Here is a 111,498-nt window from a genome sequence, read left to right as displayed (position 1 = left end):
AAACTAAATTAAGATCAGCAGTAATCTAATTTAGGTAGGGGGGGAAAAAACCTCATTTTGGAGGAATATGAATAAAATTGATATTGCTCTTTTGTAAGCAGTGCAGAAAACCAAACGTAGCAGAGTATATGGCTGAGATGTGATGACTTTAGTCTTGAGAGGGTTTAGTTGGCAGAAATGTCAACTGTATATTCATCAAAAGAAGCCTCAAATGACCTGCTTTTTTTGCGGCTAAGATAAAGGAGATTACAGCGTTCATCATGTGTGAAATTTTTATCATAATTTCTTTTATTAAATCTACAATGTTTGAAGACAAACGAGGAATATCTGTCATGAGAACATGAATCTTATTCTATTATTCTGAGTCAATGCGTGTGCTGGTCTAATATTATTACAAATGAGGTTTAAAAACTGAGCCAAAATAGATAATATTGACTCTCTAATAATGACTTTCTTATCATCCGGCCCTTCACATCATCATTATTATTAGTTGATACACTCTGAATAGAATCACATTCTCAGTGCTGATAGATGTGGCTGCATTCACAGAGAAGTCTCAGGAGTCATATGAGCAGTTCAGGATCAAACAGTCCGAAGCCTCCGAGCCCAAAAATGGCCCACTCAGCTCCGCTCTCTACATATACTGGACTGTTATGGCTCGGCTGGCTCATTCCTCACTACTATGGCTGCTGAGATGGAGTCACAGGTTCAAGAGGTGTTTTTTGTGCGCAACCACTGCTGTGGGAGTGAGTCAATACGGAGGAGACCTTTGAATGGGTTTTTTAAACCTCAATCGCTGCAGGAGAACAGCTAAATATTGGAGGTTATTTAGACGATCTCGCAGGTGGATGGCGGAAAAAAGAAAGTGTACTACCTGAGCAAAATCTTTCAAAGCGAGGTAAGAACAGGTTAAGGATATAAAGACCGTGTAAACTTTTTTACGAGGATGAGCTGAAAGAAAGCATCAGAGCTTGCCACAAGGGATGAATTAATCAAGCTTGCCAGGGTGCGACACAACCTCGCGCATAGAACGTCAAAACCTTGGCTGCAACAATCAAACTCAAATGAAGATCTGGATGTTGGAAGCTTCACTCAGTTATGCACAATGTAACTGGGTTAATGAGAATACAGCCTTGGCACAAAATACAAAGAACTGAGAGGAGAACAGACACTTTCTCCTGGATTTTTTTCTATCTTAACAAGAAAACCCACTCAGAGCGGGGACAGAACCGACAAGAAAACAAACAAACAGTGGGGAGTGTAAGCTGTCTTAAAGCGGAGGTGGGTAATGTAGTTTAGAAGCATGTTTTTGCTATTTTGGTTATAATTCTCTTTATATGCCAACAGTAATCAAATCTTCCACTTGTCCACGAGGCAGACATCTAGCTAATCTTCTGCACTCCTCTTTTAGCTGGTCTCTTGGACGCCTTCTCCAGCAGGCAGGAAGTGTGAGCTCATGATTTTTGGAGCTTTTTTGGAGGGAGACCTGATGGGAAGGGTGGGGTTTGTTTTTTTTGTGGATATTTTCTAAATCTTGCTTAGTTTTATTGGTTTCTATAAAGTTCCCAAGCCAGGCTTTTAAGGTGCGGCCTTCTGATTTAGTATTGTTCTTTCAGAAAGTTGGGGAACTTAAAAAATAAAAAGGTCAACAATGTAGCGGAGGCAAAGTTATCTTGGTCTTTAGTCAAGGTCTAAAACCCCCGGATCCTACATCTCCCATAATGCAACTCAATCGCACCATTTGATACACACACTGTGCCTGGTAGATGCACAAATTATTTAAAGAGGATGCATTATGCTAATTTCAAGCTTCATATTTCACTCTGTGATACCTGTGGAGTAGCTTAGCATAATTTACAGTTAAAAACCCCGCCCCGACAAGCCCACTTTCTTCTGATTGGCCAGCTCTAGGAAGCCTGTTTGTGATGTCACAAAGTGCAGCGTGTAGAAAAAACTGTGTGAAACCTGGCGTTCACAGCAGCCTCCAGACTGAGCTGAGAAGCCTGGGGATTACTCCAACATACTTTTACCAACAGATTTGAAACTCACCGACGTTTAGTCTGGACATCCAACATTGCAACATTATATATATGTCTTAAAATGTGAAACAGCATACTACCCCCTCTTTAAAATCTTCACTTCCAGTTTGTTACACGAGCTTTCTGTTCAACAAGTATGAATGACAAATGTTGCCAATTGTTGCCCGCTAGGACAACATATATTCGTTTCGTGATCAAACGCCCCGATCATAACTGCGACGTTGTCGTTAACACAATAAGTGTTTCTTATTTTGCACCCCTATGTTTAAGGTTTGATAAGCTTTAGGCACAAAAAAATACTTGAAAGTGCAGTATTAACTTGTTCACAGTTAGGAAACAAATGTGGTTGTTTGGGAAAAACAGTGTTGACTGTCATTAGAAAACAGCAAATGAACATTGGTCTCCAGTGGCAAAGTCTTAGTTTTTTTTTTTGCTTAAGACTTTTGAGAGCTCCCAACGGAGCCACAGGAAACATTACACAACTGTTTCCAAAGGCTGTTCAGTGCTCATTATGCTGAGTAAACTGCCTGTGATGTGTACAATTGGTGGAGTGCCCCTTTAAATGCAGGAAACATCAAAATAAGATGTTTTAAAGGAAAATGCAGATTTTCCTATAATGAAAGGAAGCTTGTACAAATGCGTAAAAAAAAAGGAGAAAATTGGGTAAATTTCCATTTTGGGAGAGTCTGCAGGAAGAGAAGAAGGTTAAACAACAGTTCTGGAGTTGGAGAGGGAAGAAAAAGAGAGGTGGTGCACAGGAAACTGTCTGAGAGGAAGTGCTTGCCTCTGAGAATAAATTAAGTAAATGTACCATGTAAGGAGAATAAATGAAAAACACTGATGGAGGAAGACACTAGGGAAATGTCACCTACATAAAATGTTTTGATACAGTGACTCTTGATCATATCAGGAATAAAGAGCGTAATACAGCAGATTAATTTGTATTTTTTTATGTCATTTTAATGCCTGTGGTTTGTATTAGAATTGAAAGCTACAGTCTAGCTTTTAGCTGGAGACATATTTCCAGTAAATTCTATTTATATTCTTTCCTTTTGAGTTATCTTCACATTTGCTGCATCATCTCTGCTCTTTGTCTTCCAAACAAGAGATAAAATTGCTAAATTGCCAAATTGAAAGCAAATACTGCGTGTTTAGAGCAAATCAAACACATTTCTCCTATAAATATTGCCTCTTTTCTTACACTACAACAGTTTATAAAAGGGACTGTTCATATTTCCATAATTTCAATGGTTGGCGTTGTAATGAAACATGAAGTATATGCCAAAAAGAGCAGAAAAACACACAATGGAGTATTTTCACAGCAAATATGTCCCTGTCAAAGACAAATACAGCACAAAAGGTGAGCCTGCAGGACAGTTTGTAAGCTTTTTTTGGTGTTTATCCACGCAGTAATGAGACAACAATCATGTGTACAATAGGTTTAAGATATTTGGAGCAGGATTTAGCCTGTAAGTACACTTCTGTGTAGCTCGGTAGAGATTTATAGTTCATGTAAACAGCTCATTATTTTCACAGTAAGGCACATTAACAATTTGAAACTGCTGCATTTACAGAACATCCTGCTCTAAATTTCCAGGGAGTGTAATGACTGTAATTGAGCCAACAAATAAGAGGGTATTATGCAAGAAGGATATGGTGTTGAGATGGCGACCCGCGTTTAAAGAGCAGTGAACTTGGTGTTCTTGTTCATATACTCCAAATTCACACATATGAATTTAAGATTTTTTTAAACATCATAGTTCTCTCCCTGAGCCACTGATGTCAGGATGCTAACTGCATATATAGAGGGCACACACCTTTAGCCATTCCTGATAGTTTCCCTACAAGCCCCTCCCTCTGGATTGGTTCATTTCCTATCCGTTATTCTGTGAGAGGCTTTCTTCTCTCAAGCATATCTCTGTTGTGGGGTACCCCATGGTGCCATTCTGGGTCCCCTCTTATTTAGTACATATTTGAGCAAATCATGAATATAGACTGTATATAACTGTATGTTAAAGGCTGGTACTAACAATATATCCTTTTTAACGTCCTGTCTTGAAGAAATTAAGTATTGGCTGATAAATTTTGAATGATTCCATATCAGAAATAATCATAATTACCCCTTTTGGCCATAGAGCTAGCAGCATTAACAATATTTTATTATGTCTCGGTGCCTAATCTAATGATTTTTTTAAAAAGCCTATAACTAGGTTATTTTAGAGTCAGAGTTTTCTTTTTATGCCAAGGTGACCAAAGTGGTTCAGTCCTGCTTTGTCCAACTGAGGCATTTCACCAAGATGAGGTCATTCCTTTCATCTGCAGATCTAGAAAAGGTCATCCCTGCTTTAATCTCCTTCAGATTTGACTAGTGAAGCGCACTTTATTCTGGTATCAGCAGGCAAAATCTGCTTCTTATGTTGCATAAGACTGCAACATACAACATTTTACCAGGATTTAAGGGAAGCACATTAATCCATGCCGCCCTTCAATGGTTACCTGTGACTTTTAGGATTTATTTTACTGCTAGTTTTTGAGGCCTTAAATGATCAGGCTCCTTCCTATACACTATCTGCCTTTGTTTTATATCCTATGTTTTAGATTTGATTTACTTTTTGTTCTACTGTCATCTTGCTCTACTGCACCAAGTTTGGTTTTGGTGTCTCGAACAAGGGCATGTTTATGGCAGATGTGTCCTCAGCAGTATTTTCCAGCCCAGCTGTGAATTTAAACCACAGATCCGCCGCTCCCCAAACTAGAAGCTGGTAAGACATAAAAGGTTTGCTGACTGTCTCCTTTTTGGGGCAGAGGAAGGAGCACGGCTGCTGTTCATGGAGCTTACATTACAGGCCAGACTGTCGCTGTCCACTTTATTTGGTTCTGAATCAGTGCTCACACGGCATACATGAAGAGCATGTTATTTTGGAGAACACACAATGAGGGAAATAGAAACTCAGCACCCCCTGGTGTCAGGATGGAAGCCCATATTCCCTGTGTTCTTTGTCTTAGCTCATGTTTTAACTAGTGCAAAGGCTCAAGAGGAGATTCATTGAAAATAAATAAAAGGGTGCAATATGAACGGTAGCCTGCAAGGAGATCTAGCAGCTTAGGACTAATTCATCAATAGGTTATGCAGATTGTTAAAAAGAAAAGAACATTGTTTCTCAGACTTAACAGAGGCTTTTTCCATAAGAGGACAAGGTCACATTTACACATTCTTAGTTTATTAATGTGTGACTTTTTTATTGTATTAATTATTTTATGTCAGTTACAGAAATGCAGGCAATACATCTCTACGTTGCTGGCAAGAGGTTTTCTGGCTTGTCTTTTTTCCAGAGAAAATGTGGAAGAAGTGTTACATATGTTTAAAACTGGAATATCCATTCAAAAATGTAAAAAAAAAAAAAAAAAAAAAAATTCAACATAACCGTTATATTCAACATAGCCCTCAGGCATCTTTGATTATGAGGATGCATTGGCAAATTCTTAATTTAAAAAATGGCATGAAAACCTATTTCCGGACTGGGTGGAGTAAAAAAAAAGGATTTAATTGGTAAGGTGCCATTTTTTGTGTTTTTCTTTTTGCCTAAAATTAGCCTCACACTGAAATAGCCCAAAACAGCCGGAATGGTGCCTTGCTTTCAAAATAAAAGCAGTAAGTTCTAAAAGACATACTTTCATCAATACGGTATAGGAGAAGAAAATAAATATTATGATAAAGAATCATCGTGTGCGGATCAGGTGCTGAGAACCACTATAAAAGGGTTATGCTTTCAAAATAGGAGCAATATATTTAGAAATTGTGCTTTGTTCTGAAATTTGTTGAGCGGAAGTTGGTGTACTTACGTAACCCAGATGACTTGACATTTTTGTCCTGGGGCAGAGGTGTAATGAGTGCATGTTGCAACGTTTAGACAGCACTTGCACATTTGCAGGTGTATAGATGCCAATCATAATAATGTTATGACTAGTGCCGTTAGCTAGCTGCTTCCTGTCAGACTTAAACGTTGCCAGTTAGTCCGGCTTCAACCGTCCTTACTGCCCTCCGTTAGCTCAACGTCTCATCATGTGGGTCTTCGGTTATGGGTCTCTTATATGGAAAGTGGATTTTCCTTATGAGGAGAAAAGAATTGGTTACATTAAAGGCTTCAGTCGTCGGTTTTGGCAGGGCAGTACCGACCACCGGGGAGTACCGGGGAAAGTGAGTATTATTTACATTACAGGGGTATGTGAACTAGCTTAATGCTAATTCCATGATTACACAGTGTACACTAAGTGATGCAATGTTGCCATATGGAATCTGAGTCTGTAAAGGGCACATCTGTCGTTAAATATCCAGTAAATGTAATGGTATAAATTATTATATGTACTCATTAATATTCTGAATATTAGTTACATTGACAAACACATCACATCTGGCATGTTCCCATCAGAAGAGCACTATCTGACAGAAAGATTGCTGCTACATGTCAGAGTTTAGTAACTAAGTTGTTGAAGGGACTGAAAGTTTAAGGAACAAGTCAGTGTCCATCTTTTTAAGAGATTTAAACCCAATACTGCAACTCACTTGGTATTATCTCTCAGCTATCACTCATTTTTCAAAATTGTTTTTGACTATTATTATGAGGATTTTTACAGTTCATCAATAGAGTCATTAAGAATAGTATCTTTTATTATTCTGATAACCTTTCCATAGAAAAACATGTACAGTAACCCCTCTGTGATGTTTATTAAAAAGGTGACTGCACACTGCCCAGACAACGCCCAACTCACCTCAACATTCTGGCACAAGTTGGCAGTTTCTGGTTGTAGTCTTTAAAATGTTCAGCTCCACACAGCCCAGACACTAGCTGACAGGACAGCTACGTTTTCTTATTTAAGTTTTTGCTTTATTTTACATGGACAAACTGGGGGGCTTGTTACCTATGGCCAAAGTAGTCATGGTCTACCTGGCCTTTCAAGCTGTTAGGCGTGTACTGCACAGGAGAAGCAGCAATCAAGACGAGCCAGGAGGAGACTTACCCGATTGGACATGTCAAACTCTTAACAACTCCATCCAACAAACACAGACTGTCTGCGCACACCAACCCGACAGCTTGTGTTGGTCGGCGTTTGTCTGGGCAGTGTGCAGCCACCTTAAGACTTCTACATAACCCCATGAAGTTACTTTACTGTATACTTGCTGCTTTTTCAATGTGCCTTTTCTCTGGGTGTGTCCTTTACAGCCTGGCCGTGTTGTAACTCTGGTGGAGGATCCTGAGGTAAGACCTACCCCCCCTAAACTCTAGCACCAGACATTATTTATGATAGAGCTGCAACTGCAACTTCCAATTACTTTACAGATTAATTTATTTAGCTATAAATTGTCTATCACACTTTTTCAGAGCCAAGGGTTGTCTTGTTTTGTCCTACCTACACTCCAAAACCCAATTTAGTAGATTTGCAAGAAGAGGATTGTGACGATAACACATTTCCTTCGTGTTATTTTTCTTATATAAACATACATAACTTGATGGATTGAATAATCAGCTTGCAGTATTCGTACATCCTCTATGCAAAAACAATCAAACACACTTTATCCAACATTTCAATATCTAACTATTAATCTTGATTAACCTTCTCATAGTGGCTGGAAATGTGATTGTAGCATAAGCCTGGTTTTTATTTTGCAGAAAAGCAAACTTTTATTTAAACAGTAACAGCAGATTGTATTATTATTACTGTATTATTAAGTTTAATTAAGATAGAATGAATAAACCCGCAAAGTTACCAGCAAGGTTCTGCAAGCTATTCAAACGTACATTCCGTCTTCATATTTATTTATTGTTACACACACACACGCTGTGAAACAAAGACACTTCCAGAACAAGGTGAAGAAGACTGTGTACTGCTCAGGAGAGAAGATTGTATCTCACACAGCTGAAACAAAGGAGAGGACGGTGTATTGTATTCTGACCTTGGATGAGAGATAATTTGTTGCAGGTGATGGGAAAGCGATAAAGAGATGCAGAGCCAGTCTTGTAATGTAGTGAGAACATGGTAAGCATCTGGAAAACATGTATTTAGAGGTGACTGATGAGTATCTTTAAAATGTTACTGTTAAGGTTAAAGTGAACAATTCTTCTTCTTTATACTGCAGTCACGGGTTCTGATCACAAACAGGAAGCTGTGACTAGAGATTATTGGTTTGCAAACTGTCGGAAAATAGTGAAAAATACTTCTCATAGTTGCATAAGGTCAAACCCAAAATGCAGTTTACAAAATATAGTTTTAAACATATGAGACAGCAAACTTTATGCCTGAAAATGAGTAAATTGATTAATCGATTATCAACATCTGTACATCCCTAGATGTTGACAGTCTTCATTGTTATGAACACAGCATCTGAAATTGATCTATAATCCATCTATTGAACTATACTGACTATATTAAAAATAAGTTTAAGGCATTGATTAAGCAAAAAATCACTTGCTTCTTTAAATTGTCCTAATTGTTGTAAACAGCCCTATTTTACATTAATATACTGAACACCTCGTTTCTAGCCTGATAGGCGGTAGATTAAAAGTAACACATTATTTTCATGAGCGATACTCAATTATTTTCCCTTTTAACACTTCATTAAGTTTTTAAAAATTTCAGCACATTCACTTCCCCATCATAGAAGACCTGAAAAACTAGCAAATAGTAGCATTCAAGAAGCTGTAGCCAAAGAAATTTGGGCATTTTTTTTCATTAAAAGTACTGAAAAGATAAACCTATTATCAATTTTGCTGATGATTTTTCTTTTCTGTCTGTGACTCACAGATTTTATGACTCATCGTTTCAGCTATAGTTACTGGCAGCAGTTACATAAGATTAACGGAATTATGTTTACAGGCCTTTCTCCGTGCAGTGTGTCACTGCATTTATTCTACTGACGTCAAGCTACTGTTTTTTTCTTTGTCTCTCTCTCTCTCTCTCTTCAGGGATGTGTTTGGGGCGTCGCCTACAAGCTGCCAACAGGTCGGGAGCAGGAAGTGAAGAGCTACCTCGACTACCGAGAAAAAGGTGGTTATCAAGTCATCACGGTGACCTTTCACCCCCGTCCACCACTCACCGCTCCGCCCAGCCAGACGCTGCTCTACATCGGCTCTCAGGACAATCCGGACTACCTCGGCCCAGCTCCTCTGGAGGAGATAGCCAACCAGATCGTCAGCTCTACCGGTCCGAGCGGACAGAACACCGAGTATCTGTTTCAGCTGGCTGATGCTGTGAGAACGATTCTGCCCGAGGACTCAGACGCACACCTGTTCAGTCTAGAAACTCTAGTGAGAGAAAGAATACACAGTGGGCAGAAACATTTACACACTCAAACAGGCTGATTGCAATAAGGTAAAAACAAGAACAGATCAATGATAAGGCTGGATCAGCAAATAATCTCAGGGTTTAAGGTACACGTGGGGCCATTAGGATATTTGTCGGGTCCAGATAATATGTCGAAAAAGGTCCTTTTGTCTATCATCACATTAAAATCACTCACTGCACTTAAACGTATTTGAGGCTGCTTTAAAATGTAAGAAATTACTAATAAAGGTACTGTAACTGGCATCTTATTAACAAGATAAACTTGTTTTTCTTGTACAACATTTAACAGTGCAAAGGAAGTTACTTTGATCAATAAATGCTGTATGTTCCAGATGAAAATCTGTGTTCAAAGATCGTCTGTTTTTATCATTTTCAAACACTGTTTGAAGTATGAGTGCACTCTCCGCACACCTGAAATGACATGAGCCCACACTTAAGTTCTGGTGGAATTATTTTGTTAGCTAAACAGTTATTGGATGGATTGCAATGAAATTTAAAACCGAAATGCATGCTCTGCAGGACCACTGCATGGATTGGCCTGTAAAACAAATGGCTTTTCCACCAGCCTCAGCTCAATGTTGACATGCTAACATGCTAAGTCAGGGATAATGTATAGTGAGCAGGTTAACTCACAATGGACCCCAGGCAGGGTGCAGAATCCCTGGCAACGGTCTGTTCTTCATTACAACGATCTGTTAACGAGGAGTCTTGTGCTAAAGGGGTTCCTCTTTATAAAGTCACTGGTTCTTCATAAGAAAGGTCTGTTATCAGAATTAACAGACCTCGGAATGCTGTAATTAACCAATCAGAATCAAGTATTTAACACAGCCGTGTAATAACTTAAGATGGTGAACATGGTAAGCAGCTACAAGCTAGCATTGTCCTTGTTAGAATGTTAGCCTGTGGTTGCAAGCATTAGACACTGTTGTTCCTTATAGTAACTTCTAGAGGTGCTTGCACAGCTGGAGACTCACTCTTGTTCCTATCTTACTCTTTGTAAATTTTTACGTATTGTGACAGACATTTTTTAAAGTACAAAATTACAATTTAAGTCAAATAACTGCCTCTTCATACTCCACCTTTTCAACTGGTTTGGGCTAACTGGGATGATTCAAATGGATGGTTTGGAAGCAACTTCCAACATCCAGCTCATATGTCTCCTAATGTAGTACAATACACAGACGGTTGAAATTACTTTATTAGCCAACACTTACCATTGCTCGTTCGGAACTGGTGGACGGCGGAGTCAAACTTTTCATACAAGTGGCAGCCATCTTGGTCGTTTACAAAAATCAGGTATTTGATTGGACAAGGAGAAAAAGGCGGGAAAATGTACAGAGCGAGTTGTGGCAACCATCCCGAGAGTAATGAAAGTTTTGCAAATATATATAGCCAACAAGTTCGTTAGAAACGATACTAAACCTACAAAGGAGCAATAAAAGGTTTATTGAGCAAACAAGTAGTTGGTAAAATTAAGAGAAATTCAAATAACTTGCCAGGGGATACGTGTGGGGTCCACAAATCTGTCATTTTCTACATTATTTTATGATGTAGATTTCTTTCTTTATGTAAAAAATGAATGCAGTAAGGCTTTCAGGCATTCTGTATTGCTTTTTAAATATTTGTTCTGCTGTAATCATCATGTTGTAACAATGTACATCTGAGTCAACACATGCAGGAATGATTGACTCCTCTGTTGTCTTTTGTTTGCTGAAATAACCTGTTTAAAAGTTCACCTGGCAGTTATTCACATCAATGATTAATGTGTTTCAGTAAGATTTCAGCTCCAGAGACAGACAGAGGAGCTGTTCAGGGAAATAAGTGACAATGTCCTGATTAAACACTTACATAGCATCAATGGTTTTATTCTGAATTAAATACGGAGAACCAGAACGGAATTCTGGAAAAACCAGATCCCTGGAAAAATACCAAAACAGAGCTTAAATTTGCCTCATATTGAAAAATGATTGCGATTGGCACGACATGAACATGAATCCGTTTGGATGGAAACCTTTCTCAATCATTTTGCAGATATGTCTGGTTCCGTGGCTTGGTACCCACCTTGTTTATTCCAGGCAGTACTCACCAGATATGCTTCTTCCCATTCAGCCAGCAAATATCTCAGCACAGTGAGCATATCAAAGTCAACATCACCGCATCAGAAAATATCTGCATGCAGAGTAAAACTGGTGACAGCTCTATCTTTGATGTTGTCTCAAACACTCACACACAGATGCAACCAGTTACCAGTGTTTACTGGCAGTGGCCTGAAGCAACATCTGTACGACATCACCTGTTTGGTACAAAACTAAACACTATCAATGCAGAGGGATTTTGTTTCTCTGCTCAGGAAGGACAGGTATGCAGTACAGATGTATCCTGTATATATTGCAGGTGTTTTACATCATCAGTTGAAACATACAGCATGCAACACTCACACATTCATTCCTCTTCAAAATAAAACACACCTCTCCTTATAAATGATGCAGTGTATTTATTTAATTCTCAGTATTGAGCTACTGCACAGTACAATGCAGTTGGTTGTATATATGATAAGACATTAAATCACAGTATACATTGTAAAGGTTTATGCTTATATGTAGAGTATTACATTTATAGTATTTAGTAATGTTAGAAGAAGTATTATCAATAAGTTTTATATGTTTTTATGCAGGGCCGGCTCTGGCCATTTTAGCGCCCTAGGTGAGTTTAGAATTAGGCGCCCGCCACTGCAAATGGCAAAACATAATATTACTGCCACAAAGTAAAAAAATTTATTTTGCATGCCAGTGTTCAACACAGTTATCCAGAAGAGACCTGAATATTAGATTTGATATTGTGATAAAGATCGATCAAGTTTACTACAATGTGTTGGGACATGAGGACATTGTGAGGCCTTACACCCTAGTTGGGGGGCTCTGGGGGATTCTCCCCCAGGAAATCTTTTATAAAAACTCTTTATTTACACTGAAAGTAATCATTGAAAATGTAAAAATATGCACCTCAACTGTTAACATTTATTGACTAGAGTTCATGAGTTAACATTAGTTTACTGTGATATAAAAAGGGTCTTTCTTAATTCTTAGACACTTACGATAAACTTTTTCAGATAGAGTTTCTTTGTCTCTTTCCATCACATGCTGCTCTCTCTCTTCCCCTCCCTTTCTGTTATATGCTGTCTGTCGATCTGTGTGTCTGTCCGCCTGTATCACGTGTGATTAGACGAGTATGGCGAACTAATTAAACAACAGAATGTACATTATATGTACGACAATATAACACCTCTTACCCTCCCCTTTATTAAAAGATTGAGTGTGAGTTTTTCCAACTGGACCTGAACACATCTCTCTGCTCCTCTCAGAGTTACTTGTGTCAGGAAGTGCGCACTGAGTGAGTGGTCAAGAAAGTAAGAGAGAGAGAGTGGCGCAGAGAGAAAGGTGTCACTCTTGCAGGAGGCTGAAGCTTAACATCGGGCTACGTTCAAAACGTTTGAGGCTCAAGCCAGCCCCCCCAGAACGTGGCGCCCTAGGCGACCACCTATGCCTTGAGCCGGCCCTGTATTATACAGTGTTAACAATAACATCACATTGAATGATAATGGTTTGATTATCTTATAAGTGTAGTAAAGCTGTTAGAGTTTGTAGTATTTAGTCCTATTTTTGTCATTGTTTAATATAAATTCTACATGTTCATATCATCACACATGTTTTTCTTGTATTTAGTAAAATAAAGGAGTTCCAACTTTTTGCGTAGCATAAAAAAAGTTATAGTGAAACACAATAATGTGAAATAGTTTTCTGCTAGATAACTGCAAATCAGCAGTTGAATATGTTCTACAAGAAGAAGAAAATAATACACCTGAAATGTGGTTTAGTAAAGTTGCCGCCTTTGGGGCTGTCGAGCTGCTTGGCGAGACTAAATAAACCCACCGAGCAGGTTAAATATTTGAAACAGTTTCTTCCAGGACTGCTTTTCTGTGCTTGGTTTACTGAAGGCCAACATTGGCTGTGAGGTTCCAGACGCAGGGCTCTCAGCCGCTGCAAAAACATCAGACGTTACTCTAACAGAAGACATGAGCTCTCAACAGTGTTAAAAAGTTATCTTTCTATGTACAGGTCGGTCAGTCTGTAGAGGACGGGGAAAGGCAGCTGTCTGTCTAGGCGTAGTAACAGGGCGACACCAGCAGGTCTGTGAGCACCAGCAGCTGGTCATCAGTGAAGCACTGACGGTGCTCCTGCCAGTTATCATGGTGGGTACGCCTGAACTCCGACAGGGTCTTCTTCACCGTCATCTTTGGACACAAAAACAAGACATAATTAGTACATACTGTTTATACATCTCTGCCCAGAACACTAGTTTCAGTACAAGATAACACAAAGGGATATGAGCCACATCCACAATGCAGAACACACATTTTACCCGAGTACAGTATAAACATTTCAGGCCTCTACTTATACTTAAAGGTGTAATAAGTAGGATTTCCCTAGAAAAATAAAATATATACTTTTACAAATATAATATAAATCATCACTTATGGGCCTCTATACATGTGTGTCTCTGCATCTGTTCTGTTGTTTTGCTTTGCATGGGACGTTTTCAGGGGGGCGTTGTTGTGGTTCCCTGAGACAAGCGTACAGGTGAGTGTGGGAGTGGTTCAAATTAGCAGCTGGGCCCCATTCAGACCGGCAAACATGGCGAAAGAGCGACACAGAGTTGGCCTTCTTTCTGTTGGACAGGTTGGTGCCTCAAACCGGGTAGGACAAGCTAACCGGCGGTTAGCATGCTAGCGCAACGGTAGCCGCGATGCTGTTGGTGTTAGCTGTGGGCGTGTTCTTGCATGAGAGAGTGAGCATGAGCTTCTGGTGAGGAGGGGCCCAGGATCTTCAGACTTTCATCTTAACAAAAGTCTTAAATCAGTGGCAAAACCGTTAATAATGAAATATAATACCCACTTATTTTTTAGACATTTAAAGAGGAAGTTGGCCAATTTAAAGTAATCACTTCAAAACTATTTTGATCATATGCACGCTGTATGCTTATGTTGAGTCAAAAACTACGGAAGCCCTAAAGTGATAACAAGTTATTTATATATTTATAACAGATTCATTTCTCTTGTTATTTCGAGAGAACAAAGTTTGTTTTCTCGTGATAACGGGATAATTTTCTGGCAATCTAGAAAACAAAACAATCGGTTGGTCATTGTGATATTACAGACCAGGACATGCCATGCTGCCATTGCCCACAATGAGGTAAGTTAAGTTGCTTTTGTAACTCTGAGGATACGAGTTATGATCATCTGACGTCACGGTGCAGCGTTGTGTTTTTGAGATGACAATCGAGATCTCGAGAAAACAGGTAAATAACTCGTTATCACGTGAAAACGTAAAGATGTAGGGATACATGTCCGCTTAGGGCTTCTGTTAACAACAACACAATTAATAAATAATAATAGGATGTGGAATACTTAATTCATAAAGTTAATTAGCCAACATTCATATAATTTCAGAACATTAGCATGGACGACCAGAATACTTTTTACCAGTGTTACCAGTACACATATGATATTTAAATTTAGTAACTCATATGACGTACACATGTGGTTCCTGACAATATATTTTCAATGCGTTTTGATTACAAACTACTTTAGAGTTAAAAATGATATCCCAAATTGTTTGTATATATACTCTATATGTAATGTGGATTGTGTATACGTGATATCAGCCTCCTTATAGATAGCATGGTGCTCATGGAGAACTCTAGTGCTCCATCATTGGAGTGCACATTTTAAAGTGTTGTGTTTGCGTCTCACAATTTGGACATTTCCATTAGAGTCTGCAGTAAACTCCTGCAATAAAGAGGATGTTTATCGCTCTTTTTATGTGGCTTCATTTGTTTCTAGAAGTAAAAAGTTAAGAGCTGATAGCAGCCTTTTTTTTTGTTCTGTTCTGTTCTGCTCCTACGACGAGAGCCACCCTCAGGTTTAAGAGCGGAGCCGGAGCGAGGCCGAGCTTTAAAACTAAAAGGTAAAACAAAGACGCCGTCACTGCTGTCATTGGTTGAACATAATTAAAAACTAATGAGGTTGTAATAAGTTATTGATGTTAAAAGGCCTCGTGGAACAATGTAGAAATCATTTTAAATGAAACAAGTGCGGTGTTAAATTTAGATTTAACAAGGACACAAAAAAGCTGATGATCAATAAAAGCAAGGATGTATTCATGACTTAGACGTTGAGTACGTTAAAATTACATCGCAGCCTTCAAACAAATTGATTACATTTTAGGGAAGGAGGGAAGAAGCCTGCAGCCTTAACAGACTACAGATGAGTCCGCCTGAGGAAACAAAGGCTTTATATGCTCCTTTATTCCCTACACAAAATCCACTACTTCCATTATAATCATATAGCGGTATTCATTGCAACACACCGAGTAATTCGTCTACTCGCAGATATATTTTTAACTTCTCTCTTTTGTATTTCCTTTCTCATCTCTTTCACTTTGCAACAGGAGAAGCGCTAAATTATCATCATCGCTGGCTCCCCATCACTGTAATGTATTATTCAAACTCTGCACTACGGATTACATTGTATGTCTTTTTCATGCCTGAAGTGAGACCAAAGACACAATTTTCTCCTCAATTGGACAATGAAATTGTGTTCTTTGAGCTCACACAGTGTTGAGCTGGATGTTTGTGTGTGTGTGTGTGTGTGTGTGTGTGTGTGTGTGTGTGTGTGTGTGTGTGTGTACCTCTATAGGCTGTGGGTCGTTGAGATGGTCGCTCAGGTCCATCAGTATCTGAGGCATCCAGTCTGGGACGTCGTAGGGGCTCGACAGGATGCACGCGCTGAGGCCGAGCACTCCAGCATGGCGCCGCACTAAGTCTGCACACGCACATACACACATGAATACAACAAATGGGGAGTTAGAATTTCAAGGTTCACAATTCCCCAGGGATAAGAAAGGGTAATAGGGCAAGTATTACTGTGATTGCCTCATTGTGTTATTGTGACGTGTGTGTGTGTGTAAATGTGTGTGCGTACCTGTGGAGGACAGCTCTCCTCTGGCCTTGGGGAGGGGAGTCTGACTCAGCGTCTGGAGCTGTGTCTGCAGACTGGAGTCCAGGGGGAAGAACTGGCACTGCAGTAAACCACTGAGGGTGGTGCCTGCCATGTCCCTCACCTACGGGGAGAAGGAGGGAGGAAGGGAAGGAGGGAAGGAGGTGAGGATTAGAAAAAAAAATATATAGACCAGTGAAAATCTGAAGCGACAAATAAAGGAAGCGGCGGAGAGCAGGAGGCAGTTTTAGGGCGAGAAGCGCTTTCACAATTTATTAAAAGAGGCAAGAAGATCGGGGGGAAAAAAGGGAGGCACACAGGAGAGAGGGAGGAGGAGGAGGGATGCCGAGTTGAGCTGAGGTAACATTCACTTGCAGAACATCACCGCCTTCCTGCATCACTTTGCATAAATTATGAAGAAGCGCCGAGTGACGGCTGATGCATCGAAATAGACAATGAGACAGGGACGACGCGCCCGCCTGCTGTTCACTTACGCAGTTTACTAAATATTAAAACAAACAACTGTTTTCGTGGGATGGAAAACCAGAGTGAAGCCTGGAGCTTATTGATTTTTCACCTGCACTCGCAGCTCAACGGAAAAAAAAGGAGGTTTTAAAAGCACATGGAGAGGAGTGAGACGTGGTTTGTGCAAAGAATGACGCACCAAACTTGAGAGATTTCTATATGCTCTGCACAGGAAGTTAAGTTGATTTCATTGCATGCAATAAAAAGACATGAATAATTCATTAAATTAACAGTTAGTCAACACAAGCAGTCAAAACTAATGCGCATTTCTTAATCATATTTTGGGAATGAGCTGGATTTATGTCATTTTACAACCAGCGCAAAACAGCCGTAGTGCTCTATAAACACGCCTGTAACCACAGAAGAAGAGAAAGCCACCAAAACAGGAGAATAAATTAAAGCTGTGCAGCGAGGTGGAGTGTTATTTTTAAGCAATAACTGTGAACAGAGCAGAGGGATTAAGATTTAGTGAGCAGAGACTAGGGGACAATAAGTGGCCATTTATAATCCTGTGACAATTACACCTTACAGAGGGGCGATGGCTGTATTAAAACCAGCGCGTGCTGCCTTTTCCTGCATACATTACCTCGAGCTGTTCGTCGAGCAGCAGCTGCATTACGAGCTCTCGGATGCAGAGAACCTCGGCAGGCGCGCTGAGCAGGGTAAACAGGTTGTAGAAAACCATAATCTGGAGGTAGGTCAGCACTGAGAAGCGAGCGTGCCATGACCTGCTGCCCGCCATCTACACACGGAGGAGAGACAGAGAGGGGGTTACTACAGGGGCCTGTAAATCCAAAATGTTTTATGTATCTTGTGCAAACAGAATATGATATTGTGGACACAAGTTAATTTGTCGTGTACACAGGATTAATACATCGTGTGCACAAGTTATTATAAAGATAATTTTGTTTCCATTGGTATGCTCCTCTACCAGTTAATCAGGTTTTATTTTCACCTGTCATACAAGAGAAATATAAACAGCCCTGCGCTGCTGAGGCTGTTTTAGGCGCAGCAAAGCTTTAAAGTAATAATCTCAAGGATCTCAGTTTCGTTCTCTTTGGCGCCACCTGTGGTGATAAACGGTAATTGCAGGAACACACTTCCCAGATATCCAGATAGCGTTGCATGTGTGACGTCCACGGTTGGCTCCGGTTGTAACTCTTGACTTTCCTAGCTGACGGTCGCTTTCCGTTTTAGACAGTTTGCCTTCATCTGAGCGTCGAGTTTGTTTCTTTTTCTTTGGATTTTCACTTATTTTTGAAGTTGTATCTGTAGTCATCCATCTGTTCTTTGTTTGTTCAGCCATAGTAGATTACTGTTTACTCGCAACACTTGCAGAGAGCGGAAAAGCAGCCGCTTAGCTCCGCCTACCCTCTCTGACAGACCAACCACTGCTGGCTGATGGAAAATGCGTCAGTAACTGGGCGCCGCTTGTGAATTTCTCTGCAAAAGTCGCCACAGACACCCAGTCTGTAAATACAGACATACAACATGTGGATGTTCAGCAGGCGTTACATTTATAGTGTTCTGTGTAATTGTTTAAGTGTCAGTCTGTATTTATTTCTATCTCGTCTCTCCCTCTGTTGCACTCTCTTTTGTAGGGAATAGATTGTAAAGCAAATATAGACTCTTATTTGTAAAGATTATTTTTGAGGCATTTTGCGTTTATTACATAGGACAGTTGAAGAGAGACAGGAAATATTGGGAGAAGAGAGTGGGGGATGACATGCAGCAAAGGGCCGAGGGCGGGAGTCGAGCCTGCAGCCGCTGCGTCGAGGAATGTAGCCTCTGTACATGGGCCGCCTGCTCTACCAACTGAGCTAAACCAGCGCCCCATAAACACTTTTAAACAGCATACCATTGTTTTTTTAAAGATGATTTTTTTTTAACTTTATTTATAGAGAGGACAGTGGATAGTGTTGTAAACGGGGGAAGAGAGAATGGGGGACAACACGCGGCAAAGGGCAGAGAATGGGAGTCAACCTGGGGCCGCCGCATGGAGGACTGTAGCGACTAGCTGTTTCCCTGTGTTTCCAGTCTTAAGCTAAGCTAAGCTAACCCTCTGCTTTCCTGGCTCAATAATTAGCACACAGACACCATATGGGAGAGAGAGGTATTAATAATTTGTTAAAAAACTCTCGCTTTAACACATTTTTAAATTGTTCCCACACGATAAAACATTTAGCTTTGAGTGTCAAAGAAAAACTAAAACATGTTTTAATGCTTCCTCATCCCATCTCGGATCAAATATGAATCTGATGACACAATGGTCGGATATTCTGGGAGCGTTCTCACAAACAAAACCCTCAGCAGAGTTACTGTAAGCGTCACAAAGTAGGCAAATTAAAATAGCACAGGTTGTTTTTAGTCTAACAACACCGTGGGCAGCATTAGGCTCTGAACACTGACAGCAGGCAGGTGGGGCAACGTGTGTGTGTGAGCGTTTGTGCATAGTACTTCTTCCAGCGCGGCCAGAACCAGAGGGATGTGCTCGGGATACAGCAGGCCCTGGGACATGAGAGAGAGACACGTGCGTGCATCCTGCTTCATCTCATCATAGCTCTCATCAATCTCCACCGGGGCGATCTGCAGGGAGAGAGACACAGAGAGAGAGATGGAGAGAGGTAGGAACACACGGAGCTACGCACCATTTTGAGTAAATGAAGAGAGAAATTGAGTTTAATGGGCAAGTAAGATTGAGTGGGTAATAATGCTGCGCTGGGACCTGTGTGTGTGTGTGCGTGTGGGTATGTGTGTGTTACCTTGAAGAGCAGAGGCAGGAGCTGTAGTTGCAGCTGAACAGGAGTGGTGAAAGTTCGCCCTGCGCTCGCCATCAACCATTTCAACACTGCAAATTGCACAACACACACACACACACACACACGGATGACATTTTGGGATCGCTGCCAAATAATAAAAAACAACAGAGTCGGCGCTGTGACCTTACTGCATCGCACTGCTAATACAACACAATCTATCATGATTTAGTATCTAATGATTTGGATAATTTTCTAACGAGATATTTATCTGAATAATGGAGATCAGGGCGGTGGGAGACTGAAGGAGCAACAACGCACAAGTGTGTGGACGAGAAATTAGGTCTAAATTCAGTCAGTTTTATCTCCATTAAACAACAAAAGCAGGCGCAAAAAACCTCTTAATTTAAAATGAAATATCGGCTCCTGAACTCTGCAGAATTCTTTCTCGTAGAAAAACACCCACTGTTTGACCTCGAGGAGCAAACTACTTTTATTTCCTTCATGAGAGTGTAAACACTGTTTGGCAGCCTTCTCCCCACTGCCGCAGATAAAATCTGTTTATTTTTCTGATTAGTTAAAGTGTTATGGTTATTTGTCGAGTCCCAGCAGCTCACTCAAACCACATAACCTTGTCCTTAATGGCAGCCTCGCTTATAGAGCCTGTAGTGGGGCTCAGCCATGCAGATCGTGTTGGTATGCACAGGTTTTATAGTATCTGCTGGAAAGAGAGGTTGATGCTGTTTTCAGCTTTGATCTGGACTTTCAGGCTGCTTTCACATCTAGAGTCTGTTTGTTTGATCCGAATCAAAGACCAAATAAGTACAAAGTTGCATTTTGCCTAAAGTTTGTTTTGTGTTCACACGGCAGCTTTTACCAGCGGACCAAAAGTTTTGATGTGCAAGGAAACTGCTCCCTGATTGGTCAGATTTTCCACGTGGGAAAACTCCCTGAAGTAAACAAAGAGCGAGAGCGCACTCCTCAGCCACACTCAACACGATCGCAGACTTGTTGTCAGAGTTTTTTGTACTTTCAACCGACGTTCCACAGATCGATCAGTTCCACTCTGCTTCAGTTTTTCACTGAACATTCTGAACACCTCCGTGTTCTGTGAAAATGTTTCCTCGTCGCTCCCCACGTCTGTCCTCTACTCATCTTGCTGCCTGGCTGAGTGTCTGTCTCTGCCAGTGTCAGCACCCGTTAACAACCCACAATGCACAGTTGTTTGGTTTGCTTTCTATATTAGGTCCTACTTTAAGTCTGTTTATGTTCACACCTGAATCAAATCGGACTGTTCGTTTGGAAACGGACCGGGTCCTGTCTTTTCAAGCGGACTATGGTCTGCACCAGAGTTCAAATGCTTGTCCAAGCGAACCGGACTTTCCAAGTTAAGTCTGAAAGTCCGGACCAAAGCTGGTGTGAAAGCCCCTTCAGAGAAGTCTGGTTCGTTTGGACAGGGTGGATCACGCATTCGAACTCTGGTGTGGACCAAACCACCAGAAAAGACAGGATTCGGTCCGTTTCCAAATGAACCACAGTCCGGTTTGATTCAGGTGAGAACATAACCAGACTTAAAGTAGGACCTAATATAGGAAGTAAACCAAAACACTGTGCAACAAAACATTAAAGTCTGCGATTCTCTCTCTTCTTGTTCTCTTTCTTTGTTTACTTTAGGGATCGGAAATTCTGACCAATCAGAGAGCATCAAAACCTTTTGGTTCACTGATAAAAGCTTCCGTGTGAACACGAACCAAACTCAAGGCGAAACGCAACTTGGTAAGAATTTGGTCTTTAATTCAGATCAAACCACAGACTGTATAAAAAGATGGACGACATGACAGCTCCTTAAAAGTGAAGCCAAACCCTCTCTATCGCCCCCTGCTGACTGGCTGCAGTATAGGTCATAAAGCCCGCCTCCTCCATGTTAACAGATGGGACATGAGTCAAACTATAAAATCAAAATACACGTCAAATAAATGTTTCTCAAACATGGTTTCTGTCATTATAATTAGTTCTTATCATGCTGATTTACATCCAAGTGTTCATTTTTAAGTTAAGTGTTATTTGATGCTGTCAAAAGGATGATTGACAGCTCTGTTGACAAACACGGCTCCTGCAGCCGATCTGTTCCGGATTAGCAGAGCAGAGGAGGAACGGTGAGAGGACACGTCACTAAAACAATCACTACAGTCATTGAAGTTTACACATCTGTGAACGTCTGCTTCAGACCAACACAAGAAGCTGTTCTGCTTTAACACGCCGGCGCGCGGGATCTTTGCCATTTTTTCCGATAAGTTAAGTGTGTGTTTTGGTTAGCGGAAGTGGCTACAGCGATGCTAATCTCTACGGCGCAGCTCTCTCCGTCACAGGGGCTACTTTGGCTTCAATTTTGTACAATGAGAGCAGATGGAGACGCGTCGTCCATCTATATACACAGTTATTGTATCAAACAACCAGACTTAAGGTGTGAAAGCATCCTATATCCTCTACTTTATTTAGGTGAAGGAAGATATAAATATGAGCAAATGAGAGCCAAATTATCTGCACAGTAATAATGAAAAACTTATTTATTCAACTGTTTTTGGAGACTGGCCTGTAACTGTGAAAAACTAAATCAATAACAAAATCTACTGCAATCAAGTTACTGCACTATGTGCCCCGTACAAATGTTTGTATTAGAAACACCCTCCAAAATATTGACGGAGACTCCTTTCCATATCGGTTTTTTTATCAGTGTTGAACACGCGCCCTTGAAATTCCTCTTCATCTACACCTCACTACCCTTTAAAGTAGAATTTAAAGGTGAAATCAATAAGGGTTCACAGCTTCAGCTTGTCTCATCTGGCTTCAGCGCATCAGTCTGTTTCATTAAGAGAACAAGCCGTCCTGGTGTGTGCATATATATATTTCCCCTGCAGTCTCTGTCTATCCCCGGCCTACACCATGTCAGTCTACATGCTTGCATCCACATTCTGACCCGTCTTGAGCAGTTTGACAGCCTGGGTGCGCTCGTCCGTCTCCTGGGTGTTCTCCTCGTGGACGTGGTTGTGGATCTCCGGCTCCGACGTGAGGGGCTTGAGCCGCTCCAGGACCCGGGTGACAAACTCTGCCACATGGGGGGAGGAGGTGGGCGCGGTGTGGGGCAGAGCCACGTCTATCATAAAGATATAGGTCAGGACACTGGAGAGAGAGAGAGAGAGAGAGAGAGAGAGAGAGAGAGAGAGAGGGGGACAGAGGGAGAGGAGGGGGAAAGAAACAAAGAGACAGAAAAGCAGTTGAGATGAAGAGGCCAAGAAACATCACACACAAACTAATTAGTTTAACCTTTTTAACCTTGATTATATAATCCAGAAGAGATAACAGCGAGTTAATTTGGTACCTTCCAATGCGCTCCCTCACATTCTTATACACCTGGGTGAGTTTGGGCTCCAGGTACGCCAGCAGCCGGTGCAGCAGCTCAGAGACTCTCCACTGCTGCTGGGCCAGACCTCCCTGAAGCACATACAGCAAACTGACAGAGACAAACAGAGAGGGGTGGGGTGGGGTGGGGGGGTTTGTTGAGTTACTGCGGCACGTCGGCTCAGGTTACTGCTGCAGCCTGAAATCAGAAACCTCTAAAATGCTGCTAGACATAAACATATACCCCGTGTGCGTGGAGTAATTCATGCACATGGACACACGCATACACGTACCTGGCGTCCCTGAAGGAGCCGCCCTCTCCGCTCAGCGGGCTCTCCATCAGCAGCTCCAACAGCCAGTGGAGTCTCCTGGGGTCCCGGCCCTCCTATTGGACAGCAGACAAAGACAAAAAAAGGGGGGCTTATTTTTTTAATGTTTTTTCGGTAGGCAAAAAACCTACTCAGGGACTGAATACTACCATCCTTTTACTCCCAAAGGAAAGAGAGAAAATAGTCCCAATAGTTGTTTTTTGTATATGTTTTGTGTTTATTTTAATTACCTCGTACAGAGAAGCACAAAGGAGCTAATCAGTATTACATTTTATGACCACAATAACCTAAAATGCATGTAAACTGCTGCAATAAGACAACAACAGTGCAAAGACTGAGGACATTTTCAAGCAGTATTTAAGAGACAAATGGGTAAAAGACTTATTTGTTGCTAATTGATAAGACTAAGAAGTGCTTTGGTAGGGCAAAGCTTTGAGCTAAATGCTAACGCTAGCATGGCATCATGCTCAAATTGACAATGCTAACATGCTGAGGTGTAGCAGGTGGAATGTTTACTGTTGTTACCTTGGTTTAGCATTTAAACATCAGCTAATTAGATTAGCGATAAAGGCAACCTACACCTGCAGTAGATGGGAATCGCATTAGTTTTGCAGACATTTTGGTACTTTAAAGAGGGGGTATCATACTGTTCCACATTTTAAGACATAAATCATGTTACAATTTTGGATGTCCAGACTAAACGTGGGTGAAGTTTCAAATCTGTAGGTTAAAGTATGTTGGAGTAATCCCCGGCTAAAAAGGTCTCAGCCTGCAGGCTGCTGTGAACACTTGCTTTCAGACAGACTTCTCCAGACGCTTCACTTTGTGATGTCACAAAGTGGAGGAGCTCTCTAGTCATTTTTACCCCGTGCTTCTGCCTCAGCGCCGTAATGCAGCTGTGCCGTAATGTAGCTGTGCCGTCATGCAGCCTTTGCCATTTTATATTGAACGAAGCAACGCGGGTGTAAACAAATGTGTGCTTAAAATACACACACACACGGCGCTGTTCCGTCCTGCCGGCTCCACTGTTTACACAGACGCCGTTTCGCCTCTGTTACTACCTACGATGTCGGCTCAGAGGCGGAACGACTTCGCCGAACCATTCCTCCGCCGTGTGTTTTACATCAAAGACCGAACAGAGGCGTAATAATCCCGCCTTGAACTGGCAGCGTAAAAGGGGCTTATATTAGGGCATCTGCCCGAGACACAGCAGAACTTCCTGCCCTTCCCGCCCTCCCAGCAGCTCAGTCTGCCTCTGAATTTTTTTTCACTCTCTTGTCAAGTTGATTAAGAATGTCTTGGAGAAAGTTTTTCTTTGGCTGTGAAGGAAAAACATCAGTGTTTACTTTTCCAAAGGACAAGAGCTCCAGACATTCATTTCAAATCTCTCTCTTTGCCAACACCTCTGTAACACGGCCACAGGGTAGGAGGCGCGCCTCAAACACTGAGTTCTGCACCTCGGCAGGTTTCGGAGAGCCGGCCAATCAGAAGAAAGCGGGCTTGTAGGGGCGGGGTTTCTTAAAGGGACAGAGCTGACTGAGTCGTTTCAGGCAGAGGCTGTATGAGGGCCTGCACAGAGCAAAGTTTTTTTAACTGTAAATTATGCTAAGCTACTCCACAGGTATCACAGAGTGAAATATGAAGCTTGAGATTAGCATAATACCCCACTTTTAAATGTTAACTTGATGATTGTGCTCGATTAAAAGTGAAGGGAATGTTTTTGCAATTTGTCTCGAGGCGAACACAAAATGTTTCCAAAATTCGAGTAAATCTGTTTGATAGTTGTTTAAATATTTCAGTGTGAGCTAAAGTGCTCGACACACCAAACCTCCCATCCCTGGAGGCATGATAGAAACACGAACAAAAAAAACTGTGTTCGTGCCGCAAACGGTGTTTTTAAAATCCAATTTTCAGCAGAATGTTTGTGTTATCGATTTTTAAACATCTGATCTCATCCATGTTTTAAAAGTGAAACACACAGATGGATTCTCAGTTTTCTTCAGTTCGCCCCGAGCCACGTTGCTTGTGGTGCGTTTGTATGCATGCGAGACGCTCACGCAGGCCGTAGCGATGCAGGTGCCCCAGTCTGTGTAGGTTTCCACTGTGATGTTGGTTAAAGCTGTTCTGATCAAAGGGCACAAAAGCTTCCACAGCCTGTCCACCTGAGCACACACACACACACACACAATAATGAAAGTTTTTATTAATATTGACTTTTCTTATCAAAAAGAATTCCTGCGTGTGTGTGTTTGTGTGCGTGTGTGTGTAGTACCTGGCTGAAACTCCAGAGTTTGCTGCCCCTGATTAGTCCTGCAGTAATCTCACACACACAGCGCTGCGAGCTCTCATGGGGATCGCCGGCGAGCTGCTCCAGGTGAGGCCACAGTAGCGGCAGGAACACGTCACCATAGTTACGAAACAGCCCCTGTCAATCAAAGGAGAGCGTGAAGGTTTGTTCGATGTGGAGGAACCAAGACGTTTTTTCTTTTTTTTCAACCAAAGAAAGACAGATTACAGTCGTTCGCTTGGCGTAAGGAAACTGTCAGCTGCCTGATGGGGAACAATGAATCACAGGAGTTGATGACACAAATTCCACCTCTACGTTGCTCAATTCAGCCTCGGCTAGCGGTGGTAAATGCTGTGTCACTTCTTTGAAAAAAGGTTTGCAGGATCGATAAGGGCTGAGAGTTTAAATTGCACCTTGAAGAGGCAGAAGCGTCGCGGGTTGAAGCTGTCTTTTCCTTTCCGATCCTCCAAAGAGAGGAACTCTATGAGCTGGTCGATAAACTCCGGGTCCGAGAAATATTCAAAGATGATCTTTTCACCCTGAGTGACAAACAGACAAATGTAATAACAGCAATATTCAGGCGTAAGTGGGATGTTTTGTGTGTGAGCACGCACCTCACTCATCTCTTCGTACTGCAGGTCATCTTTTGACTTTTCCGAAGCTGCATAGATCATCATTTCTCTGAGAGGAGACAAAGAGGAGGCGGCTGTGATTTATAGATAACAACAAACAGGGAAAATATGGACAGACACAGACCGGCTTCAAATAAGCAGCGAGGATAAACGAATGATTAAAAAGTCAGTTAGTCAGCAAGACCTCCACCTATACATCAATTCTTCTATCTAGGCCAGGCAGTAAGCGTTCAGTCAGCCTTATCCAGGCCAAGACGTGACAGGAAGTCACTTCGACACCCTGCTAGTTATCCAGCCGCCCAGATCAGTCGCAGATCAGCCAGTCAGACGTAAAGTTAGCAGCACAAAGAGAAGCATCAAATCAAGCCGGCAGTTAAGTCAATCAGCTACTTAGCTCCGTCCAACCGAGCAGTTAATCAGCCTTCCAGTTTCTAAATCCTCCACATAAACACTCTGTCGTTCCCCTCACCTCGGCCATGAGTAGTAGCCCAAGTGTGTTTTCTCCACAAAGTGCTGGGAGTCCCACTGCTCCTCACTCACAGGGAGGTTGTTGCTGTCGTACTGCAGCCAGCGGTTTGCCTCGCGATCCCCGGCACACACGCCCTCGGGATCCTCTACGCCACCTGAACACGACAGCGAACAAGGCACAGGAACATGAAAAGAAAAGCACGCTCTGATACTTAAACTGTTTGATGTAATATGTTCAATGCAGCCCAAAATGTGGAATCTGGTGAGTTTCATACTATAATTTATTTATTGTTCTACTTCTGTTTGAGAGCAGAACAGGTAAATGATCATGTGACAATAACAACCAACAACAGTGGCAGTTTTTAATCTATATATTGCATATATTTTTAATATTGTCATACATTATTCTGGTATCTGAGGGGTACTCGATTTCAAGATGGCTAACTGGAAGGAAAAATCGTACTGCGTCATGTCTAACAGACTGTATTCGCCTGATTTAAGCCTCATTTGTGGGTAAGTGGGTGTTGGTCGTTGTTTCTAGACAAAATAAGACTTTTTAATTATTCAAATCTATCTTTTAAAAGAAAGCAAATGTAAATTTACATTTTGGTCATATTGCCTTTTTCCTGTTCAGGGGATCAATATGTGGAATGCCTCACCTGCAGAGCTCAGACTTGGACCCTGACTGGGAGCATTTTAAACTGAAGCAGTTCTTGAGGAGGGCTCAGTCTTGTAGTCATTTTGTATCCTGTATTGTTTTCGTACTGTCTCTTGTGCATTTGTCGTTGATTTTATGTATTTTAAAGGCCCATCTAGGGACAGGTATTGCAAATTAGCCAAGGCTATAAATGCTGTTGTGTGTGGCATCAGTTTACTTGCTTCATACTTATCCCTATACAAATAAACATTAAGTAAATTGCTTACCCTATTGGAAATGACAATACAATGAGTTTTGACATTATGATGTTTTATTTAAAGAGAAGCTCCAGTCATGTTTTAAGATATTTAAAATGCTCTGCTTGAAATAATATATTGTGTCTGTTTTTTCTAAATAATATGTTTAATTACCTTGTAAAAATAAATTATTAATTAATTAATAATTAAATTAATTATTAATTAATCACATTTCCAGCTGTCCCCTCCGTCGCGAAAACAAAACACATCTCTGCCATCGTTTAGTAGCAACTTGTTGAAACTTATCCAGCTTGAAATGTGGTAAATAGTATTAGCTGGCTCGCGCATAGCCGAGTTGTTGCCATAGGTTACACATAAAGATATGCGTAGCGTCACCCCGTCCATTAACGGGATTGGCTCCTTAGGTTTGTGACATCACAAACCTGCCAATCTGAAAACGTGTTGTTCAGCCTGTCCTTGGTACACTGTAGTTTAAAAGCAGACAGGCCCAGCCATGGAGATGACTTGTCGCTGATCTTGTAGCACATGAAAAACACCACATGGAGACTCACTTTTCACTGGAGGGGGTCTTTAATAAAAGCTGATATTGCAACTAATGTGCCTGATGCAACTTTGTCAGCAGCCGTTTAAAGAGACGGTCTAATATTTCTGGATTTTCCCACAAGGACTAAATGATTTAAAAGTTTGTTTGTGTGTGTTTTTGTGCTCATACTCACTGATATCTGATGGTTTCACAGCCTCCTTCTTTATTGGTCGTTTCAGCTGTTTCAGGACGCCAGCCAGCGCTGAGATCGCCACCTACAGGGGAGAAAGATTATACTGCATTAAAGTAGAGCCACACACAAACAGCCGCTTCCCCAGGTCCGGTAAAAAGTGCTGTCTGTTTCGGTATTTGTTCTTCTCCTGAGTCTTGTATCCACACACAAATGCAAACAGACAGCACACAGACAGAGCTGCAGACCTTGCGTATGCTGATGGAGTCGTGTATGAGGCTCTGGGTGAAGAAGAGGACGGCGTCAGGGGGAAGAGGGTGATCCTCTCTCAGCTGGAGAGACAACAAGTCTGTGGCCATGTGCTCAAACTTCCAGGGCCTGAAACACAAGCAAACAAGTCTCAACAGGGCATGGACAATTTCTATTTTCAGCCATACATTTTTAACTACAGGCCGACATCACTATTTAGAAACAGAAGAAAGAGTTTATTTGCATTTTTATTACAGAATTTATATCATAACTTGCACAGCATATCCCTACATTCACTATCTGGTCCATTAAAACATGACTCATAAACGGGCAGAGAGACAACTTACAGGTTACTGTCTTCAAGGCAATCCAAGAGATCGTTGACGAGCTTCTCATATTTTCTGCATAAGAGAAAAAGAAGTGTTATTCAGGAGAACTACTCCTACTCTTCATGGCGATAAAGAAAAAAATATCAAAAGCATAACTGGTGCCGAAGCTTCTCTGTAACCTTGAGAAAAACTAGACTCCATTAAAACTGAATGAATGAAGGAATAACACAAGCTTATGTTCCTACCTCGCAGCGACCACGTTTCTGATTCGCTGACGTTGAAGCCCCTCCTTCAGCTCGTCTACCGACGGTGCCGCTAAACACGGCGTGGGGTTTTCAGACTGTGCGATACGATTGGCCACCTCCACACAACCTTCAGATACCTGGCAGAAGAGAGCAAAAAGCGATTTAAAAACCATCAGATGAAGCTTGTTTCTCGCCTGTCATTGGTCACGTTGCTCACAGTGAAATAGATCCCGATGGTGTCGTGCTGGCGGTGGATCCTGTCAGTGATGTCGTCCAGCAGGCGACCGATGGAGGGCTCGTCCAGGGTCATGGTGGGCGACAGGCCACAGCGGACCAGGGCGGGCCACACCTCCCCGACACAGTCCCAGTCCCTCGTACTAGCCAGGCAAACACTGCTGTGCACACCCAGCAGGCAGTACAGAGCGCCCTGAGAGACACAAGCACACACACACACACACACACATTACAGATCATACTGTATTCAAAGCTGTGTGCTGTGGCGGAACAAGGTGCTGGATGCTTCACAGTTTGAATCAGTGAAATGACCCTATTGTCTGAATTTTGACACAGTTACAGGTAAGAAATGAAAGTAAGAAACAGTTCGTAAGTAAGTTTTAGTCTTCAGAAGAAAATGTTAATTAGTTCTAGTCAAATTTCAGCAAAACATCCATACAGTAAAAGAACGAAGAGGACACCGCTCCTAATCGCTCCTTTTTGTGCGAAATAAGCGTCAAATGACGAGTAAAACGCCCCCTTTTTCTGTGAGCGTGCACAGAGCCTGAAGCAGAAAGCCTGGTGTGTGTTCCCTGCTATGTTTGTCCCTTTTCCCTTTCTGGTGTGACTTCCCAGATGTCTTCGTAAGTGATTGCACAACGAGGTACACCTGGTCTCAGCTGCTTAAAAATCCCAGACATGAGATCTGAAGACAGAGAGGCTCCTGGAGTGGGGACTGCTGTAGTAGGATTTTGTGTTGGTATGTCATGTTGATCTTTAGCTCATGATTTGGTTGTTTAATTTACTTTTATAAGGTGTTTTATGTGATTTTGTTGGGTCTATTGTGTGTAGTTGTTAGCTCCATAGTGCCGCCTTAGGGTGGGCGTAACACCTGGGCTAACAGAGAAAGTTCACAACCACTTCATGATACCCGTTATCTCTAACCGGGATACCCAGTTACAGGAATGGGTTTCTTGTATTTTGACAGATCAGATGCACAGTGGGGGAAAATATGCATTTTGAATGTCGGACAGCTCACCACGAACATTTTAGTCTCGTCTTGTCTCGTTAACGAAAACAAAACATACGTGTCGCCAGAGTTCTTAGAATCAACGATCTATTTTTTGCTCGTCAATGTGTCGTCTTCGTCATGGAAAAAATATCATTGACGAACATTTTCCATCAATTTTTTCGTTAACGAAATTAACACTGGAATGGAAGAATTAGAAAACAGTCAAGAAAGGACACAGAGTTTGCTCCCCAGATTTCAAACAGAAAATGTTTTTGCCCTCAGTCTAGAACTTGGCTTAGTAAACGGAAAACTGGTAAGTAATCTCAGGCCAAGATCAGGACTATAAATAGACAAAAAGTGTAACAGTGTAGGATGTGTAAAGGCCTACCTGTCTTAAAACAAGCAGTAAAACTTTTAAATGAATGCAAGGTCACAGGAGGGAGGTCAATGTAGCTGCCAAATACACGATGAAGACGCCAACTGGACTACCGTCAAGTTTCAGCACCATGGACAGTTCCCGTTCTAAGAAAGCCCAGGGCAACGACTGTGATTGTCTCCATGTGCTGAGAGTGTGTGTGTGTGTGTGTGAGTGTGTATGTGCGTGTGTGTGTGAGTGTGTTACCTTAAACTGCTGCTGTGTGCCTTCGGTGTGTTGTGGGGAGAGCAGTTGTAGGATCCGGGGAATCACGTCTCTGTAGGAGAAGCTGAATGTTCCCAGTGCGGCCATCAGCACATTCTGGGCCCTGCTGCGTACCTGCAAGGACACGCACACACACACACACACACGCACACATAAACAGATGCATATACATAAATCATTAATTAATTGCTTTTTGCAGAGGAAATATTTGTGTTATAACCACGAGGTAAATGGGAACCAGCAGATGTTGTGATTGAAATTTCCCCTGTTAATCTTTCTTCAGTCTTACCTGGCTGTAAGTGCTGGTCGAAAGCAGCAGCAGATTACAGAGCAGCTCCTGATGAACCACTTTATATTCACTGCCGTCAACCACCAGCTTCCTCATCTACTCGCACAGAAAGGCAATTTTCAGGCATTATAAAACCGCCGACTTCTCACCAAGAATAACAGAGGCATTTGATTTCATGTGCATGTCAGCTACAGCGACGCCGGTGACCCTGCACAAGCTGTGTGTGGTTTTTTAATGCTTTAGTTATTAAAAGATCAACCTGTCAAAATAACCTTACCGTGTGGACTAAAATAAAACTGTATAAAAGAAAACAATCATACAAACAAATATAAAAACATAAAAGCATAATAGTCCATGTGTAGCAGAGAAGCAGGGACGTAACAACACAACTAAAGCTCTTTACCTGAAGCCATAAGAGTTGATAAACTCAATGCATCCTGTCCGACATTTATCCAATATGTCACCTTTAAGTCTCAAGGTTAATGTTCATTTTTCACCTACAAAGATTTCATGCATCCCGTTGAACCAATCTGTTAACAATCGCTGAACCCATCAGCTACAGTCTGACAACGATACAGCCTCTGGGAGCAATGGTGAACATGTCGGGCGTTTAGCCAGCGGTTAGCGGTAAGGACTTCCAGCTTTCATTTCCGTGCGCTGCAATGTTTACAGTCCAGTTAACATCTTGAGAAGCGACTGTGTTTTCAGATTGAAAGTGAAGCGAATTTCGCCCCTCTAGATATGTCTGCACTTCTTTGTTCATGAAATCCCCCAGAGGAGCGCCCGTTCATCTGTTTCTGGTGAGTCTCAGTTTCACTGTAAATAGTCAGTTGCACAAAGGCTGCACTCTGGCTCAATCTTGTGATTTCCTTTAATTAACGGGTCTTACTTAGAGATTACTAAGAAGCTAAATCATCATCAGATGAGCGTCAATCTCGGATTCCATTGGCTATAGTCTGATGACGATAAAGCGTCTGGGGACAACGGTGATGAACGACTTCCAGTCAAGACTTCCTTTTCCGCGTGCTGCATTGTTTTAGATTATTTTTTTGGCTTTTGCCTTTATTCATAGGACAGCTGAGATACACAGGAAATGATGGGAGTAGAGAGTGGGGGATGACATGCACCAAATGATCGGCAGACCGGGAGTCGAACCTGCGATCAGTGCGATGAGAGCTACAGCCTCTGTACATGGGGCGTCTGCTCTACCAACTGAGCTAAACCAGCGCCCCAGTGCTGCATTGTTTACAGAAAAAGAAACCGTTCTTCTTTTGATTGACTTAAATTAACGGGTCTTACCTTTGACGAAATTTCAACATTATGATGCAGATTAGTTAAAAGTCAAAACGCAGCGTTGTCAGGTCTGTCCTCAAGAGGAGAAGAAAAATACTTTTAAAATGCTTGTTTGTTGAACGGAGGTCGGATCGAGTTGATGCATTCAAGGAAGTCGGGAAATCTGAACGCTGAACGGCTTTCGTGACACAGCCTCATGGGAATGTATCTCAAGTTGACTTTTAGACCTAGAGCAGATAGTTAGCTGTTAGCATGCAGATGTCTGTTTATAGAGATTAATAAGAAGCTAAATCATCGTCAGATAGCCGCTGATGGGAGCCGGGATGTCATTAAGCTGCATTACGTTCCGCCTGCTTTTGCTCTCCACAGGGACTGTTTTTCCTGCATACGCCGCAGCCTGCTCATACATGATTGGTCAATTCTACTCGGACTACATGCGTACTACAAATGGAAACCAGAAGACTTCCTGTAGGACCTGTAAATAGAGATAAATCTGCTAATGGTCCCTGACATAACCACTTTTTTGTGAGGGCTTTCTGGCAGCAGCCTCATTCTAAACTTGTTTGAGAAAAACCAAGAAGCTGTTTTGGCCAAATACGAGACCTGAAAACAAAAGTCACACTTCATCTTAAAAACTTTGTCACAAAGTGCGTGTGATGTTTCTCTAACCTCATGCTGGAGCAAAACTCTGTCAATGAGCAGCGCTCTGATGTGCTGCTTTTTCCCGAGAAGCTGCAGAAGAGAAAGCAGACTTACTTATTTCAACCCTGCGAGAGACTCATTGAAACTGACAACAATCGCTTTCCCAACTCACCCTGTTTTCCATGGACTTCTTGACGAGAGTGAAGCTTTTCCAGCGCGAGTCAAACTCCTTCTTGTGAGTGCCGCGGAAACACATGAGGTCACTGATGATCTGTAGTCAGACAGAAACACACAAAGGCCGCTGTGAGGCCTACCGCAGGAGAGGATAACAACATCCCAAACGTGAATAATAGAAAAATCAGGTCGGACACCTTAATGATGACAAAGAGTGACTTTGTGTCATCCTCAGAGTGCTCCAGGATGTGATCTGGAGTGAGAGGAGTGAGTATGGATTAATTAAGCTTCACATTCACAAACAGAGTGAGGAGTGTTTCTGAGTTAACGTCTTCACTCACGTAGCAGCAGTCTCATGGTTTGGCAGATGGACTCTCTGTAGTTCTCCCGTGAATCATCTGGAGGGGAGGAGACACACAGACGTCCCGTATGGACACAGAATGCAAAATGAGCGGCCTTATCTCGCACTGAAACTGATGAGGGAGCTGCTGTGCCGTGTGGCTGCTTTCCTTACCGTAGTCCACGCCTATGTGCAGCTTGATCTCGCCCAGATTTACCATGGAGGGCACGCTGGGAGGAAACAAAATGTACGGGGCGAAACGTGACAAGCCTGCAGGAAAATGTGTGTTGTTTAATGTGTGTGTGTGTGTGTGTGTGTGTGTAGCTACAGGACTCACAGGTCAGATACGTGTGGTCCATCAAGAGGGGGCAGCATGCTCCCAGCTCCGAGGAGGCAGTGCTGCACGATGGCAAGACTCTGCAACAGCTCCTCCCTGTGAATCAGGACACACGTTACAGCCCTTTCATGGCAGGGTGTGTGTCCATGATGGGCTCTCAACACTCGTGGGCTAGTGTCAAAGTTACGTTTATTTCCTCTGTTGGACTTAGACTTAACTTGAACTGTATTGTAACTGAATTTTACACAATTTATTTCATTTTATAAGTATTTTTTCTGTCTTACTTGACTTTATTCTGTTTTTATCATGCCATCTTTTATTGTGCTAATTTGTTGACATTATTCTTTAATTGTTTTTACATTTCTTTGCCTTCTTCTTGCCAATTTAAAGCACTTTGAAATGACTCTGTGCTAATAAATAAAGCTGCCTTTCCATGCCTTGAGCGGCTAATTTCACCTTCTCCACCTCTGAGCTCCTTAAAGGAGCAGTTCGCTCCAGGAAAAAGCCACTGTCAGTCAAAGCTGGTGTTCTCTGTAATCGATAAAGGCAATAATATTTGAAATTGGCGCCATAGCTGTGGAAAAAGTTGTACAAACAGCTCGTGGTTTCGCCCATTCTACATTCCTACAACACCTAGCATGCATTGCGCCCCTCCCTCTGAAAGGAACGGCCCAGCGAGAGACGCTGGAGTGAAACACTAATTTTACACTGCAGGCAACGGCTCAGAGCGGGACAGAATCTGAAATGCCGCAAGAATATACTGGTGGATTGTCTAAAAAATCTTCAGGTCTGCAGTCTACATTTCCAACCTGACGATTTAGAAAGAGACATGACATCGGAGGCGGGTGTCTGAGATTGAGGAAGTGCGGAGAAGCGGATAGCATCCTCTAAAGGCACAGAGTAAAATTGCATTTTTCCTACCATAATGGCATTAGCTCCCCATGATAGCATGATAGGACTGAGGTTGAAAATTGACGAACTGGCCCTTTAAGCTTCATCAAAACTTTAACAAATCTTTAAAACAGATGTTAAGCTTTAATTTTCTGGATGCAGACATACCTCATTAATCATTAAATAAAGTCTATACATTTCTTTGTTTTGTTTGCCTCTGTGCCTGATTACGTTTAAAAAAAGAAGACAGCACACCTGCTCATTGGCTGCTCTCCAGAGACGTGGCTCTTGATTCGCTGCAGCTCGGGGTGCAGGAGGCGGGACAGCAGCTGGAAAACAAAGTTCTCCTCCTCCCGACCAGGCACGTGCCAACACACACCCAGAGCTGCCACATCTCCGGCTCTGCCCCAGTCCTGAAGAAGGAGAGAGAGAGGGAGAGAGAGTTTTTTCCACTGGAACAGCTGGCAAGCAAAAGCTGCACAACCAGAACTGCACGCCTCTTCTTGTGGTATTTAGGCATCTGGAAAGGGAATGACACTCGACAATGGAGCGGATAAAACAAATTACGCAACAAAAATCTACCATCAGTTAACAGATTAATCTAAAACATCTTTAAAAGAAAGAAATTCTACGGAAAACAAATCAAAAACACAGAATAAGAGACCATGAACCGCAGATGGAAAGAAGTCTATATTTGGAACTAGGTGGTTGCAAATATATCTTCATTCCTCTGCACACACAGACATAAAAACAGAAACACTCTGTCCCTGCGCTCTACGAAAACATGACGAAATATTGTTTTGAGAAAAAACTACTCAGTCTCTAGAGAGTGAGATTATTTAACTTAAAAAAGAAAGACTTTGCACATTCATTGTATAAAAATCGTCAGGCTTATAGTTCAAATATTAGCCAGAAGATTCATGCAAAGGAAGCAACTTAAAATCAAATTTAGGGACACAAACAGTGACAGAGAGAGAGAGAGAGCAGTATTAGCAGTGTACGGTCCAGCAGTGCTGCCATTAAATTTCAATTTGATAAACACTCTCTAATTCTCCTCCTGGAACAAGAACTTGCATTGCAATTACCAAACCTGAAACATCCCATTTAATTAAAACTGCAAGAGGAGCAGATTCAAAGGTTGTACATTTCTGTGTTTTCCAGGAAATCCTCATTTGTTTCCTCGCACAGACTCAGAATGGTAATAGCTGTGATTACTGATAATGTAAACTCAGGAGCCAATGAAATGCCTTAAACCTAAGCTCTATCTAATGGCCAGCAGGGGGCGACTCCACTGATAGCAATGAGAAAATGACTCTACTTCTCAGTTGATTCATTACCTCTGTAAATATTTTCCGAATGAGTTTATCGTCTCAATCAATACTTTAAGTCTTTTTTAAAACATCTTACAGTTGATTTTGCAAAGTACACGATAAAGAGTGTTTGTCTTGAGGCCGTTGTTACCTTGTGATTGACAAGTTGCTACCACAGCGAGAGGAAGAATTCAATGTTAAGTTAAACTAACTAAAAGACACTAAGGAGTAAGAAAATTAAGTTTAAAGCCTGTTTTTTGATCCCAATAAACATCAATTACCATGAAATTACAGACACAACTTGCTAACCAAGCTAGCGCTAGCATGAGCTAATTCCTTAGCATTTGCGGACCCCTTTCTCCTCTCGAGCTCCATCCTCTGGTCCAAATATAAGCTGTGTCTTAATCCAGGGGCTGCAGCCTTCAAAGGAGGCAGTCTAAAGAGGATGTGCCATTAAGCCGTGAAAGCCGAGATGGTCTGGTCTACCCTTGCGTCCCCATTCGCCGCTCCTGTCGCCTAGCAACAGGTAGATAGCGGGCTAACTAGCTAGCATCACCAACTTATAACTTATTATTTTAAAGATCTCCGGATACGTTGTGCCACGAAGGATTCACCCGATGGATCCTTCGTGGCACGGGAAAAGGAGGACGCATTTGTCGGCCGCATCTGAAGGAGCCTTCGAATTGAGACAGCCTTCGACGCGACGCTGTGACGCAATCGGCCCCTGAATTGGGACACAGCTATAGTCGGTTCTGTCACTAAAAATCTAAGATAGCTTAAAAACTGTAGCTTTAGTCCAGGACTAAATAAGTGACATCACAGTGGCTACATCAATTTCTTATATCCACTATAAGAGTTGGAAACTGTGTTTAAATCTAGTATTATTGTATAAGATTAAATAACAGTGCTAACGTAAGTAATCCCTGTGTTTACCCGTATAGGGAGGTCAGTGTCAAAGCCTCCAGAGGTGCTCCGGTACTCGACGGGATATATGAGGGACAGCGAGCGGAGTGTGTGCTCCAGCAGATTGCAGGCGAGCGTGTACGCTCTTTTACAGCGCAGACGCACGCACACGCACAGGATCCGCTCCAGGTCCCCTTGGTATTTTAACAGCTGTTCACCATCCACACGGGTAACCTGAAAAACAACACACACACAAACATGAGAACATGCACGCACGCACACACAGACAGGCAATTCAGTGGAGAGTTGTGTCTTAAATATTGAGGTTCTCCAGTAAATCACAGCATCTGGCTCGCTCCCACTCGCATTAAGCTCCCAGGAGTAATAAAACAAAACAGAAAGGGTATCAATATGTTCTGGTTAACGACAAAGCTCTTTGATATTTATGACCGAGCAGGATGCACGCTGCAAAAAATGTCATTTCGTCATCACTTTTTGCTCATACAATGTCCTTATTATATTATCATTCAAAACAAGTGAAAAGGTCCCCCTGTCTCATGCATGTTAACTGTTTATTTTGATTCTGTCGTCTCTTAGAAACAACGGCAGCTATAATAGGCAATAAATCGCTTCAGTAGTAGTGAGGACATGACACCTGACTCCAAAATATTCGTAAAACAAATTGATCTGAAACGGGATGAAGTAAATATGGCGATCACAACAGCGGACTTTTCAATCGTTTCCAGATTAATTAATGTTCAGAAAGAGACCAAAAGAATGAGCAGGCTTCATATTTTATTGAGTGTTGAAGCACTCTGACGTGACAGATCCTCCTCTCACCTCGGAGAGCAGCTGGAGGTTCCACAACAGCTCCTTATCCAGCTCGTCTTCACTCTGCAGCTCCTCATCTACACACACGCGCACACACACACACACACACAAACTGTATAAAGGAGCTGAATAGTGTACTGTATTGCTCCCCTGACACAATGAGCTCTTACAGCTGAAATTCAGGGTCATTTCAGGTTTTTAGCAGTGCTAGCTGCGTGGATCTGTGCATCTACTGGATGGACTGCATTGACACAGAAACTCATGTCCTCTCTGAATGAATTTTAATAGCTTAATACAAATAGTAATATTTCATTCATAGCCACCATCATGTCAATAACGAAACCTTTAGGACTAAATACCTGCAAAATGACATGCTAATCAGCCTTAGCTGTACTTTGTATTTAGTGCTAACAATTAAAGCAAATGTTAGCATGCTAACCACTTGGGTGAACAAGGTAAACACTATACCTGTTATAAAGAATGACACCAACATGTTAGCATTGTAGGTGTAAGCATAACAAAATACAAGTTAGCATTAGCTTAATATACACTTGTGCTCATCAGCCTTAGTACTTTAGATTTAGCGCCAATAGTTAAAGCAAATGTTAGCATGCTAACCACTGAAGGTGAACAAGATAAACACCTGTTATTAATGACATCGACATGTTAGCATTGTAGTTGTAAGCATGTTAGAATGCAAAAGTTAGCATTAGCTTAATATGCACTTGTGCTCATTAGCCTTTGTACTTTAGATTTAGTGCCAATAGTTAAAGCAAATGTTAGCATGCTAACCACTGAAGGTGAACAAGATAAACACTATACCTGTTCTTAATGACATCGACATGTTAGCATTGTAGTTGTAAGCATGTTAGCATGCAGAATTTAGTATGTAGCTCCAAATGCACTTGTACTCTATAGTCTAACAGTGTTGCTAGCATAGATGTACTCTTTGTGTTGCTATGTATCTCCTTAAACACACTAAACATTTTTGAAGAGAATAACTTGGAAAAAATAGAATAAATTGTTAAATAAATTATATTTCTTGCTTGCTCACCAAATGATAAACAAATGTGAATGTTTTTTAAAATTCAGCACAAATTAGTGTTCCATTTAGCCACAGCTTTATTAACGAACTGCTATAAGGCTAATATCCCAAGGCAGAAAACTAATTAATCAACAAATAATTATCTCTAATCTAATAAGATCTTTTTATTGCTTTGTTGAGATCTGATAAAGTGTTTTAATCAGACTATAGTGTTGAATAAGTGCTGATGACATCATTTTAACAAACCAGGAAGTTAGCATCGCTCTGGTTAAGTTAACAAAAAAACAATGAGATTTTCCATTGGATTTGAGATTATTGGAAAACATACGTTTGTTTAGAAAGAAAGTCTTCACAAATTAACACGACAATAATGAATTTTGAACCATAAATACAACTGACAGATGTAAAAAGCTTTTGGCAGGTGAGAAACAATCTACACCACGATTGCATGACTCTAAAGTCACCACCAGAGATCATGTGAAGTCTACCTACAAACACACTATAGTAACTTTTCTACACACGTACACAAACTAGACTGTTCTACACACAAACAGTGTGGTACTGACTGTCTGTAATGTGGAAAATGACGCTGCAGCAGTGAGGGACGAACAGACGGAGAGACTCAGCAGGATGACACTGCAAACACACACACACACACACATTTAGATGCCAAAGTGAAAACACAAGCATGCAGAAAATGGCACAAGCAAAAATGCAAAGAAGAAGAGGCAAAAAACTGGAGATGAAGAAGATAAAAGGACGGAAAATGAGGATGTAACAGTAGTTTGACATGTAAGTGGAGGCGTTGAATGACAGTCACAGATTCAATATTTGTTCTGCATGTTTTCCTGCAACCATATCTGAATATTTAACATATAAAACAAGACATTTCACATCCATTTTTGTGTGCTTGGGTTGAAATTCACAAATATACAGAACATTACTTTAGACCATGTGAGGCAGAGAGACAAATATAAACAGCACTTTGCGATAAACACACACACACACGTACCTTTGCTGCAGCTCTGCACATGTCAGCCACCATCCTGCCCGACACACACGTCTCAAAGATGTTGGAGGTGGCAAAGTTATACACCTTCTGCAACGCCATCTGACAAAAAAACAGATGTCTGTGTAATACTTTTCATTTTCAATTTTCCAACAACCTAACAGAACTATTTTTTTCATGCAGCACTCAAAATATGGAGAACATTTGTTCTGAGGGCCTTTACGTTAAGCGGCCGTATTAGTAAATTAATTAACAAGTGTTTGGGATTAGTAAATTAACAGACTTAAAAGAGATTGGGTTACCTCTAATTAAAATATTATGTAGCTATGTGTGTGTGTGTTTGTACTACCTTGTATATCTCTGTGGAGCATTGTGTGAGGATGGTGCTAACAGTAGACGACAGGCCCAGCTCCACCAGGCTCTCCAGATGAGTCTGAGTATCTGTCTCCATCTCGTCTCTCGTCTGTTCCAGGGTGCTGCTGTCTATCAGAGCAAAACACCTGCACCAGCACACACACACACACACACACACACACACACACACACATATACACACACAGGCAAACACTTATACACTTGTCAGAATTGAAAATGTCAACAAATGGCGTTATAGTGAAAAGGCTGTTTTACATGGCCAGCAGAGCCAGTGATGCAGACCGGTGCATTTCAAACAGAAAGAGATACATTCATACTCAGACTTTGACAACAAGGCTTTACACAGTGACAGTTTGACTTGTTAATTTGTCTCTACCTGTCCAGGAACTGGAGAACGAAGTCTTCAAACTCAGCTGAAGCAAAACACAAATCTTTTTCAATCTGACAGGGAGAAACAGAAATGTCGGGTTAGTGTATTTGTGTAACACGAGTGTGCTTTATGACAGCAAATATGATTATTAATATATATTTATAGATACAGTATATTATGTATACATTAATTTCATTCTAAAATCAATTAAATCAAAAAGATCCACATTTTAGGAAAAAGAAACTCACGCCGCAAATGCAAGTTGCAAGAGAAGATTAATACTAACCACTGTCATATTTGTATGCTAAATATGTAGCACGAGCCACATGGTTAGCTTAGCTTAGGATAAAAACTGACAATTTTCAGATGTCATATTTAAGCCTAGCAAGACCTCTAACGCTAATATTATGACTGTTTTACATAAAACTAAAGCATGTTTAGATTGTTTTTTTTGTTATCATGCTAAGCTAATGGCCTCCTACTAGCTGAGCACTATTCAGTGGAGACAAGACAACAGTAAATCCCTCTGTAAATTCACTCAATTTTACACTTCAGCTTTTGTATTGGTTAAAAAAGAAGCTACAATGTGTTTATTAGTGAGGTTTTAAGATGCTAGTTGGTGTATTTTGTTAGCATTAAGAGTCAAGCTAGCTTTTTCCTCCTAAGCTCCTAAGCTAACTGCATCAAATGGTCTCCAGCTAGCTAGGCACTGGCAACCTCACAGTGGAGACAAGAACTGAATAAATCCCTTCTTTAAACCACCACTTATAATTTTTACACTTCAGCTTTTATACAGATAAAACAAAGAATTTCTGAGCTTTTGAGGTTCTCTCTTTTGAGAGTCAAGCTAGCTGTCTCCCACTGTTTCCATTATTTCTTATAGGCTGAGCTAACTGGTTGCATACTTACTGTAAAGACATGAGAGTGACATCAATCTCTCCAAAAATGTCAGACAATTACTTAAAAAAAGGTTAAAATGGTTCATGCCGAACACTTTGAGAGTTTTGCTTTACGAGTGCCCAGCTAACAGTCTCCCTCCAGCTAGCTAGCTGGCTAGCTAGCCGTCACCCTCACAGTGACGACAAGATCCAGTTAAATCGCTTCTATGAACCACAACTTATCATTTTTACACTTCAGCCTTTTTATGTATAAAACAAAAAAGCTGTAACGTGTTAAATAGTGGGCTTTTGAGACACTAGGAGGGTATTTTGTTAGCTTAAAGCAATGTCAAGCTAGCTGTTTCTACCTGTTTCCAAGCTTTGTGCTAGCTAGCCCAAGCTAACGGAGACATGAGAGTTGTATTAATCTCTCCTAAAATTTAAATCCATTCTATTGCCAAGCACTTCAAGAGTTTGCTAAACACGCTGTAATTAAAGTGTTTATTTAATCTCTTTAGTGACTTTAATGTAGATGCATGTCGTGTGTACCTCTGTGAGATCACTGTGTTGGGAAGGAGCAGACGAACAGTCCACTAAAGGCACAAGAGTGGTGAAAGTAGCGATGAACTGGAAAGTTATCTGAAAAGAGCAACACAATGGGAAATAGATTAATTTACATCATCTGACATGATGAAGGCCCAAAGTTAAATAATCTACCAGATGTCGACGGAATAATTTTTCTAAATGTATTCATTTATTCTGAGTTGATGGATTAATTTAGTCAGGAGACAATGAGCACACCGAGAAATAAAACCAATCCATTTTACAATCCGAGCAGAAAGTGAGGACTGAGCCCCGGTAATTGCGAGTTCTTCAAACTGAGATATTCATTCCACTTTCAGGAATTATTAATAGGATAGACCAGAGTAGGCTGCGAGGGAATTTAATCAGCACAAGCTGAATTGTCTACTTGTCTAACAATCCTTCTTCATTACTAATCAACACATCCATTACTCACCATGCACTTGCTGAAGTCGTTGGGGTCGACACCTGGCAGAGAGCCCACGAGCAATGGGAGCACGTGTGCACGGCCCTCTGGGTAATGGTTGTTTGGGGACACCAGGCTGCGAGCCATGCCGATCATGCAGCTGAGGGTGGCGGTGAGGGTGTGCGGCTCAGTCAGGGTCTCCATCGCCGCATAGGTCCTGGCACACACGAGGTACGAGATTAGACGTTTGTTTTCTGCAAACATCTTGATGTTAATGATTGTGGATGAGTCACTGTTTTGCCTGCTAACCAACACCGTCAGTAGTTGCTGTATTTGTGTGACACACAGCTCATTTGCCAATAAAGATATTTAAAACTCTTAGCACCTGATTGCTGCAATTTGCGTAAACATTCTTACTCCTTCTCTGAGTCATAACCCAGTCAATTCTGAACACACTGACACCATAAAAGTATTTTTAACTTCATTGTAACCTAGACTTCTCAATGACTGTCTCCACTTCTGTGTTCATTATTAATAAACATCAGTAAAAACACTTAGATAGATAGATAGAAGAATCAGTGTCTTTAGGTTTTGTTCATTATCACAGAGATCTTTCATTTTATATTCCAGACAGGTCATTTAGATCTTTCACAACTTTACAACAACAAAACGTTCCTTAAATTATAAGTGAGAGTACTTTCTGTTTTTATGCCCCTTAACTGTAGAACTCACTGCCTCTGGATATCAGAACAGCAAGCTCTTTAGTATTATTAAGAAATTTAAAGACATATCTTTTAAGTCTGGCTTTTAATTTGGAGAAATGTTTTTTTCATTGTTTTTCATTATATTTTATCCCTGGTGTTAAATGTTTCTTACGTTACTTTTTGATCATTTTTCTTTCTTGATTTCTAACATTTTATTGTTTAATTGTGGTATTTTGTAGTCTCTTTTAGTTGTCAGTTTTGTTATGTGAAGCACTTTGGGCTTCATGTTTGTATTAAAAGCTGTTATAAATAAAGTTGAGTCACATTTAGTTAATCCAGTGAAAAAACAAAGAAGCCATGACATGTTAATTAGTGAGGTTTTGAAGTTCTGGTTAGCTTTGAACAGAGTCAAGCTAGCTGTTTGCCAACATTTCCATTCATTCTTAGAGGCTAAGCTAACTGGTTTGATATTTACTGTACTGACATTAGAAGTGGTATCAATCTCTCCAAAAGTATCTGACTATTTCTTAAAAAAAAAGGGTTAAAATGGTTAATGGCAAACACTTGCCAAACAGTCTCCCTCTAGTTAGCTGGCTAGCTAGCTGTTACCCTCACAGTGATGACAAGATCCAGTTAAATCGCTTCTATGAACCACAACTTATAATTTTTACACTTCAGCCTTTTTATGGATAAAACAAAGACGCTGTTAGTAGTGGGCTTTTGAGATGCTCGTAGGCAATTTTGTGAGTTTTAAACAACATCAAGCTAGCTGTTCCCACCTGTTTCCTAGCTTTGTGCTTGGCTAAGCTAACTGTAGACTGTATAATTATCATAACTGACATGAGAGTGAAAATATATACAGTGTTCTGTAATTTCAATGAGTAAATTGCAAATAGGAACTTTGACCAGCTAGCAGTTTCAAGTCTTCCAATATATGGGCCAAAAAAAACTGACCTCAAGTTGTAGCCTATAGCGATCTAACTGACCCCATTATACTTCCTGTTTAGGTCCTCCAAAGCCCCAACTTATGGGAACTTCCAAAACTCAGACCAGGATAATGCCCCAAATAGTTTAGTAGGAAAAAGATTAATAATAGGAGTTAATAGATCCATAAATATTTCCTTTATTTGGTAGTATGTCGACATCTGTCATCATCATCTCACACTTACTTCTCGAGTACAGGTGGTATGACGAGTTCCGGTGTGAGGAGAGCCAGGTTCTGCAGAGCGTAGGCTGCGTCCGTACTGCCGGTTTTACTGCACAACACCAGAAGAGGGCAGATAATCACACAACAGCATACATCACAGCGTTGTCAGCAACAACAACAACACACACCTACGCAGGTGGATTAACGCAGATGACCTGTCTTTGTCCAGATTAGGCCTGTTGGCCTCAGTCTCTAGGTCATAGACTAAATAGCTCAGCGGGGTTTGGACTTGTTATGTAACTGATTGCCACTGATTCAATTGGTTAGTTTACATGGTCACAATCCAGTAAACAGTGATAGGACGATTTAGTCAAAACCGCTACATTTGGATGAAAGTAAAGATTTTTTAGACGCATAGATTATGTATAAATATTTTTGTAACCACATTTCAAAGGCTGTATGTTAATATGAAGCCCCGCCAAATTACACGCTGAAAAAAGAGCCATTTAAGTAAACTAACTGATGCCAAAACTTTCAGAGAAATTGTAGCTGTGACACTAAGCAGAAAAAGAGCGAGAGCTATTTTTAATCACCACTGAAACGATTACTAAAAGCCGCAATAACCAAATACGCCGTCAGATCTATTTGTAAACCAAAGTTCTGGCTCATCAGACGGAGGTTTGGAGACATTTTGGTCATTAAAACGTGGGTTAACGAGAACACTGATAGGCGCTGATTGTGCAACACAACGCTTACACCTACTCCCACAGTGACACCTATACTTTCTAATTCTGCACAAGTAGAAATAGTTTTTATCAGCCTTCCCACACAAAGTCTTTGTTTCTAAATGTCACCTCACATCCTATTTTTCCAGAGTGGCTTCTATTACCAACTAATGTTGAGTAATTTCTCTTCATCTGTCTCTATGTTTTATTCTATTGTTGTGAGTTTACTCATTTCCCTTTGTTGTATTAATATTTGTTAATAATTTGTATTGCTTTAAAGGCCTCTTCTGTTGTGCTTTATCTTCTTACCGCTTTGTTCAACTTGCTTTACAAGCGCTCTATAAATAATTCACTGTATTATGCTGAACTGCTGTGCTGTAGTTCTTAGAGAAATGTATTAAAGGTAATGGGTCAATGTATTCAGTTTATATCTGTACATGTACCTCCTTTTATAACACTTTTATAGGAAAGTCAGATTTTAATATTTAATATTTCTTAAATGTTTTTTGTGTCTTTTAAAATGTTTATTTACTAATTTTTACTGAAGCTGTATTAATATCTATTTTCTTTTAAAACCTGATAACCAGACCTGACCGGTCTGTTTTATTTGCTGCCTTTTCTTAGTGCTCTTTAAATAAAGGTTATTATTATTCTTTTTTATCATCACTACAATTGTAGTTATTATTATGGTATACAACCACAGACTGTATAAAAAGATGGACGACATGACAGCTCCCTAAAAGCGAAGCCAAACCCTCTCTATCGCCCCCTGCTGACTGGCTGCAGTATAGGTCATAAAGCCCGCCTCCTCCATGTTAACAGATGGGACATGAGTCAAACTATAAAATCAAAATACACGGCAGATAAATGTTTCTCAAACATGGTTTCTGTCATTATAGTTAGTTCTTATCATGCTGATTTACGTCCAAGTGTTCATTTTTCTGACAAGTTAATTTTTAGTTAGTTATTTGATGCTGTAAAAAGGATGATTGACAGCTCTGTTGACCAATACGGCTCCTGCAGCCGATCTGTTCTGGATTAGAGGAGGGTTAGAGCAGAGTAGAGGAGGAACGGCGAGAGAAACAATCACTACAGTCGTTGAAGTTTCATATCTGTGAACGTCTGCTTCAGACCAACACAAGAAGCTGTTCTGCTGTTAAACACGCTGACGTGCGGGATCTTTGCCAGGTATATACATCATTGTATAGAACTATCAAAGTGCACTACCTGAACATAGCCAGCAGGGCGGCTCCGATGAGACTGCGTGTGAACTCCTGCAAGTCTTCATCAGTGAGCCTCTGACACTCAGGAACCAGCGTGATCCAGCTGGGGGGCGCGTGACGCTCCCTGTGCACGCGGCGCACAACGCTCGCCGGGAGACGCTGAAGCAGCCGCATCAGACGAGTCTGCAGGCACACAAAAACACACACACGCACACATTAAACATCAGCGTTATCATCCAGAGACAGATTCACACAGTCTGCAGTAAACAGATCTGTGATATCGCTCTGTTCTCCGGCAGTTGTTCACTTCATTATTGCGTTGTTAGCGCGAGCAGAGCCTGCAGAGTCCTGAATGACAGGCTATAAATCAAAGGAGTGTGACAGGAAGCAGCTGAAAATGTGTTTGCAGTGCGCGCATTGAGTGTGTGCGTACCTGCCAGCGACCATGATTGGACGGATGGTAGAAGGAGGCAATGCTGTTGAAGAGGCAGGTCAGCTCCTTCTGTGCAGGGTTTCCTGGTCCACCCTGCAGGCACACAAACCGGGTAACAACAATAATTAAGCAGCAGTGGAAACATATTTTTTAAAGCTTTTTTAAGAGGAAAAAGTGCGCAAAATGTTTACCAGAAGAGCTGTGATCCACAACACCAAGTGCCCGATGTCATAGGAGTTGGTAAGATACCGCGGCGCCACCATCTGACTGACCCCGACGGGGAGGTTCAGGCTGCGCAGGATCCTGGTGAAGATCTACACACACACACAAACACACAGTGAATAGTTACACCACACACGCGAGCCAGCAGTCTCCCATTAAAGACATTAACAGACACACTAATACATCCACATAATTCTGCTAATGACTCACAGTGGGAATATAAGGTGTCCAGTCCACGTATCCAATGTTATCGTTGGCGAGGCGAGCGAACAGGTTCACTAGGTGCTGCAGGAAAACATCAGACAAACATTCACTGCGAGGACAGAGATTATTCCCACAAGTGAAGCCTGCTATTACAAGAATTACTGTAAATACAGCACAGAGAGAAAGAGATGTTAAAGAGGAGAGGAAGAGAGCACAGCCAGGTCGCTTCAGGCTCCACAGTTTAATGAAAACAGAGCAAAGGCACAGATGGAAAATCCAATCTGCATGAGTGGAAACGACCAACAGCCACAACACTTAAACATTTCAATAACAGGAAGCGAAGAAAAGTGTGGCAACCTAAATTACTTCATCAATTTTTAGGAAACTGCTCAATAATTTATGAACTACTTTTTTAGAGGTCAAACTTGCTCAGCTTGTGAAGCAGATTTATATTGAAATTTTAATCCTGGAATTTTAATTAATTTAAATTTAATGTAATTTAGGATTTTGACTTTTAAGGCAGTGAAAGGTTTGTATAACTAGGCGTCAAATCATTTAAAAATTGCTCTGAAAATACCTCGAATATTTGAATAAGACCAAGGTCTGGGCTTACTTTTACACCAACTCTAACAGCAAAGTGTGTTTTAAAACGTGAAAATCAGTGATTTATTTATTATCTATTATATTTAATTATTTATTGTAACTTTTCCTCTTTCTTCTTTGTTGTTACCGGTTGTGAGAGGGGGCTATTGTTGTTTGTAAGGCCCAGTTACCACTGCAAATTTGAAGGATACAAGGCACTTTAAATCACTTTAAAGTGATAATCTCAAAGATTTTTATTCAAATAAATGTCTGTTCAGTCACTATCTATCGACGAATGAGGTAACACAATGGTGATTGAGCCTATGGCCCACTGATGAAAGCCGTTGCATTTGCAGTAATACAGACTGGGTGTCTCAAGCGGCGCCCAGTTAGTGACGCGTTTTCCATCAGCCAGCAGTGGTTGGTCTGCCAGAGAGGGTAGGCGGAGCTAAGCGGCTGCTTTTCCGCTCTCTGCAAGTGTTGCGAGTAAACAGTAATCTACTATGGCTGAACAAACAAAGAAAAGATCGATGACTACAGATACAGCTTCAAAAATAAGTGAAAATCCAAAGAAAAAGAAACAAACTCGACGCTCAGATGAAGCAAACAGTCTGAAAAGGAAAGCGACCGTCAGCGAGGAAAATCAAGAGTTACAACCGGAGCCAACCGTTGACTGTCTGGATGTCTGGATATCGTTTATCGCCATAGGTGCCGCCAAAGAGAACAAAACTGAGATCTTCGAGATTATCACTTTAATAAAGGAAAATGTAAAACATATTGTGTGTTTCTGTTTGTGTGTGTGTGTGTGTGAGTGCCTCACCCCTTCCCAGCTTGGCTGATTTTGCACTGATGTCCAAAGATTCATCAATTCATCAAACCACAACCTGAAAACACACGCAGAGAAAACACCATTAAACTGACACCCAATGACGCTCACACACACCTGAAGCTGAATTCCCCTCATTTATCTCCAATTCCCCAATATATGAATTCCTTCCCACCCTCCCTCCCTCCCTCCCTTGTAGATCCTGGGCGAGAGAGAGAAAAACTGAAAGGGAAAAAGAGAGTATTAAAGATGATGTATTGTGGAAACTGTGCGGAAACTGCTGATGAGTCCAAGACTTAATCCAGACAAATAGCTCGGGAAGGAGGGAATACACTGAAGAATGCAGCGAACGCTGTGAAGAGGCTCTTTAGCTGGAACACAACCATGAAGGGTGAGGACAAAGAGGGGCAGAGGTTTTCCAAGGAAGCGAAATCTTAGCAAAACACAGAGAGGGGGAGCACTGCTCACGTAAGAAGCACATTATTCACTGAAACGCCTGGTAGCTGTGACACCTAACTCCTGCAGATCTTTCTGGCAGCAAGCAAAGAGGCTAAAACAAAACACCGGCTTCACAAAAACAGCCCGACTTCTGTCCAATTACTTAATATTTCTAACACCTACATCTCCTAGAACAGATGACCTACTGCATAATAATTTAAAAACAACTTGGATAAAAACAGTGGGAAAAAAAGGTCTGTTTATGTAGCCAATGAGAAAGTTCCTATATATTTATTACATTCATTATTAGAGAAATTTGCCTTGATGTATTGATTATCCTTTGACCTCTTTTTGTTTGCTTTTTTCCCTATTTTTGCTTACAATGTAAATATGTTCATAAATAAGATGGATGCAAAGGTGTTAAAGCCTCTGAAATGTTGGATTTAAATAGTGAAAATGCAAATATTCTATCAATGTTGTGAGTCTCATCAAGTATCCAAAAATCTGCATTAAAATTAATATTCTTAAAGGAGCAGATCGCTCCAGGAAAAAGCCACTGTCAGTCAAAGCTGGTGTTCTCTGTAATCAACAGAAGCAATAATATTTGAAATTGGCGCCATAGCTGTGGAGAAAGTTGTACAAACAGCTCGTGGTTTCGCCCATTCGACTTTCCTACAACACCCAGCGTGCATTGCGCCCCTCCCTCTGAAAAGAAGTCCAGCGAGAGACGCTGGACTGAATTACTACCGTTTACGCTGCAGGCAATGGCTCAGAGCGGTGCAGAATCAGAAATACGACGAGAATATACCGGTGGATCGTCTCAAAAATATTCAGGTCTGCAGTCTACATTTCAAACCTGACGATTTAGAACGAGACATGACATCGGAGGCGGGCTTCCGAGTGAAGTGTAGTTTAGCGAGCTCCCTGGGCCAATTGGAGAAACGGATAGCGTCTTTCAAAGGCACAATTGCAATTTTTCTACTGTAATGGCATTAGCTCCCCATAATAGCATGATAGGACTGAGGTTGAAAAACTGGCCCTTTAACTATTTTTTAAAACATTTTCTGTTTTTTTCTTTGCTATCCATATCATAGTTAGCAGCTAGCATACACATGCAACGTTAGCTGAGATGCTCCTATTTGCTAAATGATGGCTCTGAAGCATTAGCTAGGGCTAATTTATTACAGAGCTAAACTCCTTCCACCAACACTCAACATCTGTTGCTGAAAGAAGATCATCACTGGCCCAAACTAAACCCGGCAGCTGACATAGACAAAGTGGTGTAAACAGTTGAATTGCTGCAGTGTTACTTTTCCTGGGATTAATGCGTAATTTCCACAATGAATAATTGAGCTTAACTAGCCCAATTTAAACCAAATACAACGAAACTTAAACTTAAACTTGCACGTACATAAACCCTGAATTACACAGTAAGAAGGCTTTTGTGGATTTAGGTTTCCAAGGTCTGTAACGCTCACAGAACCTGAAAATGAGGTTATGCATGACATACACTCTTAAAGCAACAACTGACTTAATGAAAGCACAAAATTCAACATCCAGTTTTAAGGTCGAGTTTCCATTTCAGAAAAAATAGCAAAAAAATGCAACATGTTTTACCTCTTTCAGCTGGCACTGACTCTTCTATAAATAAACAAAGGATGCCTTTGCTTAAACTTTATAAACCCTTTATGTTTGCTCTGGCTGAGGCGAGCTGCACTTGGCGTATAATCTTATTTCTAACAGAGCCGTTTAAGTCGACCCACTTACTGGAAGGCCTGGCTGTGCTCCTGCGGGGGCATGATGGTGGGCAGGAACAGCTCCATGTTGCTGATGGCCTTCTGCATGGCCACGTCGAAAACGCACAGCAGGGGGCGCCACTCATCCAGCATCTCCTGGGTGGATGACGCAGGGAAATACCTGGGGAAGGGAAAGGCATGAGCGCAAATAGATGTAGACAAGCAAAGACAGGCTGTAAATACAAACACACACTGAGCTACAGTACACAGCTGAAGATCAAAGCAATACATTATCCTTCAAACAAATGACATGATCACAGATGAGACTTACAGTCTGCAGCTTTTGATCAAAGCCTTCAAAATGTGGTCCACTGAGCTGCAAACAAGCAGACACGAGGTGCGTGAGTGTTAGTGAAGGAATTGTGCTTTTACAATCTTGTGAGATCCTTATCCCTTATAAAAAACAAGCATTTTCCTCGTCAATCATCTGGCAGAAAATAGTGCCCATTGAAAAGTTCTCAGAATCCAAGGTAACGTGTAAAAATAGCTCTGCTTGTCACACCAACAGCCGAAAACTTAAAGACGTAAAACAGAGCGGCATTCAAATCCAAATCAAATCCATTCAGAAGTGGAGAATGTTTGGCCTCTCTGCTCGATATAAACACTGTTTCTTTTCAAGGCTAGGGACTTTTGGCACGTAGACTTTGGGATAACTTAATACACATGAAAATAAGCTTGTCTAAACTCTGGGAGAGTTCTGCCAATAATCCGTCACGGTTTACAAATTGGCAACAAGGAGTATGACTTGACCTTTGTAGCAGTTCAAGGTGGCTTTAAGGTGTTGGGGAAGATGCCCTTTGGAGAAAGTATCTGGCTCTCATATAAATAAATCTCTTGGCCATTCAGTTACTCCACAATCAGGGGTTAAGGTCCTTGTTTAAGTGCACCTCAGTGTCGTATGAATTTATGGCTGATCTTTAGCAGGCTGCAGATGCACTACTCAGTATATTAACATTATTTTAGTACTTTATGACATGTCTACTCTATAAATTCTTTAGGAAAGAGGTTAAGGTTCGCATCAGGCTTAGCTTAGAGAGCTAAGAGCTGTATAAACCAAATGTGTGTTTCCTAAAGGTTAAACTTTTCCTCTGATGCAGATAAGTATTTGGGACAATGTTTGAGTATGGGGAGGGTCTAGTCCAGGGCTCTTCAATTACAAATTCAATTGGGCCAGATTATAAAACCAGAAACTGTAGATGGGCGAGACATTTTCAGCAGCTTATTTAAAAGCTTTTGGTAGTGATACACTTTAAACAAACACAAAGGAATGTTAGAAAAAAAATTGGTTTGACGTTTGAAGATGGCGGTAAAATGACGAGTATTTGCCAGTCCAGGCAGGGTTCAACCGACGGTTTTCATTGTCAATTTTACGTTTCAGGGTTGACATATTTTCAGTAGACAACTTGCCTGTGCCTGTCAACAGCCAAATGTTCGGGAGAGCTAGCGTGGTCAGATTTGCGTCACATGACAAAATGTTGATGCTGATTGGCAGAATATGTATGGAACTGGTTTTGCTTCCGGACAGCTACGGATTTTAGACCATGCTCACAGTGCTGTAACTATTTCAGCTACACAATAACATTAACAAATAGTTTTTATAAAAATAATATTACAATAAAATATTAAAATAGCTATTATCATAGCCTATTTGATTCAAGCTTGCTGGGCCACTTGGAGGTTGCTTCTGGGCCGGTTGTGGCCCGGTTTAGTCCCTGCAAAATGAGGCCGTTTAATTTTGATTTTAAACTGGGCGCTGATTCAGGCTAATACTATTAACCATCCTAAAATAAAGATCTATACGCAACCAGATCTATAAGTGAGCGCTGTCTAAATAACTCTCTCCAGCTTATTCTCCAGGTTGTTTAAATGGCATCATTCCACATGGCACAGAAGTTAAGTGAAAAATCTACTTGAACACGTCATGTGTCTCGACATCAGTTTAACAGGGCTGTTCTCTGATCTCATTACACTAGAAGATACCAGAAGAGACCGGCTAGGGGCTTTCCCCTTTTTCAAGCCTTTATGCTAAGCTAGGTTAGCTAGCTACTGGCAAAAGCATCATATTAAGCAACATAAGAGTGGTATAAATCTTCTCATATTACTCTCAGCAAGAGGAAAATATACTTAAAAAGGTTGAACTTGCGGACACAGAGGAAAAGATTTGCCTAGCAACTATTTAAAAAAATACATGAATGGAAAACCAGAAATTATAAACCAGATAAAATGATACAAAGTGAATCTACAGTAAGTAAATACAGGTCAATGTGAAATTTAAACTTCATACTTGGGGAACCAGATGAGTCCAAGGTGCTCTGTTTTAGAATAGACGACCCTCTCGTACAGATCGTAGAGTGGACGCCATGGCAACTGCAGGTCATCCCTCGACAGCAGTTCCTTCTTCCTGTTTGAAAAAATAGAGTCAATTATCGACTGTGTGTCAGATTCAAACCTTTCAAAATAAAAACCCTTAGTCAGGACAAAGTGACAGTAATAATGTTGTGTTGAAGGGAGAAACTACAGGGTGTCTGAAAGAGTCTGTAATCGTGGAGTGAGTCACTACCTCGCGGAGCTGCGTTCAACATGATGACTGCCAGCTTCCTGACATGTGTGCAAACACGTCAACGTGACTCTTTGTAGTCAATAAAGCCGAGCGAAAGTGACAGCTGCATGCGTTGGTAATTCGCAGGTGTAGACTCAGCTGGTATAAAAACACTCACAACACAACCTTCATAAAAGAAGCTACCTATCAACGGCGGCGGTGCTAGCAGGGTCTTGAGCCTTTAATTCACCATAATCACATGGCAGCCGTTGTCTCTTTAGTCATACTTAGGGAGGGAGGCTCAAATGTGGTCATGATGTTGTACAATTTTACTCCAGGTTGCAAAGAGTCAAAATGTCAGGTTTCAGACATTTGTTATTACTTCACCTCTTTTTAATTAATTAGCAACAGAAAAGACAATTAATAGGAAAAATTTGGAGAGACATGGTGCCATATTTAAAGGTATAACAACTATTTTGATAACCTATTACGGTTAGACAACAGCTGATGCTAACATTCCACCACTTTCTAGCTAACATTACGTTAGCTAGGTAGTTCGTTAGCTAGATATTTTTTTGTTAACCTGGTATTTGTTCCCAGCTAACATCACCTTAGCTAGCATTATGTGAGCTAGGTAGTTTGTTAGCTAGATATTTGTTCGTTAGCCAGGTATTTGTTCCTAGCTAATATTAGGGTAGGAAAGACATTACTGTATCATGTAATAATACCAAATGGGAATATTAGCGTTCAGCCAGGTTCTAGCTAACAGCAATATTATCTAGCAAGTGGCAGCATGCTAGCGTTAGCTGTTGTCTGGCCATAGCTAGTGGGTTCTCAGACTTTAACTTCACATATGGCTTGATTTCCCTCCATGTTTTTCACTGTTCATAGTCTTTTCAGTTGCTGGTCATTCTGAAAGCAGCATGACATTAAAAAAAAGCATTTAAGTCTCACACCCTGAGCATGATATCAGAGGAAAATGGCCGCCGTGTGAATATGGTCAATGATATTTCAGCAGCGAGAGTGATGATGAACGTTGACCTTTTCTGCTCATTAGGTTTGATTGGTTTGTTCACATGTGTGGGACAACATAAACACACATTAGACTAGTTTACATTTATCGAATCAGTTCAGTGAAATATAGGGCAGATGATGTCAATTAGCATGCTAACATTCTGGAGGACATCGTAATGCCACAGATAGGGGATAATGAGGACAATGAGGAGGATGAAGAAGACGACAGTCTGACCAAACTGCATTATTATGTAACTTAGCGTCATGGACTACTTCTAAGTAAGCCACTTATGTTGTGTATGGTGTGCTAACGTAAGCAGAAGCTGGCAGGCAGTTGCTAGCTAGCAGAAGTTGTGTTGCTGTTTCCGTAACGGCAGATGAATCTGCAGTGCTGCAGTCGTTTTTCCTCACTGTTAAAGTTTCTGTAAATCCACAGATGCTTTGTGTCGTGACTCTGACCGTGATTGTTTGTGGCTGTCGTTGAATAGCTTTTCAACTACTTGTGCTTGTGTAGAACATTTAATAACATACATTTCAATCATATACCCGGGATAAACAATCTAGTTTTTCTGTAGTACCATTATTTCCTACTGGTTGCTGCTGAAATGAAGTAACGTGAAAGCAGATGCTACTAGCTATCTGTACGCTAACCACGCTTCGAGGTTATCTTATCGTATGACTTTTGATTTTTAAAACACCCAGTTAAGCTTTTAGAAAGCACAGTAACTGAAATGCCAGAGATGAGAACTTAATAAGCTTTAAATCCTCCTGAGAAGCTTTTAAAAGTGCTTTCTTTTTACTCTGTTTCTTGTAAAATACCAATTCTGGCATAAAGAGACACATAAAAGACACACTGTAGAATATGCTCAATTTCCCCATCCTCAGATTCCTCTTGTCTCCCCCTTTCACATTCATCTATGAAAGACAGTCTCATCGGGGAGGTTTGAAAAATGAAGAGAAGAGTCAACCAGGGAAATGACGGTGAAAAGCGAGGCAAGACTTTTAAAAGAAAAAACCCTTGAGACCCCATGCGTGAAGTAAGTATCAGATTCATCTCTCGGCTGTGAAACCTGATACTTCATATACGCTTAGCCAGGATCTTTCTCTTTTCATCTCATGGAAAACACTCAGACAAAATGACATCTACATTAAGGTGTTGTTTAGTGATGGATGTGAAAATTGTGGAAACTACTGGAGACGAATCTGAAGTGATGAATGAGAGCGTCTCGGAGAGAATCGTGCAGTCGCTTGAGTAGTGACAGATGTGATTCGAGACAAAAGCAAAGAAGTTGCGATATAGGTCAGGGCTTAAAAAGTCATAAATGTGATGTTAGGCCGACATGCCTCGCTGTCATTTTAATCACTATGTGTGTGTCCGCTTTTTGGCATGTGTGTCAAGGTGCACTTAATCAAGAACTCTACGAACTGTATTCTCCATTTTATTGGTACTTAGGTATTTAAATGTTCCACTAGTTTCAGCTATCATCTGAGACGATATAGCCTCTGTGAGTGACGGTGAATTTTGCAGCCATTACAGTTTAGCCAGCGGTTAGCGAGAAACAACTTCCAGCCAAGACTTCCTGCTTCGCTGCATTGTTTACAGTCCAGTTAGCAACTTGAAAAGCAAAAGTGAAGTGAAATTCGCCCCTCCAGGTATGTCTGCAAAATATCCGCTGTCATTTCATGGATCATTAAATCCCCCGAAGGAGCGCCAGTCCATCTGTTTCTGATGAGTCTTAGTTTCACAGTAAATAGTAAGTCACACAGAGGCTTCACTCTGGCTCACTTCAGCGGTGTGAACCTGAAAAATAAACCATTTCTCTTGTGACTGACTTTAATTAACGCGTCTTTATTAAAATAACAACATCATGATGCAGATTAGTAAAAAAGTAAAAATGAAGCTTTGTCAAGTCTGTCCTCAAGAGGAGAAGAAGACTACTTTTAACATGCATGTTTGTTGAACGGAGGTCGGCTCGATCATTTCTGATGCATTCAAAGAAGTTGGGAAATCTAAGCGCTGAACTGCTTTCGTGACACAGCGTCAACCGAATTTGTCTCAAGTTGAATTTTTGATCTAGAACAGATTGTTAGCTGAATATGCTGCAGATGTCTGTTTATAGAGATTAATAAGGAGCTAAATTCTTGTAAGATGACGCTGATGGGAGCCGGGATATCATTACAGACAGCCTACAGGTTAGGCTTGCCTTTTGCGTTTTTTGGGCGCATAGAAATAATACCCATAGATTTCATTTACACGTATAAGCGCAGCTCCCCCAAGAACCCACAGATTGTGATTTGAGTGGGTCTCTGGGAAATTGAATGGATCCCAAATATTTCATTTGCCGTTTTGTGATTGAGAACAGTTTGTGTCGGTGTGTGTGTGTGTGTGTGTGTGTGTGTGTGTGTCGCTGCTGTTTGGAGCTGCAGGTGTGACGGAGGGCGAAGCGGGACTAAAAACTAAACCCTGTACCTTCTTGGGGGGTTGTACGGAGGTGTAGGTGTGTAAGCTTGTTGTTTAGAGCGTAACCGCTGTGAAACAATCAGAAAATAAAGCTTAAAGCTTCGGTACCTTTCCTAACTGTCGAACGGTGTGTAATCGGTAACACCGGTGATGTCACAAGTTTATTAACCAGTGGGAAAATTTCCGCACCGTGGCATCCCTACGACAGATTCTAAATTTCTATGTAAAATCTGTAAATAGAGATTAGCAAATATTTAACAAAATAAAAGGATAAAATAAAGGAAACAAATACAGCAATATATTTTTTGATATATCAATCATACTGTATAATGACCACAGGTTTGAAACCTTGAGTTCGTCAGTTTAAATGTTGCCATCTTCACAATATGGAACAGGAAGTGACCATATTTGGACGAGACAACTTGTCGTAGCCACACCCTAAAGCATACCCTGCTTTGTCGTCTATTTTACTTACATAATTTGACAAATAAACATCATCCTGTTTTATAAAAGATATAATACTAGTCATTTTGCACATCAACTCCTCAGGAAAATTTTTACTGAGGTAATATATGAAGTAAGAGGCAGAGTCTTTTTCACGTAGACTTGGTCATTAGAAAGAATTCACTTTTCAGACCTGTAGGCTTAAACAAATCCCTCTTACGGGCTATGATCCAATCTTACAGTGTTTATAAAATACGAATCTAGAAGGAACATTTTCTATAATATATTTGCAGCAATTTTAGACTATTTAGCAACTTGCACGGATGAATCTGCTCTCTTTCTGAATCGCTGTCTCAAGTCTGCAGGTTGTTTAAAGAGCAGCATTCAAAGGGGCAGCGAGGTAAGTGAAACATCCACTTTAACACGTCACAAGTATTCACATCATTATACCGCATGCAGCTCACACTGTTTACCAACGGGGCAGCTCTCTGATCTCATTAAAGGATACCAAAATAAGAAGGCGCTGATGCAGAGGAGTCCAGCTTTCTGACGTCAAGAGCTATCACTTATTTCACTGTGCTGTACTGTGTTTTATGACCCATCTTAATAACCAGACATGATTTTCCTCAGCCTCGTCCTACAGCTCCTCCTGGGGGATCCTGAGGTTTTCCCAGCCCAGCCAGCATAAGCAATCCCTCACGCTCCGGGTCTGCCCCGGCTTCTACAGGGAGGCTTGAACTACCTCGACTCGCTTCTTTTATTAATGTGAAGAAGCAGCAGTTCTCCGAGCTCCTCGCCCTGCCCCGTGGAGGGTGAGGGGCTCAGATATTTCTCATTTTGTGTCTGTATGTGCGTTTGTGTCACACCCACTTGAGAAGCTGAATGAGCAGCTTGGCGTAGCTCTGCATCATGTGAGGCTCCAGGTTCGGCAGCGTGACCAACTCATACAGCAGCTTGATGAAGAGGATGTGGTCCTCTTTGCTGAACCTGCGGCCGTACAGCTTCAGGAACCTGAGGGTGAGGTAGGGAAGGGAGAGTTATTCCAAGCTCTTCCCCCATACCATTGCAATATCAAAATACATATATTATTATTTTTAACAGCTGTATAGGCTACTACCAACCCTGTACCTCAGTGGAGCTAAAGTTAGCGGCAGCTCAGCTAGCAGCCCCCGTGTCTGCCAAAGAGTGTCCAAAAAAAAAACATTTTTAACATAAAACTACTTTATTTTGTCTTTTTTACTGGTGTTAATTATCTTAACTTTTAATTTAAAAATACAGCCTTAAAATATATACTGGGGAGACACTGATTTTTGACATTCTGCTAGCTTTGGCTAATATTACACTCTCGTTAGCAGCAAACTGTTGTTGTTTACTAACGTAACATGATCTGAAGAATCTGAAACCAGCACCAGTAGCGGCCCTTCATGATGTCCTTCGTCTCCAAAGAGAAACCCTTACATTTGTTACACTTTGTGTTTTTATCCTTTTTAATAATCTTAACTTTAATTTTTAAAAATACAGTCTTAAAAATGTGGGGTGAGAAAAATGATTGGTGGCATTTTTGCTAGCTTATGGTAACATTCTCCGCTAGCATCGCACAATATTGTTTGCTATTGTCACAAGGAAATTTACCTGAAATAGGTTATCTTTAGTGTGTGTGTGTGTGTGTGTGTGTGTGTGTGCATTGACTGGCTAGGCTGTGTTGGTGGCATTTCCAATGCTGATATCGGATCAACTCTTGTGCAGACCATGAGAGGTGAGAAGCTGATCACTTCCTGCTTCCTGCAGCTGACCCATATCCTCACACACAGTATTTATATACAGCTTAAGTGGCCCACTTTCTCTAAGAGAAAACTTTGACTAACCTACATGACCAGTGTATTTAAAAGTAAAGGCCAAAATACACGCTCTCCGGAAGCAGACAAGGTTTGTCCAAGAAGGCCAAGGTCTCTTCTTTAAACACTCCTGTGACACAATATTTATGCTTTATTCCCACTTTGTTCAAGGGAAACAGCCTATTGCAGACCTCATATTCAATATTTGGGTTTTAACGTTTATATTTATTAGATCTGTGGCCATTTGTAATGACTCACTGCACAGTGTAACACACTAAAAACACAGCCCTTTGACCAGTATTGGTGCACATTTATGGAGCTCATTAATTATGCCTTAGTAATTACTGTGCCTGAGAAATATTACAGCAACTGGGTGTAAATTGTGAGGCTGTGGGTCGTGATTTTGTTGGACTCTACTTCAAAACCCCACCTTAAAAACTACTTTTTTGACCCTACTTTAGTTGCTATTTAAGCCATTATTATGACCCCTGAGTGATTAAGTTTGGGTTTATTTAACTTGTAAGTTTGCTCAAACACTTACGAGAAGAGTTTCCTGGACCAGAAAGAGACCCCGGGCCACAGCTCCCTGAGGAGGACGGCTCTGGACAGGTTCGTTTTGATCTCCGACAGCAGCTCCGTGGCCTCTTGGTCCAACCGGTCCGAGTAAGGCAGCAGGCTGTTATACACAATCTCCTTCTGAGGGATAAACTCCGCCATGTCTCCATCCACAACCATATCTGCTCACTTCTCGGCTGTTATTAACGCGTAAAAAGGGTCCAGAAAAGCGCCCCTCTTAACTGTGCCTTCTTGTAAATGCACAGCCGAAGTGTGTTGCCATAATCCACTGTGTCCAGGAGCCTGGCGGAAGGCAGGCAATCACAGGGGAAAGTGTGTCACGCTAATTAAGCTGGGTAAACCCTGAGCGCGCGCAGGTAGGTGCAGGGGCCGTACAGGTCAACTCTGACCTGCAACGTCATACGCTGCGTCACCTTTCACCTCTGAACTCCAATACCTCCACCTGCGGCACACGTTCAACTACTTTTTGGAGTCGATTTAAGAAAAAATATTTGAGTGACAGTTGTAATTATTTATTTCGAATACGATAAATATAACATTGAATTCTTTGTAAGATAGCATAAGGAACCCCCACTTCCTGGGTAAGGTTTTTCATGTGAATTTAAGAAAACTCTTACAGTTATAAATTTAACGGAATTAAAAGACGCAATAAAATAAAATAAATAAATAAATACATAAAAATAAAATAAGTCGAACTGTTTTGTGAGCTCTTTAAAGAGGAATAACGTGTTCATGCATATCGTTTAATTTTTTTAATTTTACATTAATGAGTCCCAAATTTGTATTTCTTTTAATGTATTTATCTGGAAAATATTTAAGTAAAGTCACATTATAATTTCCCTTGCATATCGGTCGGTTGAGTGAAAGTCGCCAATGTTTTGAATACCTAGATATTTTTCAATAAAGTTTAAGTTAAAAAAAACTCAAAACGGATCCACCTGTAGCCTGGCCCGCGAGCAACAGGAGGGCTCGTGCACAAGCCGTGACACACAACAGGAGTTTGGACAAATTACGAGCAGGCAGAAGGCAAGAAATGTTGCTTCACTCAACAGTCAGGCTTTAACTTCCGCCTATTAAGAGAAGGTTTTGATAATAAAAAGGCTTTAGTGTATTGGTGCTGCTCGGTAGTGGGCTGGGAGGAGTCATTCTGGACTACAAATCCCAGAGATGCTCTGGCGGTGCGTGCTGCAAGCTAATCTGCCAAATAATAGGATGATCTAATAACGGGATTAATGACCCTGCTGTTCTACTGACCCACAGTGACTGCAGGGAACTAAGTGTACTCTGTCTGTGGTGCATTAAGTGATTCAGCATCTCGCTATCTAGCTAACAAGCTATTTAGCTAGCTATCTAAGAGTAAAGTAAGCTTCAACGAGGCAAAGCAAGCTAATTCAATAACTGTATGCCTTTGCTAAATGCTATGTTAGCATTTATTTGACTGAAGACAAATGTCATTAAGAAGTTAATTTAAATGTTTAACATTAGAGGTTATCCATATTTATCCTTGTTGTCTTTAAACCTTATGGAGAACTTGAAAATCCAAGTTACAAAGTGCTTCACAAAGGCAGCAAAATAAAACAGGAAGGTTATAAAATAACCAGATTTAAAAAGAAGATACATTTCAATACAGTTAAAACAAATAAAATAGGAAACAATATGTATTTGAAAAGACATAAAAGACAATTTCAGGGATATTTAAATCAGGACAGGCTTTCCGATTAAAGTATGTTTTACGCAGGGATTTAAAAGGGACACCTTAGCCCCCGACCTCCTCCACTCTTGCGTTGCTGTGCACTCTTCCATGTAAATCCCTTTACTTTAAGCCCATGTAATTATCTGACCGCTGCATGCTTAGAGCGGTGCTGCAATGGTGGGATAGTCTGTCTGGCCCTCCTATAGCAGCAGCAGCAGCAATAAGGTCTCTGCTCACAGCCACGGCTTATAGAGCATAATGCAGAAAGCCCCTTGAGTTCTCCGGTCTGGTTGCCTTTAGAGAAATGGGGCAATTGCTGCAGCTGCACTTCGGGCTTTTTCTTAAGCTGCCTGATTGCATAAAGTGCCCAGTTTCTCAAGCTGTTTTCAATCTAACTAGCGGTCTTCCTGTTGCTTTTGAAGGTCTGTCTGCAGCTCATCATAGCCCTCTTTAGAGCTATTTTCTCTCTATAGACACAGGAGGACACTTTAAGATCGCAGAACTGAATGTGCTCTCCACGTTAGACTTTGCAGATTGATCTCACACAAGTCTTTTATACCGTTTATATCCCCTCATCTCTTACTTTCAGGGGCTTTTTCTGCAGTGACAGGCAGCACCTGTTTTCACTGTCTCCACCACTGACCCGCATCCAAAAAAGAAACATTGCATCTTGTCCCTGTTTGTTTCTCGTTGTGATGTGTTTTTTTGTTTTGTTTTTCAGCTCTCTGGAAATGGGGAATTTGTTGGTGTGTTTGTGCGAAAGTCTGTGTTTGTATGGGCACAGGCGCACACATCTGCGAGATTCATTATTCCACAAGTGGAAGCTACAGATGGAAAATATGATTCAGGATGATGATGCCTCTTTGACTCAGCGGGGAGACGACTGAACGGAGAGAGAAGAAGAGAGAGAGGGAGGAAAGTGATAGACAAAAAAAAAAGAGAAAGGAAAGAAAGATGATGGTCCCGATGGAAGAAGATGTTTTTGTATTCCAACGTTTCCTTCATCTTTACCTCACCTTATTCTGCAGATATCAGAACACACACACACACACATACACATCAAGTCATTTTCACGATGGAATTAACAGGATGCCAATTTTCTTGCTCCAGAAATTTGGGGAAACTCGGGCAGCCAATAAGTGTGTGTGCATGTGTCTTTCTATGCGTATGCGCGTCCATGCTTGCTGAGTGAAGAGTATAAACGATGTGTCTGGGAAACCTGCATCGAGACGTCACACACACATACACACACAGTTCCCTTCATCCAGCTGGGCTTCTTGCTGGGAGATATGCAGCTCAGCTCATCGCCAGACAGACGGGTAATATATGGCCCCCACTCCTGCCTCACACACACACACACACACAGGGACACACACACACTCAAACAAATACATAACCACATTACGACTTTCTGCAGAGCTGTCTGCATGTTCTTCACTCTCACCAGCCTCTTCCCTGTTTCTTTCTGACGCTTTAAAAACAAATTCCTGCACCGGATCCCAAGGTGAGAAGGAAACAAGGACACAAGGAGATAAGGAAGAGGAAGAGGAGACAGACATTCCATCACAGCCCCCGTGGAGCTGCAGCAGGGACGAGCCTACCAGCCGTGATTTCTAATCGCAGTGGAAGGCAGAGCAGCGAGGAGCACGCAGGTATGCAAGGTTAATTCCCTCTTCATCTTCTTCTTCTTCTTTTATCTCCTCTGCTGCAGTCCTGCTTGCATTGCGCGCTGGTGTAGCAGTATAGCAGCTATACTTCACTGCATATGTGATTTATGTGTGAACAGGAATGAGTCCGCTGAGAGGTTTCCCCCTGCTTCTGATATTCCTCCATGCAGCAGCTGTGCGTGCAGGTACCAAACATCCTCTTGGACAGAATACATGCATGCAAACATATGCACAAATACAGTTTATCTATCCTATTATTCATGCAGACATATGTGGTATAAAATCTGGTACCGACTACAAACACTTGTGCCTTCTCTGCAGGTGTGTCAGGTACAAAGGGAGACAACGTGTCGTCACAGATCTGTCGTCATCCGTGTGATGAGCTGGTGGGTTTGCTCACTGAGATCCACGGCCTGCGGATTGTAACCAGCAACCTGCTTGAAGACCTGGACAGAGTGGTAAGTCGCACTTATCATGTGCATGTTTGTTTTTCTATTATTAAACTCTCTGATGCTGCTTTTATTTTGAAAGGAAGTAATTGAACTGAAGATAAAATAGAAAAATATAGAAGATAGATTTTACTTCCTTTTAAAGGGGGATAAAAGGCGTAAAAATTTCAAGTGCAGACCTTTTCACTCAGCGGCCCGGGGGGCACATCAGGCCTTTTAACGACCTCAATTCAGCCTTTTAATCATAAGATAAGATCCTTGTTTTGATCTTCAGAGGGGAAAATCGGGTGTTGCAACAGCACAAAGACAAAGTAGCAAGAAGGCGAATACAAACAGAAATAGAAATAAGCTAAAGATAAAATAAGTGACAATCTAAAGTGGAATGTATGGTTAATAGCAGCAGCATATAGCAGTATGAAATAGTACAGTATAATATGAGGTATAACATATAAGACAATATAAGGTGCAATATAAAATACAGTATGGTATATTATAGTCTGTATATAATATATGACGCAGAATATCAAGTCAATAGTAAATATGTCATATAAAAGTAAAATTGCAATTATATAGTATAATTATATAATATAATATAATATACGGTATGTGGTGTCAATAGTAATAATAATAGCGTAATAATGTATATTACAGCAGCAAAGACAGAATATCAGATGTAAAATGGTGTTGTATAGTAATCATACATTATTGATTGATGATTATTATTGATGCAGCAAAAAGGCAGGTTTGATCAGAAGATCATCTTTTTGTTATAAGGTCAGTTAGCTGATTTTTTAGTTATGTCTGTTGTTGCATAGAAACGCATAGCAAACGAGATTTAGGAGGGTGAAACTGATGAAAAAGATGTTTCAAACACAAACCTAAGTCTCTTTTAGACATTAAAAGGTGCATTGTTCAAACATTTACTTTTATAGCTTTAATGGTCTGAGACAGATAATGGCCAAATCCCACTTCCCACACTTTGAGGCGCGCTCCCGGTAAGTGTGTGAGTGCTTAGTGCTGTCCCACTGTCAAATCACCAAGGGGCGTGAGGGCTTTGACGCAGACTTTTCGATGCCAAATTGCGTGCTTTCCGTGAGTCCACATATCTGCAGACTTTCCTTTGGGACTTACCCAGAGTTCATAGCCAGCTAGGTGACGTATACAACCGTGATTGCCCAGCCCCCCACCTAATGTAAAGAAACGTTTGTATATTGAAGTAGTGTTCAATAAAGCAAGCATGGAGGTGACAGTAACCAACAGGTTTATCTGTAAGTGACGACATTTAGTTAATCACTCATGTGGTTATTTATAGCACGTTTTTAGACATGTTTATGAGATATAACACTGTAATGCAAGACACACACATACATGCTTTTATACAGTTCTCAAACCCTCTCACACTCTCGCACTACACGCCTGACGTCATGAAAGTCTGTGAGGGTTTAGTGCTTAGGCTTTATGGTGGAGATTGGGATTGGGTCAATGTAAACGTCTGGCCCCTCAGCACTTTTTTAGCCCTTCTAAAAAGGTAGATACAGGCCTAGTTCGATTTAAAAATGTCATTAAAACAGTCCAAAAATTCTTTCAATGTATTTTTGTGATTATTATAAACAAATGGAGACAATTTTTGAGAGTCAACAGCCTCTGTGATGCTCTTTGTATTTGACACTTTAGAGTTTATTGGGAAATTTGTCTTCTTCCAGTGCAAATGGAACAAAGTGGCAAACTTATTTTTACTGGCAGGAAGCTCTGTGGTTTGTGGTCGACGTCCTGGTAATTTGGGGGAAAAACACAAACAGAAAGAAAACCATCAGTGTTAAAAAGTTGCCAATGAATAAACTCAATCATGTTAAGCATAATTTAACAGGGCAGTATATATAAAAAGATAAATGTTTTAGTTTTTCCTGATGATAAATTGAATGTTTTCTAATGCGACATATTTGTTTTTGTACTCTCAGTCCAAAGAAAATGAAGAGATGCGTCTGTCCCTGGCTGAGCTTAGCAGCAGCAACAGCAGCAGCCTGAGCGACAGCAGCAGCCAGAGCAACAGCAGCAACATCCGCAGAAGCAGTAGCCGTAGCCGTGGCGATGGCAGCAGCCGTGGTGATGGCAACAGCGACGGTAGTGTTGATGACAACGATTTCGACACAGACGGAGACGGGGAGGTTTGGTGCGTTCAGGACGGGCGAGTTTACGACCAGGGGGAGGACTGGGAGGTCGACAGCTGCACCTTCTGTACTTGCCAGGTCGGTGTCGAACAAATGTTATGCAACTAAAACATCACTTATCCTACGTGGGAGGTCCCTGATTGACTGGAAAATCTGTCATAGATTGAGAAAAGAGTTAGATTGAGAAATTACCTACATTATCAGATTAAATGTTAACTTTTCTTCACTGCAGTTACTTTCATTCTTCTTGGCAATCCGATATGTGCAGCACAGAGCAGAGTTTAAGCTTTTCCACTCAAAGTCCAAAGCACATCTGAAGTCCCGTTGTGCTTTAAGTCGGACTCAAGTCCAAGTCTCTTTTTAAAGTTTTTTTTTATTTAAATACCGTATCAGTCCAAATACAAGACGACCCCCCCCCCACCTGTCGATGAGCTTCGCATAATTTACAGTTAAAAAAAAACTCCTCATTTTTCTCACACTGGTGCTCTGTGCAGGCCCTCATACAGCCTCTGCCTGAAACGACTCAGACATCTCTGTCCCTTTAAGAAAACCTGCTTTCTTCTGATTGGCCAGACGTGATGTCACAAAGTGCAGCGTGTAGAAAAAACTGTGTGAAACCTGACGTTCACAGCAGACTGAGCTGAGAAGCCTGGGGATTACTCCAACATACTTTTACCTACAGACTAGAAACTTCATCCACGTTTAGTGTGAACATCCAACATTGTAATATTATATATATGTCTTAAGACGTGAGACAGTATAATACCCCCTCTTTAATGACATCGCTGCATTGATAACCATTATCTTAAAGCTGGCATCATTACTCTGCCTCAGCTGTTGGTTAACTTACCCTACTGTTTTCATCCCCCTGGCTCTGTAGTTGTGAGTGACGGCTGGCCTCAGTCATAAGGGGTACACGCACCTGTTGTGAACGTACAGTATATTGGCAATTAAAAGTCTAAACCCTGAATATAAGACACTTTTTCAGATGTATGTAAAGGGATAAAAACCTTGTCTTGTATTGGGACCAGTACGGTACATATCGGTCATTGACCTGACTGCTTTAAGATTAAAGGACAGTTGACCCTAAAAACTTCACATCAAACATTACTTCCGACTTGAAAGCGATAACATCAACATCACAAGTCTTGTTTTATATTCTTACAAGTTTTTTAAATCGTGGAAGGAAAAAAAAGGTCCACCAATCTTACACTTCTAATGTAGTTAAAACATAGAGGAACGATTCAACATTTTTAGTCGCTTTCATGCTGACAGTTTTATGAAAAGATCGATGTAACTTTCAGATATGAGAGTGGTATCGATCCTCTCATCTCACTCTTGGCAACAAAGCAAATAAGCATATTTTCCTTAACGTGAAACTATTTCTTTGCAATTTATTAACCAGTTTGGGAGATACTAGAGTTGAACCTGAATCCTGTGTGGTTTCATTAAATTCCAACGCTGCCTTTGTTACTCTATATTTCATGCTCGCTTCATCCTCCTCTCTGCGTCTGTTTCTCTTTATAAAACATCATTAGTTTTAGTCAGGGGTGGATTGAAGGAGAAGCCAAACCTATTATGAGTCATGACAGCAAGCCATTTGTCTGCGAGGGCTGGCAAAACATGTGGCTCAAGCTAATGTGGTTTGACTTATAGTATAATATGTCCTGAATGCATTTGTGTGTCTCCCTCACATTGTGCAGAATGGAAAGGTCGTGTGTCAGCTGATGTCCTGCCCCGCTGTATTCTGCATCAATCCGACCTTTATCGACGGGGAGTGCTGTCCTGTGTGTCTCAGTGAGTCTGATTTGTCTGCGTTAAAAATATATGATGTGAAACAATAAGATAAAGTTGTACAAACGTGTGTGTATCCAGATAATGAAACCGGCTGGTCACCGTGGTCGGAGTGGACGTACTGCTCCGTCACCTGTGGACGCGGAGGGCAGCAGAGAGGCCGATCCTGCAACGGCATCATGCCGTCCTGTGCCGGCCCGTCGGTCCAAACCCGCAGCTGCATGCTAACAAAGTGCGACCGCAAGGGTGGGAGATCACTCTGCACGTCTGATTTGTTACATCTTGGTTGAATTTATTGTAGTGATTGATTAAGAACAGCCGGTCCAAAGGGAATGATCGAATATTCCTCAAAGGGAGAAAAATATGGAACAAAATAGGTTCTAGAGATTGTGATCATAATTAGAAACATGGATGTGTAAACAGTGTGGAGCTGTGCTGGTGGTCTTTTCCAGGCTACTTTACAACAAACCTGGACTTTTTGCAATCTTTCTGTGTTTGTTTCACGTCTCAGGTCGTGCTGACGGAAACTGGGGGCTTTGGTCTCCCTGGTCTGCGTGCACAACCACATGTGGAGACGGCAACATAACACGGGTTCGCCTCTGCAACAACCCTCCGCCGCAGAAGGGGGGCAGAGGCTGCACGGGCAGCAACAGGGAGACACAATCCTGCAACAACACACTCTGCCCCGGTGAGTTTAAGATTACAAAAGCACAAACCTGACGCCCCCGACTTAACCGGTTTTACGTCAATGTTTTGTTTGTGCGTAGTTGCTGGAGGCTGGACCAGCTGGACTGAGTGGTCGCTGTGCTCAGACTCGTGTGGGGGAGGCCTGATGAGTCGTCAGAGGGAGTGTTTGAACCCTGCCCCTCAGAACGGAGGGAAGTCTTGTGCTGGAGACGCTACGGACTACGAAGCATGCAACAAACAACCCTGTCCTATAGGTAAACCTGACCCATGTCTGCAAACTTCAGGCTACACACATCTTAAATATGTATGCAGATAATATTAGGTGTGGGAGATTCTTTTTTAATCAGTCCTGGTTTTGTGGTAATGTGATAATCTAGGTACCATAATTTGGACGTGACTCGTGCCATTATGTACATTTGTATGTGTGTTTTCAGATATATGTTTGCTGTCAAAACCATGTTTCCCGGGGGTGAAGTGCACATCACATAGCGATGGATCCTGGGAATGTGGAGGCTGTCCGCCGGGGTTGAAAGGCGACGGCACCCACTGTGAAGATGAGAATGAGGTGATATGAGCCTGCAAAGAATCTACGTGATTCTTCGTCTAATGGAAACAGATGTTTTTGGTCCCATATAGCTTGTTGTAGCTGATGACAGTTAGTCAGGAATGGTCTGCTGATTGGGCAGTATGTCCTCTCCCTTGATTACACATCTCGTAGCATACTAATGACCTACAGAGGCTTATATTTCTAGCTCCATCCACAGGTCACATTAAAACTGAAGAAGCTTTTCGGATGAGAGGTGAAACCTCTTCAGGAACTTCAACCAAGTCCAGTTGCCGTTTAGATTAAGCTTAGAATTACCATGACCTGGATGACTGAGAACCTTCACAGACATGGTTCCCCCAGGATGATCCTAATGACCCCTTGACTTTTGTTAAGGTTTTAACCTTTGGTTTCCAGTGAAATGATTGGAAAACTATTGGATGGACTGTTGAGAAACCTTGTATAGAGGTCTCCAGAGGATGATCCATACTTTCTTTTAATCTTCTGCCTTCATTCTGATACCAGCCGCTTAAACATGTTTTTGAATCACGTTGGTAAAGTTTGTTTTGTTTAAAAAATTGTATACATATTTTATTTAATTATTTTTTGGAGCCTCTCCTTCCTCCTGAAACGAACAAAATGTTTGCCATTCCAAGGTCAGACCTTAGCCACGATCGGCTGACAGTATTTGGAGTGACCGCGTAGCACGTAGAGTGGGATCGCACATGTGGGGGAGCGGCCGCACTGCACTGTCACTCCAAAGTTGTAGAAAACATGGCTGCTCTAGGATCGGTTATTCGGCCTTATACGTACGAGCCAGAATCGCCAGGAGGTGTCGGAATGGTAAGCTGAAATCTTGACAACGACTTGACTACAAGCTAGCGCAAGAAGGCAGCCTGAGGTGAATGACGGTGAATGTCGATTGGTTGATTTCAGCGAAGGCAAGGTTCTGCGTAGAAACCTGCAGCTGTTCTGAACGGCCCATTTCAGAGGCGACCTTTTTAAACATGTCCTTCTGGAACACAGCACATCTGACACCATGCAGAATATGAGAATAGATTTTACCCTCTCTGCTCTTGTTTGACAACATCTATGACATGCACTCTGACTCTTATGTCAGGGGTTGTACATTTACCACTGCAGATGTAGTAATGTACAGTTAGCGTTTGAAGTACTAAACTTGATAATCCTTGTCTCTGCAGTGTGAAGTGGAGGGTGTGTGTGTCACAGAGTGTGTAAACACAGACCCTGGGTTCTACTGTCTGCCTTGTCCTCCGCGCTACAAAGGCACCCAGCCGTACGGCCTCGGACTACAGGAAGCCCTGAAAACTAAGCAGGCAGGTGTCCTTCTTGAATATTATTTTTGTATGAGCTACATTCCCCCGCTCTGAATTACAATCATAAACCACAGCTGTATCCTCTCTGTAGGTGTGTGAACCATACAATCCTTGCAAAGACAGAACACACACGTGCCACAGGTATGCTGATTGTGTGTACCTGGGCCTGGCGTCTGAGGTTTTGTACAAGTGTGTGTGCGCTGTGGGGTTCGCAGGTGATGGTTTCCTGTGCGGTGACGACTCTGATCTCGACGGCTGGCCCAACAACGGACTGACCTGCAAGCAGAATGCAACCTATCACTGTGAAAAGGTAAAAAACCGAAGCTGATCGGTTTGACGTGTCCTGGTTGGACGAGAGTTTGCTTAATTAAGTTGTGATTGGCTGCAGGATAATTGCCCCACGCTACCAAACTCAGGACAGGAAGACTTTGACAAAGACGGACAGGGAGACGCCTGTGATCCCGATGACGACAATGATGACATCATGGATGCGAGGGTAAGAGTGTGACTTAAACATGGAGTCGTTTTCAGGAGACAAGACTGAAACAGAAATATTCATATTCACATCCTCTGTTTGTGTGTGTGTGCACGAATGTGTGTGTGTCACAGGACAACTGCCCGCTGGTATACAACCCTTGGCAGTTTGACTCCGACAGAGACGGGGTTGGGGACCGCTGTGATAACTGCCCGTTTGAAAGCAACCCACAGCAGACAGACACTGATGACAACGGAGAGGGAGACGCCTGCAGCATCGACATCGACGGGGACGGTAGGAGATTCTCACTAAACAAGGCTGAAACATGCAGCGACTTATCCAATTATTTCAGTCTTATAAAAGATTCACATAAATACTGTGTGCAGGGGCAGACATTTCATCTGATATCAACACTTTTAGATTTTCTTATGGGTGAAAATATGTCTGACGTTTCTTTCTTTTTAGAAATACCTAATACACATAAAGGTTTGAGTTTACCAAACCTTGTTACATGTTCCCTAGAGAACCAGGAGAGGCAGGACTAAAGGTCTGGAGGAATTGGATTTGAATTCTAATGATTGTGAGAAGAGCTTTTCTTTTGGCCATCTTGCCTTCATTAGATAGGACAGCTGAAGAGCGAGAGGAAATATGGGGCGAAGAGAGTTGGGAATGACATGCAGCAAAGGGCCGAGGGCGGGAGTCGAACCTGCATCCGCTGCATCGAGGACTGTAGCCTCTGTATATGGGGCGCCTGCTATACTCCCCAGTGAGCTAAGCAGCACCCCAGAGAGAGAGAGATCTTTTTTCTTGAAGTCGAATAAATTGTAGGTGATGTTATGTATGTGAAACAGAACAAGGTGTGAGGAAGCCAAAAGCTAAAGACACGACTTAGCTTGCTGTTGCTAGCTAGCTGATAAATGAATCTCAGCTCTGTGCCACAAACAATTTAAGATTCATTGACGGGTGCATGTCATTAAAGTTATCATCTTGAAGGTCTCAGTTCAGTTCTCTTTGGCAGCACCTATGGCAGCACCTATGGCAATAATTCAACAAGGTTAGTAGGAATCATGCTCTGTAGCCCGTAAGGGATTTCTCAACAGTTGCCAAGACGTTTCTCGAATAAAAGTAATGTAAAACTCGTAGCATTGGAATTTTAGTGGTAATCTCGAAGATCTCAGTTTCCTTCTCTTTGGCGGCACCTATGGCGATAAACAGTAATTGCGGGAGCACACTTCCCAGATATCCAGACAGTGTTGCATGTGTGACGTCCACGGTTGGCTCCGGTTGTAACTCTTGATTTTCCTCGCTGACGGTTGCTTTCCTTTTCAGACTGTTTGCCTTCATCTGAGCGTCGAGTTTGTTTCTTTTTCTTTGGATTTTCACTTATTTTTGAAGTTGTATCTGTAGTCATCCATCTTTTCTTTGTTTGTTCAGCCATAGTAGATTACCGTTTACTCGCAACACTTACAGAGAGCGGAAAAGCAGCCGCTAAGCTCTGCCTACCCTCTCTGGCAGACCAACCACTGCTGGCTGATGGAAAACACGTCACTAACTGGGCAACACTTGTGATTTTTTTCCACCAAAGTCGCCTCAGACACCCAGTCTGTAATACTGCAGATGCAAAGGCTTTCATCAGTGGGCCATAGGCTCAATCACCATTGTGTTACTTCATTCGGCGATAGATAGAGACTGAACATTTATTGAAAAGAAAATCTTTGAGATCATCACTTTAAATATTGATGGAGATTGGTTGGTTGAAGCTTACATAAGCTCAGGTCATATTTTATTTTACAGGAAAACATTTGGGTTTTTATGTAAGAATCCAATAAAAGGTAAAACAGGCATTATTAATTGTATCCCAACTTTAAAGAGCAATTTAGCATCCTGCTTTAACCGATTGAAAATGCATTTGAATCAGTCCTTTTCTTTGATGCCCAACAAAACCCAACCTTGTCCTAACCCTAACATCCAACTTAGCCATACCTGCAGATGTCCAGATCAGGGAAAAGGGAAGGAAAAGGCTGTCCAAATCTCTTGATTCAGAGAGCAGTTAAAGTGCCTCCAAGTCTCCATGGACATCCTGTCATTAGTCTGACTCAGTCTAATGTGAAAGATACCAAGAAGGCCATTTGAGCTGCTAGCTTAACGTTAGCTTAGTGAGGCTTCAGCAGAGGAACACCGAACAGATATGAGTGGCAAACACAAATCAACACTGTAAAATACTTTATTACCATTACTGAGGGAGTATTTCTACAATTACTTTTTTCAGTAGTCTAACTGTCACTCACACAGCCGAAGAGATTGCTGTATTTATATGAACATTTAATTGGTATTTTGAGGGAACAGTGTCCCGAGGTACTTCATAGATTATTCACAGATCTTTCGGGGGTCTAGAGGACAGAATTTCCTCTGGAAAAAGGAAATAAAATTCAGTAATAATGAGCACTACAAGCTGAAATATGGATTGAATTACATTGACCCAAACATCTTGATTTATATTGGTTTGCAAGTTTAGTTTTTAGTGTGTGATAAAACAGTTAAAGGACAATAAAATGAAATTTATCTGCTGTGTGTGTGTTTGTCTGCCTGTTTCTCCAGATGCTCCGAATGATCGGGACAACTGTCCCTTAGTGTACAACACCGACCAGAGGGACACAGACCTCGACGGTGTTGGAGACCAGTGTGACAACTGTCCTCTTCTACACAACCCGCTGCAGGTCAGTAAAACACACAAACTTAAGACCACACATCTGTGTACTGAAAAATATCCTAAAATAACAAAGCATCATAGAACATCTGGTATAAAGTTACACTCTATTCCTGGCAATTAATCAAGGACATACTAGGAGAAAATCTTGGCAGTCTTTGCCATGTAACGTTGTCTAAACAAATAAAGTGTGTGTGTGTGTTTACAGCATGACTCGGACAGCGACCTGGTGGGCGACATGTGCGACGACAACGAGGACGTCGACGAGGACGGCCACCAAAACTCGTTAGACAACTGTCCCTACATCGCAAACAGCAACCAGGCCGACCACGACAACGACGGGAAAGGAGACGTCTGTGACCATGACGACGATAACGATGGTGTCCCTGATGACCGGGACAACTGCAGACTGGTGCCCAACAGGGACCAGCGGGACTCTGACGGTCAGTGTGGGAACGCTCTTTTCTGAAAAGTGTCACTTATACTGCAAATAGACTTTATAAATACACTAAAGAATATATTGTATCATGTGAGCAGTTGATGATCACTTCACTGTCACATGAAGAAGATATTTAGTGTGATTTATAATAAATGTATTTTGCAGTCATGCATTAAAATCTTTGACGATCAGTCCAGTCTGTCTGCAGTGATCCAGGTCATGTTACTGTTGGACATCAGCATAAACAGTTTACAGCTCCCAGGAGGGAGATTAATCAGGACTGAAAGATCCTTTCTTTCTCTCTTGCTTCCTTTCTCCTTTTTGCCTTCGTCCCTTTTTTTCTCTCTTCCTTCCTTTCTCCTTTTTGCCTTCCTCCTTCCTTTCTTCTTTCCTTCCTTCTTTTTTCCTTTATGCCTTACTTCCTTCCTTTCTCCTTTTTGCCTTCCTTCCTTTCTTTTTTTATGCCTTTCTTTCTCTCTTCCTTTCTTCCTTTCTTTCTGCCTTTCTTTCTTTCTTCCTTCCTTTCTCTTGTATGCCTTACTTTCTTCCTTCCTTCCTCTTTTATACCTATTTCCTTTTTTCTTTCTCTAATTTTCCATTCTTTCTTTCTTCTTTTTCCCTCCTTCCTTTAGTTCTTTCTTTCGTTCTCTCTTTCTCACTACATTTGCCCGTTATCGCTTCCAGCCCTGTTTTTTTCTCCGGTCTTGGCCAGAATAAATCCAGGAAATCACATTAAGTTACATTCTGTTTTTATCCCTCTCTCCTGCAGGTGATGGCAGCGGGGATGCATGCTTTGACGACTTTGACAATGACAGTATTCCAGATGCTCTGGATCCTTGTCCGCTGAACCAGGATATCGGCTCTACAGACTTCAGGAAGTATCAGGTTGTCTTATTGGACCCTCAAGGCACCACGCAGTCTGATCCTCTGTGGGTGATCCGCAGCCAAGGCACCGAGCTGCTGCAGACGGCCAACTCGGACCCTGGCATCGCTTTAGGTGGGATTAAACGGAGGAAAAAGAAATCCCAAATTATAAACCTGCGAAACTAATGTTCTTTTCTTTATACAGGATATGACAGGTTCAGCGCGGTTGACTTCAGTGTGACTTTTTATGTGAACACCAACCGAGATGACGACTACGCAGGCATCGTGTTCGCCTACCAGTCCAGCAGACGCTTCTATGTTGTCATGTGGAAACAGGTGAGGCTCGGATGCTGACTTTAACATGAGTATAACCAGGGATGGGAATCGCCTCAGGTCAGACAATATGATATCTACTGTGAGGAGGTTTAACTGGTTATGACACTGCCATGCTCTACTGTGTAACCATCAACCACACTCTATATCCCTCCACTTTCCTGCTTCCTGTGAGAGCAGGTGTCTCAGGCCTACTGGGAGAAGAAGCCGTCCAAAGCTTTCAGCACGGCGGGAGTCTCCATCAAACTGGTCAACTCCACCACAGGACCCGGGGAGTATCTCCGCAACGCCCTGTGGCACACCGGAAACACCAGACACCAGGCAAGAATCAGCGACTTTATATCTCTTTATCATTCTGATCTAAACTCTAACAACCTTGAACAGACCATCATTTGTTAGGCTGGCCCAGTTAAGCTCAGATATTTGTAACATTGTCTCTTCTGTCCTGACATCTCTGTTTCAGGTTCGTACATTGTGGCATGACCCTAATAAAATCGGCTGGAAGGACTACACAGCCTACCGTATGCACCTCACCCACAGACCCAAGACCGGCTTCATCAGGTACAAACACGGACGTTTTTAACTTTCACTCAACAATGGTTCAAATTTACTCCAAGAGAGGTCCAGAATATCCAGCATAGAGGAGGACATTTCTTTTTTCCCCTGAGTTATGGTGAAAGCTTTGCTGTTAAATAGTCATTACTATAGGAAACGATTCAAATAACATTGCTCACTTGAGGTCCCTTATTTATTATTTTAAACCTCGGTTTCACTCGAGTCCCTGCCAAGAGAGCACATACAAGCTGTGTCCCGATCCAGGGGCTGCAGCCTTCGAAGGCTGATTGCGTCACAGAAACGCCTTGAATGCTGTCCTTCATTTCCTGGCCCAACGTATCCCATGATGCATTGCGCGGCAATTCAAACGAGTTGGCAAACTCTTACGCGGGCGAGGAATACACTTTCAAATGTAAAAGTTTTTAGAAAGGACCCTTGAAAATTTTAAATAATAGGTTAAGTTACGTGATTTTAGTTATGCTAGCTAGTTAGCCAGCTAGCTACTTGTTGCTAGGCGACAGGAGCGGTGTTTGATGACACAAGGGTAAGGGCGGGAACAGCTGGTGACGCAATCCTCCGTAGACCAGAACGTCTCATTTCAGTTCGGCTTTAACGGTCTACGCAGGCTACGATAGACCTGCTCCTTCGAAGGCTGCAGCCCCTGAATTGGGACTCAGCTACAGTGATGATTGAGCCTGTCCTTGGTAGGTGACTTTCTGTGTAGTGTACTGGAATGTTCAGTGTGGTGTCAACAATTGTTAGTAACAATGAGTTGAGTTGAAGCTGAAGAAGGATTACTGGATAGGATAGGATAGGATAGAACTTTATCGTCATTGTTATAACCGATACAAAAGGCAGTTTAGCAGCTCTTTGGCGGTAGCAGCATATTAAGACGTAAAAACTAAACTAAAAAATGGCACAGTGATTATAAAAGAATAAATAAATAAATAATAAAGTGCTTGTGCTGTGATTACGGCTCATTGAAGGGGGGTTGTTGCACTCAGCAGCTAGTGGCCTCAATCAGGACAAACACAGGTAGCCATTAGTGCACCTTTTCCTTGTTGGATAGCACTGGCAGAAGAGCAGGGATGCTCGCATCAACAGTATTTGTGTAATCACTCTCGCTGCCAGAAGGGGAGACTACATTTAAGCACTGCAGGTTTAATTAAGTGAACAGTTGGATTGCAAAAAAAAAGTAAATTTGAAACTCGAAAACAAGCAAACATGAAAACCAGAAAGCAACATGTAATCTGCACTAAAAACACGCCAAAAACGGTGTCATTGTCCTGACATCACACATTAGTGGCTCAGTAAATACCAGTTCAGTTCATGCAGGTTTTAAATCACATTCAGCGCTGCCTTTTGAGGACAAAATCTGCCCTGAAATGTCCTTACGCTGGAGACTGTCATCAATCTCCCAGAGTTATTTTATCACAACAGTGTTATTCACTTTCACTGTTGTACCCAGTTCTCCTCAACCTGCCACGTCTACTTCTACTTAGTTGTTCCTCTCACTAATGGACTTTTAAAAACACCCCCAGGCAGTGTGTTCTCGGTGCTTTTTCTGTGCAGATTGAGAGAACAGCATCAATATTATGGCTTCAGGTTTCTCTCGCTGAGAAAAAGCGACGGTAAAGAGAACAAAACCGCGATGTGCGAGGCCTAGTTGTTCTGAAAATACTGCTAGAGAAATCTTTGAAGATGCAAGTAGTGCCTGTGTTGCATTCTGGGTACTGAATGGTAGGATGACTGTTCGCTCATTGAATTTCATGCTGAAAAGAGGCTCCTGCTCTTTGTTTGTGAAGGACAGACACACATTGATATTTTGTTAGCTGCCATGAACCGCTTTAAATATAACTCCGTTTGACGTCATGTTCTCAGTTTAATCCAGAAGTAAGAAGTAAAACATGGAAAAAGAAGGAAAGTACAAGCATAGAACAAGAGACTCGACCCAGAAATGTTGGGTGCATAGAAATTTGTGGTGGAGGAAGAGTTCACCGACCAAAATGACCTGGATTAGGGCAGTTAAACATGTGACGTAGCTGTAGGCTGCTAAGCTAGTTAGCACGTTCCAACTTTCAATTAATTTCGTATGTTAAACAACATTCGTGTGTGAAACATAATACATGGACGTAGACATGACAAGATTTAGTTACTTACAGTTTTGTTTGTAATGTAATTTACCATCCAGTTTGTTTAATGCTGACACGAGTCAGTGTTCCTCATCAGCAGCAGCCATCTTGCTTGTTTACAAACACCTTAACATAACCTAAAAAGTTTTCAGTGATTATTGCAGATAAATTACAATACTTTCCTCTGATTACATGTTTGGTAAAAGTATAAAATAGCAGAAAAATAAGTACTGCAGAACTGTACTTAAAAACAATACTCAAGTAAATATTCTCTGGTTTTTTGAACCTCTTATTTTAATGTGAATGTAAATTTTGTTTTTCTGTCAGGCACCCAGAGTCAGAGGTGGTCGCCGTCTATGGTGAAACAAATAATAAATGCTATATACGCTAATGTTAGCCGTGTTGTTGTCACATTTCAGGGTGGTGGTGTATGAGGGCAGGAACATTTTATCCGACTCGGGGGCGGTGTACGACCACACCCTGGCTGGAGGCAGACTGGGACTGTTTGTCTTCTCTCAGGAACACGTCCTCTTCTCAGACCTCAGATATGAGTGCAGAGGTAAGACATCCTCCTAAATGCTGATCGGTGGAGGAAGAACTTTCATTCAAATAGTATAAAAAGTAACAATTATTATTGTTATTGCGCAATTGAAGGAGCTTTGTGGACATATTACATTACGATTGTCCCCTGTATGTGAGAGGAAGAACAAATGACTCAGCCACACAAATTCATAATACAGTTAATGGACTTATAATCTGTGCTTTTATTCTGAAATATTAGATTTTGTTTTTTACCTCTTTAGGCCTCAACCTGTTAATGAAATGAAATCATGTAAGATGTTAAGAACAGAAATTTGTCCTGGTGGAGCTGACTTCTGACATGTCCCAACTAAACACTCTTTTTCTTGCAATTGTTTGTCTAAGTTCACATTACTATAAAGGTGTAAAATGGGCAAAATGTATCTCTGACATGTTGTAAAGTAGCATGAAGTAGAAATAAGGAAGTACAACCACAATACTTGAGTAAATGTAGCCTACTTTTCACCACTGTTAGCGATCGCTGTGCCTGTCCTCCAACAATGCAAATCACTTCCTCTTATAAAAGATGAGCCTCTGATATCACACATGTGACCTGTTTGTCTTCATGTTTCCCCATCAGATAACTGAAGAACCCAGAAAAGATCCACATTTATTTCCAAAACTTGTAATACAACTAAGAGAGACAGAGAGAGAGAAGGAGAAGATGCACAAGACCCGGCCTTCATCTTGCCAAGACTATCAATAAGTGACCGTCATCTATCTATCAGCTTTCCATGCCAAAGTATTGATTTCAGGCTGCTGTATCACTCGCTGTATATAACTGTACAACTACGACAGCATTTCTAGCAACAGTAACCTCTTGTTGCTTTTCATTTGCTTTTTTCTAAAGGTTGTAAATACTTATTTATTGCCAGATGTCAGATATGAAAGGGAGAGGATAAATTGATGGAGTAAGTAGAGCGTAGCGCAGATGTGGTGTTTTTTTATGAATAAAATACTTGTTTTTTTCACTTGTTATTTCTTCCTTTCTTTTGTGATTACACCAGTATACAGCACTTACTATTGTGGAAACGTGGTCTGTAGCGCCCTCTAATGGTGATAGTTTTAATCACATCTAGAGAGGAGTGCAGGAAGCAGGCTGACCAAGGTGATTTAAGGTCAGTAAAGTTAGAAGTGGAGGAAGTCTTCAAACATTTCAACTTCTTTTTAACTACTTTTTTAAATCTTATAGTTGCAATAACACACTATAGAATTACTCAATTACAATTAAATATCATTAAAAGTGAGTTTTATTCTGTAAAAATAGAATTTAGAGTACATACAGTATATATTACTAACAACTTGTATTTTGAGGATTTAATGTAAAAATACTACTTATAGTGTACACAACAGCTCCTGCTATTGTTTTGTTTGTTAAATCTTGCACATAAAAGTACTTTTGAGTAAAGAAAAATATTAATAAAATGGAAAAAAGCTACACTACAAATACTTTCAGTATAGCACAGATAGTTTCTACTCTGGTAAAGTAAAAAATAATTGAGTTTGATTTATGATTCAACATCCCGGAAGAATTAAACAAATAGAAACGGTACAATTATTTATCCATTATTAGCCTATATTATTGTTGCCATTCCTGTCTTATTAGCTCTATTTCCTGTCTATTATCATTTCTTCCATTGTGTTTTTTATGTTACTGTATTAAATACAAAAGTTTGTACAGGAATAAATCTGTGTTGACCTTGAGCCTCAGGGAAAATAAATCCTTTGTACTGACTCAAAACACAAAACCTGCCAAACCGGTAAGAGGGGGGAGTGCACTGTTACACACACACACGCACTCAGTTAGGCTCAAACACACTGTACCTGTTGCGGTGAGTGAACGACGTCACCGTCAACTGCTTTCTCTGAGATGTGAAGAATGAGGAAGACCAGTCCATCCACTGTAGAGAGGATAGAAGTCCCCAAAAACCAGCTTCCTGTGTGTTTAACTGAACTAGTTTGAGTATATTCTGTTTTTGTCAGTAAACTGGAGGGATGTCGAGCGGGTGTACCTCAGGTTGGTGCTCTCGGTTTGTTGAAAGACACTTTTCGGCGCTGAATTTTGTGCTTTTGGTTGTTTGTTACATCTTTTACCTCATTATCGGCGCCGGGATTTTCTCCGCCATCGAGCTGCCGTACGAGCACGAGCTTCGGCGGGAGCTGACGGTGGCCAAGCAGGACTTCCTGAGCAACAACACCTGTGTGTCCGACGAGCGGCTGGAGGAGCTGCTGGCCCGTGCGCTTGAGGCCAGTAACTATGGAGTGTCCGTGCTGGGTAACAACACCAACCGGAACTGGGACTTTGTGTCCTCTCTGTTCTTCACCAGCACCGTGCTGACCACGACAGGTGAGGCCCGGGACACAGGTGTGGCCATTTACTGGCAAAGAGTGAGCACTAAGCTGTGGTCATTGTGAGCTAAATTTATTCGGCATCTGTGACTAATAGCTTTTTGGTTAAATATACCCTCAAGGCATGTCGTCAGGCATTAGTGTGATTGCTACATAAAAATGTTTAATACACTAATTTCAAGTCATTAAACTACATCTATAAATCTACACATTTTTATTTGAAAATAGAAGAATAAGTCTCCTTAGGCTACAAGTCCCTCCTCAGTAAGCTTATATATATATACAAACAAGGTTATCTGGAAGTCATAACACTGACATCAAAGGGAGGTCAAAGCTATAATGTGTGGCCTGGTGACATTTAAGGGTATATAAACCATTATTTTGACTATACCTTCATCTTGTCAGGTTAAGCCGTTGCACCGCTTGTTTTTCAATAACTAGAAGCAGGTTTAGAGTTGTTGCTAAGGAATTACTGAGAGTTTTAATGAGAATTGAAGCGCCATAACACAGAATAGTTTAACCTGCCAAAAGGAGCCAACTAAAGCCCTCAGAACTTTGGCTTTCAGTAAACATACAAGTTAATAAAAGTCTGGACTGAAACTAATCAATAATTCATTTTAGAATCAGAATTGGGGTTTATTACACATACAAGGAATTTGTTTTGGTGATTTTGGTGCAGAACAATTCACACAGAACTAGGACCGAAATAAGTAAAAGACTTAAATAGAACAAGATTAAAAATAGGCAATAAGAATAAAAATATAAAAAGCAATATGTATCATAGATAATATGTACCACAGGTGTAATTAAAGACTGTGCAGATGTGCACGATATTGGTGAGTGCAAAAGTTCACAGTATAAAGTTAAAAATAGTGCAGTGTACAGACAATATACAAGTCCAGTGTGCTCTAATGTAACACATAGTCTGAATAAAGTCTTAAACATTCGTGAAATGTTAAGTGACTGAGGGGCTGGATGACAGTCTTATTATTTATTGATAGATGTAAGAAGGAGTTGGAATTGGATCTGATTTGTCTTTCGTAGGAAGACATGCTGCTTTTCAATGAGCATCTGATTTCCTTTCCTTCTATCTAATTATTGTTCTGTGTGTGGATGTTCACAGCAGCTAAGTGGCTCTTGGAGAGGAATCTCACCTCTAATCATGCCCCTGTAATTGACCACAATCACCCAGCTGCCACTTTCCGGGCGGCTGTGGCTCAGTGGTAGAGTCGGTCGTCTCTCTGTCGGAAGGTTGGGGTTTCAATCCCTGACTGCTACGTCACATGTGGAAGTGTCCTTGGGCAAGACACTGAACCCCAAATAGCTCCATTGAGTATGAATGCATAGATCCTGATTCGAAATTGGCACTTAGGTCATTGGCATCAGTGGGTGAATGTGACATGTAGTGTAAAAGCAGCTTTGAGTGGTCAGAAGACTAGAAAAGCACTACATAAGCACAGTCCATTTACCATTTACTTCTGACGTCATGCTGTTATAATGTTGTTCTGCTGTCTTCCAGGTTGTAAGTTGAATAAATTTAAGAAATTTGCCAAACTGTATCATTTTACCATTTCTAGATTGATCAGCAACTGAAAAAACAATATGTTACCATTAGCCAGAAAGTGGCTGAAAGCTAATCTTACTCTGACAGTGTTACACGCTACAATAGGGAAGGTAACACAGTCTTAGCTAACTTTACTGTTATCTCCTACAGCGTTAGCACATTAGCTTAATAATTAGGAAACATATGCTAACATTTAAGTCTGTTAAAAAGCTAGATAATAGGAGAGGCGCATTTTAACACTACCATTAGCAAAAAGTTTAGAGCTTCCATCTGACATCACAAATGTTATGTAAGCTAGCACGTGGATGAATGCTAATGTTAGCTGTTGACTATTGTCGGCTAAAGAGTCATCAAATATGTTGTTGTATCTTGAAATATGGCGTCCTTCCTGATTTTTGTTGCTGATTAATTGGGAAGCAGTGAAATTATAAAAATGTGTCACATTTGTTACGTTATATACTATTTGCAACCTAGAATACAGCAGTTTTACATTAAAACAACATTTTAACTTCGCACCCTGAGACTCATATCAGAGGAAAAAGACCGCCTTGTGAATAGGGTCAATTCCTTGCTAACGTATTGTTAGCTAGTAAGAGGTTGAATGCTAACATTAGCTGTTGTCTTAAGTTAGCTTGCTTGTTTTCCCTCTGGATGCTTTATAAAAATAAAACAATTGTCAGACACCCTAAATTTATATGAATGACACATGGAACACAGCAGAACATTGCAACAGAATTGTAACAGGAACAGCTGTATGAATATGGTCAATTAACGCAGTGCTGCATGTTTGGTTGTGTTCCCAGGTTATGGCCACACTGTTCCTCTCTCAGATGAAGGAAAGGCCTTCTGCATCTTCTACTCCCTCTTGGGCATCCCCGTCACCCTCTTCTTCCTCTCCGTTTTGGTGCAGAGGATCATGGTCCTGGTGACTCGACGTCCAGTGTCCTACTTCCACCGCCGATGGGCCATGTCTAAACCCAAGCTAGCTGCGATACATGCTACCTGCTTAGCCTTAATCATGACCCTGCTTCTCCTTATCATCCCTGCGTGGATCTTTGTCAGCCTGGAAAGGGACTGGGGCTTTCTGGAGTCTCTGTATTTCTGTTTTATCTCTTTGACAACCATCGGCCTCGGGGATTATGTCCCCGGAGAGACCCACAGTAAGGAAGACAACCCGCACCCACAGCTCTACAGGCTGGCCATTACAAGTGAGTAGATGGTTGAATATACTGCCAACTCAATGCTTACAGCATTTTAAAAAAAAGTTGAGTCACTTTATTTATTTTATAATAAGTGGTGGCATTTGTTGCATTTTTGATTCAACCCATTGGTTTAGTAAAGGTTTCAAGAGCTCGGTAGTAAATTTGATTAATTCCCATACAACACATTTAATAACTGATTTAATGAAACGAAAATATGACAGGAGGCAAAAAAAATGTATAATACTTCAGTTTTCACTGCTTTAGAGTTTCAGAGCTGCCATCTTGGATTTTAAGATTTGGGGTTTGTTCGAAATGAATGAAGCATTAGCCACAGCAACGCTTCAAGCTAAATGCTAATATCAGCCTGCTTACATGCTCACAATGGCACAATGCTAACTTTTTGCTGTCTCTGGAGTAATTGCCTACCATGTATGCCATCTAAGTGTGAGACGTTAGCATGCTAACACTTGCAAATAAGCACCAGGCACAAAGTAAGACTAAGGGTCGATCAGACCGAGCGTGTTTTGCAGACTGTAAAGCGTGGGGTGCACTGCACTGCCTTTTTGCTTGAAGCCTACGGTTTAAAAAAAAGAGCAGCTCACTGCGCCTTTTTTTTCTACTGTTGTTAAGGCAACCACCGAATCATTAGCTGTCATTAACCTAACCTTTATATTGTAAACTGACAGAAGGCCCGCCTCTCCTTTCATCCGATTGGACAATGAGAAAAAACGGCCATGACCTCAGGCGCTTTTCTGTTTTAAGTTGAAGTTTTTTCAACTCGAGGCGGTCGGAGTGTTTCCTCAAAAATTGGAGCCGCACAGAGCGTAAAAACGCGAGGCGCTCTGCAATGCAAAAGCAGCACGCAAAAAGCGTCCCTTTCATTGAAAACAATGACAAAAAAGCCGCCTCCGGCTTCTAAAACGGCTTCTATCTAATCGGGCCCTAAGGCTAATGGGAATGTCATAATTGTTTGTTTATAAATTAATGTTGACCTGTTGATTTCACGAGAAAAAGGTCAGGTAATCCCCAAAGTTATTATAGTTCTAACAAATTTCAGTGCAATCCATTCAATGGTCATTGTGATAATTTAGTCTGGACCAAATTTCTGGGTGTACATCCAGACCACCATTGCAATCATAGAGAATAATTTTCTTGCTTTCTTGCTTTAATTGTCCTGGCCGCTTCGACCTCTGCGCTCAGAACGACAGTTTGAGAAGCCATTTGCATCCTTTAAATTAGATTATAACATTAACAACACAACCAATGTTTAACGAAGCCTTGACTTACAGCGACTACAACCTTTAGGTGCTGACCAAACCTTTGAGTAGTCACCCTGCACTAGTCTTTGTTTAATCATGCTGCTATTGCGTGTATTTGCATTTCCAGTCTACCTGCTGCTGGGCTTGGTGTGTGTCCTGGTGGTGCTTGAGACGTGTTGTGAGCTTCCCCAGATGAGACGTCTCAGACAGAGGTTCTGCCAGGAAAACGTCCGGGAGCTGGACTCTGAGACCACCAACATCATCGACAGGGATCACTTGAGCGACCAGTTTGACGACCCTTCCGATCACGTGTCGGATCATCAACCTGTCATCCCATCTGTCTCCGAACAGGCTGCGTCTCTACGGAAGAACAGCAAGTCCACACCTTATTCCCCGGCACCGGGATCTGCTGTTAACGGAAAACTGAGATGACGGAGTGTCTCGAACAACCTTATTGTGTATATATTAGTATATAAGACATCTGAACACACTTTGTTGTGTTAATCTGAGTCACTTAATGGCCTTAAAAAATTGATTCCTTTTCTTCATTGCCAACACCAACAGGCATATTAGGCGTAAAAGCAGGAACCACCCACAGACTATCAGGATCAGGATGGCGCTTGTTTTCTTGTTCGCCCATGTTGCTCCATTCCCTGCAGATAAGACCCATGTCTGTGACACAGAGGAAGGGCAGTGGCCCCAAGCGGAGGGAAACCCCACAAAGTTCCACTTCCTGCCAAAGGCTCGGTGTTGTAATCCCAAGGCGGCACAGTTTGCTCTTGGATAGTTTCACACCCGCTCCGAGGACATTGTATAATATATGGTGGTATTTGCATAGGAAATTTGCCTTCTTGGAAGTGGCAAAGCAGTACCAGAAGAATCAGGCGTACCATCTATTGGCGTATTGTACATAATAGGCAAGGGTTCCTCGAAGAGGATCAAGTGATAGAATAAACATTGTTTTCTTCCTGGTTGGGTACAGGTGATTGTAGGCCTTTAGTTCCTCATTGTGATGCTGTTTTTTTTTTATAGTAGATGCACCTTGCTACAGCCAATACAGCCTAATACAATAGTTCTGCAATATATCCTGCATTTATAAAGCTGATCACATTAAGGTTCTTTAAAAATTATTAGAGAGATGTCGATTCAACTGTATGATTATTTCGCAGGCTGCAGTTTGTGTTGCTGTTGAACTTTATTGCACATTACAGAGAAATGTTACTGCTTCTTAGCCTACCTAGAAACCTGTCAGTATAACACATGTTAGCTGGCAGCGGAGTATAATCCATTGGGATAATAATACTGCAATGTTTCCCCTTCTACCACTAGAGGGCAGCACTTTCATTTTATATATAAATAGATAGACATGATCGTCTATGTTACTGGGAATGTGTCGTTTAGGCTGCTTAGGGGATGGTACATCCACTGAAAGAATATGTTACTGAAGGTGAAGGGACCTGCTGTAACATGTTGCAGTTTTTATTATATTTTCGGCACAGCTGCTCCAGTTTACAGGAGTGCTACACTAAATGTGCAGTATATGGTTGATGTATTATGTGTTTTAACTTATTAGCTATTGAAACAGGTGCAAATCACATTTCTTCCCACTATAATTGTGTTGCTGTTTTTTTTGCTGGGGTATTAATCCATAGCAGAACTTTGTAATGTTAGTTTTAATAAAATCAAGTTAGCTTACTGGATAAGGTGCAATAATCATTCAACATGTAACACTTACTGATAACAACTGATTATATGCTTAAATATTTAAACATGACAATTAAATCAAACATTTTATATAAACTTGGGTTATTTTATTTATACATTATCATATTCACATCATAATTCAAGACATAAACATGCAGACAGATTTGGTACGCACATTCAGGCAGGCATTCACATTCCCACATTCAGACTCACACATACACACAAACACAGAAATGTCCTTCAACCAGGGAAGCAGAACTCCCCTGTGAGCGAAAGTATTTGTCCTTCTGAAACGTCCTTGATTCCACATGAGTTGCAGGACTGTTGTTGTGCAGCAGACTTTGACCTTTGACCTCCACAGAGAAGCTGGAAAGTTGTATTCACAAATTGGTTGTATAGCCCTAACCTTCACACTCACAACCGCCCACAGATATTCTCTTACTGTAACCTATATTATATATATGTCTGTGAGTGTGTGTTTTATACGATCTGGGGCTGTTTGGAGCAGCTGGGCCATAGAGGGCGCATGCTGAGGATGAAGAGGATGAAGAGCAGTATTGCCATTACTGTGACGATGGAGACGTAGCCGGCGTGGGGGAGAGGGGGAGAGTCAGGAGCCTCGGCTGGAATCATGTTGGTCAGATTCAACATGTAGCCCAGTGTCCAGCCTGCATCACTGCCTTTAATCTGGACACAAACACGGGCAACACAGGGTAAACTGTCAGGTGTGCTACAGGCCTGTACAGACAGGTGGCATAATTAATTAAATCCAGATAAAACCATATACTAAAGGGGTAAATGACTGGTTTGATGAATGAAAAAGACCTTTGAGAGTGTTTTGACCAATGTGTAAGTCAGTGCTCTCCACCACCATTATTTAAACACCAGGGAATATATCTCTGAACTTTAAGTATTTTTTTTCCTTATATTTATATTATACATATGTTTTTACTCACACAGCATTTCAGAAAACACTTCATACGACCAAAAAAGTACTCTACCTAAAAAGGGACCTGATTAATTAGCTTAAAAAATGTATAAATTGTGGGTTTAGGTATTTAATGCTCTTATAAGGCATTTTCAATTTGAAATAATAATGTTGATTTAAAATGTATTCATATATTTTAAAATCAGTTTTTGTAGTTTAGATTTTTATTATTTAGATTATTTTTTTAATATTTAGATTATATTTGTTAATAGACTATATTAATATGTAATTTTGAATATTTAAGTAATATTTTTTAAGTCAGTTTAAATATGAAGTATTGACCGATGTACAGCCTTTAATCATGAAACCTATGCTTTTACATAGGCACCATCACAGGTTGCTTATTTTGCTCTGCAGCCACCTGACTCGTAAGGTCCAATAGTATTCATGCGCGGCCATTACAACCGGACACTCATGCAATTACGCGAGCTCGGTTTTGGACGACTTTATGACGTAACTGTTCGCTGTATGCGTTTCTATTCTATAGTATGGTAACAGCCGTTGGTTCAGTTTTCCGGACAGTAAAGTAAACTGTCACACTGTTATCTGTCGGGCTTTTACCACAATACGTACCGAGATACTTCACCCACCTTCATGCCTGGGGACAAGCTAAGTACAGCCAACTGGTAAGTCCTGTGCTACTGGTACTGTCAATCAGTGCTCGTGAAGTTTTAGGTCAGCAATGCCTGTAAGCTAGCTTTAAGTCTACTGCAGTAAATTAGGTATTTAAGCCTGTAAAAACTTGCATTAAGCTTGAAGTAGCCTGCTCATTTCTAAGTCTTTGTTATTGTGCTACTGAATCACTTGTAACTTGGTAGCTGTGAAACATATTTTAAGGTAGCATTAATTATAAGTTGTTTGTTTGTAGTTTGGTAGCTGAAGTTGCTACCACTCGTGTTATGGACTGAATTGGACTGCTGATTTATTCCTATTGAAATGTTGGCATTATTGTTGGTTCACTGCAATGCAGGTCTCTAGCAGAGGGTAATTTTGGGTTGTCATATGTCGCCATAAGTTGCCTTGTCAAGAGTAAGGAAATCATCTGCACAAAACATTTAACCCCAACTTTTATTTATTTTCTTTATATCATTTATATCATTATTAAATGGACTATCTCTTGCTAATTGCTAATTTAGCTAGTTTTCAGTGAGGGGAAAGGACTCAACTTGCTGTCCAAAGACAGAGTACATTTATTTAACTACTCAGATGATAAATCTTTGGGCTGCTGTGTCTTAGGAGGCAGAAAAGGTCGTACATTAATCACATGTTTGGGGATACAATTTCCCAGCTTATCCTTGTGTAAGAGCATGGTTCAATGCTGCTGTGTGAATGGGGGAAAAGAGGAGGCAAATTGCAAAGTGCTTTGTCTGGAAAGGTAGAGTAGAAACTGATAATGGAGACTTTACTGAAATTAAACGGAATTGCATAATGTGTATTGCTTCACAAAGGCCATGTACCTTCATTGTAGCACATATGCATGTTTCTGATATGAATATAGGTATTGTTTGAACTTGCTCATCTTAGGCTAGCGAGAATGTTGCGTATTAGCTTTAGTTCAGATTAGAAAGGGTTAGAGTTGAGTCTTCAGTACCTCCTCCCATTACTTGTTAAACAGACGAACATTTTTAGGGAAGGGGTGTTTTTTAAGCAGAATACTGGTGTTTGAGTTTTTTAAGTCGTCTTTCTAACAGCCCCACCTTAACTGACAAATCTAACCATATTACCATTTACTATGACTTTCAGTTCCTTAACACAAGCGTCTTCGACTGAACTAAGGAAATGTGTATTGGGTGTCTTGAAATTGTTCTCGGATAAGGTTACTTTGAGGTTCTCTCGAGTGCTAGATGTTGACTTTCAATTGACCAATCCATTACAATCTTTTTCGCCACTGGTAATGCTGTTAAAAAATGTCTTTTAAATTAGGATATGAAATGCTGAGTGGACACCCAGGAACGAGGTGGTCGGACAAAAAAATGTTGGGGCTAAGGATCAGGGAGTAGTACGTGTATGGTGGAAGATAATCACAGCTGTGCTGATATTCAGTACAACAGCACGACCTCCAGTGTGTTATTGCTTTTATACAACAGTTCTAGAAGCAGCAGATAGTTGTAAAAAGTTATAACCAACCGAGGTAATTATTTTTTATGTATTCATCATTTTGAATCCCCGAACACAACTAGTTGCGCAACTTGACTGGAACTTTTTTGCACTCTTGGTACTTTGTGGATGTTTACATGTTACCAAAAACGTTATGTATTTTATATATATATATATATATATATATGTATGTATGTATGTATGTATTATGTACATTTATGTAATTGTCTGTATGTTTCCATGAGTCTGTTTGCCGTTGCTTTGGTGGATTGTGTGATTGTGAGATACCAGTGATGCACATGGTTAAAAGTCCCAGTGCTGTTGTACTCTATATCAGCACTCTTGGAACTCCTCTTGCCCTATCAGATTACTCGGTCCAAACTAACTGTTGTATAATGGTGGTGTGTAAGATAGGAAAGGAGTGGACTGTGATCTACTGACCTTTTTGATGAATTTAATGTCGGAGTAGCTCATGGAGGTGAAGTTGTATCCTTCTGTCAGCAGAGTGAGGATGTACGTGCCAGAGAAACAGTACTCAGCCAGATACTTCACCTTTACGTCTGGATGCTGCTGCACTATCTGTTCAAGGACATGCAGTGATATCGTCAATGTACTGTATAGGAAGGCCACAGGACATGGGCAAGACAGGAAAGTAGATAAATATGGCAGGATCTTTTTTCAGGGTGTAACTGATGAATAGATATACCCTGACCTGAGTCCAAGGGGTGGCACAGTAGCTTATTAGCTTTTGCTTCACAGTTTCCAGAGGAATGGACGTATCAGTCAGATTGAGGAAGTTCATCACAAAGTAGTAAGCAGAGAACGCCTACAGTGAGCAAGAGGGAGAGCGAGATAGAGGAAGAGATGAGACCAAAAGACATAAACTTGTTATCGTATGTTGAGCAAATGAGGTAATCAGTTTATACATAGTTCTAATCATTGACGCACAAGGCTTTTGCTGGCCTCACTGACTCAGACGTTATTTGACTGTGGTTTGCATGTAGCTGTGAAGCTAGGATATTAAAAGAGTGAGTTCACCCAAAACATGCTAAATCTAACTGCACCTCATTCCTTGGCTAACAGTATATTATGTATAGGCTAAATATAATGAATTAGTCCTTATTCCAAATCAAGTTTTCCTATCAAGACAAGGGGGATATGCCGATATTAAAAGCTGAGCACCTAGAAACAAGCTAAGCTAACATTAGCCACAGATAAAAGATGAAGAAACTTTTTTTTTTTTTTTTACATGAAACTGCTTTTTCAGTTTAAACTTTAATGAAAAAATTCAGACTAAAAATATATAATGGGAAAACTCGAAATTGCTAATTTTGCTAGCTTTGGCTAACACTACTCTCTGCTAGCATCACACTGTTGTTGTTTGCTGTTGTCAGAGGATTATTTAGCTTAAATAAAATCTTTTTGTGGCTTTAAACATTAGTGTTATGTGTATTTGCTCAGTAGGCTTCTGTTTTGTAGAAGAAGAGAACAGTAGGCTAAATATTTTGGTATTGCATCGGTGCATTGACTAGCGAACCTGCCGATTACCAATAAATATTAGGCTGTATTGGACTTATTCCTGATCTAAACAACTCTATCCATAAAATATGATTGATTGATTATTGAAATTCAATACATTAAACAGTTATATGGCTGCTTGTAAATGGAATTAGTGTACGATGAATATATTTATTCTCATTTGCCATGTAAACAGCTTAGTAGGAATATTGTCTTTTTTGGAGTTCGGGCAAATACCAGAATGCTTTCTATATGTAAACATGAACAGTTTCCCCTAGTCCACTGCAGATAAACAAACAAGGACAGCTGTGTTATATTACCCCAAATGGTCCCTGCAGAAGTGGCTGGAAGACCCCATTGAAGGAGCATTGGCTGTATTTGCAGTGAGTAAAGTTGAAGACATTTTTGACGACTTCCTGGCATTGTCGGAAGTTTCCGTTCCCCTGTTGAATGAAGGTCTGAGGCGCTCCCTGGGGTTTCCTGTCTGACACGCAGGGGCTGTCATAGAGGACTGAGTAGTTCTTTGTTGAAGTGTATCCAGGGTTGAAACAAGGATCTAATATTGAATCTGGACCTGACTAGGAGATAGATTGAGATAAAGAAGATTAAGCCACAAAGAGAGGGAGCTAATTAGATTTAAAGTCGGTATTGTTTCAGCATATCTCAGATAAAATTAAATTATCGGTGTTAACAGGGGGGAAAAAATCTGAAGTTTACCTTAGTCTGATGTGCCAGCGTCAAACGTAGAGCTTGGTCTTTCCCATAACACAGGAAGCTATGGGTGTAAAGGTTATAGTCGTTTCCGTAGAGTCGAAAGGTTACAGAGTTGCTTAGGGACTCTGACCCGTTGTAATTATCGGAGATGAAGCTAATCTGAGTGGAAGCCCCGCCAAGGTCAAGGGCGCCGGTAGTTTCCAAGCCCTGCATCAGAGACAAAAGGCATTGAATTCAGTGCACTATGGGAGCTCACTGACTAACACGCTTACTAGAAGAACATCTAAAAAGAAGAGATGTCCTGATACCATACTCCTACAAAAATCTACAAATAATTGGTGGAAAAACACAGATTATGTACATTTTGCTACCTCTGACTTTCATTCAAGTCTCTGCTAGAAACACACTTTTGTTGTTTGTTTTTGTCACACGATACTTTTTCTGAAAACAGTAGATTTTTGGCTCATTGGTTATGGTACTGGATAGCACACTCACTCATTTTAGGCAGTATTTATCAGGTGTGTATATGTGGTCTTGGGATACTGGTATCGGTATTTGGAATCGGGATACTGACACTGTTATTTGTTATCGGGATACTGGTATAGGCTATTGGGATACTGGCATTGTTATTTGGTATCGGGATACTGGTATTGGTATTCAGTATTGGGATAGTTGTAACGGTATCTGTTATCGGAGACTGGTATCTGTATCTGGTATTGGGATACTGGTATCGGTAACAGGTATTGGGATACTGGTATGGGTATTTGGTATCAGGATACTGGTATGGGTATTTGGTATCGGGATACTGGTATTGGGTATTGGGATACTTGCATTGTTATTTGGTATCGGGATACTGGTATGGATATTTGGTATTGGGATACTGGTAACGGTATCTGTTATCAGAGACTGGTATCTGTATCAGGTATTGAGATACTGGTATCGGTAACTGGTACTGGGATACTGGTATGGGTATTTGGTATTGGGATACTGGTCTGGGTATTTGGTATCAGGATACTGGTATGGGTATTTGGTATTGGGATACTGGTATTGGGTATTGGGATACTGGTATTGGTATTTGGTAGTGGGACACTGGTAACGGTATCTGGTATTGGGAAACAGGGATTGGTATCAGGTATTGGGATACCGGTAACGCAATCTGGTATCGAGATACTGGTATGGTATCAGGACAACTCTATCTTAAAATGGACAAAGTTTCTTGGACCTGTTTGAGTCGGTCATCCAAGTAATTGACCGTGACCCAGCCGAAGGCTCCCTCTTCCTGTCCGCTGAGTATCCTCGCTCCCTGGAAGGAGAAGGGGAACTTCTGCAGGGCTCCCTCCACAGCACGAAACACCTTGTCCGACGCTGAGCTGTTCTCCATACTGCAAACGCAACACAAATTCATTAGAGTGATTCACATCCATAATTCAATTGAATACAGCAGCCCATGAATAATAAAAAAGACTGTCATATATAATGGATTTGACAGTAACGTATTCGCTGTTCTGGCAGTTAAGTTCATGTGAAGATAAATCACAGAATTGGCAGATGGAAAAGGCTACAGATAGCAGCACTTGGGCTGCCAGTGCAAACACATTACACAGTAAAGGCTACAATACACTGGAGTCAGCATGAAAAGGCATGCTGTGTTACTTGACGCATGCTTTATGTTTGATTATAGGGACGTCTGTGTACACATGTGCCGTACTTCAGTAGTCTCATTCCTGCAGTGGCTCCGAGGTAAAGAGGGGTTTCGTGGTGTCTTCTTTCAGGGACCCACTGCTCAGCCTCCTGCATGCACGCTCTCAGAGACTCCCCGGCTTTCAATGGAGTGGAGGCATAGCTGGAGATACCTGGACCTGCAAGTGAAGCAAAATGTCAAGAGCGAGTTTGAACTATAACAGCCTTGAATTCAAAGATGCTAGCCGGCTTGGGAATTGAAGGTTAGCTTTTCACTGTTTATGAAGTGGCAAGGAAATTTGCTTTGGAGAGGAAAGCTCGGTTAAGACGTTATCAAGTTGTCTGCTTCCTGTCAGCGTGTCTGATGTACTCCACCTGAAGCAAGTACTTAACTTGATCTACTTGAGCTTCCCAGTGGGCCAAATGAAAGCCAGATGTATCCCTGATTAGATAACCAGCATGAGCATGCACCTTCTACCTCCTTTAAAGTAGGTTCAGGTTTTAACCTCCCAGTAATGATAGGGTCAGGGGATATGTCTGGCGTTGTCCTACGTCTTTCTGTCTCTAAACAAACAGACCATATTGTTTTTGGTCATGCTTTCTTTTTCACGGTTTGTGGCACTACTAAAGACCTCAAAAATATTTAACTTTATAAAAACATCTGCGCTGCAGCTTTAAGCAAACCTTACTCAGAGAACCACGTTGATCCTATTATCTGCGGGAATCCACTGTCTGGTGCTATGAAAGTGCTCCACTTTAAGCTTTGATATCCAAACTGAATTACATAAAGATGCAGGCCTGCACACAGACTGTTCTCTGATCGGTAAAAAGCAGTTTTTGAATCAAATTACAGAAGAAAAGCTAAAAGTGCGAGTCACTTTGATAGACCTGTGTATTAAATTGTGTACTCAGAAGTGCTTTAATAGTTCAGCAGGAACAGCTGGTGCATAAAAGTTTGCCCTGAAGCGTGAGGCATTTTTGGGAGACACGCTTGGATTTTAATGCTAGAAATATAACTTGGCTTTATGCCTGAAAGCCAGGTACAGTTTACACTTTATAAGATTGTTACGTTACAACTCATAGCCTTATTTAATGTGTAAAATATATATATTTTAAAGGAGTAGTTTGGAATTTTGGCCTCATATTACAAGTTTGTGCCTCTTGTAAATGGACTGTACTTTGCTCTTTTCTAGTCTTCCCAACCCTCAAAGCTGCTTTTACACTACATGTCACATTCACCCATTCACACACCACTGATGGCAATGACCTAAGTGCCAATTTCAAATCAGGATCTATGCATTCATACTCAATGGAGCAATTTGGGGTTCAGTGTCTTGCCCAAGGACCCTTGGACATGTTGCTGTAGCAGCCAGGGATCGAACCCCCAACCTTCCGATTGAGAGACCGACTCTACTGACTCTACCAGCCGCCTTACAGCTGTTACTTTTGTGTAACTACAAGGGAGAACAGTGCATACTTATAATACAGCCCCACCTAATGCTTACACTCAAGGAAGAGGAGAACAATTGACCTGCACCTCTTATCTTTCTGCTTGATTGTAGGGTACCAATCAAGCAGAAACACACACACACTGCCTTGAATGATGAGATGATCAAAGGCACTCTCACGCCTGTATGGCATGATCCTACTGTATTCAGCAGTTGATTAGCTTAGAATGAAGACGCGACACTAACCAGGGCCTGTCCAAAGATCAAAAGCCTACCGGGAGCTAAAGCGTAATCACCGATGTGTTTTAACTTGTTTACAAAGTTTTACAAGTGGAGGAACTATTTTTTGGAGTGGACAAAGTAACTTCCCTGACTCTTGTCGTCCCTGTCAGACGCTTAAAAGCAAAAAAGAGAAGTAATGCTGGGCTAAATGCTGGCTGGCTTTAGCTTCAAATGTGGGAAAACCTTTGGGAAACATTTGTCTGGCGTTTATCCAACCCTAACTTGATTTGTCTCTTTCACTAGCTCTTTAAGTCTTAAAAAACACATCCACTGTTGTGTCTTCTGTAAAATGAAGACCTTAACCAAAACCCATTAATTAGGAACTTATTAACTCGACACAAACTCGATTAGGTGTTAGAAAGCCAAACCCAGAGCCTCTTTATTAGGCTTATCACAGAGGGAGTGAGTCATTAGTAGATTGTCAGGAGCTTCTATCTTTATAATGAGCCATTAGAGCTGCGGCCATAAATGTAAGCAAGTCATTGCTCAAGTGTAAATATGAGTAAGTACTTCAGCAACTACACTGAGTGTTGATTTATTGTTGTAGTCATTTTTTATGGGTATTTTGACCCTCCTTGGTGGACTTAAAAAAAGGCATTTAATGATTTCACTTTCAGTTTTTCAGTTTACAACTCTTACAAACATTTTGGGCTAAAGATAATTCTTCTAGTGTTTCTAAATTACCTAATAAAATAAAGCACTAAGTAAAGAATACAGGTATGTGCATGTTCGTGGAAACTTTAGCTTGGTTTTGCTCTCAGGTGGTTGTACACGTGATCGTTGTGTGCGCTATCTACCTTTGACTTTGCATGAATGCTTCTGCTCAACTCTTCCAGTGTTGTTATCCTTCTCCGCCGGCCACTCATACATATACAGAGCTGTGTGGGAGGATCCAGCGTCCAGCACGATCCCATACTGGAGAGGAGACAGAGGGAGGAAGACGGGTTCACTGTTTAGGGAGGGAACCCGAGCAGACATAAAACATTTAGAACATGTTGAACATGATTGAAAAGCCCACAGACAAACTTCCCGAAAAATATTAGTGTAGTGCCGAAAAACAGTCCCTAAGATGCCGTGTGGCCTTAAACTGGGCCTGCATGCCTGACAAAAGTGGTGATTTAATGTTCTCATCAACATCCTCCGGCCTTATTTGGTAGTAAATTCCCAGAACAAGTAGTACAGGTTGAGGTCATATTGACAGGGGAGGCCATATTTAGCTTGTGGACTTTGCACAGAGATCCCACTCTAATGCAGCCGGCTCCCACACAGAGGACAAGCTACAACATTTTAGCATTTTTTCCCCCCTCTACCATACCTTGTACTTTTGGGGGAGGGGCCTGTTCTGCAAAACTGCTACCGTCACCAGGGCAACAATCGCTATGATACCAATCACAGAGATGATGATGGTCACAGGCGTGTGCCAGGGGTTCTTCTCTTTCATCTCTGGGAGCGTGGGCGGGAAAAAACAGACAGACAGGAAGGAGAGGCGAGAGGGGGTGCAGGGGAGAGGAAGGGGGGGGGGGGATGGGGACACATTGGAAAGAGGAAAAAAAAAGGGGGGGGGGGGGGTGTTAGCACGTCTTGCGTCCAGATGTGTGTGATGTCACAGCTTGTACGTGTATGAGGTAGATTGTCTCCGGGTGATGGGGAGAGTGTTTAATTGTGTTGTTTTGTAACCAAGGAGTACAGATGGATTTCTGATTCGGAATGTCTGAACTCAATCCAAGCTCTTCATTGATCCTCGGGGGGACGTTGTTATTTCACGTTTGGAGGGAATTCCACAGAAATACTTAGCTAATGCTGCAAGATCAACAAGATTTCCTCTTTGGAAGATGATAAAAAGGAACCCAGCTTCACAGTCATTATCGTGGAAATAAGTGGAGTGTGTACAAAACATCAACAGCAGATGGCTTCGCTCAATAAGATACATGTCGGCCTGTCATTATGATTAATGCTGTAGGAAAGAGTCAGTGTTAGCTAACAGTTATTGACACTTAATTAACATCCTGTTGAATTGTTTTAAACTTGAATATACAGCTATGCTACCGTTTGTTTGGTTCCCATTCCCTCCGAAGTTCCATTGAATTTCCACTGTTTACTAATGGGATTTGAAACAAAAACACACACCCACCACAAACACACACACATGCGTGCACATACTACATGAGCTCATATAGTCACTGTTTATAAAGGGACAAAAAAGGGTGTAACAGGCTGGCTGTATTCACAGCCTGGCTTTTGTCATTGTAAAGACCGGTTGAAAAGATATTAACCTGAATTGTTAAATACACACTTGCACCAAACACACACACTCACACACACTTGATTGTTTGAATATTACCACGATAAGTCAACTGGCAGACTCTATCTAGGTGCACATGACAGCTGGCAGAGTACACACAAACCTTGTAGAAACAGACCCGACTGCAGAGTAATCTACACATCTCAGGAGAACATTAAAGTACACACACACACACACACACACACGCACACACACTCAGGGCTGTTCTTTTGCAACAGGACCTGCAGCAGTCATAGTAAACCTAACCTTGGTCTACTGTGGGAAAACACACACAGGCTGAAAGTTACAGCGAGCTAAAGCGGCAAAGCAGAGAGCGGAAGAGAGTACTTACCTCTGTTGTCTACTTCAATGAACTTACCACCGAGAGGGGAGGGAGAGATACTGTCAGAGAGAGAGAGAGAAAGGAGAGAGAGAGGAGGGAGGGAGAGGGGAGATTGGAAGTGGAAAGGAAAATCGGGAGGACAGGAAGAGGAAAGAATAGACAGAGGGAGGTAGCAGGGCGATAAGATGAGGAGAGGTTTTTCCGTCGTGGCCGGACAGAAGATTGGAATAGAGCTGTGTGTGTGTGTGTGTGTGTGTGTGTGTGTGTTTCTAGTGGAGCACCGAGTTTGGCATTTCCTCCCCAAGCTGGGGCAGCAAAGCCGGTCTCTATGGAGACACTAAAGTGTGTTTGTGCGCGTGTCGGTGCACTCTTGTGTGCATGTGAACCCCATAAAATAGACTCTCTCTCTCTGTTAACTAATGAGAGTCCCAGCACTACTCTCTCCCTCCCCCCTCTCTCTCTCCCTCTCCTTCTCTCTCTGTTGGATGTGTAGGAGGGAGGGGAAGTGGGGACTCCCTTGTTTGGCTGTGTTTTATTACTTGCAGGCTGTGATGTCATCTGTGTGACGGATCGGAATCCCCTTCTTTTCTCTGCAGCGGTCTGTGTGTGTGTGTTTGAAGAAAAGGGGTTGCTGCAAAGCTGGTGCGCGTGTGTGTGCATGTGTGATTCAAAACATGACTTGCCTACAAATTTGCCTACCCATTCACTGTTACATTCTGTCACTTCTCTCTCTGGCTGCAAGCATGTAGATACACGATTGCACACTAAACACGCACAGGAGAATTACTGTCAACGCAATATTTATATCTTGTATCACTCCCTAGTTTTCCTCCCTGGAGGTACTGTGTGAGTCAAAGCCAACAGTAAGGAAACACACACACACACCAAGAAGTATCCTGTAATTGTTTGACCATGTGAGGAAACAACCAAAGTCCATGGCTGTATCTTTCTGCTTTTAAAACATTACCAACAGGCTGTTTAAACCAGATACAGTCTGGCAGAGGTCTATCTAACCTGGCTGTTTATTTATTTATTCAACACGTAACAAATTTGTAACTAAGTTCAATCCTTTTGGTAATAATATGTCTAAAAATGGAAATAACTGATTCATATAAACGATCGATCAAAAAATATATCGCCACAACTATGAAAGTGATATTTAAATATTGAAAGTAATGATTAAATATTTATCGCACCATCAGAGATAAAATGTAGTAAAACAGGAGAGCGAGACAGGTCACTGATTTCTTTTGGCACAAATGTGACTCACCTACTCTTTGACACATCAACCCTTTTGGATGCTAGAAATAAATCAAAAACCCATGATGTCACCCCTTTGTTCCCAAATGTCTTTTATGGATCGGCTTATAGTCTTCGTCTTTGGCAGAGTCAATGGGTGGAGCTGGAAAAAGACAACCATTAGGGCTTACTGTCATGCAGAGACACCTGACATTCAAACAAACATGCCACAAAACATTCTTGGTTTAAGTCTCAATGTCTTGTTAAGGCGCGTCCACTTTGGCTCCGGCTTTTGTAACCATTCGGTGTGAGATCCTCTATGACGACAGCACGAATTACGCAATTAAAATAGCCTTAAGTGTCTTGGTAAGTCTGGAGGCGGGACTGATTGGGCGCAATCATCTAAATGACGTGTCAGAAACGTCTTTACCAAAAAAAAAAAAACTCCCACGGGGAATAACTGGCAACATACCCGGCACAGTTTTTAGGTTCTAGACAAAGTTACAAGTTTTAACTCAAACAGTATCATTCTCTTAATAAAGATTGTAAGATGTGGTGGAAAGGAGCGGGCCTTGAGTTGAGATATTTTAGTCACACTTGTAAAAATGTTGCCAGCTTACAATCTTCGGTTCAGACCTTACTTTTCCTGTTTTCGAGCTCCAAACTAACCGATAGATTTGACCGATATATCAGTTGGCCGATATTTTCGGGCCGATATGGGTCTGTCGCAGATATTTGTTGCTATTACCGTAAGAGATTTTGATATGCGCCAATATGCTTTTTTTTCTACATACAGAACATATAACGCAGAAGCGATGCTTGTGGAGATTTGAACATGCTGTCAACACATGCCATTGTTTACAATACTCTTAGCGCAGTCTGCAGCACATGTAGCAGAGCATCAAAGCTTCGCACTCTTTTTGGCGGCTGTGGCTCAGTGGTACAGTCGATCGTCTCTCAATTGGAAGGTTGGGTGTTCGATCCCTTACAGTCACATGTCAAAGTGTCCTTGGGCAAGACACAGAACCCCAAATTGCTCCGTTTGTATGAATGTCTGAACTGATTGGAGATTGGCATAATAGCCTCTACCATCAGTGTGTGAAAGAGTGAATGTTACATTAAGTGTTTAATTTTCTTAAGAAGGTTTTTTGTTTAGGAAATTAACCTTTTGGTGATATCAACAAAAAATTGGTGCACCATCAACATATAAAAGGTACATTTTCATCCCAGCTCAAAAAGTCAATATCAGTCGCCATATTGGTAATTTTTTACTGTCAATTAGCATCGGCCCCAGAAATCCCATATCAGTCGATTCTAAGCTTAATCCAAAAATATCAGTCAAGCTCTGTAGTTTATATTAATGATTGTTGAGTTAACTTGTAACAGTAAAGCACTCTTAATTGAATGATTAATTTGAAGACTTTTGAATGCTTTTACAAATAAACATTAAATCTGTGCAACAAGTACATAGCTTTAGGGTGTTTTAACTTCTTTACAGTGCTTAGGGAAAATGTTTGGAATTCCCTGGTATGAAAATGAAAGACAAAAAAAGGTCAACACAGAATACATGACATGTAAAGCTGCTACACTGAAGTGCTGTAGCCCGATCAAAGGCTCATATTGGAGGTCCAACCACTAACCCTGCCTGCATGACCGTCTGTGTTTCATCATACCAGACCAGGGTCTTGCTTCAGTGCGATTATGGGATTCATCAAACCTTTCCTCGAAGGCTCGCGACCACAATGAAGCAAGAAAGAAACCACACGAGATCACCCCATATGTTAACTTGTTTTACAACATCCTCGCACGCCTTGATTTATGCTCTAGTTGCTCTGACTGTTTGTCAAGCGCATCTATAATGTATGAGAACATCTGCGACCTGTCTGCTAGTGTACTAAATAACAAGCTTTGGCGTTAGTGAACGACTCCATTAATGACAGCTGGCTCCAATAACAAACTGCTGCTTCATTTTAAGTGAAAATCAAAGGCTTTAAAGATGCCCTGGACTGACCTGAACCTCACCCTTCTTTCCAGTCATTGTTAAGTTTAAGTGTTAAGCAAGAGATAGAAAAATCATGCTTCCGATCAAAGTTCTTCTTTTGCATTCCGATTACAGTAGGGAAAAATTGTTGCATAATGCGCAATCATTCACGGATGACGATGCTGTTGGCAGCCGACCAAACAGACACAGATGCACAGTCACAAACACGCAAGTTGAGACAGAACACAGGGCTTACCTGAGCACTAAATTAAAAGCATGAGGTCATAAAAGAACATCAATACAGACTGGAGCACTGGCTTTCAGACTTTGTAAATTTGTACTGTACGAGGAATTTAATTGACATTATGCATTGCCTAACTACATGCCTAACCCTAACTGTCGGACTATCCCAAACTAATCTAACTCTGAAACCAAGTCTTAACCTTGAAACAGACCTTGTCGTCACTTTCAAAACTTTTATTGCAATCTCTCATACATGTCTACATGAACACCATTCGAACGCACAGTACCACAGCGTTTCTGTCTCCATAACATATTTCTGTAAACACAAATGTGGTGATAAGGTGAAGCCAGGATGTTTTAAACTAAAACATGAGTAAAGACGTAGAGCAGGAGAGTAACAGGAAGACAGGAGTTGTAAACAACATCTGCTATCACTCTCAAGTTTAATGCAAACATTTGAAGAATTTTAAGAGATTTTAACTGGATAAGATAAGATGTATAAAAGCATTCGACATGCTCAAACAAACTTTTATTTGTCTTGTTAAAAAAGCACTTAGGAGTGCAGGTTAAGATGAATTTCTGTTGCCTGCAGTAGAAGTGAGTGTTGTTTAGATGAGCAACAACACTGTTCAACAACTCTGACATGGAGAATTACATCACAGCATGAACATTCTTCTGTCAAGTTGACCCTTGACTACGTTCATTAATTTTCCCAATGTCTTGCGATTGAAGAAAACATCCTGTCTGTTTAAAATGATTAGACTATCTAGTCTATCGTGTCTATTGATATTACTCCTCCTTGGTTGTGATACACAACTTTGCAATGTTTGAATACAGCGGATTGGCTAATCGTTAGTCCCCAATGGCGCTAATCCAGTCGGTTGATTTCTCACCAGAGAAACCGCAATTAACTGTAATAATTTGGGGCTATTTTCCTCTGACATCATGCTCAGTGTGGGAAACTCAAATGCTGCTATAATGTCATACTGTTGTGTTCCAGTTTGTATGTCGTTTGGGAACTAGACAATTGTTTTAATTTCACAGCTTCTTGCTGAATGAGCAACTCAAAAGACAACGAACAGCAAAAACCCAGAGGGACACCATCAACATATTTGAGAACCCATTAGCTACTGTTAGACAAGAGCTAATGCTAGCATTCATCCACATGTAGCTAACATTGCATTTGCTAGCTTATATTACGTAAGCTGGAAAGTAAATTCTTACTCTATACAACATTAACTGCAAATTTACACAGTGGCCATTTTCCTCTGACATCGTGCTCAGAGTGAGAAGACAAGAGCCAATGCTAGCGTTCACTTGCTAGCTAACATTACATATTCTAGCCTGGAAATTCAATTCTTACTCTATATTACATTAGTTACAAATTTATGCATTTCCTATTATATTTTGTATAACAGTAGCTTTAGCTTTCATCCATTTCCTAGCTAACTGCGATACTGGCTAGTAAGCAGCTCAATGCTAATGTAAGCTGTTGTCTGAATGTAGCTAATAAGCTATGAAATATCTTGTTTAAACTTGAAGTAACGCCAGATGTCTCACTGTTCATTGTCTTTGCAGATGCTAATCAATCTAGACACAGTGCCCTGAATTTATACGACTAATACGAGTTTGATATTATGACCTTTTAGCATCACATCAGAGGAAAATGGCCGCCATGTGACTATGGTCAATGCCAGACAAAAATGTCTATCAACGAAATGAATGTAGTTAAATGTAATCTTAAACTTAAAGGTTCCATGAAACCAAAATAGAGGGTTATGTTTTTATCTCGTATGTCTTGTACTGATCTTTACAAGTACAACAGCATCTTTCAACAATGACAATGACAAAGAAGTAGTTTGTAGGTTTTCTAACAGTATTTTGTAATTTGTCATTTCCTTGACAACGTTACAAAATCATGACGACACTTCCTGATCTAGTGGTATGTACTCATTTTGCAACCAATGAAACACTTGCTTGGATTTCTAAGGCCCTCCCCCATGCTGCTTAGCACCTATGAGCTAGCGAGCAGTTATAGGTCGTCGCTGTTCTGACTGTTCTACAAGTCCCTCCCTATAGCTTCCTGTTTTTAAAATGAAAACACGTAAATATTTGGGATCAAATAGTTCTCTGCTATAGCTGTCTAATGGCACATTTTAAGTCCTGATTCTAAACTAGCAGAAGACAGAGACCTATCAAATTTACCTTGTTTTGCAAAAGCATTTTTAAAGGTACAGCACATGTTAGTACTCATAAAAACCAACACAGGCATGTGTTATCAAGTTTATATTGGCAGTTTGTTGCAGTTCAGCCCTTGTTTGATATTTTACGACATATGACCTAACAGAGTCGCCACCCCCTGTTGATCTGACTCTTGGCTCATGAATCTCCTGCTCTAGAAAGAGGAAGGACGAGAGGGTTTTGAATCAGCAGATACTGAGAGGGTTGTTGCTTTTACACTTAGCCATGAGTCAAAGGGTGACACTGTTGGGGGTCGACTGTGGTTTTACAATGACGGGAAGACGAGGCAGCAACATCAGCGTAAGGCAGGTCTGACATTTGTTATGCGGCCCTTGTGGTTAGGCTGTAACAAGTCATACGCCTCTGTGCGGACATAAACATTGCAGAACAAATACACGAGTTACTCAGGCAGTCACCACAACACGCATTACAACAGGTGTTTAACGCCTCTGGAAAAATACGAGGGCAGAAATAGTCAATTAGAAGATAAAATCAAGGCAAAAAGTACTCAACTTTCCAGAAAGGCAGTTTAAGTAGGAAAGAAAGCAAAGAAAGAAATGGGTAGACAGTTCAGTTAAAATATTGGGCATTTTATCAATATAAGTGATATTTTATAAGCCTTTTAAAATGCAATACCCGAAGCGACAAAATTCAGCTGTAGCATAAATTGAGTGCTGCAAAAAGTGTTCTAAAATGTCAAAAGTCTCAATACAGAAACACTTGAGTGCCTCAATATTGTAATTGCATATTGAGTTGCTTATTTGCTCAATATTGGAGGCATGCTCTACTGCACAAACCTTCTTTTCAATTATAGAGGAAGACATAACAATAATTTGAATGGAAAGCTCTTTACAATGATGGATATGAAGTGCGGAAACATTGAATTCTTGTGGTCAATTATGTACTCCAGAGTAAATGGACCGTGTTATTTTCCTGGTTAACTTAAGACACATGCTAATGCGCCCACAAAAAACAGCATAGTTCCTTAAATCATCAATTTTTTGCACACTGTCCTCGAGTTGTCACTGCAATTCTTGCGGCAACTTTTTCCAGGAAACCTTTGTTTGTCCTAAATGTTGAAAGAGAACAACACTTAGCAGCTCTATAAATACTCTTGTTCTAACTGTTGTGAAACCCCTTCGTCTGCTGCTTCCTGTAAAAGGGGAACCTCTGGTAGTGTTATGTGAGAAATGAGAGGAAGCATCTCTTGCCACCACAGGGAACTAGTCTGTCCTCACTGGTGTCCAGTCTGACCTCAACTACTGGACAGCACGACATTAACCCTGAACTGGGCTGGTCTACCCCGACCTTTAGCAGGGAAAAAATAACCGCTGTGTAATCATTTTTGGGAGGCGTCCCTTATTAGGAGTTGAAATAATTCTGACATCATTCCAACAAAGTTAACTTTGTGTTTACTTTTATCAACATGGAGAGCTGTTGTCTTAGGGCCTGTGTCCACTAACGGTGTTTTTTTTGCGCTGGCAGCGCCCACAACCTCAGAGTGCTTCTCACCGACACTTGGTGTTGCTAGGTTACGAAAGCTGTATTGCGGCACTTCCTTTGTGTCTGTTTTAAATTGCTCTGTAAGCTTAATATTTGCTTTTATTCAGGGAAATTTTACAATGAAACAAAAGCAATGGAAAGGAATCATGTCCTCACGTTAGCATCAACTCTTTATGTGGAAACTGTACTCTCAAAAAAATTTATTAGCGTCTCCTCTGCTATTGTGGTTGACAAAGTTGATATCAGAAGTCCTGCCTCTTCTTCATTTTGATTGGTCAGTTAGTGTGAAGGGATATTAACAAACACTGTGAGCGCAGTGAAATAAAAACAGTTCAACTGCATCGGTTTTGTATAGAAAATAGGCGCTGCCAGTGCAAAAAACGCTGTTAGTGGACACAGGCCCTTACTTTGAAAGAAACAAAAAAACAAAAACTCGCAACACACAAGATTTTTTGGTTAATTTTGTTGAACTGACCCTTTAATGTACTAATTGAGTAAAGGTCACCAAACATCGCCAAATGTAACCTTTGTATAAATGTCATCTCAAATGCAAACAGCCTAATCAAAACCAAATAGGTGCAAATGATCCATCATCCTGCCTGTATCCACAGTATTTAGACACTGTATCTGGACAGGACTGTCTGTGTTGACTTTTTTAAAAGTGATTACCAGAGCTTAATCTCATTCATCTCTATTTAAATTGGTTGAAGGCAGAGACACACTGTGTATCGTCAAACCCCTGCTCGTAAAACCCAAGCCATCTTCAGTCTTCAGACTCGCTAACTAACATGTGCTTTATCCTGAAAGTTCAGATACGAAATCAGCCCGGTAACATAAGCAAATTTGACTTTTGTATACATCTTTGGGATTCTTCAAACACTCTTAAATCCACTGGAACATAAAGCGCTTCCAACAAACCTTTTCAGGTATAAACAATTTTGGATAGTGAAGGGTGAAGTTACCTTAATTAAAAAAGAACCAACAAACGAACACGGTTAAAGTTTCATTTCTGCAGGTTTCTCTGAGGTTTCTGTTTCGCTACTATTGGAGGTCAGTGGAATTTCACTTCTTATTCTCACAACAGTTAAACATAACTTTAAATAATTGTGGCTTAAATTTATATTATATATATTTAGATTTAAAGTACCACAAACCACTTTCCATATACATTTTACATTATGTGATGTGATGAGGTTGTGTCGTATAAAACTCAACCCACAGCACATAAAATCATCTACATAAAAAGTTGTTGTAGTTTGAATGAAGTGACCATTAGTATAAACAGGAAGCCAGGTGTTTTATTTTGAAACTTCGTGTATCAGCCAGCAAAGATAAAGAAATTTGACTTTTATAGACATTTCTGAGATTGTCTAAACATTCGCTGATGCCTTGAAAGTCTCAAACAAACTGATGTCACTTGTACATGTTGAAAATGTAATGAGGTAATTGCACTGTAGAGTCATACATAAATAAAACTATTAAATCGTGTCTGATATATGTTGATAATGAACTTCTAGTTTCAGATGCATAAAATTAGACAGATAACGTTGCACACGCTCTCAGTCACATGCTTTTTGCACATAAACTGTAAACCTCAAGCCGTAAACCTCACATGATCTTTAAAGTGTCAATGTGTAAGTGTGTCACTGTGTTCATCCTCAGCGACATAATCACATGGAGCGCTCGATCCCACAGGCAAAACACACCGGAGGCACCTGCTTCTGCCGCACGCTCTCCACACACGTTATGGAAAAGTCACACACCTGCTACACAGCTGCTACATGCGGTTAGTGAGAACACACACTCACCTGATACTTAACATGTACTGTACGGACCACTGCTTCATGGGTCAGAAGGATTTCCTGCTCCTGTGTGTGTGTTTGTGTGTTTGTGTGTGTGTGTGTGTGTGTGCCAGTCATAGCAGTACACCTACCTCTTTGTGCAGACATGGGTTCTCTCTCAGCAGCAACACAATGCTCTTTCTATTCTTTGCCCCTCTCTCTCTCTCCCCTCCTCTTTTACTCTCTCTCTCTTCCTCTTTCTCTCTCTCTCTCTCTGGTAACACAGCTCTCAGCTCAGTCTAACGTTTTTCAGCACCTCCTTTCACATACACTCGCTTTATTAGGAGAAGCAGAGCCTCCCTCCTCCCTCCCTTCCCTCCCTCCTTCTCTGCCCACTCCCCTCCTTCCCAGGCGCCTTCAGCTTTCCCTTCTTTCCCCTTTTCTCTTCCCCTCTCTCTCTCTCTCTCTCTCTCTTTCTCTCGCTCTCTCTCTCTCTCTCTTTACACCTTTGTCATTGTCTTTCCTGCTGTCACTCTTCCACTCACGTTTCCTCCTCTCCCACTTCCCGCATCTCCGTCTCATTCTGCCTCAACTCTCTCCCGCTCTCTCTTCCACTTGTGTCTTTTTCATCATTTTCCTTCTGCCGCTCTTGCCTTTTTGTCATTGGCTCTGTCTTGTAAAAGTGGGTCAAACATGAAAGCGGCGTTAGATCTGGATGGGAGCCGGAGCCAAAGCTTAAAGAAAAAAGCAGCGGGTGAACTCATGCCTCCCGCTGAAATCCTTGACACCCTGTTTTAATAGATGTAATTTAAACTCTGTGGGGAAAAAATGGTCTCTTAACAACTCTACTAAAGCATTTAACCTCAAAACGGAACCCACGAATTAACTCTAAGAAGCATTTACATGCAAAGTAAGACAGAATGATAAATAAACCTTGAGCCCAGGGCTGTATCATTGATACTGCTACCTGTGTGTTTGTGTGTGCGTGTGTGTGTGCTTTGTCCACACTTTACCAAGGCTGAAAAACAAAGCTGTGTCTGTGTTTGAGCCCTGGTCACAAGGGGAGTCCGATTCAGATTCACACACACCCGGCTACACTTTAACCGCGACAATAAACCACCGCTCCTAAGCCCTCATACGAAGCATGAGAAAAATCTGCCACCATCAGCAGAAAACACTTAATATATGGGTGTGATCCGTATGCATGCTAATGCCTATAGCGCAATCAGTACAAGCGGTATGGAGCTTTGCTTCTGTTTGTTTCTTTCGTTTCTTTGTAGGACAGCAGACGGAGGTATCATTATCCCCGGAGCTCTCCCGGTGTTTCTCCTGCAGAGATAAAACACAAATTATGATGACAACAGTAATCCTCAATTAATGATACGCTAAATGACGTGCACAATATTTCCTGCGAGACGTTCGTTATGTTCTATTGTTCAGCTTGAATCTGTAAGCGCTCCATCAGTCTGTCAGTGAAAATGAAAATCATCATTAGTCACAGTGAATATCTATCTCTGCAGTGGTGTGCACACAGTGAGAGGGCAGGGGAGGCTACTGCCTCTGGTACTTAGGCTCACAGAGTCGGACTGTAAAGCTACGGTAGGCAATTATTTTAGAAGTGTTTTGTTTTTGTTTTTCTTTACATCCCGTCGGCAAACAACAAAATCAAATGGTGGTGGGGACAAAAAGAAAAAAATCTAGTATCTGTGGCTTTTGTTGGCATGTTAGAAGTCGGTCCAATCATTACCTACCTACCTTCCCACCAGTCTACAAGTTCAATCATTGCCCGCTAATGCAATCTTCCTCTAGCTAGTTGCACAAGGTTGGAAACTTCCAAACTCTAGCTCACTCTTGTTTTATCCAAAGCTTTAAGCAGCCCCAGGGACCTCTCTAATTCCTTGAAGTGTCATCTGTGTGCTGATGTGGGTGGTCTAAATGCCCCTCTGATGAACCCAAGAGTCCTTCTGGTCAGCACCATTTCACCTTTAGTCCCTCAATGCCCCCAAATTTTTGCAAGTAGCTCGTAAATGTCCATGTGGTCACTTAATAGTGACTGACATTTTGGGAAATACGCTTCACCATTTTCTTGCTTAAAATGTATGAGAAGATAAATTCCACTTTTACATCTGAACAGTAAATATGATTGCAACAACCAGCAGCCAGTTAGCCTAACTTAGCATAAAGATTAACATGTTAAATCTCTAATACCTTATCAGACAAACCAGACAAAATAGGAAAACAATTTTCACCTTGAAATAATAAATTGTGTCTGACGTTTTTTCTGCAAAATACATTTAATTACCTTGTAAAAATCCTTCCAAGGCATCTCTGCCTTCTCCCTCATTAAAAATTCCAGACTCTGCATAGTCCCCGCCCACTATGCACATTTCCAACCGCCCCCCTCCGTTGCAAAAACAAAACACGTCTCTGCCATTGTTTAGTGGTAACTTGTTGAAATAAGATAGCTTGAAACATAGTAATTACTAGTAGTAACGTTAGTAGTGACTTGCCCGTGCATCGCCGAGCGGTTGCCATAGGTTACACATAGCGATATGCATGGCGTCACCCCGTCCTTAGGTTTGTGACATCTCAAACCTGCCAATCTGAAAACGTGTTGTTCAGCCTGTCCTTGGTACACTGCAGTTTAAAAGCAGACAGGCCCAGCCATGGAGATGACTGCTCATGTTGTCCCTGTTGTGTCTTGTCGCACATGAAAAACACCACATGGAGATGTTTCCACTTAAGCACTGGAGTTTCACTGGAGGGGGTCTTAAATCTTTTTGCTTACGTGAACTGTACACACATCAAACTATTCCTTCTAGTGATGCTCTTGTCGTCAGAGATGTCAGCCTCTCTGCTGTGATCTTTGGGCTAAAACGTGTCTCTTTTTGTTTTTACATTACCCCTTAGGTACAGTGGTGTAACAATGAAGTTGGAACATTGTGTTCATTGTTTACTGCCAAGTTATACTCGGTCATCACATATAAATACATCTACAATTTACAATTTAATACACATTCCCCATACTGCTGCAAATATCACACAAAAACCTAATTACTTTTTCATCCACACGTATGAAGTTGCATTGTCAGTGTGCCGCAGGATAGGTCGTGCTAAAAGCTACCTCAGTTTAGTGCTCTAAACCCTTTAAATAGAAGCATTATGATTGAATTGAATATTATGTTACTCTCACAGATTAAACGCCTCAGCAAAACTCGCTCAGAGAGGAAAGCTGATCAGTCCAATCCAATCCACGTGACGTTCACCTCCCGCTCAACACTTCCAACATCAGGATGTGCTGTCATGACATTTCGAGAAGTTTACAGAGTATTTAACAAGGTATTCGAAACAGGTAATTTATCTTGGAAGAAATTGCTCAAGTAAGTAGCAGAATTTGATACAGTTTATTGCACATTCCTATAACTTCACGTTGAAAAGTAACAGCACAAAAAATGTTGTCTGAAATCAACCAAAGGAGGACGTGTCAGAAAAGTGTCAGTTTCTTTGAGTTCTTACACAATTCTCCGTGTTTCCTCTTTTTACAAATCGCTTACTGATGCAACCCATGACAGTTCCTCGGAGCTATAAGAAGGAAATCTGACAGACAGACAGAGGCGGAGAAGCTCGCCAGACAAGGCTCATCACGTTTGTAAAGCCAACATGTTTAATCATCAGTCACTGCAATATGACAATGAATGAATCAATATTTCGATTTTGTGGTCTCCATGACTGACTGGCGCCCAGAGGACTTTTAGTCAGAGAGCAGTTGGTTAATGAAATGCAACCACAGCAACAATATATCATGTGTAATGTCTGAGCCATGTACATTACTCAGTTCATGTAGGTTGTCACTCTAATAACAGACTTGAACATGTTGCAAAGTCGGGGTGTGTTCCATTTCCTGTTCTATTTAATTTAATTTATGGAGGACGTTTTCTTTTTAAATGTAAGAAATGTAATAAAATGATTCATTTAAAAAGTAAAGAAAGGTGGTAGATTTCTATTAACTGAATAGGGGCTTGACAGATATCGGGTGTTTAAAGCCAATACAGATACCGATTTTAGGGAGGGGCGGATTTACAGATATAGTGAGCATATATTGGCACACTTATATGCCGATATCAATACCGATATATATAAGCCCAAATCTGCAACCTCTCTAAATCTGGGCAATATGGGCTTATTACAGATACATACACCAATCAGCCTTAACATTATGACTACCTGCTTAATATTGTGTAGGACCCCCTTCTGTCGCCAAAACAGCCCTGACTCGTCGAGGCATGGACTCCACTAGACCTCTGAAGGTGTGCTGAGGTATCCGGCCCAGACCTAAGCAGCAGATCCTGTATGTGCCGTAAGTTGCGAGGTGGGGCCTCCATGGAACATCCCACAGATGCTCGATTGGATTGAGATCTGGGCAATTTGGAGGCAAGGTCAACACCTTCGACTCGTTGTTGTGTTCCTCAAACCATTCCTGAACCATTTTTTGCAGCGTGGCAGGGCGCATTATCCTGCTGAAAGAGGCCACTGCCATTAGGAAATACTGTTTCCATGAACTTGGTCTGCAGCAGTGTTTAGGTAGGTGGTACGCGTCGAGGTAACATCAACATGACTGGCAGAACCCAAGGTTTCCCAGCAAGGTTTTGCCCAAAGCATCACACTGCC

The 111,498-nt window shown here is 41.3% G+C and overlaps 5 protein-coding genes across 6 annotated transcripts; 3 read left to right on the top strand and 2 right to left on the bottom strand.

Moving 5' to 3' along the window:
- Positions 1-5,927: 5,927 nt before the first annotated feature.
- Positions 5,928-9,704, top strand: chac2 (ChaC, cation transport regulator homolog 2 (E. coli)). Its single transcript, XM_069664850.1, has 3 exons — positions 5,928-6,237; positions 7,262-7,297; positions 9,002-9,704. The coding sequence occupies exons 1-3, from the start codon at positions 6,103-6,105 to the stop codon at positions 9,395-9,397; spliced, it is 567 nt and encodes a 188-aa protein (XP_069520951.1). The 5' UTR covers positions 5,928-6,102; the 3' UTR covers positions 9,398-9,704.
- Positions 9,705-13,536: 3,832 nt separating this feature from the next.
- On the bottom strand, positions 13,537-60,149 carry LOC138593610 (proteasome activator complex subunit 4B-like). Its single transcript, XM_069664682.1, has 47 exons — positions 59,956-60,149; positions 58,450-58,590; positions 53,406-53,522; positions 51,393-51,437; positions 51,093-51,242; positions 48,882-48,945; positions 47,486-47,560; positions 47,245-47,367; positions 47,054-47,146; positions 46,625-46,803; positions 44,695-44,781; positions 42,852-43,038; positions 42,383-42,472; positions 40,962-41,026; positions 40,560-40,710; positions 40,214-40,312; positions 39,768-39,837; positions 38,166-38,233; positions 37,356-37,559; positions 35,368-35,525; positions 34,222-34,317; positions 34,059-34,114; positions 33,886-33,942; positions 33,742-33,797; positions 33,543-33,641; positions 33,398-33,460; positions 31,436-31,531; positions 31,129-31,260; positions 29,499-29,708; positions 29,282-29,418; positions 29,055-29,108; positions 28,707-28,836; positions 28,462-28,543; positions 26,832-26,985; positions 26,345-26,411; positions 26,144-26,269; positions 25,716-25,868; positions 25,501-25,605; positions 23,408-23,499; positions 23,095-23,226; positions 22,693-22,895; positions 19,722-19,807; positions 19,417-19,545; positions 17,546-17,701; positions 16,420-16,558; positions 16,127-16,260; positions 13,537-13,671 (listed from the first exon to the last, which is right to left on the bottom strand). Exons 1-47 carry the CDS (start codon positions 60,147-60,149, stop codon positions 13,537-13,539), a joined length of 5,439 nt encoding a protein of 1,812 aa, XP_069520783.1.
- A 3,322-nt stretch (positions 60,150-63,471) lies between these two features.
- Positions 63,472-79,405, top strand: LOC138593145 (thrombospondin-2-like). The gene is made up of 20 exons (XM_069664017.1): positions 63,472-63,535; positions 63,672-63,808; positions 65,758-66,045; positions 67,671-67,764; positions 67,843-68,007; positions 68,273-68,449; positions 68,529-68,702; positions 68,883-69,013; positions 70,195-70,329; positions 70,421-70,639; positions 70,718-70,825; positions 70,939-71,098; positions 73,403-73,521; positions 73,720-73,954; positions 74,720-74,947; positions 75,020-75,150; positions 75,328-75,468; positions 75,611-75,708; positions 78,254-78,393; positions 78,994-79,405. Exons 1-20 carry the CDS (start codon positions 63,472-63,474, stop codon positions 78,999-79,001), a joined length of 2,952 nt encoding a protein of 983 aa, XP_069520118.1. The 3' UTR covers positions 79,002-79,405.
- Positions 79,406-80,257: 852 nt separating this feature from the next.
- On the top strand, positions 80,258-86,568 carry LOC138593375 (potassium channel subfamily K member 1-like). Its single transcript, XM_069664367.1, has 3 exons — positions 80,258-80,760; positions 83,130-83,534; positions 84,915-86,568. Exons 1-3 carry the CDS (start codon positions 80,409-80,411, stop codon positions 85,217-85,219), a joined length of 1,062 nt encoding a protein of 353 aa, XP_069520468.1. The 5' UTR covers positions 80,258-80,408; the 3' UTR covers positions 85,220-86,568.
- Positions 86,569-86,585: 17 nt separating this feature from the next.
- On the bottom strand, positions 86,586-107,128 carry entpd1 (ectonucleoside triphosphate diphosphohydrolase 1). 2 transcript variants are annotated; one of them, XM_069664365.1, is made up of 10 exons: positions 106,983-107,128; positions 96,534-96,661; positions 96,016-96,133; positions 93,517-93,667; positions 93,031-93,190; positions 91,812-92,015; positions 91,415-91,672; positions 90,289-90,402; positions 90,018-90,155; positions 86,586-87,178 (listed from the first exon to the last, which is right to left on the bottom strand). In XM_069664365.1, exons 1-10 carry the CDS (start codon positions 106,996-106,998, stop codon positions 86,972-86,974), a joined length of 1,494 nt encoding a protein of 497 aa, XP_069520466.1. In that variant the 5' UTR covers positions 106,999-107,128; the 3' UTR covers positions 86,586-86,971. The 2 variants fall into 2 exon arrangements, with proteins under 2 accessions (XP_069520466.1, XP_069520467.1); XM_069664366.1 differs by lacking the exon at positions 106,983-107,128 and having other exon boundaries at positions 96,016-96,167; positions 96,534-96,612.
- Between the last annotated feature and the right edge of the window lie 4,370 nt (positions 107,129-111,498).

Source organism: Semicossyphus pulcher, unplaced genomic scaffold (assembly GCF_022749685.1).
Source record: "Semicossyphus pulcher isolate SPU_LCO1_2020_fin unplaced genomic scaffold, fSemPul1.0.p SCAF_16, whole genome shotgun sequence".
Taxonomy (NCBI): Eukaryota; Metazoa; Chordata; class Actinopteri; order Labriformes; family Labridae; genus Semicossyphus; species Semicossyphus pulcher.
This window is presented reverse-complemented; position numbering and strand designations above follow the sequence as displayed.

What these genes read in the sequence shown, in the direction of transcription:
- chac2 (XM_069664850.1), top strand. Translation starts at nt 6,103, where the DNA reads ATGTGGGTCTTCGGTTATGGGTCTCTTATATGGAAAGTGGATTTTCCT. An exon ending in ACCGGGGAGTACCGGGGAAA is followed by an intron (nt 6,238 to 7,261) that starts GTGAGTATTATT and finishes TGTCCTTTACAG; the next exon opens with CCTGGCCGTGTTGTAACTCT. An exon ending in CTCTGGTGGAGGATCCTGAG is followed by an intron (nt 7,298 to 9,001) that starts GTAAGACCTACC and finishes CTCTCTCTTCAG; the next exon opens with GGATGTGTTTGGGGCGTCGC.
- LOC138593610 (XM_069664682.1), bottom strand. Translation starts at nt 60,149, where the DNA reads ATGGTTGTGGATGGAGACATGGCGGAGTTTATCCCTCAGAAGGAGATT. An exon ending in CACTCTTTGTCATCATTAAG is followed by an intron (nt 33,642 to 33,741) that starts GTGTCCGACCTG and finishes GTCTGACTACAG; the next exon opens with ATCATCAGTGACCTCATGTG. An exon ending in TTCTGGCCGCGCTGGAAGAA is followed by an intron (nt 17,702 to 19,416) that starts GTACTATGCACA and finishes CTCCGTGTGTAG; the next exon opens with ATGGCGGGCAGCAGGTCATG.
- LOC138593145 (XM_069664017.1), top strand. Translation starts at nt 63,472, where the DNA reads ATGAGTCCGCTGAGAGGTTTCCCCCTGCTTCTGATATTCCTCCATGCA. An exon ending in CATCGACATCGACGGGGACG is followed by an intron (nt 71,099 to 73,402) that starts GTAGGAGATTCT and finishes CTGTTTCTCCAG; the next exon opens with ATGCTCCGAATGATCGGGAC. An exon ending in ATGTTGTCATGTGGAAACAG is followed by an intron (nt 75,151 to 75,327) that starts GTGAGGCTCGGA and finishes CTGTGAGAGCAG; the next exon opens with GTGTCTCAGGCCTACTGGGA.
- LOC138593375 (XM_069664367.1), top strand. Translation starts at nt 80,409, where the DNA reads ATGTCGAGCGGGTGTACCTCAGGTTGGTGCTCTCGGTTTGTTGAAAGA. An exon ending in CACCGTGCTGACCACGACAG is followed by an intron (nt 80,761 to 83,129) that starts GTGAGGCCCGGG and finishes TTGTGTTCCCAG; the next exon opens with GTTATGGCCACACTGTTCCT. An exon ending in CTACAGGCTGGCCATTACAA is followed by an intron (nt 83,535 to 84,914) that starts GTGAGTAGATGG and finishes TTGCATTTCCAG; the next exon opens with TCTACCTGCTGCTGGGCTTG.
- entpd1 (XM_069664365.1), bottom strand. An exon ending in GCAGGAATGAGACTACTGAA is followed by an intron (nt 93,191 to 93,516) that starts GTACGGCACATG and finishes TTGCGTTTGCAG; the next exon opens with TATGGAGAACAGCTCAGCGT. An exon ending in ACATTAAATTCATCAAAAAG is followed by an intron (nt 87,179 to 90,017) that starts GTCAGTAGATCA and finishes GTTTGTGTCCAG; the next exon opens with ATTAAAGGCAGTGATGCAGG.